The following is a 144,179-nucleotide window of genomic DNA, read 5'->3' on the forward strand; positions in this document are numbered from 1 at the left end:
TCAAGCCAAAATGGATTATCTAAAAAGGATCACCCCACTCCTCATTGGTGCCAATGACGTCACGTACCTGTGGAGGCAAACCTCTGACATCAAAACTAAAGTTATATTTTAGACTCCATGCGATCCTTGAAGAATCAAGATGTTTCCACCAAAGTAAAACACTGATCTGGAATGTAAGTATGGTATAATTTTTATGAAGGAATATAGGGGAATGTATGTGTGATGTACTATATATGCTCCTGCCCATCTTTAAGAAAAACAAAAACAAGCATCGTTCTTAATTGATTGAAATTTACTTAAAAATGCAATCAGAAAATATCCACATCAATAGCAGATTCTGCAAATAAATACTTTCACCCCTCACCAAATAAGAGAAGAGCAAAAATACCTTAATTTAAAAAAAAAAAAAATAATAATAATATTTTACAAAAATACTGATTGAAAATACCAGCAATTTATAGCATTGTCCCCAAGCAATCCAAAGGTTGTCAACGAATCAAAGCACCATTACTACGGAGTTATTCTACGGGAGCAGCGCAAGGCGCAGAGGAGATCTGGCAACCGTCGCACCCCCGCCATTCCTCCGGGGAGCCGCCTATTGCAGGAGCATGACGACGAGCCTCGCACCGAGAAGCCGCCCTGTGCTTCACGGGTCAGTCACTCCACTGTGCTTCAGGGCAGGTAAGAAGGGCTTTGAAATCGGAAACTCAGTATCCAGTTCGAGGACCGAACAAAGGATTTTACCCTCGCTCCCAGAACTGCTCGACAGCCCTACACCCTTAAAGCTTATTTCATCCAGTATCTCTATATACACAACCAATGCCGATAAATAGAGAAATCACAATTTACAGTGACCGTTCCTTCAATTCATAGTGTTCTGCATCTGCGACAGGGAATCTGTACCATTATTATACATTACAGGAGTCTTTAAAAGTCTTTTGCGGAAAGGGGGATCCTGCTTCTTAATAATACAGGGGATCGGACATAAGAGGAGCTGTGTTACAGCCATGCACTTGTTTGGTCCCCCCCCAAAAAAAAACAAACCTGAGGCTGCTTCCAATGAAAAAGGAAAAAAACCGTTCTCCTGTGAAGAGTTCATTGGGTCTTCATTGGAAGGAGTAATGAAGGGTAATCCCTGACAGCCGGGCTGGGTCCGTATACCGGGGGCCGGCATCTTCCAGCCCCTGACTTGCACTTTGGAATTTATCATTAAGGTCTTGTGTGTGAACACTTCCAGTCATACACATATAAGTGAGTTGGGAGATCAGCGTCTTTTTTTCTGCTTTGGTTAGACATCACCTTTTCTGCTCCCAAATTTCACTCATATTTAGGTCCAATTCTTTAAGACCCTTCAGAGCTTGGACGTTCCCAGTGTAAAAGGCGATATCTGCAGCCACCATTCTGAAAAGAAAAAAGCAATACACCAAAATAGCAGAAACATTTTATTATATGAACTTCTACTACCTACGTAGTCTAGAATTCCCGATACGTTAGAATCGGGCCACCATCTAGTTTCTTATAATCGCCCTTTATTCTGTGAGCAGAATACGGACACTGGTTATGGCAGCCTGTATTCTCCAACCACCAGCAAACCACGGCAGCCTGTCCTCCGCACTGAGCAAAGAAATCCTGCCAAAAGCTCATGCAAGTTGGGGTATTTTACAGTCAGAAAACTGCAATTGATAATTTTCTTGCATACTTCACTTTGAAAAATTGTAAAATTTTTGTGAATTGCAAAGTTGCGTGAACATTTTGAGACTTGGTGATTTGTACGCTAGTCAGCTCTGGCAAAATGTGCGCAGCGAGTCTGAAAAGGGAACCGGACCGCAGATACATGGTGCCGGGGATTGGGCAGCATGTATCAGGCACTGGCTGCACAAATTCAGCCATAGAAGTATAACTATGAAACGCTGCAGTGAGACGTAGGGGACCAAGCCACACGGAGACTTATTTAACAGCCAGGCCCTTCTCCGCACCCACTGCCTTGACGTGACAGGTCTGTGTGTATAGGGCGAGATCTGTCAATCCAGGGGAGCGGGTAGGAAGAAGTCACCGGCGACCTAGCTGTCCAACTTGTCTCCAGCGCCATCATTAAACTATGTTTTTCTCAGAAATGCAGCAGTGTTCCAGAGTTATACCTATATGGCTGAAATTGTGCAGCCAGTGTCTGTGGATCAGGGAGCAGATATCAGCCATAAGGTCCCCTTTAATGAATTGGGACCTATGAATGTAGCATTTATACATATATTACAGAGAGGATACTCACCCATGCTGTGGACCTCCGTCATTTGTGACATTTAGGTGACACAGCTGATTTTTTACGTGCCGCCTGCAGCTGGTATTTATTCGAAGGAACAGACTCTGCGTAAAAAAAAGAAGAAAATAATATCAGAACTCTGTTGAAACAGAAGAAACGGATGACAGCGCAAACGAAGGAACACAAAAGGCGATTTTTGATCTATCACTCTAATTTTTCTCATTAGAATCAGATAAGAATTGGAACAACCATTGTTGTATAAGGCTCTGTTCATAGGTCGCATTGTAACAAATTCCCTTCTACAGACAGCAGAAGCAGCATGATCGCATATGTAATGTGTATGTAACTCATTTGTCGTTATCCTTAAAAAAAAAATAATTTAAATGGCGCTGGCAGTATCTGCGCAGTAGCAGCTATCGGCGATCCGACAGCTGCTACAGTGCAGGCGGCGCCATCTTGCTAGAGAAAAAAATGTCCTCCTCGAGATGGCACCACCGGCGCCTGTGCAGTAGCAGCTATCAGATCACCGATAGATGCTACTGCGCACACGCTGCCAGCACCATTTTCAAACTGATGATTTTTTAGGTTACAAGGGTAACAATCAAAGAAATAAGTTACATACACATTATATATGCGATAATGCTGCAGCGCTGATGTCACTGACTGTATGTATGTATGTATGTGTGTGTGTGTGTGTGTGTGTGTGTGTGTGTGTGTGTGTGTGTGTGTGTGTGTGTGTATATATATATATATATATATATATATATATATATATATATATATATATATATATATATATATATATATATACATACATACATACAGCACAGACCAAAAGTTTGGACACACCTTCTCATTTAAAGATTTTTCTGTATTTTCATGACTATGAAAATTGTACATTCACACTGAAGGCATCAAAACTATGAATTAACACATGTGGAATTATATACTTAACAAAAAAGTGTGAAACAACTAAAATTATGTCTTATATTCTAGGTTCTTCAAAGTAGCCACCTTTTGCTTTGATGACTGCTTTGCACACTCTTGGCATTCTCTTGATGAGCTTCAAGAGGTAGTCACCGGGAATGGTTTTCACTTCACAGGTGTGACCTGTCAGGATTAATGTGTGGGATTTCTTGCCTTATAAATGGGGTTGGGACCATCAGTTGTGTTGTGCAGAAGTCTGGTGGATACACAGCTGATAGTCCTACTGAATAGACTGTTAGAATTTGTATTATGGCAAGAAAAAAGCAGCTAAGTAAAGAAAAACAAGTGGCCATCATTACTTTAAGAAATGAAGGTCAGTCAGTCCTACAAATTGGGAAAACTTTGAAAGTGTCCCCAAGTGCAGTGGCAAAAACCATCAAGCGCTACAAAGAAACTGGCTCTCATGAGGACCACCCCAGGAAAGGAAGACCAAGAGTCACCTCTGCTTCTGAGGATAAGTTTATCCGAGTCACCAGCCTCAGAAATCACAGGTTAACAGCAGCTCAGATTAGAGACCAGGTCAATGCCACACAGAGTTCTAGCAGCAGACACATCTCTACAACAACTGTTAAGAGGAGACTTTGTGCAGCAGGCCTTCATGGTAAAATAGCTGCTAGGAAACCACTGCTAAGGACAGGCAACAAGCAGAAGAGACTTGTTTGGGCTAAAGAACACAAGGAATGGACATTAGACCAGTGGAAATCTGTGCTTTGGTCTGATGAGTCCAAATTTGAGATCTTTGGTTCCAACCACCGTGTCTTTGTGCAACGCAGAAAAGGTGAATGGATGGACTCTACATGCCTGGTTCCCACCATGAAGCATGGAGGAGGAGGTGTGATGGTGTGGGGGTGCTTTGCTGGTGACACTGTTGGGGATTTATTCAAAATTGAAGGCATACTGAACCAGCATGGCTACCACAGCATCTTGCGGCGGCATGCTATTCCATCCGGTTTGCGTTTGTTGGACCATCATTTAATTTTTCAATAGGACAATGACCCCAAACACACCTCCAGGCTGTGTAAGGGCTATTTGACCAAGAAGGAGAGTGATGGGGTGCTACGGCAGATGACCTGGCCTCCACAGTCACCAGACCTGAACCCAATCGAGATGGTTTGGGGTGAGCTGGACCGCAGAGTGAAGGCAAAAGGGCCAACAAGTGCTAAGCATCTCTGGGAACTCCTTCAAGATTGTTGGAAGACCAGTCATGAAAATATCAGTCTTGAATATGTATGCATGTACGTCGCGCTTAGCACAGCCACGTAGTATACAGCCCAGCCACGTAGTATACAGCACAGCCACACAGTATACAGCACAGCCACACAGTATACAGCACAGCCACATGCATGTACGTCACGCTTAGAACAGCCACATAGCATACAGCACAACCACGTAGCATACAGCACAGCCACGTAGCATACAGCACAGCCACGTAGCATATAGCACAGCCACGTAGTATATAGCACAGCCACGTAGCATATAGCACAGCCACATAGTATATAGCAGCCACGTAGTATATAGCAGCCACGTAGTATATAGCAGCCACGTAGTATATAGCAGCCACGTAGTATATAGCACAGCCCACGTAATATATAGCACAGCCCACGTAATATATAGCACAGCCCACGTAATATAAAGCACAGCCCACGTAATATAAAGCACAGCCCACGTAATATAAAGCACAGCCCACGTAATATAAAGCACAGCCCACTTAATATATAGCACAGCCCATGCAGTATATAACATTGCCCACGTAGTATATAGCAGCCAGGCAGTATATAACACAGCCCACGCAGTACATAACATAGCCCACGCAGTATATAACACAGCCCACGTAGTATATAACACAGACCACGTAGTATATAGCACTGTCGGCACCATATCCCTGTTAAAAAAAATAAAAAATAGTTATATACTCACCCTCCGGTGTCCACCGAAGCTGTCCCGATGCGCGCGATGCTGCCGCTAGCTTCCGTTCCCAGTGATGCATTGCGAAATTACCCAGATGACTTAGCGGTCAGACCGCTAAGTCATCTAGGTAATTTCGCAATGCATCACTGGGAACGGAAACTGGCGGCAGCATCTCGCGCATCGGTGGATGGCGGAAGGTGAGAATAGCACAATTTTTTATTTTTTTAAATTATTTTTAACAATATATCTTTTTACTATTGATGCTGCATAGCCGACACGGGATTTCCGTGACAGACAAACAGACGGAAGTGACCGTTAGACGATTATATAGATAGATGAATATAATATTCATTATGTAAACTAGGGGGCAGGTCGGTGAGGGATCAGTGACCTGTCAGAAGCCATACTGATGAACACCTATTCAGAGCACCCAATGAAGACCCTCACAGGCCGCCCAGGAGCACGGGCATATCATTAACTGAAAACTACAAATAAAGATTAAGCAACAACCACAAATTTCATCAAACAAGGTATCATTGTAATCAGTATAATGGCAGGCTGGATGACAAGGGCTAATACAAGTCTATGGATCCATGAGATGCACAAGTAATTTCTTTTTCTTTTGCCATCCTGAAGAAAACACTAATAACACTCTGATCTAAAAACACTGATGACACCGATACTGTTTTTCCAGTACTGGTTTTATATGAATGGCTGAAGGGACAGAAGGAATGCAGAGTGCCTACAAAGCAGGACAGGTCACTATGTGAACGAAAAACACAGGCTCTACAGTTACCCAATGGTATAAAATATTTATGAAGATCATTTGGAGTTGACAAATGTTGCATTTAGGAATCGAAAGAACAATGAAAAATCCAATACCTAGCCTAAGAAAAAAAGCTATAGACTTGGAGAATATTACGGAGAGTATTACTAAAGGGGAGTATTTCCTAAACCAGATATGTGAGGAGCGGTATCGGGTCCATTTCCAGGACACAAAGTTAGAGTCCTGGTCTTTGTAACGAAAGCCATGATGCTATGACACATTGAAATGAACACTAAACTCCACAGACTTTTATAGGAGACCGATACTCATAAGAATTATGTACACCTATTACTGTCACCACAATATTGGAACGCTTGTCCGAAACCTCAACAGAAACCCCAAACATTAGTACCGTCAAAGCTTAATAGACATCAACATCATTATATATTACTCTAAGCCCCACAAAATGCATCTTTTTCCATGGTCACATCAAGTTTATTGATATATTTGGATAGCAAGACAGGTATTGAAACTTGTATAATGGAAAATCTATAGGTTTCTCTTTCAAAATTATTTTTATTAGGGGATTTTTACAATATAGGGGATAATGGGTTAGGAAGGTAATGAAGGGAAAGGAAGGAATCCAAACAAAGGAAAAGAGGAAAGGGGTTAGGGAGGAAGAGGAGAGAAGGAAAATGAAGGGAAATGAGGATCATATTAACAGAGTTGCACCACAACAATACATCAAGTGCAAAAACAACATAAAGTATAGATTAAAAAATATTCTGAAAAGTAATAAGACATCAAATAAAGAGGCTTTTCTTGCTTGGAGAAAAAATTACGTTCCAAGAGGACCATTTGGAATTATATTTAGGTAGAGAGTTACTCCTTAAAGCTAAGGACATTTCAAAGGAGTTATGAGAGATCATAATATCAATTATATCAGAGATAGAGGGAATATCCATCGATTTCCACTTTGATGCAATACAAGTTTTTATGACAGAAAAAATATGTAAAGAAACTTGTCTAATATCTATAGGTTTCTCTTCACGATTCTGAAAATCTTCATCTCTATTATCTTTCAGAGGTCGATACCAGCTTCAAAGAAGGGTTTATAGTTGGTAAGTGCTTGTAAAAACAAGAAACGTTCAAACTTCGTATTAATTACAACCCCCATCCTCTAATTATTCTATATTCACGTTACACATATTATATCCTTCTATATATTCTGCAGCTTATTGCAGAGCGGTCCGGCCACTCTGAGGATAGCCTGCACCAAGTAAGCTGGAGTCTGGGAAGCGGTGCTTATAAGTAATCAAATCTCTTTACAGCAGAGTTCTGCTTTGATTTATCGGGGCCTTTATTTCTGTTCACTGTCGGAAAGAAGCCAAGAAATTCTGTTGCGCTTTATCATAAAGCAAGTCTCATTTTAGGAATTAATTTTAAGCAATGTGATACTTTTTATTTTACTAATGGATGTTGGACACTTTGGGGGGAAAAAAACAAAACAAAAAAAAACCTACTTGCGTTTGTTCCTCAGGTAGAAGATCATAAATAGCTTCATGCATTTTTGCCATCTGCTTGCAGATATTTCTAAAACACATTGATGGAACAGGAGCTTTGACCTCATACTGCAAGAGAGAAACACGGAAAATTATTTTAGATGTAGCATCATGTTCGCCACTAGCAATCATCAGACGTGTGATCCTAGGGACCTGCAGCACTGTGGAGGAGCCGGTGACAACAATCATGCGAGTGACAGTAATAATTCTATGAACATAAGTAGTTGTGGCATACATCACATACTGATGGATTTATGACTACGCATATACTTCCTTTTTGGAAACTGCCAGGAAAACTAGAGGGATCATTTCCACAGGGCCCAAACGTCTGCCTTTAAAGGGGTTGTCCCAAAATTCAATATTAACAAATGGCATAAAGTAACTGGTTCCACTTTTGTTTTATGTTACGATTTACGCAATAAATGTATAGTTGTGGGTCTCATCAGTGGGACATACACCTATCCTGAGAACGAGACCATGGCAGTGGACAGATGGTTGGCATTCCCATTCATTTGTATGTGAAATCTGACCATCTCCCCACAGAATGCAGTGTATGATGGAAATCCTGTTTTCGAGCCAGAAGATGGTCCCATTGGTGGACTCACACCTTCCATACATTTATGGATATGTTATAAATGTACAAGATGGGAAAACTTCTTAAACAACTGTTTTCAGTTCCTATGTATTTCCCATAGTTAATATTCACAAGCAACACACTCTACAACTGCAGATGAATATAGGTTCATGGGACCGCCTAGCAAGCAGTGAAGGTGGCCAGTCAGCTTCTGCGGCCTCTTAAGCCGGCGCGGTCACCATTATTAGTACAGATAATATTGATACCACCAGCACTGCCCATTCCACACTCCTACATGGGGGATGTTAAAGGGTTCCCAGAGCTGTGGTAAGAAGACATCTCCCAGATGGGGATTTTTTTTTTTTTTCTATAATTTCCAGTACCTTGGATAGAAGTTTCTCAAATAAAGAATCCATTATGGACACCAGTTTGGCAGAAATCTCTGCTATGTGGTCACTGTAGTCCTGTTAAATAAGAAAGAGTAAAAAAAAATAATCTATATATGTTGCAAGTTAGTAAGATCCTACGCCAAGTTTTCAGCTCAAGTTGTACAAAAATCACAATACATAGTGATTTTTTTTTCCTTTGGGATGTGTGTCTTGTTCCCTTTTCTTTTGTGAACTGGCTCTTCCAGATGTGGTGCTTTGTTCAGCTCTCTGAAAACTCAGATGTGTCCCCACTTGTCTCCCTCTCCCCTCTCACAGCACACAGTCTCAGAAAAAGACCAAGACAAACTGCAGCTGCATCCCCCTCCTTCGTGTCTACTATTTACCATATTGCTCTAAAGAAAGGGTGGGCAATTAATTTTCCCAAGGCGCTACAAGAGACACCATGACTGTTGTGGAGTGCTGAAATTCAGTTTCCTCAATATTAATAATTATTTTACAATAATATTAATTGTATCACAGTATGAGCCGTCACATAGCCCAAGATACAGTATGAGACCTGACATAGCCCCCTATATACAGTGTGAGCCCTCACATAGCCCCATATACACAGTATGAGCCCTCATATAGCCCCCTATATACAGGCACACATTCCATACACATCCGTTTCCACTATCTCGGGTGCACTGACTCTGAACAGCAGATGCGATGTAGTGATGCCACTGAATCCGCTCAGTCGCACACGCTGATTGGTGGCAAAAAGTCGCCGTCGGCTCCATCCTCCACCAATGTATTCAATATTATCTGCATCCTGAGAATGCAGATAGTGATATCAGCAAGAGGGAAGTGGAGGGCATGATGCGGCCTGTGGGCTACTGTTTCCAGCCCTTCGGCTGTCTTGGTCCATGGGCCAGACTGGAACAGTCAGAAGCCCAGATGTAACCCGCGGGCCGCACTGTACTCAGACTTCACCCAGATTTGCTCTAGAGAGATTTTTTTTTTGATAAATCAGAAATTTCTAAAAAAAACCTTCTGGCAAATAGGGAAGAGGGACACAATTTTTGGGCCCTTTACCAAGCAATAATTACCTTAGTGATGTGGTCAAATTGGCGAAGCATGCTGTAGTGCTTTGGTTGCATTCGAGTCTCAAAATGTGCCCTTATAACCGGAATGTAATGTACAATGAGCTGCAGGCACCGGGAGGACAATGCTGGAAAACAACCATTATCAGCATTAAAACATCATTGCAGTTATCAATATCTATGCACAGTCTATACAAAAAATAAGGTGAAATATATGATCATTATATACCAATAGATTCTTAAAACTCCAAAGGCTGAAAAGACTTGGCCACAGTAAGGACATCCTTTAATGAAAATCTGTCACTTGCCATAAATCTGTCATTTTCAACATTTTATAAATGCCGCTGTTCTCCTAAATGTGGCCTTGTTTTTTTAGTTCCTACTCCTCTCCATTCCTGAGATACAGCCCCCTCTTCCTTGTATGTACAGCCAAGAAGGTGTGGTCCTCATGAAAACACCCAGAGAAGAGTTGAGGACCACACCCCTTTGGATAACATGACTAGAGTTACATACACAGATGAGGGGCCTGTATCTCAGAAATTGAGATGAGCAGGACCACAAGAAAACCACCTACAGATTCAGGAAGACAGTGGCATTTAGAGAAGTTAAAGGTATAGGGTGCATAATCAAGACCCACAAAGATCTCCAACGTGACATGAACAGATTCCAACTTGGTTCATTTCTCCTCTACGTAAATAAAAGCTACAATTTTAAGAGTTTTTCCATGACTTTACACAACTTATGTTTTAAAATAAAGAAGTTGCTATTACTTTCCTGTAAAGCCCCCGCTGCTCTAATAGTCCTCATGTGTTATACATTATTCATATGACCACTGCTGCCAATCACTGGTCTCAGCAGTACCATCTATGGCACATGACGCAAGTGATTGACGGTAGTGGTCATGTGAATGATGGTTGAGGGGTCAAAATTGCAACAATGACACGGACAACAAGAATTAAAGTGCTTCTTTATTTTAGAACATTTTTTAGTCTTGTAAAACACCACCAAATCGGTAAAATCCATGAAAATTTACTGGTTCTGGGTAACATGCCAAATTATTCTAATCAAGACACTACAGAAAGTGTCAGTTATAAATGTATACTTTAGCCCTAAAGATAATGCAGCAGGTTAATCAGCAGTACATACATAAGCAAGTTTGTTGTATTTATAGAAGGGACACAAATGAAAATTACCAAGATTTTTTGTGGTTATTGTCTTCAATCCAACAACTTGAAGAGCCCCGGCTCCCAGAACCAGCTGACAACTACGCGAGTTGAAGTACTAGGCAAAAAAATAAAGACCATCAGCTCAACTGTCATCATAGTAGATCTCCGCAAAGTCTTTATTCTCATCACAAATTATCAATTACATTTGAGGCCTTGAGGACTCTATAGATAAAATGACACACACATAAAAAACCTAAAAAAGTTGACGCAGGAGGGAACTAAGCTGGGACTGGTGGAGACTACGGAGATGGAAAAAAAGTCCAAAATAGAGATCCAGCCCATGTAAAAACACATCCATCTTTATTACAAAATGTGTAAGAAAAATAAATGGCAACAAAAAGATGTCAACCTTGCATAAAATGAAAAAAAAAAAGAAAAAGAAAAGAAAGAGTCCTTTTTAGTCCATGATCATTGACATGTTTTGAGGCAAACTGTAAATTATATTATACATAAACACAAATACACTCACTGGCCACTTTATTAGGTACACCTGTCCAACTTCTTGTTAACACTTAATTTCTAATCAGCCAATCACATGGCGGCAACTCAGTGCATTTAGGCATGTAGACATGGTCAAGACAATGTCCTGCAGTTCAAACCGAGCATCAGTATGGGGAAGAAAGGTGATTTGAGTGCCTTTGAACGTGGCATGGTTGTTGGTGCCAGAAGGGCTGGTCTGAGTATTTCAGAAACTGCTGATCTACTGGGATTTTCACGCACAACCATCTCTAGGGTTTACAGAGAATGGTCCGAAAAAGAAAAAAAATCCAGTGAGCGGCAGTTCTGTGGGCGGAAATGCCTTGTTGATGCCAGAGGTCAGAGGAGAATGGGCAGACTGGTTCGAGCTGATAGAAAGGCAACAGTGACTCAAATCGCCACCCGTTACAACCAAGGTAGGCCTAAGAGCATCTCTGAACGCACAGTGCGTCGAACTTTGAGGCAGATGGGCTACAGCAGCAGAAGACCACACCGGGTACCACTCCTTTCAGCTAAGAACAGGAAACTGAGGCTACAATTTGTACAAGCTCATCGAAATTGGACAGTAGAAGATTGGAAAAACGTTGCTTGGTCTGATGAGTCTCGATTTCTGCTGCGACATTCGGATGGTAGGGTCAGAATTTGGCGTAAACAACATGAAAGCATGGATCCATCCTGCCTTGTATGGAGCATCTTTGGGATGTGCAGCCGACAAATCTGCGGCAACTGTGTGATGCCATCATGTCAATATGGACCAAAATCTCTGAGGAATGCTTCCAGCACCTTGTTGAATCTATGCCACGAAGAATTGAGGCAGTTCTGAAGGCAAAAGGGGTCCAACCCGTTACTAGCATGGTGTACCTAATAAAGTGGCCGGTGAGTGTATATTCTGTATATAAATATATATATATACAGTGCCTACAAGTAGTATTCAACCCCCTGCAGATCTAGCGGGTTTACACATTTGGAATTAACTTGGCATTGTGACATTTGGGCTGTAGATCAGCCTTGAAGTGTGAAATGCACTGCAGCAAAAAAGAATGTTATTTCTTTGTTTATTTTTTTTTTAAATTGGGAAAAGTATTTTCAGAGGGTCATTTATTATTCAACCCCTCAACCCACCAGAATTCTGTTTGGTTCCCCTAAAGTATTAAGAAGTAGTTCAGGCACAAATAACAATGAGCTTCACATGTTTGGATTAATTATCTCTTTTTCCAGCCTTTTCTGACTATTTAAGACCCTCCCCAAACTTGTGAACAGCACTCAAACATGGTCAACATGGGAAAGACAAAGGAGCATTCCAAGGCCAACAGAGACAAGATCGTGGAGGGTCATAAGGCTGGCAAGGGGTACAAAACCCTTTCCAAGGAGTTGGGCCTACCTGTCTCCACTGTTGGGAGCATCATCCGGAAGTGGAAGGCTTATGGAACTACTGTTAGCCTTCCACGGCCTGGACAGCCTTTGAAAGTTTCCTCCCGTGCCGAGGCCAGGCTTGTCTGAAGAGTCAAGGCTAACCCAAGGACAACAAGGAAGGAGCTCCGGGAAGATCTCATGGCAGTGGGGACATTGGTTTCAGTAAATACCGTAAGTAACGTACTCCACCGCAATGGTCTCCGTTCCAGACGAGCCCGTAAGGTACCTTTACTTTCAAAGCGTCATGTCAAGGCTCATCTACAGTTTGCTCATGATTACTTGGAGGACTCTGAGACTGACTGGTTCAAGGTTCTCTGGTCTGATGAGACCAAGATCGAGATCTTTGGTGCCAACCACACACGTGACATTTGGAGACTGGATGGCACTGCATACGACCCCAAGAATACCATCCCTACAGTCAAGCATGGTGGTGGCAGCATCATGCTGTGGGGCTGTTTCTCAGCCAAGGGGCCTGGCCATCTGGTCCGCATCCATGGGAAGATGGATAGCACGGCCTACCTGGAGATTTTGGCCAAGAACCTCCGCTCCTCCATCAAGGATCTTAAGATGGGTCGTCACTTCATCTTCCAACAAGACAACGACCCAAAGCACACAGCCAAGAAAACAAAGGCCTGGTTCAAGAGGCAAAAAATCAAGGTGTTGCAGTGGCCTAGTCAGTCTCCTGACCTTAACACAATTGAAAACTTGTGGAAGGAGCTCAAGATTAAAGTCCACATAAGACACCCAAAGAACCTAGATAACTTGGAGAAGATCTGCATGGAGGTGTGGGCCAAGATAACTCCAGAGACCTGTGCCGGCCTGATCAGGTCTTTTAAAAGACGATTATTAGCTGTAATTGCAAACAAAGGTTATTCCACAAAATATTAAACCTAGGGGTTGAATAATAATTGACCCACACTTTTATGTTTAAAATTTATAAAAATTTAACTGAGCAACAAAACTTTTTGGTTTGTAAGATTTATGCATCTGTTGATAAATTCTGCTCTTGTTTGAAGTTTGAAGGCTCTAACTTATTTGCATCTTATTAAACCTGCTAAATCTGCAGGGGGTTGAATACTACTTGTAGGCACTGTATATATATATATATATATATATATATATATATATACACACACACACATACACAGGCATACAGTATATATTGTGTATACACACACATGACTGGGAGGCTGAAGCTTTAAAGGCTTACTAGAAGGGAAGTGATAAGTCTATAGATGTTAATTGGACCTTCATATATACAAATATACGGAGTTCACAACACTCCATGGCTCGCTCTCAAATCCTTAATAAGCAACAAGTAAATTTCAGAAAGTAAAACAGGTTGATTTAAAATTACAATAATAAAAGTGTATATCTTTGAAGTTTTACTAAAAGTTAAACACAGATGCTAAAAACACAGATGGACTGAAATGATCACCTTCAGTAGCTCAGACAGACGGGTGAGCATGTCTGTGGTGATAGAAGGGATGTCGTCCACACAGCTGCAATACTCCAGAATTATTCTGATTAAAATCAGAACAGTGCTGAAAAAAATACAGAAATATATGAATATTTGGGGAGAATATCACAAAGAGCCAAATCTGATACATGTGAATGGAAGAAGCCGCATACCCAACCACAGCGTACTTCTGTCCGTCAACGGTAAGAAAGTCAAAGGGCTTCCGTTCTTCTACAACTGAAAATGAAATGAAGAATAAAAATTAGTTCCTTTTTTCTACACTATAAAATAAAATTAACTCCATGGGAAAAAGGAGGCTTGGGGTCTATATGGACTCTGCTGAGTGGGCTTCCATGCTGACACGTTCTGATAGCACTCCATGCTCGGTATAACCGAGCGCAACCAGACTCTGTGACAAATAGACGTAGAACTAAGCACCTGAACTACCAATGAAACCATTACTTAAAAAGAAGGGTAGAACATAACTGGGGAGAGAATCTGGACTGAACTGACATTATTTCTGGGCGGTAAGGAAATTGGAGAGATTATTCTATTTATGAGTATGAAAACAATTTGTGCTTTTTACTATAATTTGTGCGCTGCGGTTACTGTCACTATACAGCACAGGAGCTTTCAGAAAGGAGTGGCAATGTCAGCCGCGCACAGCAGTAGAGTAGGAGGACAGGTGCCTGCGGCCGGGGGAGACCTGTAATTAGGAGGTCACGTGCTATCGGCAGCAGGTCCATCCAGTTTAGAGACTAAATAATGCAGCAAAAGGGGAGAAAAGACACTGAAATACATGCAATGAAGGATCACAGTAAGTTCATTTTTGCTTAGCCAGTCTTTGTGCAGACTGATTGTGGGATAAGCCCACCGGGACTGTCCCCAACTGCTACTTTATTAGTATAAGAGCTGATTTCTTTAGTCCAACAATGCATTTTATGCACCATAATGGACTATTAATCCTTCAGACTAGCATAGGCTAATGAGTCAGGACTAATCCTAGGAGGTGTCTCTTCCAATGGCCTAGTCCTGCCTCAGACCTCCTAGTCAGGCCTTCCTGGGCTTGGTTGACAGACTGCATAACTGTCCTACTGTTTGGAGCCTGTCACTCATGCCCATTGGAGGTGCGACTAGAAGAACCAAGGCAGGACTAGTCTATTCCCCCTCCAGATTAGTATTGCCTTATTAAACATGTGAGACTCCATAGGATAAAAGTTAATTCTTCCAGCTTTGCAAAGTTAGTAGTGCACATAAAACACCTTTTAGAATAAAGAAATTGGCATCCATACCTTTTAAGCAGCTGTTGGAGACAGTCAGAAAACCTGCCAAGTTCCCTTTAAACAGAGCTCTGCCAAAAATGATAATAATGCATTTAAATACTTACCCATCGCCCTATTTTCCGCTTTCCAGCGCTGCTGCAGTCTACTTCTGGCCCACACGACTGGTCACTGCGTAGGGAAGTGCTTATTTTCCAATGTAAGTTTATAAGAACCAAAACGAAGCTCCATAGACTTACATGAGAAAGCGACTTCTGCTCCACACAAACTCCAGTGTGAGCCGACTGGTCTGATTTCAGATCACGTGGGACTGAAGAGCAGCGGAGCTGCGCTGGAAACTGGAGAAGACGCGATCGGTAAATATTTTTTAATACAACTACACCATATAACATACATAGGTAAGAAGGATGAGAGATTGTTGTTTTGCTGACACATCTTCTTTAATCTGCGAAGAACTTTGGATTCATTCAGATTAAAGAAAAGTTGCACAACAGCACTACATCCAGCTTTTACAGTGACTTATTTACCATGATATTGTTCTGCATGACTGACATAAATATGAGAAACAAAACGTTAATTACTAGTCTCAGTGAAGTAATCTATGCCCCGCCGCAGGAGCTTACACAAATATTACCGGGGGCTCGGAGCTTGCTGCATGCAGATTGTATGGCACAAGCTAAATTATTAAATACCAACTCACATCCAGACTTCCTCTCAGGTAACATTATTTTGCCATCTGTTATGGAATCAACCAAGTCCTGAAATTCGGCAGGGACATCGGCCTGTTTCCAGCGCTCATTATCCAGCAGAAGGCTAAGGAGAAGAGAATACACTTTAGGAAATATTGAATATTATCTGGTTGATCATGGCTGGCATATGCGGCATACTCTCTATTAGCAAAGCAAGAAAAATGTCATTTTTTTGTGGATACATCAGGTTGAGATGAAACAACAAACCAGGTTGAGAATGACAGTAAATGGCTCAATTCATAGAATGCTCCACAACGTACCGTATATCTTGGAGGTATACATGCGGAGTATTTTCCAAGGTAACCCTCCAAAGTACGCCAATGAATAGCCATCCACTGACATATGTCGGCCATTAGCCTTAAAAAAAAAGTATGCTTACACCCCCTTAACCCCTTCATGACCCCCGGAGCTTTTTTCGTTTTTGCGTTTTTGTTTTTTGCTCCCCTCCTTCCCAGAGCCATAACTTTTTAATTTTTCCGTCAATATGGCCATATGAGGGCTTATTTTTTGCGGGACAAGTTCTACTTTTGAACGACATCATTGGTTTTCGTGTACTAGAAAACGGGAAAAAAATTCCAAGTGCAGTGAAATTGCAAAAAGTGTAATCCCACACTTGTTTTTTGTTTGTTTTTTCTGCTAGATTCACTAAATGCTAAAACTGACCTGCCATTGTGATTCTCCAGGTCATTACGAGTTCATGGACACCAAACATGTCTAGGTTCTTTTTTATCTAAGTGGTAAAAAAAAAATTCCAAACTTTGCTTAAAAAAATTGCGCAATTTTTCGTTACTCGTAGCATCTCCATTTTTCATGATCTCAGGTTGGGTGGGTGCTGAGCTGACGTTTTTCATTATACCATTTTGGTGCAGATATGTTCTTTTGATCGCCCGTTATTGCATTTTAATGCAATGTCGCAGCGACCAAAAACTAGGAGTTAGACATACCGGTAACGGTATTTCCAGGAGTCCATTATGACAGCACCACAAGGAGGTTGCTCTTCATATCCTTGATAGGGACAGGAACACAGAAGAGGTTAAATAGCCCCTCCCCACCTCCACCCTTCAGTGATTTTACAAAGTACCACACCAGGATGGATACAACGCAATTTTATTGAACTTCCTCTCTATACATGTTTATATCACACATCAGACAGGAGTTCAAGGGAGGGTAAATAATGGGTGCTGTCATAATGGACTCCTGGAAATACCGTTACCGGTATGTCTAACTCCTAGTTTCCAGGTCGTCCCTTATGACAGCACCACAAGGAGAAATACCAAATAACTCCTACTTAGGGCGGGATTACAGCTTGGAGGACCTTCCTCCCAAAGCCGGTCTGTTGTTTTGACAGAACGTCTAGTTTGTAATGTCTACAAAAGGTATTTGAACTAGACCAAGTTGCCGCCCGGCAAATTTGGTCCATGGATGCACCCGCACTCTCTGCCCATGAAGCAGATATTGCTCTCAGAGAGTGGGCTTTTAGATGTTCTGGAGGGGATTCACCGGCTGAAGTATACGCAGCGCAAATAGTAGATTTAATCCATCTAGCTAGAGTCGCTTTTGAGGCTTTTTTGCCTCTATTTTTCCCCGACATCTGTATAAAGAGATTTGGATCAATTCTCCAGCCGTCTGTAAGTTTCAAATACTGCAAAACTGTTCTCTTAACATCCAGGGAATGGAGAGAACGTTCTTTTTCGTTCTTAAAGTTCTGACAGAACGTAGGCAAAATTGGTCGAGTTGTCTGAGAAGACTCGGATATGGTGTCCCTGCACTTCGTGTTGGCACCCCTTTAGTGCTTTCCAGACCGCTCTGAGTTCCCTGTAATTGGAGGAACTGTTGCGTATCGATGGTGGCCATGTCCCCTGAAGGTATCGTCCTTCTATGTGGGCTCCCCAGCCCTTTGAGCTTGCATCGGTCGTTATGTTTACGCATGGAGATATATTCCATGGTTTTCCTCTTTTGAGGTTTTTTATATCGATCCACCATGAGAGGGACTGCTTTACTTCGCTGGATAACCGCATCCTGTTGTCTAAGGAGTCTTCCTTTCCATTCCATACCGAAAGAATTTCCTTTTGGAGCATTCTGGAGCGAAACTGACTCCACTGTACGCTGGGAATGCACGAGGTCATCAGTCCTAGGATCCTCATGGCTTTCCTGATGGAAATGTATTTCCGTTTTTTTATCGTTTGAAATTCTTTTTTGATTGACCGTTGTTTTTGGTCTGGTAGGAAGGAGTATTCCAGCTCGGAATTTAGAAGTACACCCAGGAATATTTTTTGTGTCTCTGGTTCGAGACTCGACTTTTTTAAATTTATTACCCACCCCAGATGTTTCAGGAGTGACATGGTAACTCTTAAGGATTCTTCCATCTGTTGGGATGAATTTGCTACCAGCAACAGATCGTCCAGGTAGGGTGTAATGAGAATTTCTTTTTCCCTCAAGTGGGCCATGATCTCTGTCATGAGCTTTGTAAATATTCTTGGGGCAGAGGAGAGACCGAAAGTAGACATTGAAACTGGAAATGCAGAATCCCCTTGCGACTTCTTATTGCAAATCTGAGGAATTTTTGATGTGATGGGTGGATGGGAACGTGATAGTACGCATGTTTGAGGTCTAGCGTGCACATTACCGAATTCTTTTTTATTAACGGTACGATTGACTTGAGAGATTCCATCTTGAAGCGTTTGTACGCCACCCATTTGTTTAACCCCTTCATGACCCAGCCTATTTTGGCCTTAATGACCTTGCCGTTTTTTGCAATTCTGACCAGTGTCCCTTTATGAGGTAATAACTCAGGAACGCTTCAACGGATCCTAGCGATTCTGAGATTGTTTTTTCGTGACATATTGGGCTTCATGTTAGTGGTAAATTTAGGTCGATAATTTCTGAGTTTATTTGTGAAAAAAACGGAAATTTGGCGAAAATTTTGAAAATTTCGCAATTTTCACATTTTGAATTTTTATTCTGTTAAACCAGAGAGTTATGTGACACAAGATAGTTAATAAATAACGTTTCCCACATGTCTACTTTACATCAGCACAATTTTGGAAACACATTTTTTTTTTGCTAGGAAGTTATAAGGGTTAAAATTTGACCAGTGATTTCTCATTTTTACAACAAAATTTACAAAACCATTTTTTTTAGGGACCACCTCACATTTGAAGTCATTTTGAGGTTTCTATATGGCTGAAAATACCCAAAAGTGACACCATTCTAAAAACTGCACCCCTCAAGGTGCTCAAAACCACATTCTAGAAGTTTATTAACCCTTCAGGTGTTTCACAGCAGCAGAAGCAACATGGAAGTAAAAAATGAACATTTAACTTTTTAGTCACAAAAATGATCTTTTAGCAACAATTTTTTTATTTTCCCAAGGGTAAAAGGAGAAACTGGACCACGGACGTTGTTGTCCAATTTGTCCTGAGTACGCTGATACCTCATATGTGGGGGTAAACCACTGTTTGGGCGCACGGCAGGGCTCGGAAGGGAAGGAGCGCCATATGACTTTTTCAATGAAAAATTGGCTCCAATCTTTAGCGGACACCATGTCGCGTTTGGAGAGCCCCCGTGTGCCTAAACATTGGAGCTCCCCCACAAGTGACCCCATTTTGGAAACTAGACCCCCCAAGGAACTTATCTAGAAGCATAGTGAGCACTTTAAACCCCCAGGTGCTTCACAAATTGATCCGTAAAAATGAAAAAGTACTTTTTTTTCACAAAAAAATTATTTTAGCCTCAATTTTTTCATTTTCACATGGGCAACAGGATAAAATGGATCCTAAATATTGTTGGGCAATTTCTCCTGAGTACACCAATACCTCACATGTGGGGGTAAACCACTGTTTGGGCACATGGTAAGGCTCGGAAGGGAAGGAGCGCCATTTGACTTTTTGAATGAAAAATTATCTCCATCGTTAGCGGACACCATGTCGTGTTTGGAAAGCCCCTGTGTGCCTAAACATTGGAGCTCCTCCACAAGTGACCCCATTTTGGAAACTAGACCCCCCAAGGAACTCATCTAGAGGCATAGTGAGCACTTTAAACCCCCAGGTGCTTCACAAATTGATCCGCAAAAATGAAAAAGTACTTTTTTTTCACACAAAATTTCTTTTAGCCTCAATTTTTTCATTTTCACATGGGCAACAGGATAAAATGGATCCTAAAATTTGTTGGGCAATTTCTCCTGAGTATGCCGATACCTCATATGTGGGGGTAAACCACTGTTTGGGTGCACGGCAAGGCTCGGAAGGGGAGGCGTGCCATTTGACTTTTTGAATGGAAAATTAGCTCCAATCGTTAGCGGACACCATGTCGCATTTGGAGAGCCCCTGTGTGCCTAAACATTGGAGCTCCCCTACAAGTGACCCCATTTTGGAAACTAGACCCCCCAAGAAACTTATCTAGATGCATAGTGAGCACTTATAACCCCCAGGTGCTTCACAGAAGTTTATAACAAAGAGCCGTGAAAATAAAAAAATAATTTTTCTTTCCTCAAAAATGATTTTTAGCCCAGAATTTTTTATTTTCCCAAGGGTAATAGGAGAAATTGGACCCCAAATGTTGTTGTCCAGTTTGTCCTGAGTACGATGATACCCCATATGTGGGGGTAAACCACTGTTTGGGCGCACGGCAGGGCTCGGAAGGGAAGGCACGCCATTTGGCTTTTTGAATGGAAAATTAGCTCCAATCATTAGCGGACACCATGTTGCGTTTGGAGAGACCCTGTGTGCCTAAACATTGGAGCTCCCGCACAAGTGACCCCATTTTGGAAACTAGACCTCCCAAGGAACTAATCTAGATGTGTGGTGAGCACTTTGAACCCCCAAGTGCTTCACAGAAGTTTATAACGCAGAGCCATGAAAATAAAAAATAATTTTTCTTTTCTCAAAAATGATTTTTTAGCCCACAATTTTTTATTTTCCCAAGGGTAACAGGAGAAATTGGACCCCAAAAGTTGTTGTCCAGTTTCTCCTGAGTACGCTGATACCCCATATGTGGGGGTAAACCACTGTTTTGGCACACGTCGGGGTTCGGAAGGGAAGTAGTGACGTTTTGAAATGCAGACTTTGATGGAATGCTCTGCGGGCGTCAGGTTGCGTTTGCAGAGCCCCTGATGTGCCTAAACAGTAGGAACTCCCCACAATTGACTCCATTTTGGAAACTAGACCCCCAAGTTCCCCAAGGGAACTTATCTAGGTGTAGTGAGCACTTTGAACCCCCAAGTGCTTCACAGAAGTTTATAACGCAGAGCCGTGAAAATAAAAAATGTGTTTCCTTTCCTCAAAAATATTTTTTTAGCCCAGAATTTTTTTATTTTTGCAAGAGTAACAGGAGAAATTGGACCCCAAAAGTTGTTGTCCAGTTTCTCCTGAGTACGCTGATACCCCATATGTGGGGGTAAACCACTGTTTTGGCACACGTCGGGGTTCGGAAGGGAAGTAGTGACGTTTTGAAATGCAGACTTTGATGGAATGCTCTGCGGGCATCAGGTTGCGTTTGCAGAGCCCCTGATGTGCCTAAACAGTAGGAACTCCCCACAAGTGACTCCATTTTGGAAACTAGACCCCCAAGGGAACTTATCTAGATGTGTGGTGAGCACTTTGAACCCCCAAGTGCTTCACAGAAGTTTATAACGCAGAGCCGTGAAAATAAAAAATGTGTTTCCTTTCCTCAAAAATATTTTTTTAGCCCAGAATTTTTTATTTTTGCAAGAGTAACAGGAGAAATTGGACCCCAAAAGTTGTTGTCCAGTTTCTCCTGAGTACGCTGATACCCCATATGTGGGGGTAAACCACTGTTTGGGCACATGCCGGGGCTCGGAAGGGAAGTAGTGACGTTTTGGAATGCAGACTTTGATGGAATGGTCTGCGGGCATCATGTTACGTTTGCAGAGCCCCTGATATGCCTAAACAGTAGAAACCCCCCACAAGTGACCCCATTTTGGAAACTAGACCCCCCAAGGAACTTATCTAGATGTGTGGTGAGCACGTTGAACCCCCAAGTGCTTCACAGAAGTTTACAACGCAGAGCCGTGAAAATAAAAAATCATTTTTCTTTCCTCAAAAAAGATGTTTTAGCAAGCAATTTTTTATTTTCACAAGGGTAACAGGAGAATTTGGACCCCAATATTTGTTGCCCAGTTTGTTGTTAGTACGCTGATACCCCATATGTGGGGGTAAACCACTGTTTGGGCACACGTCAGGGCTCGGAAGGGAAGTAGTGACATTTGAAATGTAGACTTTGATGGAATGGTCTGCGGGCGTCACATTGCATTTGCAGAGCCCCTGATGTGCCTAAACAGTAGAAACACCCCACAAGTGACCCCATTTTGGAAACTAGACCCCCGAAGGAACTTATCTAGATGTGTGGTGAGCACTTTCAACCCCCAAGTGCTTCACAGAAGTTTATAACGCAGAGCCGTGAAAATAAAAAATAATTGTTCTTTCCTCAAAAATTATGTTTTAGCAAGTAATTTTTTATTTTTGCAAGGGTAACAGGAGAAATTGGACCCCAACAGTTGTTGCCCAGTTTGTCCTGAGTACGCTGGTACCCCAAATGTGGGGGTAAACCACTGTTTGGGCGCACGTCGGGGCTTGGAAGGGCGGGAGCACCATTTGACTTTTTGAACGCAAGATTGGCTGGAATCAATGGTGGCGCCATGTTGCGTTTGGAGACCCCTGATGTGCCTAAACAGTGGAAACCCCTCAATTCTAACTTCAACACTAACCCCAACACACCCCTAATCCTAATCCCAACTGTAGCCATAACCCTAATCACAACCCTAACCCCAACAAACCCCTAACCACAACCCTAACCGCAACACACCCGTAACCCTAATTCCAACCCTAATCCTAACCCTAATCCCAACCGTAACCCTAATCCCAACCCTAACCACAACTGTAACCCCAACACACCCCTAACCCTATCCGTAACCCTAACCACAAGCCTAATCTTAACCCTATTTCAAACCCTAGCCCTAATTCCAACCCTAACTCTAATTCCAACCCTAACCCTAAGGCTATGTGCCCACGTTGCGGATTCTTGTGAGATTTTTCCGCACAATTTTTGAAAAATCTGCAGGTAAAAGGCACTGCGTTTTACCTGCGGATTTACAGCAGATTTCCAGTGTTTTTTTGTGCGGATTTCACCTGCGGATTCCTATTGAGGAACAGGTGTAAAACGCTGCGGAATCCGCACAAAGAATTGACATGCTGCGGAAAATACAACGCAGCGTTTCTGCACGGAATTTTCCGCACCATGGGCACAGCGGATTTGGTTTTCCTTAGGTGTACATGGTACTGTAAACCTGATGGAAAACTGCTTCGAATTCGCAGCGGCCAATCCGCTGCGGATCCGCGGCCAATCCGCTGCGGATCCGCGGCCAATCCGCTGCCAATCCGCTGCGGATCCGCGGCCAATCCGCTGCCGATCCGCTGCGGATCCGCTGCCGATCCGCGGCCGATCCGCTGCGGATCCGCGGCCGATCCGCTGCGGATCCGCGGCCGATCCGCTGCGGATCCGCGGCCGATCCGCTGCGGATCCGCTGCGGATCCGCGGCCGATCCGCTGCGGATCCACGGCCGATCCGCGGCCGATCAGCTGCCGATCTGCTGCGGATCCGCGGCCGATCCGCTCTGTGTGCACATGCCATAACCCTACCCCTAACCCTACCCGTAACCCTAACCCTACCCCTAACCCTACCCCTAGTTCTAACCCTAGTTCTAACCCGAACCCTAGTGGAAAAAGAAAAACAAATATTTTCTTTATTTTATTATTGTCCCTACCTATGGGGGTGATAAAGAGGGGGGGTTTTTTTATTATTTTTTTATTTTGATCGCTGTGATAGAACCTACCACAGCGATCAAAATGTACTTTGCCGGCCGGCAGATGCGGCGGGCGCACTGCGCATGCGCCCGCCATTTTGGAAGATGGCGGCGCCCAGCGAGGAGGCGTACGGACACCGGGAGGATCGGTAAGTATGAAGGGGTGGTGGGGGGGTGTATTGGAGCACAGGGGGGGTGATTGGAGCACAGGGGGGGTGATCGGAGCACAGGGGGGAGCGGACAGCAGGACGGGGGAGCCGGCAGGCGGACGGAGGGGACCGGAGGACTAACGGAGGACTGGGGGGGCGATCGGTGGGTGTGGGGGGGGTGACTTCAGGTTTTCCAGCCATGGCCGATGATATTGCAGCATCGGCCATGGCTGGATTGTAATATTTCACCAGTTTTTTAGGTGAAATATTACAAATCGCTCTGATTGGCAGTTTCACTTTCAACAGCCAATCAGAGCGATCGTAGCCACGGGGGGGTGAAGTCACCCCCCCTGGGCTGAAGCACCACTCCCCCTCTCCCTGCAGATCGGGTAAAATAGGAGTTAACCCTTTCACCCGATCTGCAGGGACGCGATCATTCCATGACGCCACATAGGCGTCATGGGTCGGATTGGCACGGGTTTTCATGACGCCTACGTGGCGTCATGGGTCGGGAAGGGGTTAATGGTTTTAGGTTTATTATTGTGCGGTATTCTCCGCTCGGTTTTCTTATGGAGAACAGACTGGAGTAATGCCCCTGGAAGTGCTGATGATGGGGTACCGGTATTATGACGTGTAACTCTAAGAGTTCCTGTATGTCCGTTAGCAGTCTTTGATGTACTGCTGATGACTCCGTCTGTGTCAAACAGAATCTCTTGGGGGGTAGATGAGTAAACTCTATCTTGTACCCCTGTGCCACTGTCTGCAGAATCCACTGATTCTGAGTAATGTTCTGCCATCCCTCCAGGAAGTATTGTAGTCTTCCTCCTATATTGTTGGCGTCATTGTTTGCTGGGTCCTGATGACTGGTCTCGAAAGGAACCTCTTCCTCTGCCCCCTTTAGGGTAGCTCCATCTGCCGGACTTCCCTTTTCCTCTGTAGTCCTGTCTTGGGTGAGAGCGAGTTCTACGAAAAAATTGTGTCTTCTTTGGCTTCTCTTCAGGGAAGCCTTTTTTCTTATCGGACGCCTTCTCGAGTAGCTCGTCAAGGACTGGGCCGAACACGTGAGATCCTGAAAATGGAATCGAACACAGCTTGTTTTTGGATTGGGTATCTCCCGACCATGATCTCAGCCACAAGGCTCTTCTTGCTGCGTTTGACAGTGCATTGTTCCTGGCAGCAAAACGTACCGATTCCGCGGAAGCATCCGCCATAAAATCAGTTGCCATTTTCAGCACTGAAAGAGATTTTAGGATCTCTTCTCTTGGGGTTCTGTCTGTAATATGACTCTCCAACTCGTCTACCCAAAGACTCATAGACCTTGCAACAGAGGTAGCCGCTATGTTCGTTTTCATAATGGCGGCCGACGACTCCCAGGCTTTTTTGAGAAGATCTTCTGACCTCTTATCCATCGGATCCTTTAATCCTGATGAGTCCTCGAAGGGGATAGCTGTTTTCTTTGTGACCTTAGCCACAGGAAAATCAATCTTTGGAACCGATTCCCAGATTTTAGTTTCTTCTGGATCGAAGGGAAGACGGTACTTGAAGTCTCTCGGGACTACTAGTTTTTTTCCCACGTCTTCCCACTCTTCCATTATCATTGCTGTAATGTGGTTATTGACCGGAAAAACTCTATTTCTGCGAGTTCTTAGGCCCCCAAACATCTCCACTTGAACCGATAGTGGTTCAGACGAGTCCTCTATCTTCATGGTGCTTCTAACTGCTTTGAGCAGTATGTCCGTATTTTCGGATGAAAATCGGTATCTCTTCCGTTCTTCTGGTGATACCGAGGATGGACCCTGTTCCTCTGAGCCTGGATCGGAATACCCCGAGACCTCTCCTTCCTCGGAACTTAGGTCCATATCCCATCTGGGCCTTTTGGGTCGTGGAGACTGGGGTGGCACCATTGTAGACACCGTAGCTTGGACTTCGTCTCGAATCATGGTTTTAATATTATCCAGTAACGAAGCCTGTTCATCCTTTAGAAGTTTAGCGATACATTTTTCGCATAACTTCTTTTTATAGCCATCGGGAAGCTTGACGGTGCATAACGGACATCTGGTGGACCTTTTCTTAACAGTCGGCCTTTCAGAAGTGTCCTTGTCCTGTAAACGTAAGGGAGACCCCTGTAGCTACGGATCTAAGGCACTGTAATGTTTCCCATACCACGTATTATTCACATGGTCCATGGGCAGCTCTAAGGAATGGACGTCTGGACGACTAGCACCTTCCATTTTATCTGAGTCAAGTGTGCTGTCAGTTGTCCGTCATTTAAGTAGTCAGTCTTCCCCAGCTTCATGACATCTGATTCGTCCTCCTTCCGAGCTCAGCTGCTGGCGTCCATGGTGATTACAGGTCCCCAGCTGTATTGCACATGCGTCATCTGGAACGCACGCCGACAGCCTGGGACCAAGATCCGGCGAAAAATCCGGTGTTGTCTGGCCTCTCTGTTTGCTCCCCCAGCCTCCCGGCGCCCCGGAAATGCTCCGCGCCGCCGACCCCGGGAATCCGGCCACGCCCCCCGGAAGTCACCGAAGCGCCGGACCGGAAGTCCGGGGAACGACGCCAGCAACGGCCGCACGTGGAGACGAGGGAGCCGGACACCTGCAGCAGCAGCCGCTGCCTCAGAGCCCCTTTGTGAGGGGATGAGGCCGCGTGTGGGAGCACCCAGCTCTACCTCTGTCGGTGGAGGGACCTCTGTCGGTATCCTGCGACTTGGGGAGTCCCAGACTCCCGCGGCCAGAGCCCCCTTCAGGAGGATGGGACCGCACTCAGGAGCTCCTGCTCAACCGAGCCTGCCTGCGACCGAAGCGCCGCTTCCAATCAGGTAACCCTGATCTTCCATAGATCTCTCCTGCGTCTGTCCCTGATAGGGACAGGAAAAACACTGAAGGGTGGAGGTGGAGAGGGGCTATTTAACCTCTTCTGTGTTCCTGTCCCTATCAAGGATATGAAGAGCAACCTCCTTGTGGTGCTGTCATAAGGGACGACCTGGAAAAACGTAATTCTGGCGTTTCGATTTTTTTTGTCGCTTTGATTTTTTTTTATTGTTTTATTTTGAATGGGGTGAAAGGTGGGGTGAGAAACTTTTATATATATATATATATATATATATATATATATATATATATATATATATATATATATATATATATATATATATTTATTTTTTTTATTCATATTTTTTAAAACATTCATTATTACTTTTGCCATGCTTCAACAGCCTAGAATAGGCTAAAAGCTGGCACAACTCGATCGGCTCTGCTACATAGCAGCGAAGCATAGATTGCTCCTATGTAGCTGAATTACTGCATTCCTACGAGCACAGGGTGGCGCTCACAGCAATCCGGCAACAACAACCATATAGGTCTTCAATAGACCTCTGGTTGTCATGCCGATGCATCGCTGACCCCCGATCACGTGACTGGAGTCAGTGATGCGCTCATTTCCGGCCCGATGCCCGAAAGCGCTAGTTAAATGCCGCTGTCAGCGTTTGACAGCGGCATTTAACTAGTTAATAGCGGCGGGTGGATCGCGATTTCACCCACTGCTATTGCAGGCACATGTCAGCTATACAAAACAGCTAACATGTCCCGGCTTTGATGCGGGCTCACCGCCGGAGCCCACATCAAAGCGGGGGTTCTGACCTCGGACGTACTATCCTGTCCGAGGTCAGAAAGGGGTTAAGAGGCCAAAAGGACACATTTTTAGCCTCCATTAGGAAAATGGGGCCCTATTGCTACCAGTGCTGTGGAATCAGAGTCGGAGCCCTGACTGCTACGAACATGGGGTCTTAGGGTGAGGTGAGCATAGCCTAACCGGAAATGATCACCGGGCCCGCGATGCGCTCAGGAGCCCCCCCTGGATGAAAAACTCACCGCCGGATGTCTGAGGGTTCCGGGTCTACTCCTTAAGGAAGTGATGGGCAGAGCTGCTACTCTGCACGCAGGTCAGGGCTGCAATAGGGGCGGTGCAGGAACCCTCAATCCACCATCCCTTTGAGAGGGAGGAGGAGAGGGACCGTCCAGCTCCCTGCAGCACCGCTGTTCCATCAGTGGTGGTGCAGTGGGAGCAGCACGGACGCCATGGGAGGGGAGAGCCTCTGTGTATCCTAAGTGTGTGCTCCCCTAGGATTTCACAGGACAGGTTGTCCGGCTGTGGCCTGACTCAGAAGGGGGTACATGGAGGTGACACTACTCCGTGTTCCCGTCTGTTGATGCTGCGGGAAGATTGGCGCCCTGAAGGGAACCGTCGCTCCTAAAATAGCTCAGGCCTGGGATCCCACATCGCAGGAGAGGATGCGGGGAGGCGACACTGGCCGTGCTCACCTGCTGTTTGGGGGAGATCGGCCCCTTGAAAGGGTCCGTCGCCCCAGTCTTCCTCTTGCCCATAAAGGTTTATAAAAAATATAAAAATAAAAAAGGTATGGTCTGAATAGCAGACCCCAGTGTGCCTCCTACGGACACTAAGCATGAACTGGTTCTATCCGCAGCCAGTGGGCGGTGTATACTGCAGAGGAGGAGCGAACCCTTTTTGTATCCACTTAGTGGCAGCCTCCTAGTGGCAGCAGCATACACCCACGGTCATGTGTCCCCCAATGTGGCGAAGGAGAAAACTAGATTAGGATTATTCTATTTTCCAATAACATAAAGAAGTTGTCCACCATTTGGGATTTCTTTTTGTTACTTAAATGAATGTATTTTTTGCACTTTTGGGCTTCAATAAGAATGTTTGCCTTCTAAAACCTCTGCATTGCACCATCTATGGCTGGCAGGAGAACGAGTTAACTGAAAATCCATCAGTCAGGCCATTACCGTGGTGTGATAGGGAGTTTGTAACACTTCTCTGTCTTCTTCTGAGCTCCTCGCAGATGATTAATAACCACAGACCACATGAAAGTTGAATGGAAACAAAGAGCTTGTAAAAGGCAAACAATGCAAAATTTTCAATGAAAACAAATGGTAAAAATGTTTTTTTAGTTAAAAAACACGTGCATAAAAAAAAAAGAAAAAAAAAGGCGAACTCCAACTATTCTGATATTGACGATCTGTATGAAGGGCAAGTCATCAATATCTTTGTCGTGGACAACTCCTCCTAATTCGTTCACACAGGATGGTTGTTATGTTGATTTCTTGGGAAGAGTTGCACATAAAGCAGCTGGATTGGTAAAATCTGAGAAAATTTTTCACGAGGATAATGATCAGTATGTGGGTTATTAAATCTGCAGCAAATTAATTTATGTCACAGATTTATTGCAATCTTTTTTCTATAGGGGAGTAAAAATCAGCAACAAATCTAAAATGAAATATTTTCTGGCAGATTTTTCACACGACGTGGGTATTTTACAGTCATGCCAGTAACACCAGACATGCCAAACTATACCTGAGTTTGGTTTTCCTTTCATCATGGAAGCGGTTTACAAACTTGTTGGCCTGGCTCTGCAGCGCCCCTCGGAGGGACATGCTTCTCCTACCGCAGATTTTCTCTGTATCCTGGACAAACTCTTCAACTGATCGGGACAAGGACACAAACTCTGAGGAGTTCAGCTTCTCAAGAAACCCGTCCTAGAAAAAAGAAGCAGAAACACTATATAACGGACTGATCAGACTTAGGGTACTGTCACACAGTGCAATTTTGATCGCTACGACGGTACGATTCGTGACGTTCTAGCGATATCGTTACGATATCGCAGTGTCTGACACGCAGCAGCGATCAGGGACCCTGCTGAGAATCGTACGTCGTAGCAGATCGTTTGGAACTTTCTTTCGTCGCTTGATCACCCGCTGACATCGCTGGATCGTTGTGTGTGACAGCGATCCAGCGATGTGTTCGCTTGTAACCAGGGTAAACATCGGGTAACTAAGCGCAGGGCCGCGCTTAGTAACCCGATGTTTACCCTGGTTACCAGCGTAAACGTAAAAAAAAACAAACAGTACATACTTACATTCCGGTGTCTGTCCTCCAGCGTCTCAGCTTCTCTGCACTGTGTGAGCGCCTGCCGGCCGGAAAGCGAGCACAGCGGTGACGTCACCGCTCTGCTTTCCGGCTATGGTGCTTACACAGTGCAGAGAAGCAGAACGTCGGGGACAGACACCGGAATGTAAGTATGTACTGTTTGTTTTTTTTACGTTTACGCTGGTAACCAGGGTAAACATCGGGTTACTAAGCGCGGCCCTGCGCTTAGTAACCCGATGTTTACCCTGGTTACCCGGGGACTTCGGCATCGCTCCAGCGCCGTGATTGCAAAGTGTGACCGCAGTCTACGACGCTGGAGCGATAATCATACGACGCTGCGACGTCACGGATCGTGCCGTCGTAGCGATCAAAATTGCACTGTGTGACAGTACCCTTAGCCGGGCTCGCTGACACAAAGCAGCAAACCTTCTGATGCAATTCACACGGTAATAGAGTCAGATAATACAATTCTCATTGCCTGCAGCGATCACAAAGGGAGACACAGGTGGGATTAATAACGGAGTCCAATGGGAAATGTATAAATTATTAGGTCGTTAGCTCCCCCTGTAATAGCTGCAGACAGCAGACAGCACCTCTATGGCCCTGCTCAGAAAAGTAGGATTTGGAAAGCTGTATAAGAAGAAAATACATAACATTTTGGACCGATTTGGATAATAAAAGGAAATTGTGCCCCTAGGAAACAGCAATTTCTCAAAGTACAGTGTTTACTTCCTACACACGACCTGCATGGAAAGATGCGGGAAGCTCACCCCGCCGTGTGCTAAGAATGACAAGTCCCAATTGTTGGTTGTTCCTGAATAGTGCCCACAAGTCCCACAGGCGCTCAACGTGACTTACTTGGGTCAAATGCGTTACTCATTAGCCTATATTCTTTCATCTGAATTTTTGTCTTGAAGATTAATCACCAGCGAGAGGAACATTACAGTTTTTAATTTGTAGGTTTCGCATTCCTCCAATAAACAATGTAATGTGTGCTACTTCATCTTAAATGGGTTATCTCAGAAGAAACATTTATGCCATATTCAGCGGCACGGATAGAACAAATGTCTGAGAAATGAGGGTCATACATCTAAGAACCGCACTTGGGTCCAAATACGAGGTCCCGGGAGGAGAGATGGCAGCTCACGCGTCAGCTCTCTCCTCTCATGGCTATGGGAGTTCTGTCATTCATCAACCAATGCAAACGCTCTCCAGACACATCACTTTTAAATGGATATTTCACTAATTAATGCAAGTCATATACTGTACAGGTGCTTCGTACTAAATTATAATAGCATCAAAAAGTTAATTATTTCAGTTCTTCAATAGAAAAACTGAAATTGATATATTATATACAGTGGGTACGGAAAGTATTCAGACCCCTTTAAATTTTTCACTCTGTTTCATTGCAGCCATTTGGTAAACTCAAAAAAGTTCCTTTTTTCTCATTAACCCCTTAATCCCATATGACGTACTATCCCGTCGAGGTGACCTGGGACTTAATTCCCATTGACAGGATAGTACGTCATATGTGATCGGCCGTGCTCACGGGGGGAGCGCGGCCGATCGCAGCCGGGTGTCAGCTGATTATCGCAGCTGACATCCGGCACTATGTGCCAGGAGCGGTCACGGACCGCTCCTGGCACATTAACCCCCGGCACACTGCGATCAAACATGATCGCAGTGTTCCAGCGGCATAGGGAAGCATCGCGCCGGGAGGGGGCTCCCTGCGTGCTTCCCTGAGACCCTCGGAGCAACGCGATGGATCGCATTGCTCCGAAGGGTCTCCTACCTCCACCCTGCAGGCCCCGGATCCAATATGGCCACAAGGCTGCTTCCAGGTCCTGCAGGGAGGTGGCTTGCAAGCGCCTGCTCAGAGCAAGCGCTTGCAAGCATCTCTGAACTGCCTGTCAGATCGCTGATCTGACACAGTGCATTGCAAAGTGTCAGATCAGCGATCTGACCCTATAACATGATGACCCCCCCCGGGGCAATGTTGTTAAGTAAAAAAAAAAAAAATAGTCAAAGATGTATATATATATATATATATATATATATATATTGTTCCCATAAATACATTTCTTTATCAAAAAACTAAACAAACAATAGAGGTACACATATTTAGTATCGCCACGTCCATAACGACCCGACCGATAAAACTGTCCCACTAGTTAACCCCTTCAGTGATCACCGTTAAAAAAGAAAAACGAGGCAAAAAACAACGCTTTATTATCATACCGCCGAACAAAAAGTGGAATAACACGTGATCAAAAAATATGGATATAAATAACCATGGTACCGCTGAAAAAATCATCTTGTCCCACAAAAAACGACCCACCATACAGCATTATCAGCGAAAAAATAAAAAAGTTATAGTCCTCAGAATAAAGCTATGCAAAAATAATTATTTTTTCTATAAAATAGTTTTTATCGCATAAACGCGCCAAAACATTAAAAACATTATATAAAAAAAAATGATATAAATGAGGTATCGCTGTAATCGTACTGACCCGAAGAATAAAACTGCTTTATCCATTTTACCAAACGTGGAACGGTATAAACGCGCCCCCAAAAGAAATTAATGAATAGCTGGTTTTTGGTCATTCTGCCTCACAAAAATCGGAATAAAAAGCGATCAAAAAATGTCACGTGCCTGAAAATGTTACCAATAAAAACGTCAACTCGTCCCACAAAAAACAAGACCTCACATGACTCTGTGGACCAAAATATGGAAAAATTATAGCTCTCAAAATGTGGTAACGCAAAAAATATTTTTTGCAATAAAAAGCGTCTTTTAGGGTGTGACAGCTGCCAATCATAAAAATCCGCTAAAAAAACCGCTATAAATAGTAAATCAAACCCCCCTTCATCACCCCCTTAGTTAGAAAAAATAAAAAACATTTATTTATTTCCATTTTCCCATTAGGGTTAGGGTTGGGGCTAGGGTTGGGGTTGGGGCTAAAGTTAGGGTTAGGGTTGGGGCTAAAGTTAGGGTTTGGATTACATTTACAGTTGGAAATAGGGTTGGGAATAGGGTTATGGGTGTGTCAGGGTTAGGGGTGTGGTTAGGGTTACCGATGAGATTAGGGTTAGGAGTGTGTTTGGATTAGGGTTTCAGTTATAATTGGGGGGGGTCTACTGTTTAGGCACATCAGGGGTTCTCCAAACGCGACATGGCGTCCGATGTCAATTCCAGCCAATTCTGCGTTGAAAAAGAAAACAGTGCTCCTTCCCTTCCGAGCTCTCCCGTGTGCCCAAACAGGGGTTTACCCCAACATATGGGGTATCAGCGTACTCAGGACACATTGGACAACAACTTTTGGTGTTCAATTTTAACTGTAACCCTTGGAAAAACACAAAACTTGGGGCTAAAACACAATTTTTGTGGAAAAAAAAGGTTTTTTTATTTTCACGGCTCTGCGTTATTAATAGTAGTGAAACACTTGGGGGTTCAAAGTTCTCACAACACATCTAGATAAGTTCCTTGGGGGGTCTAGTTTCCAATATGGGGTCACTTGTGGGGGGGTTGTACTGTTTAGGTACATTAGGGGCTCTGCAAACGCAATGTGACGCCTGCAGACCATTCCATCTAAGTCTGCATTCCAAATGGCGCTCCTTCCCTTCCGAGCTCTCCCATGCGCCCAAACGGTGGTTCCCCCCACATATGGGGTATCAGCGTACTCAGGACAAATTGGACAACAACTTTTGGGGTCCAATTTCTCCTGTTACCCTTGGGAAAATACAAAACTGGGGACTAAAAAATAATTTTTGTGGGAATTTTTTTTTTTTTCACGGCTCTGCGTTATAAACTGTAGTGAAACACTTGGGGGTTCAAAGTTCTCACAAAACATCTAGATAAGTTCCTTGGGGGGTCTAGTTTCCAACATGGGTGTTGTTATATAGACAGGTGTGTGCCTTTCCAAATCAAGTCCTATCAGTTTAATTAAACACAGGTGGCCTCCAATGAAGGAGTAGAACCATCTCAAGGAGGATCACAAGGAAATGGACAGCATGTGACTTAAATATGAGTGTCTGAGCAAAGGGTCTTAATACTTATGACCATGTGATATTTCAGTTTTTCTTTTTTAATAAATTTGCAAAAATGTCTACATTTCTGTTTTTTCAGTCAAGATGGGGTGCAGAATGTACATTAATGTGAACTTTTTTGAATTTACCAAATGGCTGCAATGAAACAAAGAGTGAAAAATTTAAAGGGGTCTGAATACTTTCCATACCCACTGTCAAATGTTTATTTCTGTTATTGTTGATGATTATGGCTTACAGCCAATGAAAACCCAAAAGTCATTATCTCAGTAAATTAGAATACTTTATAACACCAGCTTGAAAAATGATTTTAAAATCAGAAATGTTGGCGTACTGAAATGTATGTTCAGTAAATGCACTCAATACTAGGTCAGGGCTCCTTTTCCATCAATTACTGCATCAATGCGGCGTGGCATAGAGGTGATCAGCCTGTGGCACTGCTGAGGTGTTATGGAAGCCCAGGTTGCTTTGATAGCAGCCTTCAGCTCGTCTGCATTGTTGGATCTGGTGTCTCTCATCTTGCTCTTGACAATGCTCCATAGATTCTCTGTGGGGTTAAGGTCAGGCGAGTTTGCTGGCCAATCAAGCACAGTGATACTGTTGTTTTTAAACAGGTATTGGTACTTTTGGCAGTGTGGACAGGTGCCAAGTCCTGCTGGAGAATGAAATTTCCATCTCCAAATAGCTTGTCGGCAGAGGGAAACATGAAGTGTTCTAACATTTCCTGGTAGACGGCTTTGGTCTTGATAAAACACAGTGGACCTACACCAGCAGATGACATGGCTCCTCAAACCATCACTGATTGTGGAAACTTCACACTAGACCTCCAGCAGCTTGGATTGTGGCCTCTCCACTCTTCCTCCAGACTTTGGGACCTTGATTTCCAAATGAAATGCAAAATTTACTTTCATCTGAAAACAACACCTTGGTCCACTGAGCAGCAGTCCAGTTCTTTTTCTCCTTGGCCCAGGTAAGACGCTTCTGGCATTGTCTATTGGCCATGAGTGGCTTGACACAAGGAATGCGACACTTGTAGCCCATGTCCTGGATACGTCTGTGTGTGGTGGCTCTTGAAGCAATGACTCCAGCAGCAGTCAACTCCTTGTGAATCTTCCCCCAATTTTTGAATGGCCTTTTCTTAACAATCCTTTCAAGGCTGCGGTTATCCCGGTTGCTTGTGCACCTTTTTCTACCACACTTTTTCCTTCCACTCAACTTTCCAAGACCTTTTGTGGCTGACCCTCCTTGTGGAGTGTGTCAATGACTGCCTTCTGGACATCTGTCAAGTCAGCAGTCTTCCCCATGATTGTGGAGCCTGCAGAAACAGACTAAGGCTGGTTTCACATTTGCGGTTGTGTCCGCAGCATTTCTGACGCATGCGTCTTGATTTCCTACCTTTAACATTGTAGAGGCAGGTGCATGCGTTAGCTCGCGTTTGCTTACGCATGCGTATTTTCGTGGTGTGCGGCTGGCACACCATGTTAGAATTTTTTTGGCATCAAATTTCCTCCGCCATTCGCATGCGGACGCTTGAGGAAGGAGTGCGTCAAAACAACGCATTACAGTCTATTGGAACGCAAGGACATGCGTTCGCTTGCGTTTGCACAAGGGTCTATATACAGAAATCCCATGTGTTAATGAAATTCTCCTTGAAAAAAATTTTCATAACAAACGCATGGGCATAAACAACATGAACGCATGCAAAAACACATGCAAACGTTGCGGTTTTTTATCCGTCATGCGTAAGTTGATGCGGATAAAAAAGCAACATTATCATGCAGTTTCCATGCATTTTTGCCATGCGGTTGAGTACGAAACGCTGCAGACCGCAAATGTGAACCTAGCCTAAGGGGCCTTTTTAAACGCTTAGGAAGCCTTTGCAGGTGTTTTTTGTTAATGATTTTAATTTACTGAGATAATGACTTTTGGGTTTTCATTGGCTGTAAGCCATAATCATCAACGTTAACAGAAATAAACACATGAAATAGATCACTCTGTAATGACTCTATATGAGTTTCACTTTTTGTATTGAAGAACCGAAATAAATTAACTTTTTGATGATATGCTAATTTAGTGAGAAGCACTCGTGTAAGGCTTGCATTAATTATTGAAATATCCATTAAAAAGTGATGTGTCTCTGGAGAGCGTTTGCATTGGCTGATGAATGACAGAACTCCTGGAGTAGAGAGTGAGCAACCAACAGACATCTTCCCACAGCTCCCGGGCAGGGGGAAGAAAAAACTAGCCAGACATGTGGTATGGTCAGACTATGTCCCTGCACGGTCAGACACAGCCATTACACAGTACACAGCAGGGGCACATTTATAAGATTATCTCAGCACAGGATCATTTTATTTAAACACATCCAATTGTGGAAATTATTATTATTATTATTATTCCAAGATCTATTGATTAATATCAATTTTTGTTCAAGAGAAAACCCCTGTAAGTGTCCCTCCCCCGCCTCATACATGAAAGATTGCCATCAGGACACACTACAAGTGATCTTATGTGCATGGCACAATTTTCACAAATGCATTCTTTGGCCCATCGGCAACTTTTTCACAAAAAAAGAAAGAAAAAAAAAACCGAGTCCATTATTTCCTTGCTGGAAAACAATGTAAGAAATGTATCACGTACCTTGCTTCTCACCAGTAGGAACTTGACGCAGCGGTCGTGACAAATGTCAGAGGCGTTGTACAGAAGCTCCTGTATATTGTTTGCAATTTTCCCAAGTTCCAGGTCTGTTAATTTTAGGTCCTCAGTCATCCTTTAAAAAAGGCAGAATATATGTACAAGGATTAATTCAGTTCGGTCTTTACAGCCAGAAAAGGGTAAAAAGTCACCCTATTACATAAGGCAGCAATGACGTTAATGCAAATAACCATCTTTAATAATGAATGAGAACGATACTGTGCTGAAAATAGCAGAGAGACAGCTGCGGAGACATCCAGGGATGTAATAAATCACCCCATTAATGATTTAGGAATCCTGAAATGATCCATTGTCACCAAGATAAGGTTCATTTTGGAAAGCCGCTGCCTGCTGTGAAAACGGTGAAATACTTTATATAAAATCGTGGGGCTATAGATTACAATGAATGCTATTACACATGATAATACAATAGAGTACAACTGCGAGGGCTGATCCACAGAGTGGTAATAGCAGAGTCTTTTTTATGCTATTGCGGAGTGGGGCAAAATTAAATATATTTGCATAAGGTTGCGCAGGAGACTTAACATGCGGTCGCATAAGAGAAGCCAATGCATAAAGTTTTTGCCTTAATTTTGATCATGATGGTCACTAAAGGGCTTTATTCCTGCTAATAAACAGTTTGCTTGCTGACTCTATGCTTTGGAGTCTGCTCATGTCACGCTGAAGCTGCCTTTGCTTGTACCCTAGAACAGAGGTGTCAAACTGCATTTCTCGAGGGCTGCCAACAGGTCATGTTTTCAGGATTTCCTTAGCATTTCACAAGGTGCTGGAATCATTCTGTCCAGGTGATTAAATTAGCACCTGTGCAATACAAGGAAATCCTGAAAACATGACCTGATGGCAGCCCTCGAGGAATGCAGTTTGACACCTCTGCCCTAGAACATCTCACAATTCGGGCCAGCACAACCTTAGCCACTGGACTGAACTGTCAATAATTGTCAGCCCACCGCCCCAGACAGGCAGAAAGCCAGAAGGCAGAGGAGTGGTGTGCTCCTGGAGAAAAGAAGAGGAGACAACCCCTTTAAAGGCTACAGTCAATAGGGGCCGCAGCATCTACAGTGGTTTCAGAAGAAGGATCATCACCCCCAAAACCACATGTGATCATGGCGTGATACTGGGGTGTGACAGTAGCAAAAAACAAATAATACATTCAAAACCTCTTACAAAATACCTATTTTAAGAAGTCAATATTAAAAAATGCACAATTAGCATCCCCGTATAATATATATTTACATACTAAAAAATGCCATAATTGAATTGCTGTTTTTTGTGTCCTAGGTCTCCAAAAAAACCAAATAAAAAAAAACCAAATAAAAAACGTAATCAAAAAGTTAAGCATCGAAAATTGGTAACCAATAAATACTAGAAATTATCCAGCAAAAAAAAACAGGCCCAAGTATGTCTATGTTGACATAAAAAATAAAAAAGTTATAGGCAATGAGGAAAAAACAACAAGAAAAAAAATAGCTTGGAGACCAAAATGTGTACAAGGAGAGGGGGTTGAAGCAAAAATATTTGGAGGTCTAACATATATGGAAGTGATTACCAAAAGTAGCTAAAATAAGAGACGTGCCAGTAGAGCAGATGACCCGGCATGCTCTGCTGTGCTGCTCACGCAGGAGACTGGTTTTCCCAATTTCATAAAAATTATGTAGTTCTGCCTCCAAGCCTCAAGTTGGCGCAAAACAACATGAATGCATTGAGCGGTTTGAAAATCTCATCACAGCGTGCCGATCTAGTCACTCTTATGAGATATTTTTTCTTAAATCACCTGCTAAATCTTCTGATGTCTTGAAGAAGGAGCCCGTTTGAAATGCATAGCTATTAGACTTTAATAAAGCCCTTAGAAACTTTAAAGAGAATCTGTTACCAGATTTTTGCTATCTCATCTGAGGGCAGCATGATGTAGTGGCAGAGACCCGAATTCCAGCCATTTGTCATTTACTGGGCTGTTTGCTGCAGTTTTGATAAAATCACTTATCTCTGCTGCAGATCTAGCAGTTCTCTGAATGCTGAGCTCTGTATATCCCCACCCACAACAGCGATTGGCAGCTTTCTGTATATACTGTGTATAGGCAGAAAGCTGCCAATCAGTGGTGGGGGCGTGGTTCTGCAGAACTCATGAATATGGAGGACTACATGGCAGAAGGATTACTAGTCCTCTAGTGATAGAACCTGTGTTTTCTCAGCAGGAGATTATCAAAACTACAGCAAGCAGGCCAGTAACTTCCACATCGCTGGAATCAGGGTCTCAGTCTCTACATTATGCTGTTCTCAGAATAGGTGGTAAAATCCTGGTGACAGATTCCCCGAGCCTCACTTCACTCTTCATTTTGTAAGCAGCACTGGTGAAGGGCCAGGTTTTCTCTCTCTTTCAGGTAATTTTTGTTGCACCCTGGTAAAACCACTGGCCTGGGACAGACTTGTGGCGGCAGCTTCTCCTGACACGTGCTCCCAGTCCATCACCATAAGGGTGGCATAACCTCGACCCTCAAGTAAGCAACTGTTTTATTTTGGCAACTGCGAGTGTGATTATTGTCATGTGTACATTAGATCCACAAAGATGTCACACGTGTATTAGGTCTGCGTAACTGAATAGACTCTAAAAATGTAGAAAACCTCCATCCAGCCTGCAGGTATTAGAGGGGTTAATACTTAATGTGACACAAACATGGATAAAAGGGGGTGTGAAGTCACTTTTGTAGCCACCAAAGTTTTTACAAAAGTGTCTTGGTTTCGAAATACTCTGAAAAAAAAAAAGGAAAAAAAAAGAACTTACCGTATATACGGTATGTAAGCCGAGAATTTCAGCCCATTTTTGGGGGCTGAAATTGCCCCTCTCGGCTTATACTCATTCCCAGGAGTCAGCAGGGGAGGTGGAGTGGAGCTGTGTAATAATACTCACCTGCTCGTGGCGCAGTGTCCCTCGTTCTCCGGGCGCTGACAGCTTCTTCCTGTAGTGAGCGGTCCCATGGTACTGCTCATTACAGTAATGAATATGGACCCGACTCCACTCCCATAGGGGTGGAGCCGCATATTCATTACTGGCAGGTGAGTATAACGCAGTGCACGATATTCACCTGCTCCGCGTTCCACCGACAGGCGCCGCTGCGTCTTCCCTGTCCTCTGCAGTGACGCTCAGGTCAGAGGGCGCGATGACGCGATTAGTGCGCGCCGCCCTCTGCCTGAACAGTCAGTGCAGAGGACGGGGAAGACGCAGCGGCTCCCGTCGGTGGAACGCAGAGCAGGTGAATATAGCAAGTGCCAGGAGCCTGAGAGGTGAGTATGTCATTTTTTTTTTTCTTCAATCGCAGTAACAGCATATGGGGCAAACGTCTGTATGGAGCATCTTATGGGGCCATGTGCAGCATTATATGGGGCAAATATCTGTATGGGGCCATGTGCAGCATTATATGGGGCCATGTGCAGCATTATATGGGGCAAATATCTGTATGGAGCATCTTATGGGGCCATAATCAGCATTTGTGGAGCATTATATGGGGCAAATGTCTGTATGGAGCATCTTATGGGGCCATAATCAACATTTGTGCAGCATTATATGGGTCATATTTTAATATGGAGCATCTTATGGGGCCCATCATAAACTGTATGGAGCATTATATGGGCTCCTGATTCAATATGGATATTCAAACGCACTTAACCTACTGATGTCTCAATCAATTTTACTTTTATTGGTATCTATTTTTATTTTTGAAATTTACCAGTAGCTGCTGCATTTCCCACCCTAGGCTTATACTCGAGTCATTACGTTTTCCCAGTTTTTTGTGGCAAAATTAGGGCCATGATGGACCCGTAGAAGCACTGGTTGTAGCGTGAAACGGCCGTTGTCCCTCTCTGCTCACTGTATCCTCCGTCTCACTCCCCCGTGCCGTGAAGATGCTGTACTATATGCTTCAATAAAGACAAGCCCTTTTTACAGGATCGGTGAGTGTTGCCGCGTTTTTGTTCATTATTTCACATAGTTTTCTTGTTTTTTTCTATGCGAGCACCTCCCGACTATCATCGGGTTGCGGTCCTAAGGACTGATTACAGATCTGGTCTCTAATACAGGCTGTGCTCAAAAAGGACACGTGGACAAGCAGCCATAAGGCCATACCACTACTTCCATAAGTAAAAACTTTCTGACCACTCCCCTTTAACCTTAAAAATTAAAAGTGCAATCTATTTAATCATAAATACGACCAGTCCCTACAGTAATTCATATTATATGTGCAAAATACAGGGGGTGATATATGAGGAGCATCAGCCCGAGATGACTTCAGGCATAAGACGCTCCTTCCTAAACAATGCTTTGGTCACATTTCACAAGGCAGAAACTTCTACAAAAGTGTAATGTTACTCACATTATTTCTACTCCCCCTGGGGATCCTGACGGCAGTGTGAGATCTTTGCTGGATGATGAGTCCGTAGTGCATTCAGGGTCAGACACAGACTCGCTGACGGAGGGCTCGCTATTGCTGGGGGACGCATCCCTCTGAAAGTTAGTGCTGGTTGGAGTGGGGGGACTCTCGCCTTCCCTGAACGCATCGCTTATAAACAAGCCTTCGTGAGTCAAGTAGGCCAGATCGTTGTCCGCATTGCTTTCGCCGCTCAGACTTTTCTGAGCTGCCATTACCTCCATTTCTCTGATCCGCTGATTCTTATCCAAGACCATGAGCACAACGCTGCGGATAACGTTTATTGTGGCCTGTGAGGAAAGAGAATTAAATAATAAAGAATAAATGGTGAATAGTAGATATAATTCAAGACTTATAATGTCATCTTTGCTAATGAACGTCGACCTGATCCCCTCCGTGGCAGCCAGTCTTCACTTCTGCGGCTGGCATCCTGGCCGCCTCTGGCACTTATTAGTCCCTGCGACATCAAGACAAGCTGGGTGCCAGAAATGGAGACCTCCTGCCATGGAGGAGCAGCGAAAATCGAAACTCGACTGTGAATATAACTATAGGTCACCAAAAATAACCAAAATGGCTTTAATTTCCAACTTTATTATGTGTTAACTTAAATTTTAGGAAATTCTACACTCCACCTAATATCTAAATAAGGAACACAAGTCTCTAGGGTGTTACTCAATACACACAAATCAATAATATGAGGCGGGTGCATACAGTACAGGAAACATGAGCTGGAGGACAACTGTACATCCAGGAAACTGATGCCAGCGGTCAGGTGGAGGCACAAGGCTTCGGTCAGGGTTGGCATCTCAAGGACATAGGTCCCATTATTGGTAGCGGAGCAGATGACTTCACTAGACTTTTCCTTTAAAGTAGTTTTTTAAAGCATCAACATGGAAAACGGCATCAGCATAGATCCAGCATCTGTCACCCCTGCCGATCACTAGAATGAATGGGCAGCACCTTGCCGCTTCACCTTCACTATGGTTTTATCATCAAAGGCCATATCGGAAGGAGGCAAATTACAAAGCTGTTTCTTTGCGTTCCCACTTTATGTGATTTTGCTCCTTTATTACCGTTGCTGTTTAATAATGCCAGCAGCAACAAATTTCCCCTGGTGACAAAAGAGATCTTGATGCCTTTTAATTATTTTTCTTTTCATGTTTTTCTAATCAACTGAAGCTGTAAAATGGGAAAAATCCCAATATAGAAAAAGAAATGGTAAGAGTATTTTTGCAGATACAAAGGCAGGTTTCGTATTGAAAAGGAGGAATTTGAAACCAACCATCCTCTGATACGAGTTCCTTTGACAGAAAGATATATATCTTTATTTTCCTTGCCTGGCTGTGTTGTTCCTCAGATGGTAAAGCATTTTTATTAAAAATAAATAAATAAAAAGGCCAAGGATGATGTTCAGCTTTCTTACCTTGACTCTCTGAAGAAAAATTGTAAATTTAGCAAAAATGTTTTGCAGCAAATCGAACCACTGAGAAAAATTCATCATTCGCATCTGATCGGCGAGCCTGCAGCAACGAAACTACGGTGAATATACATACAAGATACAGGGGACAAAGCTAGCTGTGTGAAGACATTGATCACGCCGAAGAATAAAGTGAAACGATTCCGCTTACTGCTCCACAAAAAAACAATACATATAAGCACTTACAGGTAAATGTACAGTTCATCCGTCAGGTAAAACCGCGGACTCAAAAATTCTCCATGTCTAAACTTTGTAATGAACAGTCAAAACTTTTTTTTTTTTTTAATAACCCACTTAAATTTTTCCCAACAGATGCTATGCTAACCTCCCAAACAAGCTGTGCCAAATACGTATAGCAGTGTGATCTGCCCCAGCTTCCTATGGTAGACTAACCCGGGGATATCCGCAATATTCATAGTCAGAAATGAAGCCCTCACACTGACGACACCTTCAATAATCGCTAATGTGATTGCATAATGTAAATCTAAGCGATCTACAGCAATAAGAAAACGGAGAATTGTTGTCCGATGCTTGTCCACACTTTTCTTTTAATTCTAAGCCATCACCAGAAAATCACTAACTTAAGGCAGTATTCCCATCTCCAAGATCCTATCCAAATATGTAGCAGGTTTAATATTATTATTAATATTATTATTATTATTATTATTATTATTATTATTAATAATAATAATAATAATAAAAGCAAATACCTCTGTTTAGAAATCCAGTATAGTTTTTCTGATGCGCTATGTCACTTACCCCATGTGCAGGGCATTGTAGTAGCTTAGGTATCCATGGTTACGACCACTAACAACTAACTGATTGTCACTATATGCATGGTCATAACAATGGATACCCAAGTTACTGCAATGCCCTGCACATGGGGAAAGAAATATATCTCATCCGAAGAACTATACTAGATTTCTTATTGGAGGGCTTTGCTAATATTATTATTATTATACCGACTACATATTGGGATAGGATTTTGAGAGACGGGAATTCCCCTTTAACTGTAGCAATAAATCTATAACTGCAGGACAGCTAACTGCCCGGGACCTCAGGTCACCATACCGCAAATGGTGACCACTAAAGTAACGCAGCAGCTATTGTTCCTGTATTAAGCTATACCTGCAGTGCTGGGTAAGACTGGTAACATATACTTACTTAGTGACCAGCTCAGAATCTATCTCATCAATTTGTGAGACTGTGCAAACCACACACTGAGGAGAGAAAGGAAAAAAAAAAAAAAGGAATTATCAGAGATATAAAAGAAAACAAGCAGATTCGTCCCAGAAAATCCACACGCATATACAGCACCATGAACGGGGTTTTCAAACAGATGTGTCAAGGACAGATCCCCATATTTAATCATTTAGGACATAGTACAACTCAAGTTACCCATGCTCTTTATTCTAGAAAATCAAGACATATTTGTTTACCTATCTGCACTGTCTTTACTAAAACACTCTACTTCCTGAACAACCCCTTTATAAATAAGTACTCTGTCATGTAAAATATAGACACCATATATTCACCTTCCCACCGGCGCTGGGTCTACCGAGCAGGGCCCTCATTCCTCTTGGCATCTGTTTTGATCTGTGTTTATTGTTATGCTGTAATGTCTATTGTCTGTACAAATCCCCTCTATAATGTAAAGTGCTGTGGAATATGTTGGCGCTATATACATAAAATTATTATTATTATTATTACTGAAGCATGTGTGACCTTGTTTTGCCACGTGAGCCCCCAGCCAATGGGTGGCCGCCTTTGAGCTGCTGCTCACTGATGTTCCTCGGACAAGAGAAATTAGTGAACACGCAGCAGAACAACAGTGGCCGAAGATTGTCACGAGACCTGGAGTCGACATCCTTATAACTACAGTGCAGGAGGAAAGCATCTGTGTTATTTATTTATTTTTTTCCAAGGGGAACAGCTTCCTTTAAAAAAAAGGGGTGCTCCAGGTAGTGGACTGCCTTAAGGGATTGCCCTTTAATAAGTGGTATGTACTCCATTATTCTGGTGCCTTCAAGTCCCATAATCCTTCTGCCTGCTCTGTGCCTCCTGCCCATTCTGCCTGAGCCGATCAAGTGACGACAATGGGGCTGCCAATAATGCTCCGATCATTCCGCTGCACTGTGAATGCGGAGGACACGATCTGGGGTCAAGTGATCATTAGAGGGACATACACTACGGAGCTTCCGGTGTCATGTGACACTGGACCTCGGCGGCACAAAGAGGCGGCTTCAGACTGCAAGAAACTTAAGTAAGTTGCTACACTTGCACACGTTGTAGATTTGACTGTGGAATTTTCTGCGCAGATTCTGCATTTCTTGGCAGAAAATGCAGGTCAGAATCTGCGTGTTTTTTTGAGAATTTGCTGCGAATTTCTTCCTTTTTTTTACCCTGCGGATTTCTAATGGGTGCAGAAACGCAGCAGATCCGCAAAAAGAATTGACATGCTCCTTCTTTGAATCTGCTGCGTTTTCCGCGCGGATTTTTCCGCACCATTAGCACAGCATTTTTTTTTTTGCCATTGATTTACATTGTACTGTAAATCCCTTGCAGATCTGCAGCGTTTCTGAACGGAAAAAAACGCTGCGGATCCGCAGGAAATCTGCAACGTGTGCACATATCCTGATAAGTCTCCAAAACTTATTCTAAAATACAAAATAAATAAGAGAAAATACAAATATTTTTTTTAGACAACTGAATACAATAATTAAGCTTTAAGCCTTTAAACTAGAACTCTGTCTCATGATAAGAGCACAGAGCTCCAGTCACAGTGGCCAGTACCTGCTTAATGATGTTTTTTGCGGTTGCCATTATTTCATCAGCATAGATCTCGAAAAAATCTAGTTTCCTCTGCTTTAGCAGCCCAAACACCAATGACACCAGTCTCTCCTGCGGACAAACAGCAGTATTGGAGTTATCAGGTAACTACAACAGTCAGATCCTAAATATAGATAAAGTAAAATAGTAAACTAATCTATTCTGGAGTGTAGCAGAGGGTTTTCATTAGCTGCACTTGCCTAGCTTTTTTTTTTTACTAGAAACAGTGCCTGTGGTAACTCGGTGTGTCAGTCTGGAATGGAGCAGAATCGAGTGTGCTGATGGTGAGCGACTAGTCAAAATGGGAGCTGTAGCTGGAAGAGAAACATGCCATGGTCTCGCTCTAAATGGAGACTGCACGGGTCAGCTAGGAAAGTTGAGCAGTCTGTGTGTTAAAGCTGCAAAGAACAGTATGGAAGCTGCAGCCTGTTCAGTGTGAACTGTGCATGGAATTGAACACTTCTGTTTGGCGCTGGAAACCGCATACATAAAGGAAAACTGTACCGGTCTCACTACAATAAAATGGCTGAAATGTACTCGGTATTCTTCCCACACCTCCTCTATCACTTGGCAGTCCTCTTCCAATGATCTGTTCAGGTCCGTGCGAGCATAAGAGGTGAATTCTGCAATGATCATTTTATCAATCAGCTTTTCCAGTTCACAAAGTTGGGATCCAAGATGTCTGTGGAGAGAAAAAAAAAATCCTTAATTGCTTCATTATTTTTTTGTGTGTTTGATTGCAGGACATTTTTTCAGAACTCCCAACCTCCTGTATACAGTACTCATACACTCATACTCCCGTTCTGATATCTGTGCATTGGGTTTGGATCTCTGTATCTGAAAAATGAAGCTGAACTGAAAAATCAGGAATCCATTAGTGCAGAATTTGGGATCTAAAACATAATGATAAAATGTGGGAATTTATATGAACGACACTGACATTTCTAGGTGGTCCAGTATTTGACTCAAACATCGCTAATACCTTCATCCATACTGTGCCTACTTGCCAATCATTGGAAGAGGGAACCTCATAGGGGGTTGCGCTAGGTGGGAATGATACAGAGGATTGGGGCAGGCGTTGGGCATTGTCCCGCCTTCATTGCACTTTTAGCCTCATTTACATAAAACTCAAAGTTGGGACTCTCAGTAAAGGAATACACTTGTGCCCAGGAAGATATGTTTGAGGTTGTCTTTCACTACACTACCCAGCAATGTCCTAAAGTCTCTTACTGGCTCACTTTAACTTTTGCGGACCGTCCATAAAATACGTGACTCTTGGTCAATGCCCATTTAAAATGGTTTTCTGTGAAAACCAAGATGCAGGTGACAGTCTGATAAATACTTTATTTTCAGGAATAATTTTTGGTGCTAATAGTGAATGCAGACTTTTCAGAATTTGCCAACGAAAAAAATGCAGCTAAATGTTGTGTGTGAATCCAGGCTCAAGGGGCTTTCCATCACAGAAAGTGGTGGCCTATCGCTAGGACTTAATTGGGCACCAGTGCAGTTCTTCTCATAAGCAGAGGCCGGGAGCGCTGCTGTAAAGAAAACAAAGCAAAAAAGGTAATATCCAGGACGTGATCAATACCCCCTTGGTGATCAGGTGATGGCCCCATGTCTTGCTGCAGCCAATCTGGCATTCCCCAGCAGGATTGTAGTGTTACTGATTTCAGATTACTGTATTGTAGACTGGTCATTACAGTGGTCACTTGCCCCATTTTCCCAAAAACTAAACTCATATTGGTTCTTTATATAATATATAATATGCCAACATCCCAGTGAGTAGATCTCGGGGGGGGGGGGTTGTGTTATACATGGGAGAACTATTTTCATGGGATGGGGAAGAAGTATCGCAGTCTCTGATGGGGATGCTGGCATATGGGGACCAGCTTTCATGACAGTATGGAGAGAACGAGAGACCGAACCCGAGTGAAAGGGAACGCACGAGAGAGGATGCACGAGGAAACACACGAGAGGGAACCCAAGAGAGAAAAGAGGGAACACAAGAGCGAGAATGCAAGAAAATAAGAAAGAGCGAGAAAGAACAAATGAGGAGAGAATGAGAGAAGATGAAAGACAAAAATAAGAGAATGAGAATGACTGAGAAAGACAGGGAGAGACAGATCCGCACAGACTGACCCTTTGTGGTGACAATGATGTGCTACAAGTCCTATTATTCTCAGGTTATAGACTTGTGTGTCTGTCACAAGTGAAGATATGGCATCTTGGCAGCTAGAGCATATAGTAATATTTCACGTTACCTACCGAAAACTGTGAATGCCCTGAAGTTCTTGCTGCAGAACCTCTTGAGTTGTAGCTATCAAGTCCAGGGCCCCCACGTATTCGGAGGTTGACAGCAGCAGCTGAACTGTAGGCTGAGTCTGGTGCACGGTAGCCATTAATTTCAGTTTATTGTACACTTTAATGCAGTTGTCCCTTGTCAGGGCCTGGTGCAGGATTCGCAGAGATCCCTCACACATGACTCGGTCTATCTGAGAAATCTTGCCCCGTAGCATCTTCACAGCCTGAGACGTTTTCCTGAGGTAGTCCTGCAGCTCGTGCTGGGAGGTCATAGCGTGGAAAAAGGCTTCAGAGCGTAAGGAAATCTGATGGGCGATGTTCACCTCTACAATGTCCAGATAGTGGCTCAGCTGGAACAAATGAGAACATGGTGACTACAACACATCTACAACAGAACCCCTGTATATCACTACACGTAAGATCTCTACAAGATGGGTTTTTGCCTTTGAAGTCCTTCACAAAAATAGTAAAAAAAAAACTATTGTTTTGTTTGGTGGAACTTAAAGGATGTCAGTATTTATCCTCAGGTGTGAAGTGCTACCTGCCCCCCCTGCTTGATGGACAGGTCAGACTGGTGGGATCATTGCAACTTTGGCCCAAATTGTATCCTCTCCAACAATGCAAGAAGCTCCTGCAGCATCGGAGGTACGCAGGACACACAGCACTTACAAGCTCTATTGAAAAGAGCTTGTAAGCGCTGCGCTCCGTGCCTATGAGACCAGACACTGGTAATACACTGTACAGGTGACTGGCAAACTAGGCAACAAACAGCAAACTATAAAATCCCTCTGTTATTGAGAATACAGGAGGTTATTAATAATAAGTAAGTGGCAAAGTTGTATGTTTTACAAGCACTTTGCAATATTACAAATTTAATATGATAATATCCCTTTTAAAGAAAATCTGATACCAGGCTTTTGCTGCAAAGGTAACATCAAGTTTGTGCAAAAATCCTGATTCTAACAGTGGATCACTTACTGGGCTTCTTGCTATTTTATCTGCATCAGCTCAGCCATGCAGTCTTACATATTTATAAGCCCTGCCTAGTCCTGCCCACATTATTGATTGGCAACTTTCTGCCTACACTGTGCATAGGCAGAAAGTTAAGAAGCCTAGTGTTACAAAGAGCAATGTTGTCAAAACTGCAGCAGGGAGCTCAGTAAGTGTCCAGGCACTGGAATCAGGGTCTCTATCCATATTGTATGTTGCCCTCATATTGAGAATCATTTACCTTGCGACAATTTAAAACGGATGTAATTGAAAATTAGATACAAAATAAAATGCTGAATGGTGAAATAGAAAGCACAACCATTATACCTTTTCCTGCAGCAGTTTAGCCGATGCTGCATCTCTGCTTCCATTGCTACTCGCACTACAGAAATGGGACCATGGTAAAACGGCATTGAATGTTAAGGAGTCATCCAACGCAAAGTCTGGTTTCATGAAGATCTGGAAAATAATAAAAAGAAGAAATACACTTTATGTGACTCTGAATTGTTTGTCATTTCCAGCACCACTCCCACTTTAACGAACATATTATTGCTAACAGTAGCATGGCTTCTCCACTGTTCCCTGCGCTGTCAGGCAGCTTCTGCGAATGTGTCATCTACGCCATCTACTGCACCGATGATGGAAAGAATGCAAAGGTCTACAATGGGCGGCAGAAATCACGAGACACGCCAGGATAATACACTGAATTTACTTTTTTTGGGGCTGCAACTCTGACGCTTTATGGTCAGGTTACGTTATGGTCAGGTTCCTTTATGGTCAGGTTCCTTTATGGTCAGGTTCCTTTGATCACTGCATAACCTCAATATTGTTTACCAATGGAGAGGGTGGTTGTTTGGGAAACATGCAGCAATCAGAAAACACTTGCAAATTCTTGTGAATATTGAGACATTTCCCCATAGGGAAACATTATGACTGCAGTGTATGTATATGTTTGTATATGTTTAATGGAATGTATATGTATATGTTTAATGGAACTATCCCCTAGTAGGCCAGAAACAGTGCAAAGCAACATACTGCAGACCCAATACTCCTTCTTTTCCTAAATTACACCAGTTTTTCCATAGTTTGGATTAGTATCTAATGCAAAAGAAAATAGAATTTACCTATAAATATACACAAAGGAAGCCGTCAGTTACAATTACAAACAATTGTAAATGTAACTTTAGGCACCATTAATGAAATTTGGTATGTTTGACACTGGTCAAAAAGGTTTTCCATAGGATAGGAAAGAATTTGCTGATCGCTGGAAGTCTGACTACTTGAATCACCAGTGATTCCAAGAAAATAGTTCTGTAGGGTTCATGCTCAGCCCCTGCTCCACTCATTATTCTTTTTCCAGAAGTCTTATAGACCATGAATGGCTGGAGGTGGAGAGCGCACCTCTGCTCTAGTGAAAACGGGCTGTATATAGATCCATTTCTGGGATTATGGAGCCCAGATCACAGATTACTGGAAGTCCCAGTGGTCAGAACACCAGAGATCAGCACGTTATCCCCTATCCTACGTAGAAGGTGATATCTTTAGATTTTGGAAATATCCGTTTAAATTGCAAAAAGGGCAAAAATAAAAAATACTGTATATACTCGAGAATAAGCCGAGATTCTCAACTCATTTTTTAGGCTGAAAGTGCCCCTCTCGGCTTATACTCGAGTCATTGTCCTAGGTGGTCAGTGGGGGAGGGGGAAAGGCAGCTGTCCATTATACTCACCTGCTCCTGGCGCGGTCTCTGCATCTCAGGCGCCACCGCTGAACACCGGAACAAGCTGCCGGCCCAGGACGACAGAGGAGCAGGGACCGCGTCGGGAGGGTGAGCATTGCGATATTCACCTGTCCCCGTTCCACCGTTGCGCTGTGTCTTCTGCGTCCTCTGGCTGTGATGTTCAGGTCAGAGGGCACGATGACGTAGTTAGTGCGTGCCGCCCTCTGCCTGATCAGTCAGAGAGCCGGAAGACGGGGCGGCGCCCAGCGGTGGAACGGGGACAGGTGAATATCGCGGGGTCCTGAGCGACGAGAGGTGAGTATGTCATTTTTTTTTCCATCGCAGCAGCAACAGCATATGGGGCAAAATCTATGGAGCATCTTATGGGGCCATCAACCTTTATGCAGCATTGTATGGGGCAAATGTTTCTATGGAGTATCTTATGGGGCCATAATCAACCTTTATGCAGGATTGTATGGGGCACAATCTATGGAGCATCTTATAGGGCCATCAACCTTTTTGCAGCATTATATGTGGCATAATATTCTATAGAGAATCTTAAGGGGCCATCATTAACCTTTTGTGCAGCTTTATTTGGGTGATATTTTAATATGGAGCATCTTATGGGGCCCATCATGAACTTTATGGAGTATTATATGGGGCGTAATTTGTATGGAGCATCTTTTGGGACCCATGATGAACTGAATGAAGCATTATTTGGGGCTCCTGATTCAAGGTAGCCAAAACCGAACATCTTTCCCCCATCTCGCGTATCCCACCTACCAGAACTATCTGTTATGGTAAACAGCATCACGCTCTCTCCCGCACCTGAAATCTGCTGCCTCGGGGTAACTCTCGACTCTGCCCAGTCCTTCAAACCGCACGTCCAAACTCTTGCCACCTCCTGTCGCCTCCAACTCAGAAATATTGCCAGAATCCGCCCCTTCCTCACCCCACAATCTACTAAAACTCTTGTGCATGCCCTCATCACCTCCCGCCTCGATTACTGCAACACCCTCCTCTGTGGCCTCCCCGCTAACTCCCTTGCACCACTCCATTCTGTCCTCAACTCTGCTGCCCGGCTAATCCACCTTTCTCCTTGCTACTTCCCTGCTTCTCCCCTCGGTAAATCCCTCCACTGGCTCCCAATTCCCCAACGAATCCAGTTCAAACTACTAACACTGATCTACAAAGCCATCCACAACCTGTACCCTCCCTATATCTCTGAACTAATCTCCCAATATCTTCCCTCACGTAATCTCCGATCCTCCCAAGACCTCCTTCTCTCCTCCACACTTATTCGTTCCTCACACAACCGCCTCCAAGATTTCTCCCAAATATCCCCCATCCTCTGGAATTCCACGCCTCAACATGTCCGATTATCCACCACCCTTGGATCCTTCAGACGGAACCTGAAAACCCATCTCTTCAGGAAAGCCTACAGCCTGCAATAACCATTCTGCCGCCTCACCACCACCTGAGCTGCTGCCTCACCACCACTAGAGCTGCCGCACCCCCGACCTTCCATCTCTTCCCCAGTATCCGGTAGAATGTAAGTCTGCAACGATAGGGTCCTCTCCCCTCTGCACCAGTCTGTCATCGTAAATTTGTGTACTGTAAATTATATCTATAACCCTGTATGTAACCCCTTTCTCATGTACAGCACCATGGAATTAATGGTGCTATATAAATAATAATAATACCGTATATACTCGAGTATAAGCCGACCCGAGTATAAGCCGACCCCCCTAATTTTGCCACAAAAAACTGGGAAAACTTATTGACTCGAGAATAAGCCTAGGGTGGAAAATGCAGCAGCTACCGGTGAATTTCAAAAATAAAAATAGATGCTCCATACCATTCATTATTGCCCCATAGATGCTCCATATAAAGCTGTGCCATATATAATGCTCCATACCATTGATTATTGCCCCATATATTATCCATATATAGCTGTGCCATATAGAATGCTCTGCACCGTTCATTATAGCCCCATAGATGCTCCACATAAAGCTGTGCCCCATATACAATGCTCTGCACCGTTCATTATGGCCCTATAGATGCTCCATATTAAGCAGTGCCATATATGCTCTGCACCGTTCAGTTTGGCCCCATAGATGCTCATTATAAAGCTGTGCCATATATAATGCTCTGCACCGTTCATTATGGCCCCATAGATGCTCATTATAAAGCTGCCCCATATGGAATGCTCTGCACCGTTCAGTTTGGCCCCATAGATGCTCATTATAAAGCTGTGCCATATATAATGCTCTGCACCGTTCATTATGGCCCCATAGATGCTCCTTATATAGCTGTGCCATATATGCTCTGCACCGTTCAGTTTGGCCCCATAGATGCTCATTATATAGCTGTGCCCTATATGCTCTGCACCGTTCAATTTGGCCCCATAGATGCTCATTATAAAGCTGTGCCCTATATGCTCTGCACCGTTCAGTTTGGCCCCATAGATGCTCCTTATAAATCTGTGCCATATATGCTCTGCACCGTTCAGTTTGCCCCATAGATGCTCCTTATAAAGCTGTGCCCTATATGCTCTGCAGCGGTCAGTTTGGCCCCATAGATGCTCCACATAAATCTGTGCCATATATAACGCTGCTGCTGCTGCAATAAAAAAAACAAAACACATACTCACCTCTCTTGCTTGCAGCTCCCCAGCGTCCGGTCCCGGCGTCTCTCCGCACTGACTGATCAGGCAGAGGGCGCCGCGCACACTATATGCGTCATCGCGCCCTCTGACCTGAACAGTCAGAGCGGAGAGACGCCGGGAAGACAGAGCGGCGCCTGGCGTGTGGATCGTGGACAGGTAAATATGCGATACTTACCTGCTCCCGGCGTCCCGCTCCTTCCCCCGGACAGCTGGTCTCCGGGTGCCGCAGCCTCTTCCTCTATCAGCGGTCACCGGCACCGCTGATTAGAGAAATGAATATTCATTTCTCTAATGAGCGGTCCCACGTGACCGCTGTACAGGGGAAGAGCTGCGGCACCCGAAGACAGTGTGACAGGCAGGGGGAGCGTCAGGATCGCCGGGACTAGGTAAGTATGCCTCAGCGCTCTCTCCCCCTCACCCGCCGACCCTGCCACAGACCGTGACTCGAGTATAAGCCGAGAGGGGCACTTTCAGCCCAAAAATTTGGGCTGAAAATCTCGGCTTATACTCGAGTATATACGGTAATAATAATAATAATAATAATAATAATAATAATATTATTATTATTATTATTATTATTAATATGGATATTCAAAAACACTTAACCTACTGATGTCTGAATCAATTTTACTTTTATTGGTATCTATTTTTATTTTTGAAATTTACCAGTAGCTGCTGCATTTCCCTCCCTAGGCTTATACTCGAGTCAACAAGTTTTCCCAGTTTTTTGCGGCAAAAAGGAGATTTTTGTGTACTCACCGTAAAATCTCTTACTCTTAGCCTCTAATTGGGGGACACAGGACCATGGGTGTTATGCTGCTGTCCACTAGGAGGTGACACTATGCATAATCTGAAAAAGATTAACTGCGGCTCCTCCTGTGCAGTATACACCCCTGGACGGCATCAGCTTTCTCCAGTTTTGTGCAAAAGCAGTAGGAGGAACGTAACATGAATAACATAATTATGCCTGTAAGAAGGCAACTATGTACGAGCTCAAGAAAACAATATGAGAACTCAACAGTTACAAAGGCCCGGAAAGGGCAACAGGGTGGGAGCTGTGTCCCCCAATTATTGGCTAAGAGAAAGATTTTACGGTGAGTACACAAAAATCTCCTTTACTCTGTCACCTCATTGGGGGACACAGGACCATGGGACGTCCTAAAGCAGTCCCTGGGTGGGAAGCAATGGACGAATATTGTGCAGACAGGCCCCTATACTTAGGGCACCGCCGCCTGCAGGACACATCTACCCAGGCTCGCGTCCGCTGAGGACTGGGTATGAACCCTGTAGTGTTTGGTAAACGTGTGTAAGCTAGTCCAAGTGGCCGCCTTACACACTTGTTGTGCCGAAGCCTGGTGCCGAATGGCCCAGGAGGTCCCTACCGCCCGTGTAGAGTGTGCCATAATACCGGCTGGAAGAGGAGAATTCTTAAGGCGGTAGGCCTCTTGTATGGTGGATTTGATCCACCTCGCAAGGGTAGCTTTGGAAGCTGGCAGACCCTTGTGGCCACCTTCCGGAAGGAGGAAAAGAGAATCAGACCTCCAGAAGGACGCGCAGTCCTAGACACGTATATACGCAATGTCCTGACAAGGTCAAGCGTATGCAGAGCCTTCTCCACTCTATGAACCGGAACCGGACAAAGGGATGGTAGTGAAATTTCCTCATTGAGGTGGAAGTCGGACACAACCTTCGGAAGGAAGGATGGGACCGTACGAAGAACTACCTTGTCCTGGTGAAAAGGGCTGTCTGCAGGAGAGTGCTGTCAGTTCAGACACCCTGCGTAGCGAGGTGATTGCCACCAGGAAAACCACCTTCTGGGAAAGAAGGCGGAGCGGGACCTCCTTAAGGGGTTCGAAGGGTGGTTCCTGCAATGCTGTCAGGACCAGGTTGAGGTCCCACGTTTCTAGTGGTCGTCTGTAGGGGGGAACCAATCGGGAAACCCCCTGAAGGAAAGTCCTTACTTGCGGCTTGGTAGCAATGCGCCTTTGAAAAAGCACTGAAAGGGCTGACACCTGGCTCTTAAGCGAGCCCAATGACAGCCTGGCCTCCAGACCCGATTGGAGAAAACCAAGTACTTTGGGTAGGGAATAAGGGAGTGGGATCTGGCCACAAGATTCGCACCAGGTAAAGAAAGCTTTCCAGGTACGGTAATAAATCTTGGCAGATGCTGGTTTCCGTGCTCTGATCATGGTTCCAATGACGTCCGTCGAGAGCCCTGCCTGGGTTAGAACCCAGGTCTCAAGGGCCACGCCGTCAAATTGAGAGCCCCTGAGTTCTGGTGGTAGAACGGGCCTTGTGATAGAAGATCGTGGCGGTCGGGGAGAGGCCAGGGGGGTCTGCTGTGAGTTATACGATGTCGGCGTCCCATGTGCGTCTGGGCCAGTCCGGTGCAATTAGGATGGTTGGAACTCCCTCTTGTTTGATCTTCCTCACCACTCTGGATATCAGGGGGAGAGGTGGAAAAATATACAGAAGCTGGAACTGGGTCCAGTCCTGAACCAGAGTGTCTGCTCCGAGCGACCACGGATCGTGTGTTCTGGCCATGAAGTTGGAGACCTTGGCATTGAAGTGGGATGCCATTAGGTCTACATCCGGGGTCCCCCAGCGGAGACAGATCTGTTGAAAAATTTCGGGATGGAGAGACCACTCTCCCGAGTCTATTCCTTGTCGGCTGAGGAAGTCTGCTTCCCAGTTGTCCACACTCGGAATGTGGACCGCCGAAAGAACCGACCCTGTGTCCTCCGCCCAGCAGAGGATGTGTGACACTTCTCGCATCGCCTGGGTACTGAGGGTCCCCCTTTGTGATTCACATATGCCACAGCCGTGGCATTGTCCGACTGTATTCTGATGTGAGAGGCTGCCAGTAAGTGATGGAAGACCCTCAATGCCAGAAGGATGGCACGAATTTCCAGGATGTTGATGGGCATGGTCGCTTCCACTGGGGACCACTTGCCCTGTGCCCTGTGGTGTAGGTGCACCGCACCCCAACCCGTCAGGCTCGCGTCGGTGGTCAGAACCTTCCATTGACCTGTGAGAAAGGATTTCCCCTTTGCTAGCGAGGTTGGCTTGAGCCACCAGTGCAGGGACTTCCTGGTTGACGACGTTAGCTGGAACTCCCTGTCGAGAGAAAAGGGATTCCTGTCCCAGGACTTGAGAATGGCTAGTTGGAGAAGTCTGAGGTGAAACTGGGCAAATGGGACAGCTTCTATTGCTGCTGCCATCTTGCCGAGGACTCTCATGGCAAACCGGAGAGATCGAGGGGGTTTGCGGAGGAGGGTGCGAACTGGTAGTCGGAGAGCCAGTGCCTTGTCCTTGGGAAGGAGCACTAGACCCCTGGAGGTGTTGAATAACATTCCCAGGAAGGTCAGGGACTGACACGGGGTTGGTGATGACTTTTGTAGGTTGATTAACCAGCCCATGCGACTGAGAGTATCGGTTGTGATTGAGACACTGAGCTCGCAGTCCTTGAAGGTAGGAGCCTTGATGAGTAGATCGTCCAGGTATGGAACGACTACTATGCCTCTGGAGTGCAGGACGTCCATGGTGGCTGCCATGACCTTGGTGAACACCCTGGGAGCCGCGGCGAGTCCGAAAGGGAGAGCCACAAATTGGTAGTGGTCCTGGCCTATTGCGAACCTGAGAAACCTCTGATGGGCAGGTGCAATGGGTATATGCAGGTATGCGTCTTGTATGTCTATGGAGGCGAGATATTCTCCCTTCTCCATGGACGCAATGATGGACCGAAGGGACTCCATGCGGAAATGACGGACCCGTACATATTTGTTGAGCTGTTTTAGGACTAGTATGGACCGTACGCTGCCTCCTTTCTTGGGAACTACGAACAGATTGGAGTAGAACCCTCGGAAGAGGTCGGTCGTGGGTACCGGTACTATGACTCCTGCTTGAAAAAGCGAGGAGACCGCTTGGTGGTAGGCACGAGCCTTGGCTGGCGGTTTTGGGGGGACAGAGAGGAAGAATCGGTCCGGTGGGTTGGAGGTGAAGTCTATTTTGTATCCGGAAGACACTAGTTCCATGACCCACCTGTCTTCTGTAATAGGCAGCCAGACTTGATGAAAGAGCAAAAGTCGGCCGCCTACTGGTGTGGTGTCTTCGGGAGTCCGTGAGTCATGATGAGGAGAAAGTCTGAGATTTTCCTCCTCTGGGCTTAGGCTGGCCTGCTTTTGACTGCCAGGTCTTGTCCGACCTTTGCGTCGATCGTGAGTTGTCCCTGCGTGGGGAACGGTTACGATTTTGTGCTGGACTCGAGACGGACCAGCCGGAGGAATTCCGAAAGGTTCGGAATCGAGTTTGGTTACGCTTCTTGTAAGTGCGTTTAGGTTTCAGTTGGGGAAGAGAAGTACTCTTACCCCCGGTGGCGTTGGATATCATAGTGTCCAACTGTTCACCGAAAAGTCTCCCACTGAGGTAGGGGAGGTGCGTGAGGGACTTCTTTGAGGCTGCGTCCGCTTTCCATTCCCGCAGCCAGAGGATACGCCGAATCGTGATGGCGTTTGATGCTATCCCCGCTACTCCCCTTGCTGAATCCAGAGCTGCATGGAGCATGTAGTCTGCTACAACTGCTATTTGAACCGCTTGGTCCGACAGCTCAGGAGTGGATGCTTGGAGAGCTTGTAAATTCTTTGCCCAGGCCAGAATGGCCTTGGCAGCCCAAACTGAGGCGAACGCGGGAGCCAGGGATGCCCCTGCTGCCTCAAAAATTGAACGAGCCATGCGTTCTACCTGCCGGTCTGCTGCGTCCCTGAGGGTTGAGCTATCTGGCAGTGAAAGGAGGGTCTGTGCTGCTAGCCTAGAGACTGGGGGGTCCACTTCAGGTGGATCTGTCCATTCATTGGTGTCCTTCTGTGGGAAGGGGTACCTCGCCTCCAGATATTTGCGATTAGCAAATTTTTTCTCAGGCTGTGAGAGCTGCTTTTTAAGGATCGCCTTAAACTCTGGGTGGTTAGAGAAAACCTTAGGCGGCTTCAGAGGTCCTTCAAAGGAAATCTTATGTTCTGGGGCCTCTGGTGGCGGATCAGAAATATCCAGCACCCGATGGATGGATGAAATTATGTCCTCAACTAGCGCTGTATTGCTAGGAGGGATTGGGATCAGGGACCCCTCCGTGTCTCTGTCTGAGTCAGAGTCACAGATGCCTTCCGAATCCTGTGTATCACTGAGGCGTCCCCTGCTGAGTGGGCTGGGGAGGAGGCCTTCTCTGGTCGGGGATTGCGGAGATCTGCATTGTCTGTCCTTGGAATGGGACGGTCTAGATGACCTGGAGCTACGGTGTCTCTCCCTAGAGGGGGATGACCGTGTGCTATGGGATGACGCAGATGGACTTGATCTATGGGTCCGCTTGCGTCCTGACCTAGACGTGGATGTGCCAGGGTCATCTTGTTCCTGAGTCAAGCTCTCCCTTTGCTGGGTAACGGTCATAGCCAGGGCATGACCCTGCAGAGCCTGAAGCAATGTGGAGGTTAGGTTATCTATAGACTGCGTCATAGATTGCGATATCTGGGTAGCCCATTCCGGCGTGGCATTAGACACCGAGGCATTGGCAGGGGCTTCTTGGGGCTCTGACACATTAGTTTGTATACAGTTCTGACAATGTGGGTATGTGCTACTACTGGGGAAAGCGGTCCCGCAGGCTGTGCAGAATGCATAATAGCAGTTCTGCCTGGTTCTCTAGGACCTTGAGCCCGGCATAGTGCAAAGAGTGCAGAAGGGCTGCCGGCAGAGGACCTTACAGGGGTAGAGAAACCTATAGGGGAGCCTTATAGGTAATATGGATTCACAGCCTGAGTAAAACAACCCAGCTGTGATCTTACCCCACCAATGTGCCCCTAGGTCCAGCGCCGAAGATCCACAGTCCTGTGCCCCCCCGGAGACTGGCTGCCTGGTCCTGCAGACCGGGAGATGCAGGGTTAATCTGCAGCCGAAAATGGCTGCTGAGACAGAGAGGAAAGGAGGAGAAGGGGGCGGAGAGCTGGAAAAAAGGCAGCAAGGCTGTGTAAAAACGCGCCCTTTCTGTCTCGATCCACCCCCTTTATGACACTGTAGAGTGTCATATTTGTCATCCGTGGGGCGGGCCGGGGGGCGGAGAGGAGGTGGCAGCTTCAGCTAGGCCGAAGCCGGGGCCTAAATTAGATGCCTGAGGCCCAGAAGGGCTCCAGGCCGGCGCGAAAGTCCGGGAGGGGGTCGGATGTGAACCGGACCCCTCCGGATTTAAAGGCAGGATGGCGGTGGGGCTATAAGCGGAAGGGGGAGCCCGGTAGGGGTCTCCCTGAGGCAGTATAGAGCTGGTGCTGCCACAGAGACAGTGTCTGTATGTGCCATGCCTGCCAGCACTCCCCCCGGCCCCAACAGGAGCCCGCAGCTGGGCTGGGGTCCCTGGATGCAGGCGCAGTGTGCTGGCCCATTGCTGGGAGCTGTAGGATGCTGCCTGTACAGGCCCTACCTGAGGTGTCTCAACCTAATACCCCCAGAGGGGGATTAGGGAGGGTGCTGTTGTCACCTTCAGGGGCCTTTATCCTCGCCTCGACCTCAACCCAGAAACCAAAAGGAATTGGGGAAGGAGGGGGGGGGTCTCGACTTCGAACCAGCACCCGAGGGACTGGGGAAGGAGCAACATGGGGAATAGCCATCTCTACTTCAACTGGGCACCCCATAATAGGGGGCCGAGGAAGGAGCCATGCCGGGAGTCTCACAGGAGACCCTCTTTTCTTCATCTGTAATCCCGTCAGAAAAAACGGAGTAAAAATCTTTTAGGTGTGCCTCCTATGCGACACTAAGCAAAAACTGGAGAAGGCTGATGCCGTCCAGGGGTGTATACTGCACAGGAGGAGCCACAGTTAATCTTTTTCAGATTATGCATAGTGTCGCCTCCTAGTGGACAGCAGCATAACACCCATGGTCCTGTGTCCCCCAATGAGGCGACAGAGTAATTAGAAAAAATTAGGGGTCTCGGCTTATACTCGGGTATATACGGTAAGCAATTTCTAATCGAATAAGCTGTGACAAGAAGAGATGCCCATATGTGCCTGATTTACCTTAGGTACTTGATCCAGATCTGCCCTTGATTTATTACCTGGAACACATAAAGAAAGGTAGGAACGTCACAAGCAGCAATTCAATATATAAATCAACAACGCACACAAAGAGACTGAGATCCGAGCAGATCATCATTTTGGAGTTTATTCACATGCACAGTTTGGTCATCAATTTCCTAAAAGAGCAGCTTGGGTGGAATTTGGAAAATTGGGCAAAAAAACCTATGACACTACACAATGTGTGAACAAACCTTTATACCTATGAACAGCAGAACTGGATGGGAATGCAATTGGTCTTCCATATCTCATGTATTTTATTTTTATGATAATAGGAATGTAGAAATTAACCACTGGAAAGATGGTAACTAGATGCAGAACAAAACTTATAGCCCGTGTCCAAAATCATCATATTAACTAATTAGCCTCAGCCGTATCAACATGCATTTATGTGATTTGACATGACAAGAATGCTGAAGACTCAAACACTCATTGTCTAGATGTCATTCTCTGCTCCTCCTCTTCTGGCATTGTCGGCGGGCGACGGCTGTAGGCAATTAGGGGGGCAATGATTGTCTGCAGCAGTCACGTTTGGACATCACCAGAAGAGGAGGAGGAGACGGAAGGGGACCTGACCAGCAGGACAGAGGAGGAGCAGAGGAACGCTAGGGTCAGTAGATCCAGCCACACCTAAAATAAAATCAAAAGTGGAAAAATGCTTTAATATGCATTCTGTCGGACTTTGTACCAATCCTAATTTGCTTTACTTTCTATTAATATTTTTTTTAGCCAGATTCAAATTTTTCACTTAATAAATTTGTCAAAAACAGAGACATATGCTTGCCTGAGCAGAAAGTAAGCTTAATTTGGGCATATTCCGATATTAAAAGCAGTGCAAAGTTTGGGCACAAAAATTTGGCGGCAATATATTATTAGACCCTGGCGGAAACGTCCATCACAGCCATATTCATCATGGACCACAAACTGTGTCTGGGGGAGTAATTAACACCAGATTGGGAACGCCTGATAAGTAAGTTGTACCGAGTATGAGAAAAGAAGCACAAGAGCCTAATAACAGAAAGCTGGCGTACATATATTAATATGTTGGTCATTTTGTCCTTGTGGTCACATAAAATGCGATGACAATCTAGTTCAAGAACTCTGGTAAGCCTCTTGTTTAATTGTGGTGCCTGTAGCTTCCATCTTATATAGCTTTCCTATAGGAAAAAAAATGTTCAAGGAGATTTAAAAAATGACACAAAAAAGTGTAAGACTTGTGCACTGTGTGATCTCCAGGTGCCAAGGTGTTCACGCTGCTCCTCAGCTGTTCTGCTTCCTGCATTGCGCAGAACTAAACCGCTACATGACTGTTCTAGAAACTGAAATCTATTAACTAAAATCCCCTCAGAACCTAAAGGGCTATTCCCATCTCCAAGATCCTAACCCAATATATAGTAGGTATAATAATAATAGCAAACACCATCAATTAGAAATGTAGTGTAGTTCTCCTGATTAGTTATGTCGCTCACCCCATGTGCAAGGAATTGCAGTTGCCCTACATATCCATGGTTACGACTGCTTATATAGTGAGTTAGGTTAGTTGCTAGTGGTTGTAACTATGGATACCTACCGTATATACTCGAGTATAAGCAGAGTTTTTCAGCACTTTTATTGTGCTGAAAACGCCCCCCTCGGCTTATACATGAGTGAGGTGTCCAGAATATGGAGGGAGAGCAGCAGCGGCGCAGCAGCGGCGGAGCAGCGGGTCACAGGAGGCAGGAGCTGCCAGCTGTGGCTAAAGCCTGCGCCCGCTGCTAAAAAGAAATGAATATTCATTTCTCTGTAATAGGGCGCAGAGTGTCAGCCGCAGCAGCCGGATGATCATGTGTGCCTGCTACTTAAGAGAAATGAATATTCACCTCCCTCCAATCTCATGGGCGTGGACAGAGGTGAATATTCATTTCTCTTAAGTAGCGGCACACGTGACAGCCTGGTGGCTGATACTGTGAGCGCTACTTGATAGCAATGAATACTCACTGTCCTCCATGCACATAGTCCCGGTGTGGGGAGCGGTGAGTATTCCGGCAGCTGTGCTCTGCTTGTAAGCAGCGCATGACATCTCTGCCATGCATGGCTAATTACAAGTATAAAGCAGCTGCTGGCACAGGAACAAGACAAGGTAAGTATAAGGCAACCTTCACACATCAGTTTTTTTGCCGTCAGGCAGGATCCGCTTAATTTTTTTTAAAAAACAGATCCGGGCAAAATGTGAAAAACTGATGCGACGGATCCGGGTTTTTTTGCTGGATCCGCTTTTGTGGGGTTTTTTTTTTCTCAAACAGGGGATAGAGAGAGAGAGAGACAGAGAGGGAGACAGAGAGAGATTCCAGAATGGAAAATGCATGATTTGTGTAAGAAAAACTGGATATGGTCGCCGGATTCGGTCATTTCACCGCACGTTTCATACGTTTTTTACCGGATCAGTTGCTGTGCGGTTTTCCGCCGGACAGAAAAAAACATTCCTCTGGACATTTTCTCCGGCTGCCGGAAAACTAAATTTTGACGGTTCCAGCAAAAAACGGATGAAACGTGAGGCCATCAGGTGCAATGCGGTGATAATACAACTATGAGAAAAAACGGATCCGGCAGAAGAAAAAACGGATCTGTTTTTTTAAAAATTCAACGGATTGTGCCTGACGGCAAAAACCAGATGTGTGAAAGTAGCCTAATTTTTTATTTTTTTTAATGTTTTTTGATGGGGGCCAACCATGCCAGGATAAGGATAGAGTCATGCATACACGGAAAGGAATGGAGCCATGCATACAACTATAGGGATGGGCCATGCATACAACCATAGGGATGGGGGCCAATCGTACCAGGATAGGGATGAGGAGCCATGCATACCAGGATAGGGATGAGGAGCAATGCATACTAGGATAGGGATGAGGAGCCATGTATACCAGGATAGGGATGAGGAGCCATGCATACTAGGATAGGGATGAGGAGGCCATGCATATCAGGATAGGGATGAGGAGCCATGCATACCAGGATAGGGATGAGGAGCCATGCATGCCAGGATAGGGATGAGGAGCCATGCATACTAGGATAGGGATGAGGGGCCATGCATACCAGGATAGGGATGAGGGGCCATGCATACCAGGATAGGGATGAGGGGCCATGCATACCAGGATAGAGATGAGGAGCCATGCATACCAGGATAGAGATGAGGAGCCATGCATACCAGGATAGGGATGAGGAGCCATGCATACCAGGATAGGGATGAGGAGCCATGCATACCAGGATAGGGATGAGGGGCCATGCATACCAGGATAGGGATGAGGAGCCACGCATACCAGGATAGGGATGAGGAGCCATGCACACCAGGATAGGGATGAGGAGCCATGCATACCAGGATAGGGATGAGGGGCCATGCATACCAGGATAGGGATGAGGAGCCACGCATACCAGGATAGGGATGAGGAGCCATGCATACCAGGATAGGGATGAGGGGCCATGCATACCAGGATAGGGATGAGGAGCCACGCATACCAGGATAGGGATGAGGAGCCATGCATGCCAGGATAGGGATGAGGAGCCATGCATACTAGGATAGGGATGAGGGGCCATGCATACCAGGAGAGGGATGAGGGGCCATGCATACCAGGATAGGGATGAGGGGCCATGCATACCAGGATAGGGATGAGGGGCCATGCATACCAGGATAGAGATGAGGAGCCATGCATACCAGGATAGAGATGAGGAGCCATGCATACCAGGATAGAGATGAGGAGCCATGCATACCAGGATAGGGATGAGGAGCCATGCATACCAGGATAGGGATGAGGAGCCATGCATACCAGGATAGAGATGAGGAGCCATGCATACCAGGATAGAGATGAGGAGCCATGCATACCAGGATAGGGATGAGGAGCCATGCATACCAGGATAGGGATGAGGAGCCATGCATACCAGGATAGGGATGAGGAGCCATGCATACCAGGATAGGGATGAGGGGCCATGCATACCAGGATAGGGATAAGGAGCCATGCATACCAGGATAGAGATGAGGAGCCATGCATACCAGGATAGAGATGAGGAGCCATGCATACCAGGATAGGGATGAGGAGCCATGCACACCAGGATAGGGATGAGGAGCCATGCATACCAGGATAGGGATGAGGGGCCATGCATACCAGGATAGGGATAAGGAGCCATGCATACCAGGATAGAGATGAGGAGCCATGCATACCAGGATAGAGATGAGGAGCCATGCATACCAGGATAGGGATGAGGAGCCATGCACACCAGGATAGGGATGACGGGACAATGCATACCCGATTTATAGTCGAGTCAATAAGTTTTCCCAGTTTTTTGTGGTAAAATTAGGTGCCTAGGCTTATACTTGCGTCGGCTTATACTCAAGTATATACGGTAAGTTACTGCAATGGCCTGCATATGAGGTAAGAGACATGGGTTATCAGAAATACTATACTACATTTCTAATTGGAGGTATTTGCTAATTTTGTTGTTATTACAGCTACTACATATTGGGATAGGATCTTGCAGATGAGAATACCCTTTCAAAAAAAGGTTAAAACCAAAAAGTTAAATAAGAATCGCAACAAAAGTAAAGATGTACACCCACCATCAAACCAATACATTTTTAGTGTACGAGTATAAGCATGTTAATCATTAGATTAATTGTGCTGCAAGAAATAAATATGGAGCTAATGTAACTAAATAAAATACAGAAGAGACATTCAGCAGTAACCACATTTCTTCATGGAGGCATACCATGTGAAAATGCCGTCCTATTATAGTCATCTTTTGGAGGACATATCGACTTCCACCTTTCATGATTTCTTTCTCTCTGAAATGAACAGAAAACAGTCATTTTTTTACCCTCATAATCCGCTTCTTGTTTCATTAGCCATGACAGTACATACAATAGTGGGGAATTCGGAAGGTGACATCGTTTGTCCAATGCTTGATATTGACGGCGTATCCTTAGGATAAATAATCAGTATCAGATTGGTGGAGGTGTGACACCCGGCACCCCGACCGATCAGTTGTCCTCAGTGCTGGCCGGATGTGATCAGCTGTGGGGTGGAATAACAGCTGCAAAACTGTATAGAGGCCACACAGCAGTACTGAAGGCCATTAATATAAGGTACTGGACAACCCCTTTAAGGATCTTTCATTGACTTTAGATACCGGTTCAAGCCCAAGATCATTTGACCACCAAGCTGCTGACCTTGGGAAATCTGTATCCTCTGGAAAGTTTAGGAAACCCTTAGAAGAAACTGTTAATCTTACTAGGCTTGTTTGCTGGATATAAGATGAAAAGTGTTCCTTGTTGATGGGTGGGAGGTAGGATGAGGGTAAGACGTCTACTTCCACAAAGTCCTGGCCCCATGTCTTTGTAAAGAAGTCAGACTCCCGTTTTGCCAGTCGGGGGTCATTTAATGCCGCTGGGAGGTTCACTTTGGAATGATAAATTGTCCATTTGTGCTGATCGGCAACCACTGACGGCTCATCACACAAACTCTTAGAATCACCTATGTGACACAGAGGAAGCACAAACTGAGTTACATGCTACGTACAACTGCATATTACACCAACATCACTCCTCGGGTAATCAATTCCATAAAGAAATTTCACTGCACTGTTATAGAGGATTTGGTAATTGATCCTACAATGTTTCTATATAATATTATTTCTGTATAAACTAAACAAAAGATATGGGAATTCATGAAACTTTATAATATATCTCACTAGAGCAGTGTTTCTCAACTCCAGTCCTTAAGACCCACCAGCAGGTCATGTTCTCAGGATTTCCTTAGTATTGCATAGGTGATGGAATTAATGCTTGAGCAGGTGATGAAATTATCACCTGGGCAATACTAAGGAAATCCTGAAAACATGACCTGTTGTGGGGTCTTGAGGACTGGAGTTGAGAAACACTGCACTAGAGGATGGTAGCATCATCCGCACATACCAGCAGCCTGTAGATCCACTTTATCTGCCCACAAGTTTGGTGACCTCCTCCTAAAAAATGGGTGATTGCACACGTTGAATGTTGCTGCTCTGAATCCGTCCAATGCGATTCCCAAAGTGCCTATAATTGTCAAACCAAATCGTGTGGCTACTGGGCATCACGGTGTGACTCAGTTATGGACGCATGCAGCAAGATACAGTGTGTGTGACCACCCTGTCTAGTGAACTAGGAAATCCAAGGCAGGGAGGAGGGGGATGCAGCTGCAGTTTTTTCAACAAGTAAACAGCATTAAGGAGATTGGGGTGAAGAACTTTGGTGAAAAAAAAATTTGATTAAGGTTCCATTTACACATCCGTGTGACAGGTCCTAGCTCTGTCTGCTTTTTTTTTTCTCAGACAGCACTCAGACCCATATATTTAATTGATTCATACATACATTGGTTTTAATAATGTGTCCGAGTCTCCGGTCTGTGAGCCTCAGGGCATATCCTTTTCTCATCCATTTAGCATATCAGACTCGGTCATCAAAGTCTATAGTGATCCATAAGACACGGATGAAACTAGGAAGAATGACTTTGTACTTCAGAGCTCCATCCGAGTTTCATCCATTTGTAGTTACATTGTTAAGAGTCAATGGTAAAAAAAATAAATAAAAAAAAAATAAATCAGACAGTCCACCACCTCAGTGGAAAAAAGGGATGAGAAAAAATCCATACAACTAGGATAATTGATAACTGAGAAAAAAAATTGGGTCTGTTTCTCTCAGATGGATGTATGAGCCCAAGTCAGATCACAAAGTGCAACTTTAAAGAGGAGTGGTCTCCTTTAAGATATCTCCATGTTATCTAATTAACAGCTTATTTTGAGATGCAAATCCAAAATAGAAATTTTCAAAAATGTAAAAGCCACTTAGTGTGCAAAACTTAAGTTTCTTGCTATTTCTATTGTGAGGGTTATAGTTGTCCATCATCCGCACACTTCCAATCTGGGCGGCCATTGTCCCATCATATGCAGAGGAAGGCACCGCTGGCCTTCATGATATGTGACCACACTGCATCATCAACAGAGCGTCCAGAGGGAAGGGACCAGATAGACAGGACATGTTATGGCTACCTTTTAGCTGAGGTGGAGGATTGGTGAGACCTTTGTGCCGGTCAGTAATAGCCTTTACCATGCTGAAAACGAGTAGTGCACAATAACATGTGTCAGACACGCGGGGACTCGGGACTCTTACCTGTAGGCTCTTTGGGACAAACATCCGGAAGAGAGCGCACCAGTCCTAACTGCTGGGAAGGATCCAGGCCTTTTCTGTACAGAGCTTTGCTGCTGGTTGAGCGAGGCACTATTGAGGAGCTGTGGTTCGACGCCATTACATACATCTAGAGACGCTGTGCAAAAAAATAAGGAAAATATGTACTGGTTGCAATTTATGGTCTCATACTATTAATCTCACAATCTAAATTGTTATAAAAAGATTTCTACGCATTTGTGATCGTATCATGAAAAATTTGTTTGAATTTACAGTGTCAAGGTTAAGAATATTATCTAAGCCCTCAAACCATAAAATGCATCACAGCCAATGATTTCTGTAATGGATGTTACACAAGCATGGATTGTGGTAAGAATACACCTCTCCTTCCTGCAGCCTAATGCAACGAATGGCAAAGTCATCAAAAGGCGGCATGTAACAGTACACCGGGGGCTGAATTATTCATGTGCCGCGTCCTCAGTACACAGGCGGATTAGATTCCACTCAGTAACTGGTGAGGGACAGACTGAGATATATACCGTATTTTATATATCGATAAACTTTACCTTCACAACAGCATCAATTCTTCTATCTACACTTGCACAATGATTTTGCAGGAGTCCTGGAGGTGACAATATGGCTCCCCACAGAGCTCAGATCTCATCATCAGAGTCTGTCTACGATTATATGAAGGGACAGAAGAGATTTGCACAAGCGAAATCCCCAGATCTGTCGTTAGTTCTCCAAGATGTTTGGAAAAACCTCCCTACAGTGCAGAGTTCCTTCAATAACTGTGTGCCTAGAACACCTGATGCTGTTTGTAATGCAAAGTGCGGTCACACCAAGTATTGATTTCTCTTTTGTTTATTCACTTTGTATTTTGTTGATTGTTAACAATCAATTATTAACACTCAGGCTATGTGCACAAGCTGCGGATTTTGCTGCGGATCCACAGCGTTTCCGCAGCTGCGGGTCCGCAGCGGTTTCCCATGCATTTACAGTGCTATGTAAACCTATGGGAAATGCAATCCGCAGTGCACATGCTGTGGAAAAAAACGCGCGGAAACTCAGCAGTTTACATTCCGCAGCATGTCAATTCTTGTGCGGAATCCGCAGCAGTTTACACCTGCTCCATAATAGAAAACGCAGGTGTAAAACCACAGTGGAATCCGCACAAAAACCGCGGTAAATCCGCAATAAATCCGCAGGAAAAACGTGCAGTTTTTGCCCTGCGGATTTATCAAATCCGCTGCGGAAAAATCCGCAGAGGATCAATCTACGTGTGCACATACCCATATATGAAAACGTTCTTACTTTGCAGCATTGTTCAACACCTGCCTAAAACTTCTGCCCACCACTGATATTATATATAATGTGTATACATAAATAAATATATATTTACATAAATATATATATATATGCACATACACACAGTAGATCACATAAAAAGTGAAACTACACAGTCACACATATTTCATAAATGCATAGAAGCCTAGGTCACACCCAGACATGGGCACAAATACACATTGATGTGCAGCAATTATAAAAAGGAGTTATTATCTACTTCCCAAAGAACTACTTGTAAATATGATTGTAGAGAACTTACTAATATAACTTTTATTATCAGCTCCAGTTCTGTGTTGGATATGTCCATCTTTGGGATCTCAGCTGCATGCCATAGACAGCATCAGCACGTTATCGGAGCTGTGTGTGAATATGGCTGACTGACTCCTCTCTACAATTGCTAAGCAATTTGACTTCTTTGTTACAAACAATGCATAAAGAAAACAGGGGGCTGATGTAGAAACAGTCAGACAGACCCCCACACAGTTCTGATGACATGCCCAACACATCAGATCTATTATTACTGACAGGTCATCTTTACCAACATGGCTGCCTTTTTCTATAATCCATGCCTCACTGTTTGCAGCTCCATTCATTCATTACAAAATCAAGATGTAATGATTGTCAATGGGAATTAGGTTTTTGGCCACAGGATGCAGATTGCATGTACAGTAACTTTGTGCCCACATGTATGTCATGTGTGACATTTCTGCAATTTGGTTGCTTTTTACTGCAAAATTGCCCTAAAACAGTTGCACAGTCACAAATGCTTTTGGTCATGTCGCTAGCCTTACACTATGTTCCAAATAATTATGCAAATTATATTTTTCTCAGATTTTCCTAAATGTTCGTTGCAAATGACAGTCAGTCTAATAAAAGTCATCATCCATTAGAGTATACATCAAATTTTATTGAAGAAACCTCCCAATGATAACAGTATAATCTCCAAAATGAATAAAAACTCAACATGCACTGTTCCAAATTATTAGGGACAGTAGAATTTCTAAACATTTGATATGTTTTAAAGAACTGAAAATGCTCATTTGTGGAATTTGCAGCATTAGGAGGTCACATTCACTGAACAAAAAAGCTATTTAACTCCAAAACATCCTAACAGGCCAAGTTACATGGTAACATAGGACCCCTTCTTTGATATCACCTTCACAATTCTTGCATCCATTGAACTTGTGAGTTTTTGGAGAGTTTCTTCTTGTATTTCTTGGCATGAAGTCAGAATAGCCTCCCAGAGCTGCTGTTTTGATGTGAACTGCCTCCAACCCTCATAGATCTTTTGCTAGATGATTCTCCAAAGGTTCTCTATAGGGTTCAGGTCAGGGGAAGATGGGGGCCACAAAATGAGTTTATCTCCTTTTATGCCTATAGCAGCCAATGACTCAGAGGTATTCTTTGCAGCATGAGATGGGGCATTGTCAGCATGAAGATGATTAGGATCCTGGTGGCACATTTCTGCTTTTTAGACCATAGAAGAAAGTTGTCAGTCAGAAACTCTATATACTTTGCAGAGATCATTTTCACACCTTCAGGAACCTTAAAGGGCCTTACCAGCTGTTTCCCATGATTCTGGCCCAAAACATGTCTCCTCCACCTCCTTGCTGACGTTGCAGCCTTGTTGGGACATGGTGGCCATCCACCAACCATCCACTACTCCATTCATCTGGACCATCCAGGGTTGCTCAACACTTATCAGTAAACAAGACTGTTTGGAAATTAGTCTTCATGTATGTGTGGTCCCAATACAACCATTTCTGCTTGTGAACACTGTTTAAGGGTGGCCGAATAGTAGGTTTATGCACCACAGCAAGCCTTTGAAGGAGCCTACACCTTGAGGTTCGAGGGACTCCAGAGGCACCAGCAGATTCAAATATCTGTTTGCTGCTTTGTAATGGCTTTTTAGCATCTGCTCTCTTTATCCGATGAACTTGCCTGGCAGAAATCGTCCTCATTATGCCTTTATCAGCACAAACACATTTGTGCTCAGATACAGCCACAAATCTCTTAACAGTATGATGATCACGCTTAAGTTTTTGGAAAATTTCTAATGTTTTCATCCCTTCACCAAGGCATTGCACTATTTGATGCTTTTCAGCAGCAGAGAGATCCTTTTTCTTTCCCATGTTACTTGAAAACTGTGACCTGCTTAATAATGTGGAACATCATTTTTAAGTAGTTTTCCTTTAAATAGAATGACCTGGAAAACCAATTATCACATGTGTTTAAGATTGATTTCAGTGATCCATTGAGCCCTGAGACACAATACCATCCACGAGTTTATTTGAAAAACAAAACAATTAAATCTTTATGACACTTTAATCCAATTTGCATAATAATTTGGAACACAGTGTAGGGTTGAGGACAGGGGAAGATTGTGGCCACACCATGAGTTTATCTCCTTTTATGCCCATAGCAGCCAATGACTCAGAGGTATTCTTTGCAGCATGAGATGGGGCATTGTCAGCATGAAGATGATTTTGCTCCTGAAGGCACATTTCTGCTTTTTTACACCATGGAAGAAAGTTATCAGTCAGAAACTCTATATACTTTGCAGAGGTCATTTTCACACCTTCAGGAACCTTAAAGGGCCCTACCAGCTGTTTCCCCATGATTCCGGCCCAAAACATGACTCCTCCACCTCCTCGCTGACGTCGCAGCCTTGTTGGGACATGGTGGCCATCCGCCAACCATTCACTACTCCATTCATCTGGACCATCCAGGGTTGCTCGACACTCATCATTAAGCAAGATTGTTTGAAAATTAGTTTTCATGTATGTCTGGGCCCACTGCAACCGTTTCTGCTTGTGAACACTGTTTAGGGGTGGCCGAATAGTAGGTTTATGCACCACAGCAAGCCTTTGAAGGATCCTACACCTTGAGGTTCGAGGGACTCCAGAGGCACCAGCAGCTTCAAATAAATGTTTGCTTCTTTGTAATGGTATTTTGGCAGCTGCTCTCTTAATCTAATGAATTTGTCTGGCAGAAATCTTCCTCATTATGCCTTTATCTGCATGAACTCTGTCTGTTCTCTGTTTCAGTCACAAATCTCTTCACAGTATGATGATAACTCTTAAGTTTTCGTGAAATATCTAATGTTTTCATCCCTCGACCAAGGCCTTGCACTATTTAACGCTTTTCAGCAGCAGAGAGATCCTTTTTATTTCCCATATTGCTTGAAATCTGTGGCCTGCTTAATAATGTGGAACATCATTTTTAAGTAGTTTTCCTTTAATTAGAATCACCTGGAAAACTAATTATCACATGTGTTTAAGATTGATTTCAGTGATCCATTGAGCCCTGAGACACAATACCATCCACGAGTTTATTTGAAAAACAAAATAATTAAATCTTTATGACACTTAAAACCAATTTGCATAATAATTTGGAACACAGTGTATTCACCAAAGAGCGGAGTGCAGGAGCTACATGTCTCATCCCAGACCTGCGTCTGACGTCTTGTGTGACTGGTGTGTGGATTTCACATTATAAGATGTGAACGGAGAATGACATTAAATTACGGGTTGCAGCTATCGTGGAGTGGTAACTCAAGGCATTGCTATCTCAGACTTCATTTTAATTTAATTAAATATTACTGAGATACCAGATCTGCCTCCCGAGTCTCCGGTACATTCGATCTATGAGCTGTAGTCTAGGGATCGGGAATTCATTTAGTTAGCTGGTGGATTAAGAAAAATTGAGCATGCTGGGATTCAACATGCCCGATCTATAGTTCCACAGGGGTCTGGTAGTGGCTTACATTTTTCTTGCCCAGATCAGATAAAAATGCATCTTCAGCTAAGCTTTCATTCATGGTAGAGTTAGGAGAAATGACTGTTGGCTGGAGAAGCCTTGGGTCAATGGTTATTTTACTGAATTAATATAAACCGACGTAAACAGAAATGTTAGTGGCAAGGTCTGCACAGGAAAGCAAAGAAAACAGCGTTCAGCTAGAAAGTCTTGTATGCACATCAGAGCCGAACACAGAAGAAAAGGTCAGAAAGTGACGGCTATATTTCACTGAACACAAGTGTCCTTTGTGAGAACAGAGAACGACTCGTACAAAAACCGCCCAGCGATGCCCACAGGACACAACATGGTCCGACATACACGGTGTCACCTGTATGGGGGCAGCAGTAGCTACTGGAAGGCCACTGCCACTGGCAGATCACTAATGTGATTAGTGCAGATCCCAGAGCAGGAGAACATGGGCACAGCATCGTCTGGGGGATCAAAGGCAGGAGAATACATTTGTAAACATACAGAGTTGGTGGGCCTAGTGTTGGGACCCACACCCAGTACACACTTGTGGTATAAATATGTCAGAAATCTCTCCAATGGCTATTTCTTCAAGGAGATTTTCAGGATTAACAAAAAGAAAGGATCTGCTATCCCCCTGAAACAGTGCGGTTCATGGGTCCAACAAATTCATCTTCCAATGCCTAAAAAGGCTAGTCTCAAAATCTTTCTTCCGCAGCTCCCTGCTACCTGCCTCCTGCTTGCTGGAGGACAGTGAACTCCTGAATGACTGACAGTTCAGGCCAGCAAGTATGACTGAGTGCTGACCTATGCCCCCAGCAGAAGCAGCTTTGTCTGTGCAGTATCAGAGGAGCCCAGGGGTCAATGAAGCTGACTGGGTCCAGCCATCTTGCAAGCGTGGTGCCTGGGAGACTAGCCACCACTGAGTGCAGAGGTGGCCGGTATCCTATACAATGAAAAGTAAACTACAAAATAAGAAATCCTTCCATTCTTGAAATCGTAGAGCACAAAACGTATTTTTTAATAAGTGGGAAATTGCAAGATTAATGGTTTTTTTTGCTCCAGTTGTATCCATCGAGACAACCCCTTTAGGCTATGTGCACACGCTGCGGATTCGCAGCTGTTTTCAATGTGTTTACAGTACCATGTAAAACTATGGAAATCAAAATCCGCAGTGCACATGCGGAAACGCAGCGTTGTTAATTCCGCAGCATTTCACCTTTTTGCGGATTCTGCAGCGGTTTACACCTGCTCCATAATAAGAATCCGCAGGTGTAAAACCGCATGTGAAATCCGCACAAAATCCGTAAAAAAAACGTGGTAAATCCACAGTAATTCCGCAAGCAATCCACAGTGCGCAAGACTTTCCGCAACGTGTGCACATAGTCTTAGCATTTTCAAGGCCAATAGGTCACTTCTTATGAGAATGTGTGTATCAGGTCATGTTATTGGGTGATCAACCTGTTCAGTGAATAACTCATCCCCGCACCATTCAGTCACTTATGATATATCCTACAGAAGTGCCCTAAACATTGATGATGCAAGTGTACTTTACCTTCCAGTCCGGGTGACCACCATGTCAGTACATGTAACGATAGGAAGTTCTGTCCTCTACTACACTGTCAGCATGCCACAAAGCCAAAAGCCAGGATTTCATAAGAAAGTGATCAGCTTCAGAAAGAAATCCTGCATGACCAGAGGAAAATGTGCAAGAAGATATTTAACATAAGTTCACACGCAGCGTGCTTGTTGCAATTCTTCAGCAGCGTATCTGCAGTAAAATCCACTCCCGTTCCATGCGGATTTTGCTGCAGATTTTGCTGCAGATTGCCCTTTCCATTGCAAATGGTGAAATCTTTTCTGAATTCAGCACACAAAGTTGACACCATACAGAACTTAAAATCTGCACTTTATGCCAAAATCTGCTAAGAAATTTTCTTTTTATCTACTTAACCGGTACTGTATTGCGATGCGGATTTTATGCACACAAATCCGTGCTGGAAATCCGCATCAAATACACAACCTTAAAGTGAATGTCAGAAAAACGCCATGTTTGTACCTGGGACTAACCAGGAACCTCCTCCACATAGTTATGATCATCCATCACGCAATATTATCACTGTAATGGCGGCATTTATACAATGTGCACCACTAATTAAACTGATGAGTACATCGGAAATGTAGGACAGGCAGAACTTGCGTGACACCAGCAGGATGACTTGGCAGAGGAGTCATTTAATTACACATTTAATAGAGGTGAAGTCACCAGCTGAATAGTAATCCACTGGTTGGGTTCAAACTTCTAAGGGCAACATAATGTAGTGACGGACATGCTGATTTTTAGAAGTTTGTTCAGTAGGAGTTAAAGGGGTTGTCCATTACAATGGTATTGATGACGTATAGGACAGGTCATCAACATCAGACCAGTCCAACATCCCCATCGATCAGCTGTTCTCAAGATAAGGGCGCAGTCAGACGGCCGTATAAATGGGAACGAGATAGGAGCGCAGGGCACGGACTGGCCGGCGGACATGGGTAAACAGAGGGCAGACCGATGCACTGAGCCTTTTGGCCACACCAAGGGAGAACGGAGGCAGCGATTAGCAGGCTAAAGGTGCAAGATCCCCTACAAGGCCATGTTCTCATACCGACAGCTTGGGGTTAAAGGGAACCTGACCGTGACCCCATAAACCGCCAACATGGTTGTATAGCAACCTTTACTCCAACAAGCCCCTTAATGTAGCTAACGATTGCTGAATTATTATAAAATTAAATTACACTTTACAAATTAGTGGTTGACTAGTTGAAAGGAAAGCGGCGAGGGGGAATCATTGATCACCCAGGACTAATCCTCCTCGTAATCATGTAAGCTCGCCCCTATGAGCGCCAGCGACATGATTTACGAGAGAGAAGTCCCCGCCAGCTCTTTGCAAATACAGTGAGCTGGTGGATCTGCCAGCATGCAGCCATGAAAGTGATCTCTTACTGGGAATCAGAGGCATGGGGTAGCAAAAACTTTGTGACAGATTAACTTACCGTAACCCTTTTCTGACTTTAGGGGACACACGCCCATAGAATTCATTGCGTGCCTAAAACAGATGCCATGCTGACGTTGTACGGCATAGGTTATAACACGCTGATTGCCAAAATTACACGGGAAACCATATAAAGATTTTCATTTTTGGAGGTAAAAAAACAAAAGTCATAGCGATGTCAAAGGTGAACATAGGAACGACACAGAGATGTAAAGGAACGATCAACATACAAATTAAAAATCATTTTTTTCATGCAGTTTTTTTTCCTGCACAACAAACGGATGATTCTTCATACACTGGTCGGCTGCAAGTATTAGGGCTCATTCAGACTTCAGTGACTATATCACGCAAGAGAATCGGTCCGAGTCTCATCAGAGTTTTCTCTTCATCAGTTTCATCAGAGTTTAGTCAAAGTTTCAACAGTTTTTCCCAGAGGAGAAAAAAAAAAAAAAAAAAAAAAATACTTTCCCCACCTTATCCTATCCAGCAGACCATGAAAAAAACAGAAAGCACATGACTGGCATCTGAGCCTGTCTTTTTTTTTTTTTTTACAGACCCCCAGACTTGCGTTGTCGATTTTGTGCCGACACTCGGATTAATATCGGTCATGTCTCTGGATACATGGATATGTGAACGGCCTCATCACTATAGATTATACTGTATATGTTTTTCACGGATAGCACTGGGATGAAAAAATCTGACGTGTGAATGAGGCCTTAGGCCTCACATGTTCGCTCTATTGTATGTGAGCGGTCAGGTTTTTCCTCTGGCACATTACATTCTATAGGAATTTTCACACGTCAGGTTTTTTATTTTGCTGACCAGTGATCCACATAAAGGTATGTGCACGCGAGCAAAACGCTGTCGTGTTTTGTGTCCCCTTGTCTTTGATATTGCAATGCATGTTTATTTCTTTCTTTTTTTTTTTTTTTTTTTTTGTAAGAGCGTTATCAGACAAGTTTTGGAGCGGACCGTCCTGAAAAACAAAAAAGACATAGGGCGGACATGCCCTAAGAATATGGAGAAAGGGGACAGAACTCTATTCAAATGAACGAGACTACAAAAAAGAAAAAAGAAAAGACAGCTACAGATGGTTCTCACTGAATAGCTGATTGGACAAAGCTTTGATTGTGTTTTTCTTGCATACTAGAAAAGCAGATAAAACACAGATGGTAAAAGCACAAGAACCTGAAAATGGATTTAGTGGCTCCATCAACGCATCAAATCTGAAGTCCAGGATCATGGACCGCAAGTGTACAATGTGCATTCTTAAGGCAACATGACGACTAGACGTGCAGAGCCTCACTCTATTCACTTGTATTGAGCGAGGCGGTATCAGGTCTAGTTGGAATGTGGCTGGAAGTATGCATAGCACTACTCATCACCGGAACCAGAGAATTCGGACTGAGTGCGATGCATGCGCTGGGAGGATTCAGTAGTCTGCATAAACAGTGATTGTAGACTATCATCATAAACCTGGACAACCCCTTTAACTGTTGTCTCTAATATATAAGAACTAACACAAGCCTGTGCAGCATGGAGAGCTGTGCATGTAGTTATATGTGATAAAATTGTGGTCAGATCATGAGTCTAAGTGTTTCTGAAGTTTCACATAATTCAGCAAAACCACCAAGTAATGTTTAAACGTCCTAATATACACTGTGTAATACTCCCAAGCACGATCTCAAGGGCAACATAACCGAAGCTGGAAGGTGCGTCCTGTAGGAAGGAATTCTACTCATTCAAAAAGAATGGCCAAAATAGTCCCTTACTTTAGGGATTGTTGGGCTTTTCAATAGCCACAGCTTTTCTAAATGACGTTTGTCTAAAGGAGAGGTTTTAGAACAGTCTGAATTTTTATTGTTAACTGTGTTCACATGTTTTGGCCACAATGTTCTTTTTTACCACAAAAATAAAAATAAAAAAAAAAATTGCTGCAAAAATGATGCAATTGCAGCACAAAAAAAACCCCACACCACAACTGCAACGAGTGAACGCAGCCTTAAGCAGCATGGCGGATCAGGGGCCGGCAAATCAGTCGCGTGATGGGACAGGGCCCAGCAAATCAGTCGCGTGATGGAAGAGGGGCCGGCAAATCAGTCGCGTGATGGGACAGGGCCCGGCAAATCAGCTGCGTGATGGGAACAAGGCCCGGTAAATCAGTCGCGTGATGGGAGAGGGGCCGGCAAATCAGTTGCGTGCTTGGGACAGGGCCCGGCAATTCAGTCGCGTGATGAGAGAGGGGCCGGCAAATCAGTCGCGTGATGGGAGAGGGGCTGGCAAATCAGTCGCGTGATGGGAGAGGGGCCGGCAAATCAGTCGCGTGATGGGAGAGGGGCTGGCAAATCAGTCGCGTGATGGGAGAGGGGCCGGCAAATCAGTCGCGTGATGGGAGAGGGGCTGGCAAATCAGTCGCGTGATGGGAGAGGGGCTGGCAAATCAGTCGCGTGATGGGAGAGGGGCCGGCAAATCAGTCGCGTGATGGGAGAGGGCCCGGCAAATCAGTCGCGTGATGGGAGAGGGGCCGGCAATTCAGTTGCGTGCTTGGGACAGGGCCCGGCAATTCAGTCGCGTGATGAGAGAGGGGCCGGCAAATCAGTCGCGTGATGGGAGAGGGGCTGGCAAATCAGTTGCGTGATGGGACAGGGCCCGGCAAATCAGTCACATGATGGGAGAGGGGCCGGCAAATCAGTCACATGATGGGAGAGGGGCCGGCAAATCAGTCACATGATGGGAGAGGGGCCGGCAAATCAGTCACATGATGGGAGAGAGGCCGGCAAATCAGTCACATGATGGGAGAGGGGCTGGCAAATCAGTCGCGTGATGGGAACAAGGCCATGCAAATCAGTCGCGTGATGGGACAGGGGCCGGCAAATCAGTCGCGTGATGGGAACAAGGCCCGCCAAATCAGTCGCATGATAGGAACAAGGCCCAGCAAATCAGTCACATGATAGGAACAAGGCCCAGCAAATCAGTCACATGATAGGAACAAGGCCCAGCAAATCAGATGCATGATAGGAACAAGGCCCGGCAAATCAGTCGCGTGATGGGAACAAGGCCCGGCAAATCAGTTGCATGATAGGAACAAGGCCCGGCAAATCAGTCGCGTGATGGGAACAAGGCCCGGCAAATCAGTTGCATGATAGGAACAAGGCCCGGCAAATCAGTTGCGTGATGGGAACAAGGCCCGCCAAATCAGTCGCATGATAGGAACAAGGCCCGGCAAATCAGTCGCGTGGTGGGAACAAGGCCCGCCAAATCAGTCGCATGATAGGAACAAGGCCCAGCAAATCAGTCACATGATAGGAACAAGGCCGGCAAATCAGTCGCGTGATGGGAACAAGGCCCGGCAAATCAGTTGCATGATAGGAACAAGGCCCGGCAAATCAGTCGCGTGATGGGAACAAGGCTTGGCAAATCAGTCACATGATAGGAACAAGGCCTGGCAAATCAGTCGCGTGATAGGAACAAGGCCCGCCAAATCAGTCGCGTGATGGGATAGAGCCACCAACTTATTTTTTATTTTATATTCGTGGAAAACTTATCAAAATATCACTAATAAATCATAAGTGGTCTATGTCTACAGCCCGTGATTCCGATAGGAAGACATTAGCTAAATTCACTGTAAATGGATGATAATTAGAGGTATAATAATCTTTACAAGTTTCTCGAGCTTTGAAAATAAAAAAAAATAAAAATCACATGTATCATTTTTTTTTTCTTTTAGAGATAGGAGGGAAAAAAAAGTGGCTATTTTTACAGGCTGCCTAGGACTGTTCTGTTGGCAATCCTGATTAGGGATACCACTGTACAACAGGAGAAAACAGTGCTGCGTGCAATGCTACTCCATCTCTCACATCTGCCAATAGAAGCTCCAATTCACACAACATTTTGGATTATTTAAATAAATCAAAAAATCCACAGCAGGAGCATAAAAAATAATAATGATAAAACAAATCAGCAGGTTGCTTCTCAAGACCATCCACAATTAAGAAACAAAGTGAAAAGAAAATGAAAGCAGAAAGACGTGTAACCTGCTGAGCAAACAAGTGAGGTGTGTAATCAAGAAGCTGACGTGTCACTGGGCACAGAACATGCAGGTTGGTGTCCCGGTACTAATGGAGGCAAATGACTTATGTCCTACACCTGCCTGATATAGGAGAGAAAAACCTTTTCTGTTTCTTTCTACTCTGTACTGTCATTTCATCATAATATAAGGTTTAAGAATTAATTACCGTATGTGGCAGCTGCAGTCCACCCATGCATTGCTTTAGACTGCAGCTGCACCTATATAGTTACATGCAATCAGTCGTGCTACAAAGAGTCGCAGTGTCGCCCAGGACTTACTGGGGAAACATATATTAAAAGGCCGGCCGGCGGCTACTCCCCACCTCACTCTCCGTGAGTGACAGGTCTCTCCATTTGTGTTTAAGGAAACAGCTGACAATCAAGGGGAGCAAGATGAGGAGATGCCAACAAAAATGTTTGTTAGTAACATTTCTGAGGAAAACATACCAGGCTGAAATGACAGAGCTGCGTCAGATTTGTGCTTTTCATGATTCGGGCAGCATTAGTTATCTGTCAGATTGTCTTTTGGGGGGAACTTGACTTTGACTTCAAGAAACTTTTCAGAATAAGCTATCCTGTGTGTATACATGAGGGAGAACACCTTTGCAGGCTACGATATGACTTGTATCCTGCATTTTCACCCGTTTTCACCTCTGCAAGCTCTCTTTCTTAATCTGCAATTGACGCTGAGCTGGTGAGAGGAGAATAGCAGTTATGATCTCAGCCTTTCAAAACACAGAGACGTGAAGGATTTCTGCTCTTTGTTTCTTAGTCATCGCACAGAAAAACAGAAGCAGCATGGATGAAATTATACAGCAGTATTGTATGTGAATCCAGCTCTGCAGTGAGGTAAAAGACTTGTTAGAAAGCTTAGCACGATCTTTGTGTCCTCCTTTCCATGTTTTCTCACTCTGCTCTACACTCTTAATCTCTCCATACAGTATAATAGGACGGGTAACCTGGCAGTTAATCTCGTTGTGCTGGCAGTCGGTCCGGATTCACACATCCATGTTTCGCAACCCAAGTACAGACATGATGCACAGCCCGGCTGCAGATCTCCTGATCAGAATCCAACTCCATGGTAGCCATGTAAGAAGCTGTCAAGCTGGTGTCAGGAAATCCGTCAGCACTCAGTATATCGGGGCAAAGTACTTGGGCTTTGAAAAATGGATTGGAAGCCAGCCTTTCTACAGTTCATCAATACTAAAATAGTGCACAGTCCCACAAAGCAAAGTCTGAAGATAGCTGAACACAACACTGATTGTGATGTTGCCCCGTCGTAAAGTCCCATGGTGGTTGGGCTATGTGAAATCTTTTTTAAAAAGATGCACATAATAAAATACAATGTGCCTGTGATGGGTAAAATTGGATTCCTTAGGCCTGGGTTTCACAGTAGAAAAGCTGCGCTGCACACATACATAAATGGTTTGTCGTTTTCTATGCTAAGTAACTTATAAAATGAGCAGATTATGGAGAGATATTTCCCCAATCCTGACAGGCCAGGGATAGTATCACAGAAGAGGGCTGTTCTGGTAAAGAACATTATTACACCTTGTAGAGAAAGGAGCCATCAATGCAAGACGTGAGTACTGGTTATACGATGTATATGTCATCTAGTGATCCACCTCCAGAATATGTGGTCTACAGAGACCTGTGGTAAACCACGCCATGTTCCTCTTTCCTTTCTCATACATACCATATCTCTGGTGCGTATACACGTATACTATAGCAGTTACAGAGGAAGCACGGCTCTGGTGACCCAACGACAGAAGGTGCAGAAGCTACTTTAGACACTTGGCGTCGGGCAGACCCGGCCAGCGGACTGTATAATGCCAGCTTAACGTTACACAGGCTGCACCTAGAGCGGTGTTCACACATCTGTGTGCTGTGCGGTTGGTTTCCCCTCAGGCAGCGCACGGAGCCACAGAGCTTCATTAATCCATGACACATATCTGTTTAAAAAACGTATCTGTGAGGCCGGTCTGTGATACTCAGAGTACGTCCGTTCTGCGGTTCAGACTTGACCATTAAAGTCTATGGGTTTCTGTATAAAACTGATGACACATTAAAGACAGACTTTGTTCATCAGAGTTCCATTTCTGTTTAATTCATTTTTAAATGGGTTTTCGTAGACTATTTTTTTTTTTTACTATGGGCCTAAGAACTAACAGGCAGGTAGTTGCTGACTGTTCTACATGGCGCCGACTCATAGGGGTCATGGACCAATACTGCTGGCGATTCTGCTGCTCCACATCAACAGGGCAGCTCTTCCTCTTCCGATGGGGTGAGACTGCCGGCATCACGCTGACTGACAGCCGGCTTCTAACAGATATGCAGCAGGGAGCTGGAGGTCAATAAGCATGATGTCGGCAGTCACACCCCATCAACAATTTGAGCGGAAGAGAAACTGGTGCTCTGACTACGTGATGTCAGCAGAATTGCCGGCAGTAGCAGTCCGTGACCACTCTGTGCTGGCAAAGATCGGCAGCGGGCAGAAGACAGTTGGTTGGCATCTACCTACCTGTTAGTTATTCGGCTCATAGCAGAACATTAAAATAGTCTCAGATAACCTCTTTAGCTGATCCATTGCTGAGAGTCAATGGATAAAAAAGGTCAAAACAGTCCACTGAAAAAACAGAGGAGAAAAAAAAATGTCAGATGAAACTAGAATGACACCTGGGCAAAACAATTGGTTAGTTTCTCTACGATGGTAACACGGATGTGTGAATGCAGCCCAATAGAGATTTCCCAGCACTAAAAGGGACAATAAACTGATGGCCACTACTGAGCACTGCGAGAATGCTGTCAATCACCAGCTCATAAATACGCCAGACTCACAGTTCTCAGCATTTACCAACACTGCCTTTAAAAGACACTTGGCCACAATAGATGCCCCCATAATATACACATGTGAAATTGGCCTATGAAGCTACCGAAAACATGCAAAGAAAGGATGCAATGTGGGACCCTTTCTAAGTTTGGATAATAATATAATAATAATAATCTTTATTTTTATATAGCGCCAACATATTCCGCAGCGCTTTACAGTTTGCACACATTATCATCGCTGCCACCGATGGGGCTCATAATCTAAATTCCCTATCAGTATGTCTTTGGAATGTGGGAGGAAACCAGAGAACCCAGAGTAAACCCACGCAAACATGGGGAGGACATACAAACTCCTTGCAGATATTGTCCTTGGACTCCAGCGCTGCAAGGCTGCAGTGCTAACCACTGAGCTACCATGCTGACCAAATTAACTATTTGAGGATTTCAATGCATATAGGCTTTTTGTATATTTTCTTGCTCCTGTCTCCTGGCAGAGGAGCCGTTTGCTTCGGAACATTAGATTGAAAAAAAAAACATAGCTCCAACCCCTAAGGAATTATCTTGGTGTTTATTTAAAGGGGATGTCAGGGCATGTAACATTGATGACCTATCCTTAAAGCGAACCTGTCACCCCCAAAATCGATGGTGAGGTAAGCTCACCGTCATCAGGGGCTTATCTACAGCATTCTGTAATGCTGTAGATAAGCCCCCAATGTTACCTGAAAGAGAAGAAAAATAGGTTATATGATACTAACCCAGGGGCGGTCCCCGCTGCGGTCTGGTCAAATGGGTGTCTCAGGTCCGCTCCGGCGCCTCCCATCTTCATTCCATGACGTCCTCTTCTGGTCTTCATGCCGCTGCTAAGGTCAGAGAGTGCGCAGGCGCCGGTAAGGTCAGAGAGGCCCGGCGCCTGCGCACTGCAGTACTTTACTCTGCCCTCAACAGGGCAGACAAAGTACGCCTGCGCCAGAGCGGAGACCAGAAGAGGACGTCATGGAATGAAGATAGGAGGCGCCGGAGCGGAACTGAGACACCCATTTGACCGGACCGCAGCGGGACCGCCCCTGGGTTAGTATAATATAACCTCTTTTTCTCCTCTTTCAGGTAACATCGGGGGCTTATCTACAGCATTACAGAATGCTGTGAATAAGCCCCTGATGACGGTGAGCTTACCTCACCATCGATTTTGGGGATGACAGGTTCCCTTTAAAGCAAAGTCAGATGGCAGTATAAATAGGAGCGAGATTGTAACACAATGTAAGGACTGGCCGGCTGCTTTTCTGACCCGAGGGTGACGGCTTTATGTATTTCTATGCACCTGTCACACTCAGGTCAGGAGAGCAGCTGGCCAGTCCGAGCATTGTGGTCCGATCTCATTCTGATTTATATGGCCGCCTGACTGTGCCTTTAGCATAGGTAATCAGTACCAGATTGGCGGACATCTGACAGCCGCTACTCGCACCGATCTGCTGTTATTCCCTCCAGCAGTAGACATAGAATGACCCTATAAACACTGAAAGGAGGCGCACAGCTCAGTGCAATGGCCGCTGCCGAGAGCTGCAGAACAGCTCCTATGCAAAAGAGGAGCTAATGTGCCATCAATAGTAGATGCCAGGACAACGCATTTAATAAATATTTTTGAACCATGAAGGCAGAAACTGAACAAAACAGCAGTAAATCTAAAATACCCAGCTGACCGCACACACCTCCGACATCTAGAACTAGCACCGTTACCAGAAATATGGGCTTCTGACCACAGAAAAGAACTGACCCGAAAGAATCTCAACAGAAGCTCAGGTAATTGCTTGCTACAATTTATCAATGTACATACAATGTTTCTGATTGAAAAAAGAATAAATAAAGAAGCTCATCACGCCAATATTGTTTGGGACACACCGAAAGTGGATGGATGGGCGCCAATGCCTGCTGGTGAAGCTCACCTACAGTAGAACCGAAGAACAAAAAAAGGATTTTCCAACACTTCCATACATAAAATTAATCGTTTAATTAGAATTTCGTTTAAAACCAGGAGGATCCATCATGAAGATAAAACCTTACGTGTTTCTGGAGTGCGCTATGCCCTTAATCATAGGAATTAGGTGTAAGGTTTTATCCACATGATGGATCCTCCTGTTTTTAAATGAATTTCTAAAAAATAAAAATAAAAAAAAGATGAATTTTATAGATGGAGGTGCTGGAAAATCAGTTTTTCTTCTTTGATTCTATAATGTTTCTGATTGGCAACACTCAATACAATTGTATTTTTCAGCATGACTGGGTCTGTACAATCAGCTGGGCGGGGGATAGCTGTCAGCCGGGCGAAAGATTGTCAGCATGCTAAGGTGTATGGACAGGTCACGGCTGCAGTTTGTTGCTTTTTAAAAACCAAACTGTGGATTACCCCCCTCCCCGGGTCCAGCGTTTGTACTCCGCTGCTGCTCCCATGTTGAGATCGCTGCAAATAAGTGAATTTTGAGGCTCCGAAGCTTTCAACGTGACATCAGTACTGCAGACAAAAACTCCAGGAGCAGCAACAGAGGTTCAGGGCTGGACCAGGGGAGGGGAAGTGAAGCAAAACATAGTTTATAAAGGAGCAGCCTTTAATTTGACACAAACATCGGTGTAATTTACAGACTACAAGTCACAGCAGGGCGAGATGACCCGGGCACCGTCCGCACTGATGACACCTGATCACACAACTACAGGGAACGTCTGCGGAGTCACACATTTCCTAGCACAACTTATTGAATTTCCTCCTAAAAATCCCCAAGTCTCGGAGCTGTGAGAGTGTCATGGCTCAGTTATATAAGAAAGCTGTGACGGGGAGCAGATGGGCTGTCACTCAGCTTTTCTGGAGTCCAGAATGACAACATTATTGATAGCCCTGGAGACATGCTATTCTGGGTGCTGGGAAAGCTGAGCTGTGTGGACACACTGCCTGTCACCCAGCTTTCCCAGGGCCAGATGTCAGTCATAGCAGCCACCTCCAGGCTGTATGATACATCCTCCATGGTGTATACAGCAGGTGCCTTGGACCAGCACCACGTACAGTCACTGCCAGCCCTGGCTGCCATTGCTCCAGTCACTTCTGGTGTAGGCCTTACCCGGAGCCGGGAGCTCTCCCAGAAGAGTGGCCGCCCTGCCCAACTCTCCGCCCGGCTTGCATCCCCCCCAGTGTCCGGCCTCTCGTACCGGTACAGGCACCAGCCTCAGCCTCTCCCCATCCCCGGGGTCTCCCGGTACCTGCAGCAGCTGTTTGGGACTCGACCAGCAGCATCTCCCGGGCGGCCAGAGCCCCGAGCACCGGCAGCACAGCCCGGCATGCACCGCGTCAGCACCGGGGGAGGAGAGAGCCGCTGACTGGCTGCCAGCCGGCCGGCCGGAGAGGAAGACACCCGGGGTCACCGAACACAGGAGGTGTGCACCGAGACCCCCACCATAATAATATATAATATAATATATAAATGTATAACACCAATATAAATATATGTATATCACCGGTATAAATATGTATATCACCAGTATATATGTGTATATCACCAGTATATATGTGTATATCACTAGTATATATGTGTATATCACCAGTATATATGTGTATATCACCGGTATATATATGTATATCACCGGTATATATATGTATATCACCAGTATATATGTGTATATCACCAGTATATATGTGTATATCACCAGTATATATATATGTATATCACCGGTATATATATGTATATCACCGGTATATATGTGTATATCACCAGTATATATGTGTATATCACCAGTATATATATATATATGTATATCACCGGTATATATATGTATATCACCAGTATATATGTGTATATCACCAGTATATATGTGTATATCACCAGTATATATATATATATGTATATCACCGGTATATATATGTATATCACCGGTATATATGTGTATATCACCAGTATATATGTGTATATCACCAGTATATATATATATATGTATATCACCGGTATATATATGTATATCACCAGTATATACACTCACCGGCCACTTTATTAGGTACACCTGTCCAACTTCTTGTTAACACTTAATTTCTAATCAGCCAATCACATGGCGGCAACTCAGTGCATTTAGGCATGTAGACATGGTCAAGACAATCTCCTGCAGTTCAAACCGAGCATCAGTATGGGGAAGAAAGGTGATTTGAGTGCCTTTGAACGTGGCATGGTTGTTGGTGCCAGAAGGGCTGGTCTGAGTATTTCAGAAACTGCTGATCTACTGGGATTTTCACGCACAACCATCTCTAGGGTTTACAGAGAATGGTCCGAAAAAGAAAAAAAATCCAGTGAGCGGCAGTTCTGTGGGCGGAAATGCCTTGTTGATGCCAGAGGTCAGAGGAGAATGGGCAGACTGGTTCGAGCTGATAGAAAGGCAACAGTGACTCAAATCGCCACCCGTTACAACCAAGGTAGGCCTAAGAGCATCTCTGAACGCACAGTGCGTCGAACTTTGAGGCAGATGGGCTACAGCAGCAGAAGACCACACCGGGTACCACTCCTTTCAGCTAAGAACAGGAAACTGAGGCTACAATTTGTACAAGCTCATCGAAATTGGACAGTAGAAGATTGGAAAAACGTTGCTTGGTCTGATGAGTCTCAATTTCTGCTGCGACATTCGGATGGTAGGGTCAGAATTTGGCGTAAACAACATGAAAGCATGGATCCATCCTGCCTTGTATGGAGCATCTTTGGGATGTGCAGCCGACAAATCTGCGGCAACTGTGTGATGCCATCATGTCAATATGGACCAAAATCTCTGAGGAATGCTTCCAGCACCTTGTTGAATCTATGCCACGAAGAATTGAGGCAGTTCTGAAGGCAAAAGGGGGTCCAACCCGTTACTAGCATGGTGTACCTAATAAAGTGGCCGGTGAGTGTATATCACCAGTATATATGTATATCATCAATATATATATACAGTATATATATATATGTATATCACCTATATATATGTATATCAACAGTAAATATAAGTATGTCACCTATATATATGTTATATGTATATCACCAGTGTATATATATATATATGTATATTGCCAGTATATATATGTATATCGCCAGTATATATATGTATATCGCCAGTATATACAGGTCCTTCTCAAAAAATTAGCATATAGTGTTAAATTTCATTATTTACCATAATGTAATGATTACAATTAAACTTTCATATATTATAGATTCATTATCCACCAACTGAAATTTGTCAGGTCTTTTATTGTTTTAATACTGATGATTTTGGCCTACAACTCCTGATAACCCAAAAAACCTGTCTCAATAAATTAGCATATTTCAACCGTCCAATCAAATAAAAGTGTTTTTAAATAACAAACAAAAAAACCATCAAATAATAATGTTCAGTTATGCACTCAATACTTGGTCGGGAATCCTTTGGCAGAAATGACTGCTTCAATGCGGCGTGGCATGGAGGCAATCAGCCTGTGACACTGCTGAGATGTTATGGAGGCCCAGGATGCTTCAATAGCGGCCTTAAGCTCATCCAGAGTGTTGGGTCTTGCGTCTCTCAACTTTCTCTTCACAATATCCCACAGATTCTCTATGAGGTTCAGGTCAGGAGAGTTGGCAGGCCAATTGAGCACAGTAATACCATGGTCAGTAAACCATTTACCAGTGGTTTTGGCACTGTGAGCAGGTGCCAGGAAGCATGAAGTGCTCCAAAATCTCCTGATAGCTAGCTGCATTGACCCTGCCCTTGATGAAACACAGTGGACCAACACCAGCAGCTGACATGGCACCCCACACCATCACTGACTGGGTACTTGACACTGGACTTCAGGCATTTTGGCATTTCCTTCTCCCCAGTCTTCCTCCAGACTCTGGCACCTTGATTTCCGAATGACATGCAAAATTTGCTTTCATCAGAAAAAAGTACTTGGGACCACTTAGCAACAGTCCAGTGCTGCTTCTCTGTAGCCCAGGTCAGGCGCTTCTGCCGCTGTTTATGGTTCAAAAGTGGCTTTACCTGGGGAATGCGGCACCTGTAGCCCATTTCCTGCACACGCCTGTGCACGGTGGCTCTGGATGTTTCCACACCAGACTCAGTCCACTGCTTCCTCAGGTTCCCCAAGGTCTGGAATCGGTCCTTCTCCACAATCTTCCTCAGGGTCCGGTCACCTCTTCTCGTTGTACAGCGTTTTCTGCCACATTGTTTCCTTCCAACAGACTTACCATTGAGGTGCCTTGATACAGCACTCTGGGAACAGCCTATTTGTTGAGAAATTTATTTCTGGGTCTTACCCTCTTGCTTGAGGGTGTCAATGATGGCCTTCTTGACATCTGTCAGGTCGCTAGTCTTACCCATGATGGGGGTTTTGAGTAATGAACCAGGCAGGGAGTTTTTAAAAGCCTCAGGTATCTTTTGCATGTGTTTAGAGTTAATTAGTTGATTCAGAAGATTAGGGTAATAGGTCGTTTAGAGAACCTTTTCTTGATATGCTAATTTATTGAGACAGGTTTTTTGGGTTATCAGGAGTTGTAGGCCAAAATCATCAGTATTAAAACAATAAAAGACCTGACAAATTTCAGTTGGTGGATAATGAATCTATAATATATGAAAGTTTAATTGTAATCATTACATTATGGTAAATAATGAAATTTAACACTATATGCTAATTTTTTGAGAAGGACCTGTATATGTATATCGCCAGTATATATATGTATATCGCCAGTATATATAAGTATATCACCAGTATATATGTATGTATATCACCAGTGTGTGTAGTATACGCAAAGTATGGAAAAAAAAAATAATAATTTTATAAATTGTGACTAAACGGGGGATTTCATTTACTTTTTTTTTTTATTACTGTGATAGGGCCTATCACAGTGATAAAAAGGAACCAATAGGACAAATTCCATATTGTTGCCAGGTACCGACGGCTGCACTGCACATATGCCGCCATTTTTTCTAGGGAGATTACGCGGAGGGCAGGGGGACACAGAAGGAGGCACAGGGGGGATGGCGCAGGTATCGTGGGGGGCTCGGGGACCCCATTTCTCTCTTCTTGATGTTTGATCATATCAGAGGAGAGAGAAACTCATTTTAAATCAGACTTTTTTTTTATTGCCGTTATTTGGTGAATAATCACGTGACAGGGGACCGTAAAAACCGGCCTGATTATGTTCTCCAGGGTCTCAGCAACCCATGGTAGTTGAGACCCTGGGGATTTTCCGACGCTGGGGGGGGGCTCTGTACCCTTAGTTCTTAGCGCTGTTAAAAAGCGTCGCTGAGGAATAAGGCCCCTTAACTGCCTCAGTTAAAAGGCGTGACGGTGGTCGTTAAGGAGTTAAAAATCATTTCACCCAACGAGTGAACGTTTTGCTTGTGCATCGGGTAACTGACCGGCCTGATTAGATGAATCAATACTAACCAGTTTCCCATTATCAGCTGCAGTGCTTCGTTAACGGTGTTGTCTCAAGTTGAAAATTGATCTCCTATCCTCAGACCCCCAGTGTTTCTGAGAACCGTAGCGAACGTCGATCATCCACATCACCACTCCACTCATTCTTAATGGGAGTGCCGGAGATTGCCGAGCGTAGTGTCCTGTTGATCTCCGGCGTTCCTGTTAGAATGAATGGAGCAGTAATGTGGATGATCGACCTTCAATCCATTCATCCCTTCATTCTCGTCTGGACTATTGCAACTTTCTACTAATCAGTCTCTCTCTTACTAAACTCTCCCCTCTCCAATCCATCCTGCATGCAGCAGCCAGAATCGTATTCCTTGCCATCCTCTACACCGATGCCTTTACTCTGTGCCAGATATTGCACTGGTTGCCCACCCGCCACAGAGTTCAATAGAAACTCATTACTCTCACCCACAAATCGTTCCACACTTCACCACCCTACATCTCCTCCTTCATCTAAGTCTACCTCTTTACCCGTGCCCTCCGTTCTGCTTAGACCTAAGATTAACATTCTCAATAATCCGAACCTCCCACTTTCATTTCCAAGACTTCTCACAAGCTGCGCCAATTCTTTGGAATGCATTACCCAGGACACTTCAATTAATACTCAATATCCATAGTTTTACGCGTTCCCTAAAAACGCATTTCTTCAGACTGGCCTATCGCCTCAACATACTTATCTAACTATCCCTGTTTTGCCCATACAACATTTTCTTCAAAATCAGGACCTTCGTGTCATCTGTTCACACACCATTCATGCAGTTAATAGCCCTCTGTGTCCGTACGCATACTGGTTGGTTACCGGTTCATGCAACACTAGGCCGGTTTCACACGTCCTGATATTTCCAGTACCGGAAAAACCGGTACCGGAGATGTCCGTGTGTCTATGTGTGTGTACTACGTGTGCCACCCATGTGCCGCATCAGTACCACACGGACAGCCGCCGGGGAAGAAGCGCTACAGTAAGCGCTGTTCCCCGGCGGCTGTTGCTGAAGCCCGCCCTCATCATTCTCCCCTGCTCTGCCAGCGATCGGCGCGATTAGAGGAGAATGATGAGAGTTATCTTAAAGTCTGAATGATGACAGCAGGTGGGGGCTTTTGGGACTCTTACCCCCATCATCCGACACCTGCTGCCGCTAATAACAGTGACAGCAGGAGCGGATAATCGAGGGATCCCTCAGCTGCCGCCTGTGATCTAACAAAATAAATGAATGAATGAAAAACCAGATGTGGGTTCCCCCTATTTTTTTGATCCAACCAGACAAAAGTCACAGCTGGGGTCCGCAACCCTCAGCTGTCAGCCTCTGCAAGCTTGGTTATCAAGAATAGAGGGGTCCCCACGCTTTTTTTTTTTAAATTATATAAATAAATAATTGAAAAAACAGCGTGGGGACCCCCCATTTTTGACAACCAGCCTTGCTAAAGCTCACAGCTCGGGGCTACTATTCTCAGACTGGTAAGGGGCCATTGATATAGGCCCCCAACCTAAAAACAGAAGCCCACAGCTGCCCAGAAACGGTGCATCTATTAGATGCGCCTTTTCTGCCACTTTGCCCGGCTCTTCCCACTTGCCATGTAGCGGTGGCAAGTGGGGTAATATTTGTGGGGTTGATGTCACCTTTCGGTGACATCAATCCCACATCTTAGCAATAGAGAGGCGTTTATAAGACCCCCATCCATTACTAATTCTATAGTTGTATTGTTTGTAAATAAAGACACAGCCAGAATAAAATCCTTTATTTGAAAAAATTACTCAGACTCCTTTAATGTTCTAAATTAAACCATACTTACTGCAATGCCTAATTCCCTGACGCCCTCCATCTCCTGTAATAAAAGTTAAATTATAAACCAATAATATACCAAACCTGTCCGTCGTTGTGTCCCATGCTGTAATCCATGTCTGGGGGCTAAATAGTTTTCAACCTGGACGGTGCCAAGATGTGACCGTCCCGGATGAAAACCACTGGTGATTGAGATGCTGAGAGTGCAGCATCATTCACCAGCGGTGACATCATCGAGGCTGGGCTGAACTGCGGTGACCTCAGGACTGTAGGAAAAAGCCGGTGATGATGTCACCGCTGGTTAATGATGCTGCGCTCTCAGCATCTCATTCACCAGTGCTTTTCAGCCGGGACGGTCACATCTTGGCAAAGTCCTGGTTGAAAACTATTTAGTCCCCAGACATGGATTACAGCTTGGGACAGAATGACAAACAGGTATGGTATATTGTTGGTTTATTATTTTACTTTTATTACAGGAGATCAAGGGCATCGGATAATTAGGTGTTACAGTAAGTATGGTTTAATTGAGAACATTAAAGGAGTCTGTGCAATTTTTTCAAATAAAGGATTTTATACTTGCTTTGTCTTTAATATATAACAATAGGATTAGTAATGGATAGGTGTCTTATAGACGCCTTTCCATTACTAAGCTGTAAGCTTGATGTCACCTTTCAGGTGACATCAACCCCACAAATATTACCCCACTTGCCACCGCTACAGGGCAAGTGGGAAGAGCCGGGCAAATTGGCAGAATAGGCGCATCTAATAGATGCCCCTTTTCTGGGCAGCTGCGGGCTGCTGTTTTTAGGCTGGGGGGCCTATATCAATGGCCCCTTACTAGCCTGAGAATAGCAGCTGTGAGCTTTAGCAACGCTGGTTGTCAAAAATGGAGGGGGGCCCACAAGGTTTTTTTAAATTATTTATTTAAATAAAGAAACAGTGTGGGGACCCCTCTGTTCTTGATAACCAACCTTGCAGAAAGCTGGGGGCTGCAATGTAAGTATGTACTGTTTGTTTTTTTTTACGTTTACGCTGGTAACCAGGGTAAACATCGGGTTACTAAGCGCGGCCCTGCGCTTAGCAACCCGATGTTTACCCTGGTTACCCGGGGACTTTGGCATCGCTCCAGCGCCGTGATTGCAAAGTGTGACCGCAGTCTACGACGCTGGAGCGATAATCATACGACGCTGCAACGTCACGGATCGTGCCGTCGTAGCGTCCAAAGTGTCACTGTGTGACAGTACCCTTAGGGTTTTTGCCTTAATACTACAGGTCCTAAGTTTAAATGCAAATGAAGATGATCTCTAAGAAAAAGTAGGAATTAGCAGCCAGATGCCAAAGGACCACTTGCCTAGTGTCCAATTTACTTGGTGGAGAATCTGCCCATACGGATGAAAAAACACAGCATTGTGCTGAAATTACAGAAGATATGTATTGTTATTGCCATGGGCCAGTATGTAGACAAACTAACAAGTAGTGATAAGATGGGCTCCTGGTTGAACCCTCCTTTCCCATGGGCACCTGTGTAGCTGCACATGCGCTATGTCCTCCTCTGGTTTTCTCATCTTTGAGGCAAACTGCTACTGGTCCTTACCTTATTGGACAAACAGCATAAAACCAATCGGTGAAAGAATAATGAAGAACTCAAGTCCATGCTTTTTTTATAGATAAATTGACACTATCCGTGTGGCATCATAATGCTGTCCACTTTTCACTGTCAAATAGGTAGAAGTTGGAAAATGTTGATCTTTTTCAATCCTTTCAAACAAAAACTGCACTTCTGGTAAAAATGTACATCGTGACCAAAAAAATGACAAAAATCGTTTAAAAATCTTTGCCCAAAATGTATCCATATAAGGGGATAGATATGATTTCTCATTGCAGTTCTTGAAGAGAAACACATCTTATGAGCCCAGTTTCCTACATGAACCAGACACCTAAATAAACTCTAGAAGAAAAGCTATAATATCTGACGGCATCACAAAATGTGTCAACTGAAGAAAACTAAATTTTAAGACGCACTCCTCCTAATATATTGCAATCATCATATTATACGGCACTGTGTACTTATAATTGCTCATTTTTCCCTTCTCCCCTTCATTTTTCCCTTCTTCCCAGTAAATTATTTTCTTTTCTATTAGGTCAATGACATCACGTGAGTAAAAACAGACTAGCTGAATCCTTCTAAGCTCTATGTAGAAACAGGAAGCCTCTCTTCCCTGCATGAGTCATCATTAGAACTACAATTCTACATCACGTGATATAGAGCAAATGGAAAAGAGAAGAATTAGCTGGGTAGAAAAGCAAAATGAGCAATTGTAAGTACACAGTGATATACAATATGACGATTGCAATATACTGTACTAAGAGGAAAAAACTTTCAAAAAAGTTTCCTGAATAAATGACATTCCATGCTGCCAACATGGCATTTTTCGGTGCCATCAGGACACTATGTAGGTCTGCTACTGTTTTACAAATTGCATTTCTTGCATCAATGAAGTAACTCCGGATGGGTGCTTTATGTACCTGATTTAAATTAGTAATTCAATTCCCCTGTGTTACACCCTTCCCAATTTGCTGTCCAGGAAGGAGGCGCTGATGCCTCTTGCCCACAACCTGCAGTTGCACAGACAAAACAGTCTGCAACCACGTCCAGTCCAGCGTTCAGTTGTCCCTTGTCAGCATATATGTCTGTTCACAAGTTGTTAGGGCATATACACTGCTCAAAAAAAATAAAGAGAACACTAAAATACCACATCCTAGATATCTCTGAATGAAATATTCCAGTTGCAAATTTTTATTCATTGCATAGTGGAATGTGTTCAGAACAATAAAACATAGCAATTATCAATGTAAATCAAAATGAATATCCCATGGAGGTCTGGATTTGGAATGATACTCAAAATCAAAGTGGAAAATCAAATTACAGGCTGATCCAACTTCAGTGGAAATGCCTCATGACAAGGAAAAGATGCTCAGTATTGTGTGTGGCCTCCACGAGCCTGTATGACCGCCCTACTGTACAATGCCTGGGCATGCTCCTGATGAGGCGGCGGATGGTCTCCTGAGGGATCTCCTCTCAGACCTGGACTAAAGCATCCGCCAACTCCTAGACAGTCTGGTGCAATGTGACGTTGGTGGATGGTGCGAGACATGATGCCCCAGATGTGCTCAATCAGATTCAGGTCTGGGGAATGGGCGGGCCAGTCCATAGCTTCAATGCCTTCATCTTGCAGGAACTGCTGATTCACTCCAGCCACATGAGGTCTGTCATTGTCCTGCATTAGGAGGAACCCAGAGCCAACCGCACCAGCATATGGTCTCAAAAGGGGTCTGAGGATCTCATCTTGGCACCTAATGGCAGTCAGGCTAGCTCTGGTGAGCACATGGGGGGCTGTGCCAAAGAAATGAAATGCCACCCCACAACATTACTGACCCACTGCCAAACCGGTCATGCTGAAGGATGTTGCAGGCAGCAGATCGCTCTCCACGGCATCTCCAGACTCTGTCACGTCTGTCATGTGCTCAGTATGAACTTGCTTTGATATGTGTAGAGCACAGGGCACCAGTGGTGAATTTGCCAATCCTGGTGTTCTGTGGCAAATGCCAAGCATCCTACACGGTGTTGGGCTGTGAGCACAACCCCCATCTATGGACGTCAGGCACTCAGACCCTCCTCATGGAGTTGGTTTCTAACCGTTTGTGCAGACACATGCACATTTGTGGCCTGCTGGAGGTCATTTTGCAGGGCTCTGGCAGTGCTCCTCCTGTTCCTCCTTGCACAAAGGCAGAGGTAGCGGTCCTGCTGCTGGGTTGTTGCGCTCCTACGGCCCCTCCACGTCTCCTGGTGTACTGGCCTGTCTTCTGGTAGCGCCTCCAGCCTCTAGACACTACGCTGACAGACACAGCAATCCTTGCCACAGCTCGCATTGATGTGCCATCCTGGATGAGCTGCACTACCTGAGCCACTTGTGTGAGTTGTAGAGTCTGTCTCATGCTACCACGAGTGTGAAAGCACAACCAACATTCAAAAGTGATCAAAACATCAGCCAGAAAGCATTGGTACTGAGATGTGGTCTGTGGTCCCCACCTGCAGAACCACTCCTTTATTGAGGGTGTCTTGATAATTACCAATAATTTCCATCTGTTGTCTATTCCATTTGCACAACAACATGTGAAATTGATTGTCAAACAGTGTTGCTTCCTAAGTGGACAGTTTGATTTCACAGAAGTTTGATTTACTTGGAGTTATATTCTGTTGTTTAAGTGTTCCCGTTATTTTTTTGAGCAGTGTATATTTGTTAGCACTTTACCGGTGCTGGACAAAGACCACTGCTGGCTTTTAGAGGCTCCTAAAGGAGACTTGTGTCTCTTTATTAAACTGTCGCTTCCCTTAAATTTTCTAAATTTTGGTTGAAAAAAATAGTGATGGGGTGTTGGCCAGTTTCTGTACATTTTAAGCAGCTCTAAGAGTCTGGGTTAGCCACTAGAGAGGGGCATTATAGCACACTGAGATTAGAGATAGGAACTCAGGAACAGTAACAGTTAACTTAGGAGGGGCCAACTGTGAGTAAGACAGGAGGATTTCCTGGTTTTGGGTCAGTCAGGCTAGGGAGCCCAGGCAGGTCAGCTGGGCCTGGGGGGCCCTCAGCTAAGTAATGGGCCATGTAACATTAATTGTGAAGCCCAGTCATCCAGGACAGCAGAAGTGAGAGCAGCAGGACAGCAGAAGTGAGAGCAGAGGTGATAACAGAAGTCACCGCAGAACAGAAACGCAGGTCGCTCCAAAATGTTGCAGCTTTCTACTTGGTCAGATGCCCTTATCTCTGCGCAAAATGGACAAGGGAATCCTGCACGTAGCGAAGCTGAACAGGGAGGACGCTGCACTACCGGTCGAAACGGGACAAACCGGGTAGAACCTAAAGGACATAGGGAAGAGCACAGGGAAAGCGAAGGATGTGAACTGTGCAGAACTCTGTGTTGATGCTGTAACTGATGTGAACGTGCTGCGATTGGAAACAAGCAAAGTTCTATGTTTTAGGTTGGAATTGGACTCTGTCTCTTTATGTGAAGAAGTGTCCCTGCATCTAAGGGAGGCCTCTGAGAACCAGGCGAGTGAGACAGTGGGACTGTATATATGTGATGCGGGTGGTCAGGGCACGCTAAAGCAGGCACCTATGTGGGCCATGACTGCGGCCCTGGCTGCCGCTCACAATACAGCACTTATTCATATCCGTGGATTGTAAGTTACTGCAGGGTATAACAGCCGTCCGGAGGCAAGAGCAAGACATGTTCTCTGTAACCACACTGACCACGAGGATCACGGACAAAGGACACCCCTATATTTTTTAGTATTCTTCAAGATACCATATCAAAATGTTTTGTTTTGGGGGCTTTTGTGCACTTTTTTCCTAGCTCGAGTATCTAATAATTTAGACCCCAAATTCTCTCCCATTGGCAGCAGACTTGTCTCTCATCTCCCGTCTCACAATCAGTGAAATTACCCTCTAGGGCTATGTTTCTACCATGAGTATTTGGTGAGATTTTGACGCTGTAGATTTCCTGTAGAATTTCATTCTTCAACATGCCAGATTAGGTTATTTATGTTTCTTCGTTGCCGTTTTGAGTTGGGTTTTTTTTTTACATGTTTTTATTGCATTTTTTTTTTCAGTTTCGCTCTTGCTTCTTTTCGAATATAATTTTTTAATTAAAATTACCTTGTTTTGTAAACTTCCTGCTTGCTGTGAGCTTTGATAATGAATGCTTTATTGATAATGTTATGTCTGCATGTGGATTACATCCATTTTGTTTGCTGCTGAAATGTAATAAAAACCCATATGAATTTTTTATATGCAAATATTCGGCATCTCATTAAAGTGTATGGGGACATCCCGCAAATAAAACACATATAATTCGCAAGATTTCAAAAATTCAACACACCTCAATTTTTGTAGTATTAAAAAAGTAAACAAGTCCAAGAATGGTAAAGGATCCAGCTTCCAGAATATAATTTTTTAATTTAATCCATTAAAAAAAGTGAAAAAATATAGAAACTTTGTAAAAGGTTGAAGTGAACACTTTCTATAAGAACCAATGCGTTTCAAGCGTTACAACGTTCCTGGTTCGAAATGCGTTGGTTTTTATGAAGGGTATTCAGAAAGTAAAATCTCTGTTCCCCTGTACTCTACACCCTCTCCCCTGCTCCAGGGCTGAATCTCTGGTGCCACCCATGGTATCTGTTATTGTCTGCAGCGCTGACTTCACAGCGACAGCGCTGCAGACAATTAGTGAGCTCAGCAGCTTATGATGTCGGCTCAAGCAGAGTCACTGAGCTAAGTTACTGACTGCAGCGCTGTCATCGATGTAATGATGAAGTCAGGAAGGATTTACAGCACTTTTACATGACGATATTTTGCATCAGTATTTGTTCACAGACTCCAGGAGAGGATCCAAAACACAGAAGAGGTGAAAGTCATTCACTTATTTTTCTCAGTGTTTGCTCCTGTCTGTTCTTTTAGCTGACAAATACTGATGTAAAAAACTGGCCAAAATACTCACTGTGTGAATGAGGCGAGGAAGCTGCTTGTAATCGTGCAGTAATATAAGTCCTTATTCCAATGATGAGGGCACACTTGCTTGTCTTCTCTGCTCCATGATATTCTGCAGAGCAGGAGCAACACCTGGGGCAAAACTGTGGCCGGCAGATGTCCGGCCCTATGACACAGTGACATGTGATGGACCCCGACTCCCAAACAAAATGAATCACACAGACGCACACAAAATAAATACACGAAGCACTGTAATTAGGTGTCAAACGTTCTCAATTTTATTTAACATTAACATGACACCAAAAATGGCACAACCCCCGACTCACGAAGAGTCACCCTCCAGCACTCAGGAGAGGAAAAACCCCATGGTGGAAACCTCTAGGGAACGATGGCTGGAGGATCGCCCTTCCCTTGGGCTTAGAGAGTTAGTGCCGATATATAACAGATGTAACAAGTTTTAACATTTGTACATTTTACCAGATTTACCGAGAACGACATAACAAATATAGACTATAAATGTGATAAACCGGATGTGGGAGAGATCTGGCTGCGATATCGGTCACCACATTGGTTGTTAGACCCAATTTAGTTATCTGATTCCCAGATGGATGAACCATTTCTTCCTTACAGATCCAGGTCCACCTCTCATAAATTTAGACTTTAGGTTACAGGGATTGTTCATAATGGATAATCCCTAATAGGAGAAATACCCCCTCCCCCTTCTCCCATCCCAATTTATCACCCATTAAAGTCATAGGTGCTTCCATGAACTCCCAAAGGAGAGCAGCTCTTTGTACAGGGTAACAGAAGGGGATCCTCTGCTGGGCACCCCCCTCGGTTACCATCCCATGCCCTGCGGGTGTCTAAAGCAGACAAACCCTTTCCCTGCTAGAACCTCCAAATTTCACCAAGGTCGGCACATTACGTGGGGTGGTCAAGCTCAACGTCCTCAGGCGCATCAGTAATGGCGCTGATCGTGGCAGCGCAGCCTTCTATTATGGAATCTTCTTGTTTATGACCTCATAACAGTTGTCATGGTTACTGCAGGGGCTATTACTGATGCAGGACCCAAGTATTAACCCATTCCTCATTGGTAATTCACTTCATTATAGAGGCAAATAACTGCACTTGTCACCAAGCAGGCGCCTATCATTATGGCTTCCCTTAGGCACCATAAGAAATACAGATTAAACGTGCAAGTGTTTCAGGAGGGTTTTACACTTTTTAAATCCAGAGATTGGATTTATAGCTAGCACTTTACACAGAAAAAAATAAGGGGAAATTGTTTTTTCATCCACGTGTTACAGACAGGCTCAGACTGGCCCACAGGGTAATAGGGGAATCCGCCAGTGGGCCCCTGTATAGATTTGGGCCCCCAACCCCACTGTATGGGCAGTACTTGGCATAATTCACTTGATTCACTCTGTACAGAAAAAAGCAGCATCTCATTCATTAACCACGCTACCCAGTTTATTATTATATAGAGATATAGGTAAATTTGTGAACGAAGGTAGTATAATATTTGCATGCAGGTGAAAAGTGGGCCCCCCAAAGTCAATGTTACTGGTGGGCCCTTGTCACCCCAGTCCGACACTGCTCAGAAGGGATGCAAGTCAAGAAGATAAACCCAAATGAAATTTAAAGGAAAGCCACAGTCAAAGTAAGTAAGAGGTTGCATGACTCACAGTTCCTCTAGTCTTCTCAGCTCTTTAATAATAGTGCTAGATATAATCATTTCCTCTTTCGCTGTTTTTGTGCAGTCAGCCATAATATATGCCAGCAGGACTTTGTCATTCATTAGTGAGCCTCATCATGTTGTAGATCGAGGGTTTAGGCACAACAAAAATGCTTATGGTGTGATGGTCATCGGCTAAAGGCATGAAAGTCGTCCAAACTGGCCATCTATGTGATATGTATACAGGTTTTCCACTGTCCTCTGATGGCAGATGCTGGGGAAAAGAAGGATTGGGCATGTCGTTTTTACACGTGACATGACCCATCCTTTGTGCACTTTTGAGTAGATGCCTGGCATCAAGTTAGCCCACTTTCCTGGCATCTCATTAATGTCAGCATAGACCTGGGCGCTGACACAGTTCGTAGAGGTGTTTTTAATTGTGGACGAAGAAGATATCTCTCTTGAGAATTTTCTTCAAGACCTATCCTAAGACTCTCTAGGTCAGTCAGAGGTGTCAAACTGCATTCCTCGAGGGCCGCCAACAGGTCATGTTTTCAGGATTTCCTTGTATTGCACAGGTGATAATTTAATCACCTGCACAGAATGATTCCAGCACCTTGTGGAATGCTAAGGAAATCCTGAAAACATGACCTGTTGGCGGCCCTCGAGGAATGCAGTTTGACACCTCTGCTCTGGGTGATTGGACTGGAGGGGTGCAGTATGTCCTCTTCTAAGCAATGTAAGCAAATCTGTAAGGAGTTGAAATTTGTAACATGGAAAGAACTCATCAGTAAGTATTCTGTGACCTTACTATTACACTCCAGTTATTATTGAGTGGTCTTTAAAGACACAGTATGATTATCACTAGGAATGATTTTGGCACAGTTTGACCTGAGACCTTTCTTTTTTTTTTTTTGGCGCACAGAAATATATGTGACATGCACATTGCCACTTGCAGCATATGGATTAAAAATAACACAGTGGCTACAGCATGCTTGGACAGATTGCAGAGGGTAATGTGGCGCCCTGAAGGTCCAGTCGCCACAGAGGTACTGCACCTCAACCAGAGGTGTGGTACTCCGCTCTCGGGTAAGGAAGGGGCACTACCCGGGACTCACACAATAGCATCCAACACGACTCCAGGCCAGAGGATCTGGGCGGACCCTATTGAGGGAGGGCCCCATCTCAGGCTGGAGGGGGTATTAAGTAGAGGGTGTGGCTGGAGTGTGACAGTTGGAGGGAAAGTAGTGAGGAGTTGTCATGGAAACAAGAGGGAGGAGTTAGTTGAGTTGGTGAGAAGTGGATGAGATCAGACTTGGAGAGAGACGCTCCTGAGAGAGGGAGTAGGGGTCCTAGGGGCAAGGGAAGCGAGGAATCCACCCTGGGTGCCCGAATCCACACCGACCATAGTTGGGTGGAAGGACCAGGTCGCAGTGGAGGAACCGACCCCAAGTCTAGTAGAGGAACTACAAGACTCAGCTAGCAAGCCAGAGGCTGTGGTAACTGTAGGTGACACAGCAACAGCCACACACATTCACCGAAAAGGGAGCCACATAGGATCAAGGGGACCAGGAGGATGTCGCCCGACAAGATCTGAGGCTGCTGACTTAGGACACTGTGTGTGAGGCGCAGGACAGGAGGGTGAAGCCAGCGCAGATAGACGACCAGGGAAGGAACATAAGAAAGGGAGTCTCGAGAGAGTGAACCCCAAGTTACCTGAGAGCTACCGGAGGACACAGCACCCGGCTGAGGACTGCATCTAAGGACTGTGAGTAAAGTGTGGAAACTGCACCCTGCTGTGTCCTCAGAATTATTTACGGTGTCGCCTGCCCTGCACTACAACATTCACCATCATTGACTTTAAAACTATAACTGCCCTGGGGGCTAGCTCTACCCATGGAGAGCTGTAACGCCTCTGCTGCATCACCAACTGCCCCAGTAGATCTGCACCGCAGCGTCTGCCATTTTCCTTTTTGTCGAACACCACGGGTGGCATCAGAAACTAATCCCCCATAAACTTTATTTTCCCCTTTAATTCACTTTTATTGGACGCCCAGGGCCACAGACCGAGTCACTGCTGCCGTGACCACCCCTTTAGGCTATGTGCACACGTCAGGATTTCTTGCAGAAATTTCCTGAACAAAACCGGACATTTTCTGCAAGAAATCCACATGCAGATTTTTCGAGTTTTTTTTCGTGCTTTTTGCATGGGTTTTTTTGCGGATTTTTTGCATTTTTTCCTGGAGGTTCTGGAATGCAATAATATAGTGGTAAATCCGCTAAAAAATCAGCAAAATTAATGAACATGCTGCGTTTTTTTTCGCTGAAAAAAACGCAACATATGCACAAAAATTTCAGAATGCATTCTAAATGATGGGATGCATATGTATGCGTTTTATAGCGAAAAAAACGTGAAAAATCCACAACGTGTGCACACAACCTTATGAACCGTCGGACCCGGCCCGAGTACCCCACGGCCCTAGTGGGTGCTCCAGTAACGTCTCAGAGAACCACAGCATCACAATAGGACAGGCTGCAGAGGGTAACCCGTCAGACAACCACAAACTGTACAACAAACTTCTAGGAGAGTTCAGCCCTGAACACTAGGTGTCCTCTACGAACCTGAACTTTACAATTCAGGTTCGCTCCCCTCTACTTACACCACTTTGGTGGGAACTCCTGTAGGGGTTGAGATCCATAACGAGGCATAAGGCGTATCTTTACAATTAGAAGAGTTTGACATTTCTACTGTGAACCTAAAGGCAGATTAGTTAGTCTAATTTCTCAAAGTCCAAAGCTATTAGATGGGTTTATATGTCCATTATAGGGAATGTGGCATGAGATAATTACCCATTGTTTACATTGTTTTTTTAAGTTAAATGTATTTTTTTTCTTTTGCATTTTACAAAAAAAATCTGAAACTTTGCCATCTTCACACTGGCCATTAGGTCTAATATTAGACTCACACTCCGTATTCTTTTCAGCAGCCACATGGATATAGAAGACCATATGTTGACTTACACCCTATTGAGATGTTTTGAAATATGTTCTGCTCATGCTCTGATTATATAGGAGGTGATTCTGTGACCAGCAGCTATTTTGAATGGTCGATCCTATGCTATTTACTCTACATAGGATATTACCTGAGACGGTGCAAATCGATAAGCAGGACCCGATCCAGTGGATACGTCAGCAATTTGTGGCCTCCGGATGAGAGCCATGAGAACCACCTCATACCTGACAGCATCCCTTGCCCCTTTTGTGATTAGCCGGCCTGGTGTGATATCATGGTTGTGGCGTGGTGAACATGCGACTTGGCACCAGGCCAGCCAATCAAAATAAGAGTCGTGGATGCTGGCAAGTAACAGGTGGTTCTCAGGGTTCCAGTCCAGCGGCCACAAAATACTGACATGGCCGCAAGACCAGCTCTTACAAATTGATTTGCACCATCTCGTTACCTGTCATTGTAATCCTCACTGTGATGATAATGAGACGGCTGAAAAGTATATAGTACTGTAACACCGGTATCTCTGAACCCCCTTCCCTGGCAGAAATGCCGATGCGCCCTCTCCTCCTGCTGTCCCTGCCATGGCTCTGGCGTCTCTGCACTCCATCTCCCTCTACCAGCAGAGACTTGATATACTCATCTCTACAGTCCCACGCCCCATCTTCAGTCTCCTGCAGCTACCTGGGGTCTACACAATGATTGCACTGCGTTTTGGGTGAGAGCGGTCCCGGTGTCTTAAAAGAACGTTTTAAAGTGTCCCCAGCCAATGGCAGGGGAACACTTATTATTTAAGGAACATCCACCAGGTGGGAGGTGCCTGAGCAACCTTGTAAGTTTGTTCTTAACACTCTTGTTAGTTCTCAGGTCCCAGTGCTTGTATTTCTGTCAGTCTGCCTATCTATCAGCCATGCCCACCAGCCTGCTTATCAGCCATGCTCACCAGTCTGTCTATCAGTCATGCTTGCCTGCCTATCATCGTGCCTGCTTGCCTGTCTATCAGCCATGTTTGCCAGCCTGCCTATCAGCCGTACCCACCTGCCTATCAGCTGTACCCACCTGCCTGTCTATGAGCCGTGGCCACATGCCGGCCTATCAGCTGTGCCTTCCTGCCTGTCTATCAGCCATGCCTGCTTGCCTATCATCGTGTCCGCCTGCCTGTCTACCAGCTGTGCCCGCCTGTGCTTGCCAAGTCTACCATCCCTGGCCATTCCTGCCTCTGCTCCCTTGGGGGTCAGCTGCCATCTACCTGAGGTCATTGCTGGAGTTGCACCTGGTCCTGCCTCCCTTTTTTCTCCTCGGATCACGGTATTGTCAGCTGCCATGCATCCGAGATTGAACTTAGTGAGGCACCTAGTCGCGCCCCTCCAGGCTCTCCTTGGATCGCGGCACAGTGCTTCCACCACCCAGTCCATTACAAGTAAAAACTGGAAATATGAATCTAATATTAGACGTAGTGGCCAGTGTAAAAAAAATGCAAGATTTCTTATGTTTTTTTTTATATATAGCGATATGGTAAATGTAAAAAAAAATTTTTGTAAAAAAATATATCTTGAACATAAAGCATGATTTTCTAATGACACTTTCCCTTTAAATGGTGTGACGATCTAGAGGATGATCACAAAGTAGTGACTACTATCAGGATCTTGCCTGCACATGCAGTCTCCCCAGTAGTAGAACTGAGAAGGACTGGAATCAATATGAGGCTTCTGGGGCACGTCAGACTGGCTGGCACGCTGGAGTGGCACTCGTGGAATGGCGAGAAATGGCGAGGCGCGTATCTACAGCTGGAGCAGTGGGTCCTGAGGGGCTAGAGGCTCATAAAAGCTGGAGCAAAAGTCAGAGAAATTTCAGAAAAAAGTGCAAAGTCAGGGTCCAATAACAGGAAATAAACGAAAAAAAAAAAAATTATAAACACTAGGAACGTGAAAATATTGAAAATGCTTTTAAAAACTTAAGGTTGATAAGTTACTTTGAGATGCAGACTCCTAAGTAGTGAAGGTACCTATGTCATTGCCCTTTTTTCCCACCTACAATCCTGCCCCAATTGTTTGTCAAAATCATAATACCCCCTGCAAAGTGTTTTATAGCCAGACCTCAAGCTGAGGAGGCTGTAGAGCACTTATGTGCAGGGCCGGCTCGAGGTTTTTGAGGGCCCCGGATGAAAGAGTCTCAGTGGGCCCCCCCCCCCTTTAACACATACCACGATTCATGATTGCATATAACACAGCCATGTTTTATATAACACAGCCCACATAGTATATAGCACAGCCACGTAGCATATAACACAGCCATGTAGTATATAACAGCCCACGTAGCATATACAGTAACACAGCCACGTAGTATATAGCACAGCCCACGTAGCATATAACAGCCCATATAGTATATAGCACAGCCACATAGTATATAACACAGCCCACGTAGTATATAGAACAGCCATGTAGTATATAGCACAGCCCACGTAGCATATAACAGCCCACGTAGCATATAACAGCCCACGTAGTATATAACACGGCCCACGTAGTATATAGAACAGCCATGTAGTATATAGCACAGCCCACGTAGCATATAACAGCCCATATAGTATATAGCACAGCCACATAGTATATAACACGGCCCACGTAGTATATAGAACAGCCATGTAGTATATAGCACAGCCCACGTAGCATATAACAGCCCATATAGTATATAACATGGCCCATGTAGTATATAGAACAGCCATGTAGTATATAGCACAGACATGTAGTGCACAGCACAGCCCCCTGTTATGATCCGGTGGTAGGATCACCAAACTGACCTGATAGGTAAACCTGAATAGTAGGACAAGCTCCGGGGATGTGGGAACTATACCGACCGCAATCCTGATCCTATCCACACACACTAAAGGCAGCCATGGAGCGTTACCTAAAAACCTAGACGCCTCTTCACGGCCTGAGAAACTAGCTACCCCTAGAAAGAAAGCAAAGCCTCACTTGCCTCAGAGAAATAACCCCAAAGTTTAGGCAGCCCCCCACAAATAATAACGGTGAGTTAAGGGGAAAATACAAACGTAGGAATGAAAAACAGGTTTAAGCAAATGAGGCCCGCTAACACTAAATAGACAGAAGATAGCAGGGATCTGTGCGGTCGGTACAAAAACTATCAAAAACTATCCATGCAGGAAGTACAAGAACCCCCACACCGACTCACGATGTGAGGGGCGCACTCTGCTCCCCAGAGCTACCAGCAAGCGAAAAATCACATATAAGCAAGCTGGACTGAACACATCATATACTGAGAAACATATTCAAGGAAACAATGAGCAAAAAGAACTAGCAAGACTTAGCTTCTCAGAAATAGACAGGTCACCAGGAAAATCCAGGAGAGGTCAGAACCAGTACTGAATACAATGACAGCAGGCAACAAGTAAAGGTCCAGGTGGAGATAAATAGGAACCAGCATAGCAGGAAATGAGGCAGCTGAGCCCAGCTCCAGACCCGCAGTATCGCTAAAGGCCACCAGAGGGAGCCCAGACGGAATTCACAACAGCCCCCCTCCCCTCAAGAATGGCCCCATAGTCCAGTACTCACTGTTACAGTTAAAAAAAAAAAACAAACCACTCCTCACCTCTCAACGTTCCCGCGCCGTGCTGCTCCCTCCCTGCTCTGGTCTCAGCGGCTGCCGCTGCACTGCCTGACACACAGCGAGTGTGCGATGACGTCATCGCGCACCCGCAGTGTCAGAGGCAGAGGCAGAGTGGGGAATGATGGGAGAGGGAGCATCAGGTGACGCTCTCTCCTCCATCATTTGCTTTGAACTTTACCGGCAGATGCCGGTAAAGTTCAAAGCGGTGGCGGGGGAGTTGGCGCTTGCGACAGGCGGGCCCCCCTGCCTCACAGGGGCCCCATTGCAGCTGCGTGATGTGCCGCTAGCTGAGGGCTCCTGGGGGAGCAGGGGCCATAGGCACTGGCAGCTGCCTGCCCCTAACGCCGGCCCTGAATGGGCCCCCCTGTCTCGCCAGGGCCCCGGCACTTGCCCGGGTACGCCAGGTGCTGACGCCAGCCCTGCTTATGTGTATGTACAAATTACATAGAAGAGGATCATGTGTAGCAGGGGTACCCAACCTGTGACCTGTGGTCCCACGATGTGTGGTTCACGAATATCTGATAGCACCAAGTCTAACAAGCAGCTATAAAGAGCAGACCACCAGATAATGACTTTTGTGAGTAACCCCGCACAGAAGAGCGGATCTAAATGCACACATAATGGCTTAAAGGGAAACCATCAGTAGGATCAATAGTAAGCCGTCCATTTTGGGGATGCAGGTCAAAGAAAGGCCCCACATAGCCCTCCATATAATATAATGACCACCACATAGCCCTCTGTCATGTTCCCAATGGCAGGGAATTTAACAAATAACATGGGCAAAAACAGGACAAGCTCTAGGGTGATGGAACCTGAGCTGACCGCGATCCTGAACCTCAACACTCAACTAACAGTAGCCGGGGAGCGTTCCTGGGGGGACTCTAGACGCCTCGCGCTAGCCGGAGATCTAGCTTCCCCTATCAGAAGAATCACAGACCTATCTTGCCTCCAGAGAAATATTCCCACAGAAATAGCAGCCCTCCACATATAATGACGGTGAAATGAGAGGAAGGCACAAACGTAGTTATGAAAATAGATTCAGCAAAATGAGGCCCGCTTTAAGCTAGATAGCAGAGGATACAAAAGGTGCACTGCGCGGTCAGCTTAAAAACCCTTCAAAATACCATCCTGAAATTACTTGAACTCATGTGCCAACTCATGGTACATGAGTGGTAATTTCAGCCCACCAGAGCAACCAGTAGCAGAGAATTACATATCTGCAAGCTGGACTAAAAACATGAAAGCAAACATGAAACAGGGAAATCAGAACTTAGCTTGTCTTGAAGGCTTTAGGAGCAGGTAACAGAGACACACTGATACATTGATAGCCGGCAAGGGAATGACAGGAAAGCCAGGTTAAATAGGAAACACCCAGCCTCTGATGGACAGGTGGAAACCAGAGACCGCCACCCACCAAAGTCACCCAGTACCAGTTGTAACCACCAGAGGGAGCCCAAAAACAGAATCCACAACAGCCCTCCATATAATATAATGACCACCACATAGCCCTCCATATAATATAATGACCCCACATAGCCCTCCATATAATATAATTGCCTTGCATATAATATACCGTAGTGGCCACACATTGCCTCCCATGTAATGTAATGGCTCCACATTGTCGGTGCAGTTCAGACACTGCTGGAACGGCGCCGGCACGGGAGGTGAGTTTGTGTTGTTATTTTAATGGGGGCAAACATTCAGATTGAGAAGGGGTTGTGCTTGTGGTTGACAACCTTTTCAATGGTGAGCTGGGTATAGGATGATACCGTGTGTTAAAGGATTGCTTGAAGCTGGATGCAGGTGTGGTGGGAGTGCCTGATGCCAGGGGTAAGGTGGGAGCCCCTGGATGTACCTACACTTAGAAGAATGAACATATGCATTTCTATGTAAAAAAAATACCTCACTGTTCACATGTTCAGATTTTTTAATGTGTTTTAATGGACAGTTAAAAATGACCTGACTATTCTTTCTTTTCCATTCAGAACATGCTCTGTACTTTACAAATCAATGAAATAACGAACCACACAGAAAATGCCAGTAAAAAGTTGCCCCAAAAACACAGAAAAAACCCACCTGTGGTCAAATATGTTGAAAAAGCTTTCAGAAAAAGACCCCAAAAAAGTAATAAAAAAAAAATATTTCAGGTTTACAAAATGCCAGAGACAAGAAATTTCTTACAGCAACTTCTGCTTGAAAAACTGATGTTTTTGGTCACCAGGAAAAAAAACCCCAAGGTGTGCACAGACCCCTAGTCTATGTGCACAAGATGCCTTTTAAACTCAGGTGAATCTGCCGAGCTTTTCAAGCAGAATATGCTTTAGAAAACTCTGGAGTTTATCTTTCTGAAGCTTTTTGTGTGTGTGTGTGGGTGGGGGGAGGGGAGGTAGGTTTCGGCCGCTTCCTGAGCAATTTTCCGACAGTTTTGGCCGCTGATTGTTTTGGAAGCTTTTTCTATGTTTTGTGTGACAACTTTTTTACTATAGTTTTCCGGTTGCTTTTTTTTCAATCCATTTAATAATGAATACACCGGTAATGTTATTTTTTTTTTAAATAAAGAAGATGCCAAAATGCAAGGCTTTCAAGACATATTTTCCGGTTTCTAATTAACTTGTATAGTGCGTCCTTAGAGCGGAAAATGCATGAAGAATGGTTGGGTCACTTCTTTTAACCACTTAGCTTGGCGTATTTAGAAATTTCAAATGGTTAAAAGATGTTCAAAAGCCTGAACATGTGCTCAAAAAATAGTTTTTACTTAGAAATGCAGAAGTTAATTTTTTTACATGGCCCTTGTTATGTTGTAGTTCTGCTGTAAAAACATTGGTTTGCGTGACCTCTGCTGTCCTAATCTGGTACTGCATGGAAGCCTAGATTTTGAGTAAGATTATAAATTCTGAAAAATGATATAATTTAGGTAAATTTCTCAGTAACTATCGCCTGGTCCTAGTGGGATTTCAACTTCATACATCCTAATTTGCTTTATGTGTAAATCAATGGGGTAGTCACTTTACCATCTCTAAGGCCGCTTTCACATTTGCGGTTGTGTCCGCAGCGTTTCTTCCGCAAATATCTGCATGCGTTGTGTATTCCTATCTTTAACATTAGGGACGCATGCGTTTTGTGATGTTCGCGTTTTGCCGCGTTTGACGACGCATGCGTCGTCTAGCCGTCTGCGTCTTGGCGCGGAAATGCAACATGTAGTAATTTTTAGAGGCGTCATTTTGCCGCCTGGAAACGTATGCGGTTGATTGCGCAAGGTTTGCGCCAAAAAAACGCATTGTAGTCTATGTAAACGCATGCGTTTTTCAGTACATGCGTTTGCTTGCGTTTGCCTACGCATGCGTCTCAATTGAGAAAAACATGTCTAGACACTGATAAGCCACCCCCCACATACAAGGTGATAAAGGTAGGTAGTGGACAGTTGCAGGTCACTACTCATCAGACTGCCTTGCAGACGAGACGCCCCACAGCCCCTTGGATCAGCAAACAAGCCTCAGAACTATGTGAGTATATCCTATCCAATGCATTTCTTTTCTATAATCTGTGTCTATGTGCCCTAATTTCTGTCATTCCTTTCTTTCTGCACACATCAGAATGTCTTCTTCTTCTGATGAGGAAACGCCTGGGCCTGCACAAGGGGAACATGTCAGCGAAGTGAGTATTCACCTCCTCAGATTGGTAAGTATTCACTGTCACATCTACACATATGACAATGTATATTTTCCCTTTTTCAGACCACTTCTTCTACAGCGGAAGACACTGGGCAGGAGACGGGGCAGGAGCAGCGTAGTCACGGCCGGGCAACACGGCGGCATCGTGTAAGTATAGCTGGCTGAATGTGTATTGTATCCTCACTTTATAATTCTGGAATCTTCATTTCTTTCTACTTCTCTCTTTCTTTCCCTTTGGCTTCAGCACCAGTGTTTTTTTTTACTTCAATATTCATGCCATTCCTCGGATTCTATTTTCTGTCTTCCGTATGTGAACGCCTCCTATATTATGTACTTTTTGTTGTTAGGTTCCAGAGGAGGATGAGGACCTAATTGAGAATGAACACCTCATCTCCCTGGTTCACGAGCGAGTCGCATTGTGGGACACCAGGGATCCACTGCACGCCAACAATGTGACGATCCGGAGGCTTTGGAATGAGGTGGCCGCAGCGTTGTGGGATGGCTGGGCCAATGCCCCGGCTCGGGTCCGTTCTGCATTTGGTAAGTATCGCAATGCAGTGTGATGTAGTCAATACCTTGGCCATGCTCACACAACTGTGTATGATGTGAGAAAGTCATTACTTTTTCACAGCACATACAGTTGTGTGACCATGGTCAAAAGACCATTGTCCTAACTATTATGTTTTGTTTTGCCAACAGTGTCAAAAGTGAAAACACGTTGGAGATCGATGAAGGACCGCTTCAACAAGGACCTGCGCCAAGAGAGCCAGCTTCCAAGTGGTTCTGCAGCAAGGATACGCAAATACAAGTACCACCGCATCCTTGCGTTTTTGAGACCGGTCCTTGCACGAAGAACGTAAGTATATTGGTTAAAAAAGAAAAAAAAAAGTGGTGTATAATGCAATTTTTTGGGGGTCATTATTTCAAATCAGTATGTTTAATCCAAAACCTTGAGTGATTGATAGATGCAGAAGTGGGGTACATGTTCTTTGAATACTTTCCCTCACATAGTTCCTCTCCAGGTTTTGGCATACCAATACTGATTTGAAATACTGAGCCTGCACAACAGATCTATACTCAGCAAGTTAGGTGTCAGAAAGAATGATTTCAGGATGCCAATGGCTCCTCAATTCATTTTTCCTGCACTTGTCCTGGTGAGTATACAGGTGGCTTGTATGTCCTCTGTCGTCAATTCGTATTTCCCATCGGTATTTGTAATCCAAAACCATGAGTGGTTGATAGATGCAGAAGTGGGGTACGTGTTCTTTGAATACTTTCCCTCACATACACTCACCGGCCACTTTATTAGGTACACCATGCTAGTAACGGGTTGGACCCCCTTTTGCCTTCAGAACTGCCTCAATTCTTTGTGGCATAGATTCAACAAGGTGCTGGAAGCATTCCTCAGAGATATTGGTCCATATTGACATGATGGCATCACACAGTTGCCGCAGATTTGTCGGCTGCACATCCCAAAGATGCTCCATACAAGGCAGGATGGATCCATGCTTTCATGTTGTTTACGCCAAATTCTGACCCTACCATCCGAATGTCGCAGCAGAAATCGAGACTCATCAGACCAAGCAACGTTTTTCCAATCTTCTACTGTCCAATTTCGATGAGCTTGCACAAATTGTAGCCTCAGTTTCCTGTTCTTAGCTGAAAGGAGTGGTACCCGGTGTGGTCTTCTGCTGCTGTAGCCCATCTGCCTCAAAGTTTGACGCACTGTGCGTTCAGAGATGCTCTTAGGCCTACCTTGGTTGTAACGGGTGGCGATTTGAGTCACTGTTGCCTTTCTATCAGCTCGAACCAGTCTGCCCATTCTCCTCTGACCTCTGGCATCAACAAGGCATTTCCGCCCACAGAACTGCCGCTCACTGGATTTTTTTTCTTTTTCGGACCATTCTCTGTAAACCCTAGAGATGGTTGTGCGTGAAAATCCCAGTAGATCAGCAGTTTCTGAAATACTCAGACCAGCCCTTCTGGCACCAACAACCATGCCACGTTCAAAGGCACTCAAATCACCTTTCTTCCCCATACTGATGCTCGGTTTGAACTGCAGGAGATTGTCTTGACCATGTCTACATGCCTAAATGCACTGAGTTGCCGCCATGTGATTGGCTGATTAGAAATTAAGTGTTAACAAGAAGTTGGACAGGTGTACCTAATAAAGTGGCCAGTGAGTGTAGTTCCTCTCCAGGTTTTGGCTTACCAGTACTGATTTGAAATACTGAGCAAATACTGAGAGTGTGATGGCAGCCTGCACAACAGATCTATACTCAGCAAGTTAGGTGTCAGAAATAATGAATTCAGGATGCCAATGGCTCCTCAATTCATTTTTCCTGACACTTGTCCTGGTGAGTATACAGGTGGCTTGTATGTCCTCTGTCGTAAATTCGTATTTCCCATCAGTATTTGTAATCCAAAACCATGAGTGGTTGATAGATGCAGAAGTGGGGTACGTGTTCTTTGAATGAATACTTTCCCTCACATAGTTCCTCTCCAGGTTTTGGCTTACCAATACCTTGTATAGAAATATGGCTTGTATTGCCTCCATCGTCTCTTCATATTTTACATCAGTTTTTTTAATCCCCAAGGACTGGTCGATGCATGCAGAAGTATAGCATGTTTTATGAAACTTTTATTCCTACTGTTGAACTCCTGGCTTGCAAATTCTGATGTAAAATTCACTACAAATAGTGTTAGTGTGACCTTTCCCTATCTGAATGTTTATCTAACTGTTGAGTTATCTTTTTGTAAATGTTTTGTAATAATTTTATTTTTTTTTCCGCAGCACTTGGAGCTCAACTGTTGGCCCAGGTTCTGGAGCGGTCCTTCATCAGTCAGCCACGGACCCGTCCCAGCCATCCTCCAGCGCTGCAGCAAGTGGGCCTGCCACACAACCTGGAGACCAGGAAGCTGGTCCATCAGGTGTTCCCCTTCCCCAGTCCTCTGCCTCTAGCCAATTTTTTATGGGCTCCTCCCGGCAGCGGCAGAGGGCCGCGGACAGGTCACTCATGCCCGAGTTTTTACACTTGAGCTCGGTCTTCCATGAGGGACTCAAGGCGATGGGTGACCGACTGGATACTGCCATTAGTCATATGAGCACACGTATCCAGGAGGTAACCACAGCCCTTGCCCAAGTGAAAGCCGACCTCCAGAGGCCAGCACATCATTTTTTTAATCAGATAGAACAGGGCATGTCGGAACACCTTAGTCCTGAGCTCCAGATTACTGTTATGCAGGCCTGCAATGCTGCTTACGTGCAGGCTATGCAGCAGAGTCGGTATTTTCAGCAGACAGTGGGGGCATTTCCAACAGTGCCCACACTGTCACGCTTTACATCAATGCCGACATCTGCTGCATACCACTGCACAGCCACCTCCATTCCAAATACTGCCGGACCGTATTATAGCACCACCACCATTCCCAGTGCAGTGGGTCAGCCCACCGCCACCACCATGACAACTGCTGCTCCTGCTTGGGCCTCCTCCACTGCCACCACCATGCTGCCGCCGCAGGACCCTGGCCTGGCGTTCCCCGCCACCACTACAAGACTGCCAGTGCCGGACCCTGGCCTGGCGTTCCCCGCCACCACTACAAGACTGCCATTGCCGGACCCTGCCCTGGCGTTCCCCGCCACCACTACAAGACTGCCATTGCCGGACCCTGGCCTGGCGTTCCCCGCCACCACTACAAGACTGCCATTGCCGGACTCTGCCCTGGCGTTCCCTGCCACCACGACAACGAGCCCGCGCAAAACAAGGAAGGGGAAAGGCAAAAAAAAACAAAAAACCATAGCTATCCCTCCCCCCTCACCTCCCAATGTGTCTGTAATGTCTGGTTTGTCTCACCCTTCCAGTGTGTCTCAGCCCTCTCATGTGTCTAGCCCTATCCCTGAATATCCTGACCCCAGCAGCTTCATTGCGCCTTCTCCTGCCACCCCTATGTCGGCTACAATAAGCCAGACCTCACAACTCAACACCCCACAATATCGGCACTCAACCCCAAGCAGGCGCAGTTAATTTTTTTGTTTTTGTGTTTAATAAACCTGTGTTTTGCCCCAATGAGGTTTGGTTAATTGTGTATTTCGCCGCCGTCACCACACACCGTGCGCCAATAACAAATAATGCGTCAAACACTTTTTTGGGGGCCACCTCCAACCTACAGTACTTAATTAACAGAACACTGAAGCTTGGTGTGTGTTTGCTTAAGAGATATGAGGTTGCCCCCCCAAAAAACACTTGTATTTTCTCCAAAAACAGTTCTTTCTGTTTACTCCGTGACTTTTGGTAGCACATAGAAGACAAAATGGTGGTAATACACAGCACAAGTGTACTCAACAGGTCGTGTCTTATCAGAAACATTATTTATGACCCCTGACCTGCTGATTTTAGAAATGCATTATATTACCTCCATTTTATCTTATGGGTACATATACATATATTTCACACAAAGTGAAGGGTCAATGTACGTCATACATGACATATCTTTACTCACCCGGACAAGTGTCCTGAAAAATGAATTCAAGAGCAATTAGCATCATAAATTCATTATTTCAGACACCTGACTTGATTACTATAGATTTGTGGTATAGGCTGCCGTCACACTCTCAGTATTCGCTCTGTATTTTACAGCACTATTTGTAAGCCTAAACCTGGAGTGGAGCTATGTGAGGAAAAGTTCAATAAACACATATGCACCACTAAAAGCATTTAACTACCACTCCTGGTTTTGGCTTACAAATAATGCTGTTAAGTACTGGACAACTACTGCGACAATACAGACATCGTCTATACAGTCTGCGGCAAATAGCTAATGGTGAAACAAGACCGCACTCAGTGACATCAAGAACCTAAGCCCAAAAACCCAAAGTGGTTTGTTAAGGAAATAGATAGGAGACATGGTGAAGAAAGTAAATCACAATTATTTTATTAGAAAAAACATTAACATTCCAAACAAAAATTTGCAGACCCGAAACCAGCAGTACATTTTACACCATATTGTCCTGCCATGGCACACGTCCAATGTCAGAATCAAAAAAGGCTGCAAATTGGTCCCGCATGTGGCCTACTTCAACTGTTGACCGCAGCGGGTGATGACGGTAATCAGGCAAAGGGTTTGCAACAGGTTCATCAAGTTCTATGGTGGGTCGCTCCTTAGCCAGAATGAAATTGTGGAGAACCACACAGGCTTTAACCACCTCATCCACTGTCTCCATTTTTAGATTTATTGCAGTTGATAGAATGCGCCATTTGGACACCATAATCCCAAAGGCACACTCTACTGTTCTGCGTGCCCTGGTTAGTCTGTAGTTATAGATCCGTTTTGTGCGGTTCAAGTCCCGACTTGAATAGGGCTTCAGGAGATTTTCACTCATCTGAAAGGCCTCATCCCCAACCATTACAAATGGCAGCGGTGGGCCTTGAGTGTAGGGGAGTGGTCGTGGCTGTGGGAAATTAAAATTTTTGCCATAAACACGTCGGCCCATATCAGAGGTTTTAAAAGTCTGTGAATCATTGCCACGGCCAAAAGCACCAATGTCCACAGCAATGAAGCGACAGTCCGCATCGGCTATTGCCATAAGAACTACTGAAAAATATTTTTTGTAGTTGAACTGTGATCCCGTTCTGGCTGGTTTGGTAATCCGGATGTGCTTCCCATCCACCGCACCCAAACAGTTGGGAAAATCACAAACAGTCCAAAATTTGTCAGCAATTTCTTTCCACATGTCCTCCGTGGGTATGGGTATAAATTCCTCACGGAGAATGGTCCATAAAGCCCGGCAGGTTTCAAAAACAATTCCGGACAGCGTGGAAATCCCAAGGTGGTACTGGAAATGAAGGGATGACAAGCTCTCTCCAGTTGCAAGAAATCTGTAGTAAGAATAAATAATTTACAAGATAGGCAAAAAAACATCAGACCTGCAAAAATTTTTGGGTAGCTTTTGTTTAGAATTATTACGTACCTTAAGGTAACCAGGAGACGTTCCTCTGGTGGAATGGCTCTACGGAGCTGTGTGTTCTGTCTCCGGATGGCTCCTTGGACACGATCAAGCAAATCCCGGAAAGAGTCTTGTGACATCCTGGTATATTCCGGGAATTTTTCTGGGTTCTCATTGAGCTCACCATACAGGGTGTGATATGCACCACGGCTCTCACGCAGTTCTACAATGGGGTGTTGCCAAAACCGCCTACGCCGTGTCCTTCTGTCTTTCCCGGTTTCGGTGTTGCTCCCAAGCAAACGCACATGCCAGAAAAATCTTGATGCTCAGATCCAGTTTGAAGTAATAGCTATCCATGTGAAGATCCATCTTGTCACAGGACACAGGAGCAAAATCTGAAGATTTCAGCTGTCCTAGGGTCTATATATAGATTTCACATAATACACGCCCTCTGTAGTCCCATTGGCTGGTTCTTGCATCTAGATTTTTTCTCTGGTAAATTTTTGCGACATGCGCACAAAAACGCAAACGCATGGAAAACGCAAGCAAAAGCATGTAAACGCAGCGTTTTAATGACGCATGCGGTAACCGTAAGCGTTTTAAAAACGCTGTGTTTACACGCGTTTTCATGCGTTTTTCGTGTCCTTGCGTTTGCGGATTAAACGCTGCAGATTAAAACGCTAATGTGAAAGTAGCCTAACAAATCTGCCTTTTAAGTGTCGGCCAACAAAAACCATATACCACCTATCTATAGTAAAGTGCTAAATTTATAATTGCTGGGAGTCCGACCACTAGGACCCCACTGATCACTACGACGACCCTATTCCGCAGACATTTTTAATGGAGAAGTGGTCACTTTTGCTCTATTCAATGTGTACAGAAATGACAGCGATTGGTGAGTGGTCACACATCAGCCCCCCTATATAATTACAATAACATATTTTATTTTTTTGCTAAATAAAAATATATTAAATATATACAAATGTATAATATATTCTTAAATGATCAGTACATTTTCTTCCTGCTTCGACAAATACAGGTAAAAGAACAAGATGTAAAAAGAAAAGCTCAAGTACCTGGCTGCAAAAAATAGGTGACATTTAATCCTAGGTCTCGGATACACAGGTGTGACGCACACGAGAAATGGAAAATACAAAGATCAAGTTTCAAATATTTTTAGGATTTTCTCACTTGTACAATCATTTGTTAATAAGACATTACTAAACGCCCAGGCTAAAGCTGTAGTCATTGTTTTAAGTCTAAAAAAAAAGGATGGAGGCAATGAGGTGCGATAGGACTCACAAACCTTGGACACGACGGCCCAATCCACGGGCACCATGAATAACAGCCGTCTGGAGACCATAGGTAGAGACGAGGCAAGTCAGCCGCATGTGATTGACAGATCTCTCGCTATGTAAGAAACCTAAGAAATGAGCAAGAGCATAAATTGGCGTAGGAGCATGTTCACACTGTGGCCATTTCACAGACAAAACCCAAGAAGAAAATAAAATGAGTATATACCCTATGATAACTATACACAGTGGCCATAGTGTGAACGCGCTCTTACACTTTGTAAGTATACCAACTTATGCTCAGCCTTTTAGTTATTTTGACACCCTCTCTGAGCTGGGTATTTCATCTATATAAGTTCCTATAGACGGGTGTCTGAACTAGTCAGATTCCTGTCCTACTATGCCCTTAATTCACATTGAGGTTGGTTGACACATTTTAAGGTTTTAATACTGGAGACCTCGTCACTGTATAACATGGGACAGTAGCCATGAGCGAGGTACTCATCTGTGGTGCCCTGGCACGTTACATGAAAGGGGTGGGGTCCTGGCTGGCTGTGTGAACTTATGCTGTGAGGGCATTGAGATGCATGTAACCGGTGTTGTAAGTGTGCCAGGACCAGATGTTTCACATTTCAATGAGGGAGACCACTATTCAAAAATAAACTCTTGACTGAACAGCAACTAGAGACAGCAGGAACACAGTCTTATGAACTTCCTTCTGTCATAGTCAGTAATGCTCTCTACAGCCACTATTTTGCACTATTTCACCACAACCCAGCTTTAACACCACAGTCTTCATGAACAAATGTCATTTACTTACTCTGAAGTTCCGCGTCCTGTTTCTGATAACGTGCTGCATTCATCTTTCCTTCAACTTTGACCAAGTTTCCTGTGCTTTTGTAGCTCACACATTCCCAAAACATAAGCGATCCACCTCCATACTTTACAGTAGGAATGGTGTTCCTTTCATCATAGGCCTTGTTGACCTCTCTCCAAATGTAACGCTTATGGTTGTGACCAAAAAGTTCAATTTTGGTCTCATCACTCCAAATTACCTTGTTCCAGAAGTTTTGAGGCTTGTCTCTGTGCTGTCTTGCATATTGTGGGAGAGATACTTTGTGGCATTTGCACAGTAATGGCTTTCTTCTGGCGACTCGACCATGCAACCCATTTTTTTTCAAGTGCCTCCTTATTGTGCATCTTGAAACAGCCACACGGCTAGTTTTCAGAGAGACCTGCATTTTAGCTGATGTTATTTGTGGGTTTTTCTTTGCATCCCGAGCAATTTTCCTGGCAGTTGTGGATGACATTTTTGTTGGTCTACCTGACCATGGTTTTGTTTTTACAGAGACCCTGATTTTCCATTTGTTAATCACAGCTTGAATGCTGCTGACTGGCATTACCAATTCCTTGGATATCTTTTTGTATCCCTTTCCTCTTTTATACAGTTCAATTACCTTAGATCCATTGACAATTCTTTTGCATTTCCCATGACTCACAATCCAGAAATGTCAGTGGCTGGATGAAAGATGCAAGAGTCTGTCTGGATCCCAGAAACTCACTCAGCTTTTATGCACACACACTGATTACAAGCAAACGGGTCACAGGTGAGGATGTTACCTTTAGTAGCCATTCAAACCCATTTGTGTCAACTTCTGTGCATGTTATCAGGCCAAAATCATAAGGGTATGTGAACTTTTGATCAGGGTCATTTGGATGTTTTGGGTTGTGATTATGATTTAAAAACAGGAAACACAATAGTTTGACAATAAATGGCTTCACCCAACCACTAACCATGAGTGGAGGAAAAGTTTTGGTGTTATCATTCATATTCTCTGAAAAAAGGCCAAGAAGGCAAAAATTCTGCCAGGGTATGTAAACTTTTGAGCACAGCTGTAAAGGAGCAGGATGGAGACACATAGGGGCCATATATGAGACACCTGGGGGCCAGGATGGGGGTCGTTATTACAGGAAGGTGCCAGGATGTAGGACATTATTACTGTAGGGGCTAATTAAGGGATATTATTAATGCTGTGATTTATTTTATTTTTGAGGATACTGTTTTCAGTGGGGTGTTGGAGGTCCTGTTATTGTGCAGGGTGACACTGTCGCTCTTTTTATTCGTCTGGCGTAGTGTAGAAGTTGGGGGAAAATTTACCACTATTAGCTGTTGAGGCTGTTTTTTTCAGGGAAACTGAGTCAACCGTACTCTAAATTTGATCTATAAAATCTGGGATAGGGTCAATGACATTCTCCTTATCAAAGGATTCACAAGCTATTCCCCTCTGTGTCACAATTCTAAACTAAGCGAAATAGCTAAACTAAAGGGCTTCGGTGAGTGGGAACGCAGAGGGATATTGCTATTGACCCATATAATACGTGACGGATCAATTAAAAATTTTGATCAGATTCGCTCTGGATTTGGCATTCTACATAGAGCCTTCTATCAGTATTTGCAGGTTCGTCATGCCTTCCAGACACAAATTAAGACTACTAAAGTAGATATCACTAATCACCTTATCTTAGATTTAATCGCTACAGCATCTAATATGAAGGGCCTTATTTCCTCCATTTATAGGATATTATTACCCTTGTATCTAGATAAGCATCCCATGTTGGTCAGATCAAAGTGGGAAGAGGATGTTGGCTCCATATCTGAAGAACAATGGAATGAAATACTAGAAACAACACCTACACTATCTCTATCTGAGTCCCAAAGAATGTCCCAAATTTTCCTTATCCACAGGGTATATAAAGGCCCCGTCTCACATAGCGAGATCGCTGCTGAGTCACAAGTTTTGTGACGCAACAGCGACCTCAGTAGCGATCTCGCTATGTGTGACACGTACCAGCGACCAGGCCCCTGCTGTGAGATCGCTGGTCGTGTCGTAATGGCCTGGACCTTTTTTTGGTCGTTGAGGTCCCGCTGACATCGCTGAATCGGTGTGTGTGACACCGATCCAGCGATGTCTTCACTGGTAACCAGGGTAAACATCGGGTTACTAAGCGCAGGGCCGCGCTTAGTAACCCGATGTTTACCCTGGTTACCAGCGTAAATGTAAAAAAAAAAACCAGTACATACTCACATTCCGGTGTCCGTCAGGTCCCTTGCCGTCTGCTTCCTGCTCTGACTGAGTGCCGCCGTACAGTGAGAGCACAGCAGAGCGGTGACGTCACTGCTGTGCTGTGCTCTCACTGTACGGCGGCACTCAGTCAGAGCAGGAAGCAGACGGCAAGGGACCTGGACACCGAAAGGCGAGTATGTACTTTTTGTTTTTTTTGGTAACCAGGGTAAACATCGGGTTACTAAGCGCGGCCCTGCGCTTAGTAACCCGATGTTTACCCTGGTTACCCGGGTGCTGCAGGGGGACTTCGGCATCGTTGAAGACAGTTTCAACGATGCCGAAGTCGTTCCCCTGATCGTTGGTCGCTGGAGACAGCTGTCTGTGTGACAGCTCCCCAGCGACCACACAACGACTTACCAACGATCACGGCCAGGTCGTATCGCTGGTCGTGATTGTTGGTAAATCGCTATGTGAGACGGGGCCTTAAGACACCTAATATATTGTTTAAAATTGGGGCTCGACTGAACTCATGTCCGAGATGCGGTATGAATGGGGCCCATCTGATACATATGCTATGGGAATGTGTTGATATAGGCCACTAATGGGTGGGGGTGACCTCCCTGATTAAACGAGTATTTGGCATACACATACAACTTGATCCTAGGGTGTGCATACTGGAGGAATTGAAAGCCATATACCAGGAGAGAGGTACTTACATTAAAAGGAACTCCATAAAACAGTTTATTAATATATGGGAACGGTGGCTGGTCACCCCTGGGGTGACATCTGTGGACCTACTCAGAATAACTGTATTAGACCGGTTGGCTATTTCGGCTTTTTAAATATTGCATATTGAGGACATACTGTATAGATACCAATTATTTTCTGTTCATAAACATGTTGTTAGTGAACATACAACCAATACTAGTTTTGGTATAACCCCTGTATTTAATAACGTGTAACCAGTCTTTGGGAAAATCTCCACTTTGACAAAATTGATAACTTTGTTTGACATGACCATGTGATCTGGTCATAGTATGGTGGTATTTTGTTTCTTGTATGGGGTATGATTCAGTCACTATGTGGTGGTAATATGTGATCTCGTCATGGTGTGGTGGTATGTGTTCCTTGTATGTAGTAGTATTCAGTCACTATGTGGTAGTAACATGTGGTCTGGTCATGGTGTTGCAGTATATGTTCCTTGTATGTGGTATTATTGGTCATTTTAACAAATGTATGTGACACATTCCCTTAAAGAAAAATAAACAAAAATATATCTAAAAAGTGTAGTGGATATTTTAAGAAATGTTTAAAATGTTAGAGTAGAGTAGGCCCTGCCAAAAGAGTCTACCTGGTGGCGGATTAATAAATCTTTTGACCAAAAGAAAAGCTGATGTGGTTCTATGGGGACTGTTAATGTGTGACTGGTGAGGACGTGGTGCAGAAGTGGATTTTTTCCAAGAGTGGGCAGTGGGACTGCGGAAGATTTGAGGGGGGAAGGCGGAGCTGGGTGGAGGCAGAGCTAGGGTGAAGCCTGGGTGGAGTCTCAAGGGAGCCCGAAAATTTTGCCAGCATGGGGCCCTGAAATTCCTAGTGACAGCCCTGAGGGCATTACTGCAGCGTGGCTGGGAATACAATGCGGGATTACAAGCGCACTCTGGTAGATTCACTACTGACGGCATTCCAACCTGACAGCGGGGTTCAGTGGAAGAACAAGGCAGAGGAGTAGACGGAGGAAGTCGCCAACACAGCTGTGGCATCGGCACCACCTTGAAATGGAGGATTAGCATGGCCAAAATATGGAAAACCTTCATCGGCACGCGACAACATCCGGCACCACCATCTGATATGGTCTGTATTAGCAGGAGGCAGCATTTCAACAACATTATGGATGAGTACATGACCACATGTCTCCACGTACTGAGTGATGGGTCTGCCCCATTTAACGTCTGGGTCTCCAAACTTGGAAAAATTACCTGAGCTTGCCCTTTACCTCTTGGAGGTGCTGACCTGTTCTTCGGCAAGTGTTGTGTCAGAATGTGTGTTTAGCATGGCAGGGGGTGTGATCGCAGACAGGCGTATCCGCCTGTCCACAGCCATCTTGGGCAAGCTCACATTCACTAAAATGAACCAGGCATGGATCCCACAGGACTTGTCCGTACCTTTAGCTGACTAGAGAAGTAGACCAGCCTTTGTTCATTCTATTTGCTATTCCCAATGTTTTGGGGCCTCCCCAAATTTAAAAAAAAACAAAACAAACAAACCTCCTCCTTGGCCTTTCCACCTTTTTTATGTTTTATTTATTAGGGAAATCACATACAATATACATAAAATAAATCCAGTATAATAAACTTACTTTGTAAATAAAAAATATTGTGAGTACAGAAGGAATAACGGTTATCCAGGAGATCCTCTGCGTTCGTATCCTGGAGGTCTTATTGATTATGTAGGGCATTTCAGAGCATGCTGAAAAGCTTTTCCTTTTTTAGTTAAATGTAATCAACAGATAAAAACAGAATAACATTAGTGGGTGTTAAAAGGTGGGTAGGGGTAACTAAGGGTACAGGAGGGTAGAGGAGTGGGTGCGTGGGGAGGGGTCGTTTAGGTGTCACCTATCTTGTGCTTTGACAGGTGTGAGATTCCTTCCAAACCACTCTGGAGCAAGATGTTGCAATGGGGCTGGCCAGATAATGAGATAAAGCCTTTTCCACCCTTAACGACATGTCCATCTCCAACGCCTCTTCAACCTCCACCTCGACCTCCGCATCCTTGTTCAAGATTGTTATTTTTTTTTACTCTGTTATTTTTAGTCAAAATCAGTGTTGGCCTCCTCTGCCTCTTCCACCTACAACACCATGTCCACCTCCACTCTACATAAAGTTATAAAATATGCTCCTCTATAGTATACTCCGCAGTACATGATTTTTTGCAGTAGTGCATTGTATTGGAGTCTGCTGCACTTTGCTGTGTAGTACAAAAAGCGATGCCAATGATTTCTTTCTTTTGGCCTCCGTTAGGTGAATGATGCCTGTGGTTATGCTTGTGTCTGCTTATAACTTCTCCCTCCTGTTTCCATATATCACCAGTCTGCTGCAGAGAGTTGCTGGTGATATTCACATTTTTCCCTTATGAAGGCTTGCAGCTGTAGCATTCGCTAACTTCCTCTCTGGAGCTGTTTGAGTAAGTTTGGTGTTACCTCTCTGTATCTGCTCAAGCTAAGTTCATTCCCCTTGTCTGTCTACCTTGTATCTTTAGTTTATAGTGGGGATTGACCAGTGCTCATCCCCTCCCTCTCCCTATCCAGGGCCTAGCTCATGGGAGAGACAGGGCTTAGGTTCCTGCTCGGCGATTGGCGAGGAACCAATTTAGGGACGGTAGGGCAAGTAGGGTGATATCAGATCTGCCTAGGGGTCTCCACTCACCCTTTCCCTAGTGTCTGGGCTTCCTTCCCCTCATCCCTACATGTTGCACTTAGTTTTCCCACACTGAGCATGACATCTGCTCTATATTAAATTACAATTTAAAATCCATCCTGATAGAAGAAGATACTTATCCCTTGAATCTGTTCCCCATTTTATTGCTGCAGCTCCGCGAGTCTCTGACTTGGGCCTTGGATTTTCTTGAACAAGTGCTATCCATGGTTTTCAGATAACACTCATACCTACGATATTTTATGGGGCCGTGCACATGTCCGCTTTTTTACTTGGACCGAGTGTTCTGTGGAAAAAATTGGAGACATGTTGGAAGATATTGGCAATACAAGTCTACGGGTCCGTGAAAAAAAATCAGACAGCTCTTGGATGTCATCCGAGTATGGTCAGATTTCATGGACTGACAGAATGGACCAGGTGGAGAAAGTTTTCATTTTTTTCTCCATGTCCGAGAAAAACTGATGCCACTCTGATTAAACTCTGATCAGAATAATCGGACCATTGTTCTTGGATGTGGAGAAATCAGTTGTGCTAACCTACACTAACAATAAGTAATGTTGTTACGACCACCAGTGACCTGACCGTAGGTTCAACTGACTGGTGGTTGGGACGTCATTACTTCTTGTATAGTAGAAAGTGTTGGAGCAGCAGTACTGGAGCGTAGAGCGGAGATCACAGAACCTATAGTATGTGCTCACCTAATGAGCAGATCATTATTTGTACGCTGTACGGTAGAATACCGCAGAAAGTGGCATCCTGCTTCCAGTCACAGTGACTATTAGCTTCCCACTGTTTTCTCCTTCCGGAGTGATAATAAGGTCAGGATGTGATGTCCTCTCCTGTATCTCACACCTCTTGAACATAGGCACTCACCATGGATGATTCATTGCTCATTTCCCGTCTCTTCCTCTTATTGCCTATAGCTTTGGAACTTTAATCCTATCATTATATCCAGAATAATTGTTGTTTCAGCTACAGTAATTATCAGGGAAGGCGAAACTACAATTTGTTATTGTGTAATCTTTTTTTTGCCAAATTAATCTATTTGCAGAATAAAGTATCTACTCAGCCGGTGGAGATCAGACACAGTCATTGTTCTCATAGATACAGCATAATATTATGTGGCGGAATTACTGATCTGTAGCGTCTGAAGCTTTAGTGTTTGCAGTTTGTGTACTGTCGTCATCTGAATAGACATTTTTATATTGTATGTTATATGTAGTTTATGTCAGATTTACTTTTTCTGGCTTGGTAATGCAATATTACATTTGACTTGCATACATTGAAGTAGCATGGGGCGAAGGAGCAGGGTTGATTGCCATTAGTTCCAAGTTCTATATGGGTGCAATGAGGGTCCATTGGGTGGCCGGTGAGCTAGATAAGTGAATAAAGCAGGGGCTGCTGCTTTGACATCTCGGTCAGTGCCGCTCCACTGCAGGTTACTATGTAGAATGCAGCAGTCAAGATGAGTTTGTTTTGGCTACTGTGCTCTGCATAGGCAGCAAGTGAAATGCCAACGGTCCCAGTACAATGAAGTAAGCTTTGTCATCTTGATCGCTGCCTGCGCAGGAGCTTATGATGAACTCACCTAGACTACTATATAATCTGCATAGGCAAAGAATGAGATGACACAGGCGGCACTATGCTACAGCTCCCAGCCTCTCCTCTCACTTGCAATTTTGTGAAAGGATAGACAAATCCCTGCTGGGGTAATTGTCACAAATATAAAAATGTGTCCTCTTTAAATAAAAAAACAAAAACAAAGCAAAAACCAATGAAGATTTTGACATTTTTTTCTAACCCAAACTACAGTTTACAGGTTAGGATTAGCCCATGGCTAGAGTTAGGACTAGGATTAGGAACAGGGTTAGGTTTAGTAATAAAATAGTTCTATAAAAAAGTAAAAAATAAAAAGTCAATTTTTTTAATTGTATTTCATCAAAAAACAGAAAATAATTAACAGGATTAAAGTCCAAACTACAATTATATCAGTATTTTCTTAAGATACAATACATGTTTGGCAGATGAGTGAACTCAGAAAGGACTAACTATCCAAGGGGTAGGGGGAGCAATATAATTGCCTTTCCCCAAGTGCTGCCACGGCCTACATATAGAGGGCCAGCACCTGAACTCCTGCCATCTAGTAAGGCCATTTCTAAGCTCCTTCATCCCAAGGTTCAGCAGCTGCATAGTCTGCCTCGATGGTGTAAGCTTTATAAGGTACCAGGTCCGATAAGGTCGTATATCAGCAAATAAACGACCCAAAAGACTCAACTGTAAGAATTCTGGTGAAAGGCAAGGACGTTCAGAAGATGATATTATTTTTATGGAAGATCTCCTCCTGTACAGTCCCATCGCTTCATCTTCAAAGCAGTGGTAGAATTGGCGAGGATGAGCGCAGCTCAGAGCGAGAAGATAGAAAAGTCAATATTTATCTTGGATAGAAGCGAAGAAACATAAACCACATGTGCAGAAACAGTGTGGGAAAGTCTGCTCACTACATGACGTGTCATATATACTAATTATGTGTCCTATGATGTATACTACATGATTTGCAATGTGAAGAAAATGTGAAGTAAAAAACAGCAACTTTAAAGCAAACATCCCTAAACAGTTTTTTGTTTGTGGTTTCAGATTGTTGGCCATTAGTTTGTTATATCATTATTTATTGTGGGACAACAAATACTAGGCTATGTTCCCATGATGAGCTTTTGATGTTGCAGATTTTCTGCACCTATGAAAAAAAATCTGTCAGATGATTTTTTTTTAGTATGATACTAATAGTATCCTGAAATAGGGCTTGGGCAGCCCTTTCAGAAGATAATAATAATAATAATAATAATAATTTTATTTATATAGCGCCAACATACACTCACTGGCCACTTTATTAGGTACACCTGTCCAACTTCTTGTTAACACTTAATTTCTAATCAGCCAATCACATGGCGGCAACTCAGTGCATTTAGGCATGTAGACATGGTCAAGACAATCTCCTGCAGTTCAAACCGAGCATCAGTATGGGGAAGAAAGGTGATTTGAGTGCCTTTGAACGTGGCATGGTTGTTGGTGCCAGAAGGGCTGGTCTGAGTATTTCAGAAACTGCTGATCTACTGGGATTTACACGCACAACCATCTCTAGGGTTTACAGAGAATGGTCCGAAAAAGAAAAAAAATCCAGTGAGCGGCAGTTCTGTGGGCGGAAATGCCTTGTTGATGCCAGAGGTCAGAGGAGAATGGGCAGACTGGTTCGAGCTGATAGAAAGGCAACAGTGACTCAAATCGCCACCCGTTACAACCAAGGTAGGCCTAAGAGCATCTCTGAACGCACAGTGCGTCGAACTTTGAGGCAGATGGGCTACAGCAGCAGAAGACCACACCGGGTACCACTCCTTTCAGCTAAGAACAGGAAACTGAGGCTACAATTTGCACAAGCTCATCGAAATTGGACAGTAGAAGATTGGAAAAACGTTGCTTGGTCTGATGAGTCTCGATTTCTGCTGCGACATTCGGATGGTAGGGTCAGAATTTGGCGTAAACAACATGAAATCTTTGGGATGTGGTGGAACGGGAGATTCGCATCAGGGATGTGCAGCCGACAAATCTGCGGCAACTGTGTGATGCCATCATGTCAATATGGACCAAAATCTCTGAGGAATGCTTCCAGCACCTTGTTGAATCTATGCCACGAAGAATTGAGGCAGTTCTGAAGGCAAAAGGGGTCCAACCCGTTACTAGCATGGTGTACCTAATAAAGTGGCCAGTGAGTGTATTCCGCAGTGCTTTACAACTTATAGAGGGGACTTGTACAGACAATAGACATTACAGCATAACAGAAATCACAGTTCAAAATAGATACCAGGAGGAATGAGGGCCCTGCTCGCAAGCTTACAACCTATGAGGAAAAGGGGAGACATGAGAGGTGGATGGTAACAATTGCTTTAGTTATTTGGACCAGCCATAGTGTAAGGCTCGGGTGTTCATGTAAAGCTGCATGAACCAGTTATCAGCCTAAGTATGTAACAGTACAGACACAGAGTGCTATTAACTGCATAAAGTGTATGAGAACATGATGCAAGGAACCTGATTATGTGTTTTGTTTTTTTTTTCTATTTTTAATAGGCCACACAGGGATAGTTAGGTTAATGCGTTGAGGCGGTAGGCCAGTCTGAACAAATGCGTTTTTAGGGCACGCTTAAAACTGTGGGGATTGGGGATTAATCGTATTAACCTAGGTAGTGCATTCCAAAGAATCGGCGCAGCACGTGTAAAGTCTTGGAGACAGGAGTGGGAGGTTCTGATTATTGAGAATGCTAACCTGAGGTCATTAGCGGAGCGGAGGGCAGGGGTAGGGTGGTAGACTGAGACCAGAGAGATGTAGGGTGGTGCTGAGCCATGGAGTGCTTTGTGGATGAGGGTAGTAGTTTTGTACTGGATTCTGGAGTGGATGGGTAGCCAGTGTAATGACTGGCACAAGGTAGAGGCATCGGTGTAACGGTTGGTGAGGAATATGATCCTGGCAGCAGCATTCAAGACAGATTGGAGCGGGGAGAGTTTAGTAAGAGGGAGGCCGATTAGTAGAGAGTTACAATAGTCCAGACGGGAATGAATAAGAGAAACAGTAAGAGTTTTTGCAGAGTCGAAAGTAAGAAAAGGGCGAATTCTAGAAATGTTTTTGAGATGCAGATAAGAAGAGCGAGCCAGTGATCGGATGTGGGGGGTGAATGAAAGCTCGGAATCAAGGATGACCCCAAGGCAGCGGGCATGTTGCTTTGGAGTAATGATTGAACCGCACACGGAGATGGCAATGTCAGGCAAAGGTAGGATAGTAGAGGGAGAGAACACGAGGAGTTCAGTTTTTGACATGTTCAGTTTCAGATAGAGGGAGGACATGATGTTAGAGACAGCGGTAAGACAATCACTGGTGTTTTCTAAGAAGGTCGGAGTGAAAGCAGGAGAAGAGGTGCATAATTGGGTGTCATCAGCATAGAGATGGTACTGAAGATGCAACTTTTATTGCTGCAGCCTCTCCAGCTTTATTGCTGTAAGCACCGGAGAACTTATAGCCGCACGCCTGCTAGACAAGCGCATGTAAATCTGAAAATGAATATGCTCCCCTACCTATAATTCCGCCCACCTCTGAGCACCTATGTCAGTGATAGTAAAAATCCGCTGTTTGCTACTCTCCTGTACACCTGCAGCCACAGTTTCTCTGACCTGGCATCTATGGTACAGCAGCGATCCCCTGCACAGTTCTCCATCCTGTGCATACAGTGGTACCATCCACGTGTCCCCTCCATACACTGTGTGGTACCTGCAGCCATATAGACTACTGAAGTTTCCGACTCTGGAACAGAACTATGGATCAGCTGATCATAGGAAGCTCCGCCCCACCAGTGTCATAGGCTGAGAGGGAGACGCTCCTGATTGGCTGACGTTGTCATTGGCAGCTGTACCTGTATAATAGCAGTGTGTGGTCTATATTATAGCTGACAGCAGGTGGTTGTTGCCTCACTTGTCTCTGGCGGTTGTTGACTCACTTGTCTCTGGAGGCTGTTGACTCACTTGTCTCTGGAGGCTGTTGACTCACTTGTCTCTGGCGGTTGTTGACTCACTTGTTTCTGGAGGCTGTTGACTCACTTGTCTCTAGGTTTTCACCCCATTTGACTCTTGTGTGGCTACATAACCCACATAAGCGCCTCAAATACCCTCTGAATAAGCTTCTTATTCGTTTCATTGAGAAAACAAGCCTAAAATGCACTTGGTGATATTTTTTTTTTCCATATGGGTTTTTCTCCCTGTATGGTCAGTTTTTTTCACGTACAAGAAACTGAGTTTCCTCAGTGACTTCGGTCAGAGTTTCTTCAGAGTTGTTGTGAATGTTTAGTCAGAGTTTTATCAGTTCTCGTACATGAAAAAAAAAAATTCTGTTCCTTCTCCTATCTAACAGTCTGTGAAAAGAAGACCGCACTTGGATGTCATCGGACTGATGTCCAATTTTTTTAGCAAACCCATATACTTGCACTGCAGATTTTGATCTGACACTTGGATCAATATCGGACATGTCTCCACGATTCTGCATGCACTGCTCAGTCTGAGAATCGGACATATGAACAGCCTAGTAAACTATACTAGGTACTAGTGCTAGCCATGAAAACCACGGATAGCACACGTATGAGAAAAAACTGACGTCAAAACATGACAATTATAAAAAAAAAAGGTATGTTAGGGTCTAATAATATCAAGAATAACAGCCGGGGGGGCACACAGATCCGACCACTGCCACCAGATGTGAAGGATAACAGCCGGGGGAGTTACGCAGATCCCACCACTGTTACCACTTTGTCACAGATGACACCGTTGAGATCACACAGATCCCACCACTGTCACCAGTTTGACAGGGAATACAACTACACTGTCTCCAATTGTCAGGACAACTACACAATTGGCTGACGAGTGATGGACGAGGCCGCGGCTGCTTTCACTACTAGGCCTATATTGGACTCACAGTGAGCGTATAGTATATACACCTCCGATTCCAATGCATATATACAGTATATACCCTGTACAATCACTGCCAGCTCTACACTAACAAAAAAAGAACCATTACTAGCTGCCACTACCAATGATTTATACTGGCCGTTTTGACACCCGTTACAGGTAGCGTATGACTTCAGGGGTGCGGCTAAGGCTACTTTCACACTTCCGTCGGTATGGGGCCGTGGCAAACCATCGGCCCAACGTACCGACGGACGTTATGCTAAAATCAGCACAACGTGGGCAGCAGATGCAGTTTTACAACGCATCCGCTGCCCATTGTGAAGAGCGGGGAGGAGGGGGCGGAGTTCCGGCTGCGCATGCGCGGTCGGAAATGGCGGATCCAACGGACAAAAAAACGTTCCATTGAACTTTTTTTGTCACGACGGAACGCAAAAACACGACGCATCCGTCGCAAGACGGATGCGACGTGTGGCAGTCCGTCGCAATCCGTCGTCCATTAAAGTCAATGGCAAAAAAATGGATCCTGCAGGCACTTTTGCAGGATCCGTTTTTTTGCCATAACGACAGATGCCTGAAAACGGAAGCGTGAAAGAGGCCTTACAGAGCAAAAGGAACAGAGCTATTACATTTTATATATTTAATCTGGAAAAGTGAGCAGTGTTTATGAAAAGTATGCAAGGATAATACAAAATGAGAACAAAACAATACGGTATATACAATTACATAAAAAGGAATAACGAAGGACAATTACTAAATCTAATGCCATGGAAGTGGCTCTTATCTTTATGGAGGGAAGCACTCCGATTAAAAAATGGAACACTCTCACAGCAAACTGCAGACAGAGAGCTAAACTTTCATTTTTATTAGCTCAATGCTAATAAACATACCCCCTTCCCCATTGGTGAGCTCACATGTGGGTTGGTTGTGCTAGGTCGTTCAGAATTCCATGATATCCCCAACTTCCAGGATATCTTCGCCCCTTGAGGTCCCAGGCGATAGATATTGTTGTCATGCTTCTTATCGTGATTTTATCTTTCTATAGAGATGAAACATGGCCTGAATAGCACCATCAATTGGACCATTAAGTTGGAGGGGTTAGAATGGCATTATGGTGATGTGAGTGAATCCATTATGTTCGCCCCTTCTCTAAAACACCTAAAATATATCTCCCAGAAATATCGGATCAATGCAAAACCCCAATATTCATCACTGACCACTGGCTCCAAAACAAGATTCTTTGATCAGAGGAAGCCCTATCCCTGGGAAAAGTACTTTTCCGCCTCTGCATAAACAGATCTCAGATTTGTTGTCTTCTTCCCAGCAATTATCTCTGCTGTAATTATCTGGTCACTGCAGGAGGCCCCTACTTCAGTGAAGGGTGAAGGGTTAGCTCTCTTTTTATTCCCTAGTTATAATTATTTTTCTCTCTTCCCAGCTATAATTAATCCCATATGTCCAATGTGGAGTTCTTTCTCGCTTCCCATATGTTCAATATGAGGGGGTTATGTCCACTTCCTTGAGAGGTCTGTGTGTGTTTTCATTTTTCTCTATGACAGGTAACATGCAGCATTTTTGCTGTAAATTTTTCTGCACCAAAAATCAAAGTAAAGGAAGGAAAAGCACTGCATATAATATGAGCAATTTTAAAGCGTTTTTTACTTGCTTTTTGACCCCATTTATTTTAAAGGTGAAAATGCTGCAAAAAAAACGAAAACTGACATGCTGTCGTTTTCTAAAAATACTGAGTAGCTTAAAAAAAACCTCAAGAAACAAAAAACCTGCAATCATAGAGCGTGATTTTTGAAATCTTAATTACTTTTGTGAAGTGTGAACATACCTTTACAAATGTTTTACTGATTAAAAGATAAAAAAGGGTCTGGGTTTCCCTTCATTACTAAAGCCAGCCCATAAATAAGAGCTGCTGTGTTTCTGGATAATAAGGGAAAAAAAGAAAAGCAGATCCTTTTTTTAAAAAAATCCTGGATATCCTGTTAAAAATCTGTGGCCGACCGTAGGCATTTTCAGACTTTTAGCATGGATTTCATTTATTGCATTCAATAGATTTTTTTTTTATAAATTGCAATTTCCCAGCATGAGCCTTGGGCAAGGAATAATCCGTAGCTCCTGCTCCGCTCTCTGTTGTGCAGACCCATCATTAGTACAGTAAATGCAACATTTTTGATGCTCCTATTAATCCACATAGAGTATTACCTTGGTGTTTTGGGACATAAAACTATTTAGTGCTGCCTCTCGTAGACACACACACGGGGCTACGGATGCAGAATGTGTAATGAGATGTCTTTGTGTGAAAGGAGATGTAATTGAGGCGTCTTGTGCATCTTACAAGTAACCATTCAGCACAGTTGTGTTCAGTGAATACACAGCTCTAGCTGAGAATGGAATAGAGGAATGTGATTAGGAAGGGGCGAGCAGCTGGGTCAGCACCATGAATACGCCATTAATTCAGAGGCAGCTGGAGCAAATGTTAACTATCTATGAGCACTATTTCACAGCACTCACTGGCGGCGTATGAGACCATGGAAGGGTTGATGAAAAGTCTACTTGGTGGGTGAATACATACGCTGCAAATTTTCGGGCAGAATTTTCTGGGACTGAAAATCCGTTCCGGTCTGAATTGCAGTTGCAAATCTTTTGGTAACAGAATGTCACAAAGGAGGATTACATGGAGTCCTATGAGTTATGTAAAAGGAAAAAATGTTATTTAGCATCAGTCGTGATGGCAATGTTCAGACAAATACCATTTTTAAAATATGTGTCAGTCCAACAAAATGCCAGCACATTGTGCCAAAAAATCACTTTGACCTTTATTAATAGAACAGGAATACTAGGCATTAAAAATATATTACAAAAATAGGAGGAAAAATGACTGACGCGTTTCAGACTCCACGGTCCTTACTCATAGGCCATTATATACAAAGTGCATACACAACCCTTGTGCTACACCTAAACACACACACACACACACACACACTCCTCTGCTTCCTGCATGTGAAGTGCATAAAATATTATAATTCAGGATCATTCATCATGTTAAAAACAAAATTTGTATAGTTTAAAAACATTCTGAAGTTTGGAAGTTATTATTTCTCCATAGTATAGGGAGTAACTTTCCGAACGCTGGGGGTCCAACAACGAGCCCCCGCCGATCTTGAAGCTTTGAAGAACCCTGTGTGAATGGACCGGTGGTCGATTATGCGCACTGCTGCTCTATTCATTCTTACGGAGGTGGCAAAGACCAGCTGAGCACTGCACTCAACAATCTCCGGCGGACCGCTTTCGAATGAATGCAATGGATGTGTGCATGATCGACTACCACCCCATTCAAGCGGAGATCTTCAGAGTCCCAGTTCTCGTGATCGGTGGCAGCTCTCATGGTCGGAACCCCAGTGATCCAATGGATAGGCAGGATAGGCAATAGCTTCCAAACTTGAGACTAGCCCTTTAATAATGTAATATTAAATCTTGAAAATGGTTTAGACATTAGGGTGCAGTAAGAAGCCCGCATTTCTCCATGTCCAGGGAGATTCTTGACGGTTATATGCTTTCCAAACTTCTTAATAAAATTGTGCACTGTTGAAACTGGGACATCAAGGTCTTTGGAGATGGCCTTATACCTTTTGGAAGTCTTGTGTTTGCTAATAATAGCAGTTTTAATGTCCTCAGACAGCTCCTTTGTGGCCTACTATGTGGCTTTTTAAAACACTGAAGTCATCATTCATTGGCTAATTCATGTCACATGGGCACCAACAATTAATCACAGGTGATTCTCATTAGTGATTTACCACAGGCGAGTCAAAATGTGTTTCCATACTAATTTAATGTAAAGGGGACGATAGCGGTGTCACGTCAAGATTTAGGTTTTTCTATTTTTCCCTCCCATTGTTTTTTGCTTAAATTATTGTTTATCATTTGCTCTTTTGTATTTAACCCGAGTGCTCTATAGAAAAAAACTTTCACTTGATTAATTTTTTTCATGAGATATTTCACATTATGTACTTACACTTCATGGGTGCCAATAACAATGAGCATCCAAACATAAGAAACTTTGCAATAGATCTTATTGCATATTTCCCTCCCTCCGAAACAAATCATTCACTATGAAAAACTGCTAAAACCCTTTTTGGTCAAAGCAACATGGACTAGATGCTCACTTAGGGATCACAATACAGCTGCCTATTGAAGTCTATGCAGGGAGGAGAAGTGAAGTGAAAGAAACATAGATGGCGCTGCTGCTCTCTAGAGTTTATGTCAGCCACGTGCTGTATTCACATCCACACTGCTTAGTGCTACTGAATAATACCCTCCATGCTGCTTGTGTGTTCACTACAAAGTGATAGGGGAACAGTATCTCCTCTTTTCTTAGAACTGTGTATAGGAAAGGGGGATGTGGAGGACATCAAAGCAACTCAATGTTTTCCAATTGCCTGAAGACAATTAAAATATAGAGATAGAGTATGCAGAAAGGAAAAATGGTGAAAAATGCAGGATTATGGCAGGAAATAGTGTTATGTCTCTTGTGCACACACACCAACTTATTCTGCAAAGTCACCTGAAATGGCTGGTACACTTTAATAGATTTTGTACCGTGGTGCACTACAGAATCATATATTCCTCAGTCTTAGATCCCTTAAAGGACAGTCAGTCGTATCTAGGGTTTCTAGCACCCGGGGCAAGAATTCATTTTGGCACCCCTCCCCCTCCCCCAGGACATATGCGATTTGCACACTTAGTCATGTACCGATGAGCCTCTCTCCTTAATGCTCTCAATATTCAGTGAAAAACTGAGAGAAGCAGAAGAGAAGCTCGTTGTGACAGGACCATAAGTATGAAAATCACATATGAGTGAAGTGTCCATGTGACGACTACTGGAACCTGCAGAGCTGAATCCTGACATCGCAGCTTCTGAATTCTCACAACGCATACACTGCACATTTTTAGGATTCTCCCTTGCCGGTGGACAGTCATGTCAACACAAGTATGTGATTTGTATACTTCTGACCACATTCCGACTAGACGTGCCTGTCCTCGCTCAGTTCATTTTCAATGAGTGAGGTCACACATGTCTAGTCAGCACGTGACCGCATGTAAATCGCCAGCACAAGAGAATCCTGACAGCGTGCAGTGCGCACTGTGAGAATTCTGAAGTCTGCAGTCACAAAGAATGACTGCAGACTCATTACAGACCTGGACATCCCCTTTAATGCCCCTAACATAAATAAAAACATGAGTTAGTTAGTATCACAAATAACATGTACATCCAGGTACCTTATAGATGACGTCGTCTCTGGAGTCGTTCTCATTCTTTTCTTCATCTTGTCCAGACCCCATGATGAGTTTTCTCATCCACAGCTCGTCGCTGCAGACTTCCATCTTTTCTGCTCTTTTGCAGAAAATCTCCACATGATGCCCTTAAAGATATAAGTGTCATTATAATGCTCCTGAATAAAAAATTGCCTCTCACTATATTATCTGCACAAAATATGACCCCCACACTATCCCTCTTATGGTACATGCTCTTCACACTGACCTCTCCTTTCCATACCGGCTCCCTCTTCACACTGTCCTCTCACACTGTGTCCACCTATAGGGCTCAGTATTTATACTGTACTCTCATCACACTCCCCCTCCTTGGTATACTGTCCCCTCCTGGCTGTGCCCTTACACTGTCCCCCCATGCTACGCCCCCACTACTCAGTTTCTATTCTGTGCCCACTCACTTTTCTCCCCCCATGCTGTCTCCTCACACTATTCCCCCTCCCTCCTCATACTGTCTCCTCTCACATCCCCCTGTTCACCATACTGTCTCCTCATATATTTACCCCCTCACTTTCTATACTGCCTGCTTACCTGACTCCTCATACTATGTCTGCACACATCCCATCACCCTCACTCCCCGTACTCTGTCCTCATACATTTTTCACATTGCTACTCATACTGTGTCCACATACATTCCCCCATACTGTTTCCTCAGATATGCCCCCCATTCCCTAGTACTGTTTCCTCATACATGCCCCCTATTCCCCAGTACTGTTTCCTCATACATGCCCCCCATTCTCCTGTACTGTTTCCTCATACAGTATATGCCCATTATTTTCTTCTACCCCACGCCATCATTGCTCTCTTCACCACCTCCATCTTTGCCTTCTCCACCACCACTATCATTGCTTTCTCCCCAACCACCCCATAATTTCCGATTCCACATCCTCCATCATTTCCTCCTTCCCCAGCACTCCCATTATTGCCCATTCCACCACCTCCATCATTTCCTCCTTTGCCTTTTCCACCATATCCATCATTTTCTCTTCCCCCACCATCCCCATCATTGCCCTTTCCACGACCTCCATCATTTCCTCCTTTGCCTTTTCCACCATATCCATCATTTTCTCTTCCCCCATCATTGCCCTTTCCACCACCATCATTGTCCTTTCCGCCGCCATCACCATTCTTGCCCATTCCACCACTTCCATCATTTTCTTCCCCTCCAATATCAGTGTGCTTTCCACCACCACCATCCGTGTCCATTCTACCACCTCCACCATTTCTTCCCCCCCTCATTATTGCCCTTTCTACCACCTCCATGATTTCCTCCTCCCCCACCATCATTGCATTCTCCCCACCACCATCATTGTCCATTCCATTTTCCACCTCCATCATTGCCTCCCCCCACCCCCTTCATTGCCCATTCCACCTCCATCATTGCCACCTCCATCATTGCCCATTCCACCACATCCATCATTTCCTCCTCCCCCTCCATCCCAATTATTGCCCTCTCCCCGTCATTCCCATCATTGCCCTCGCCTCTCCTCCCTGTACACACACACACAAAACCATTTACGTCTCTGCACATTCACCCGCAGTGCTACGCATGCACGCACACACAACACACACACAGCACCTCTCACCTATATACACACACGCACAACACACACTCAGCACCTCTCACCTATATACACACACGCACAACACACACAGAACCTCTCACATCTATATATACACACACACAATTTACTACCGTTGCCCCTGGCCCCTGCTCCCTCCCTATCCTGCAGGCTCCATATAGCCGACCCCAACCAGCCCCCTTAAATTTCAAACATTATCTGATTCTTCGGTCGGTGTCTTCAGCTCCACTACCCCGCGGTCTGGAGCTGGAGCACTTACCACCAACCGCAACGCAGCCTGTGCCCCGCTGTGTGTCTGTGAAGAGTGATGTCAGCCGCTGCTGGCGCTTCACTGTTGCGGAAGTGCCAGCGGTGGTCAGCGCCTCAGCGGTCAGGGCTTACAAATGGATCACAAGGCAAGCCAAGGGTACTAGCGACAGTGTCGGCGGCCTCGCTGTACACTTGGGATTCGACGCGCAGCACTTTCTCTGAGCCGGCTGTCAATTTGACAGCCGTCTCAGAGAACGGGATTATCTCAGTGGGGGGGCGGCAGAATGCTGCCGATGAGGAGCCTCCTTGGACCGCCACATCATCAGGCTGCCCGCTGGCGCCCCCCTGTCGGCTGCGCCTGGAGCACATGCCCCGGCTGCCCCCCCTGGATACGCCACTGAGGACAGTAAACACCCACACCTCGTCGCATTGATTACATGACGATTACAGTATTACAATCCTATACTTATGGCTTGAAGCAAATATTCCTGAGATATGATACCTGGAAAAAAAAAATCAAACAAACGTTTGTACAACTGGTTCTATTAATCTTTATTGACTCTGAGGTCAAGAGGTATGAAAAGTGCCACAGAGTACAGACAGATTAATGACGTCTGTATTTAAGCTGGTTTTTCTGGTTCTCAGCATTGAAAACAGGCTCATAAATGTCCAAAGGAAATTCAGAACATTTGGGCAAAAGGTAGGATTGCAAGACCAAAGGATTTATTGTGGGAACAAAACCAAATCTTGTGCATTCGCTAAAGCATGGGTGGGCAATTAATTGTCCTGAGGGGTCACATGAGAGACCGTGACTGCTGTGGAGGGCTGAACTAATAGCTTGAAATTGATTCTGCTCTACATTAATATTAACAAATTGAATAATTATTTTTCATTAATTACATGACATAATATTGAGCAGAAGTAAGTATACTGGCACCAACTAGATACAGTATGATCCCACACACAGTCCTCCCTATATACAGTATGAGCAGTCCCCATATACAAGGTGAGCCCCCACACAGTCCTCTATATACATCATTAGCTTCCACATAGCCACTTTCTTCACAGTGTGATCCTCCACACACAGCCCCCTATATACAGTATGAGTCCACATAGCCTCCCTTTATACAGAATGAGCCCTCACACAGCACCCCTATATTTAGCATGAGCCCCCACACAGTCCACCATATATACAGTATGAGCATTGATATCAGGACTCCAGGTGGGGGAGGGTGGCCACATGGTGCAGCCTGTGGGCCAGTGTTGTCAGCTCTTCGGCCAATGTTTTCAGAGGGCTTGATGTGGTTCACAGACCAGACTTTTGCCATGTGTCCCCTAGAGCAAGAATCTCCAACTACAACATCACCCAGTTGTAGACCACTTCTCTAGTATGTTGTGTGGTCTACACTGGTTCTAAATAGAGAAGAACAAATCAATTTACAGGACCCTAATGCAACGGCCACATCAGTAATCGGTTGCCACTGGAAGAGAGCCCTGCGAATTGCCTCCTATCTGCCAGAATCCCTGGTGCCTCTTCTAATTAGTAGACTTGGAGCAAAGTCTTCCAAAGGTCAGGCCGCAAAGATGAAGATGTCACGCTTAGGATTCTGGTATAAAGTAGTTCCCAGGGCTCCAGTCTGGTGGCCATGGACTATTGATGTGACTACTGGAACTGGTGCCTGTGAACTGAGTGCTCATATCTCGTTCTAACAATTCCTAGTTCCTTCAGGTCATGTACATACCTAATCCTTCAACATCATGGCTGCACCATTGGATCAGATTCCTTGGTTTCCATCTAGCATGATGTCACATGGGCAAAGCAACATGAAATGCAAGGGAGCAAATTGGAGGGATCCAACCCAACTATAGATCCAACCAGGTACGGACTGGGGCTGAAATTCAGCCCTGGCATTTGAAATCACACAGGACCATGTTGTCCCCATCCCCAAGCAGCAGATGGGACTATATTACTAATATTACCCTGGATAGAGGAAAGCAAGATTTACTACATGACCAATATTTCTAATGATACCGTTGGCCTTGTGGGGTAACTGACTGAGTCAGCGACTTTGTGCTTCATCACAACTCTTAACAGTATGGGTGTCTTGAGAACACCGCGTCTGTTAACAACGTAGCAGACAAGGCAGCTCATGACCAGACAGGCCCTTCTGGGATTTGCCAGAATTGCCAGATGGCCAGTCCAGCCCTGGATCCAACCCAGTGTCGTAAAACTGACTGCAATCTTTTTTGGTTTTGGAAACAACTGCCTCTAGTTTGAAATAAACCAAATTTGAGAAATTGTCTTATTTTCACAAATTATTCACCAATTTTTATTTTAAAGAGGAATTTTCTATTTTTATCTCCTACCATAATGCTCTAATCGAAAAAAAAAATGTCTTATATGTTGGACTGAGGTGAAGGATCAGAATTTCATGTCTATTATCAAACTACATTCTGTAATTTATATGGCACAGCAGTCTGCTAGTGGGACACAGATGAATACACATTTTTTTTCTTTTTCAAGGCACAGTAGCAAAAATTAACCCCATCCCCCCCACCGAAAAAAAACCCAACTTTAATTAATACAGCATTAGATTGTCAAGGTAGAGAGCTTTCAATGAGAACCCAAATCATTTTGGTGCAAAATATTCTGTTAGTTTGTTTAAGGCAGTGTTCCCCAACTCCGGTCCTCAAGAGCCACCAACAGGTCATGTTTTCAAGATTTCCTTAGTATTGCCCAGGTGATAATTGCATCACCTTCACAGACAATAATTCCATCACCTGTGAAATACTAAGGAAATCCTTAAAACATGACATGTTGGTGGCTCTTGAAGACCGGAGTTGGGAAACACTGGTTTAAGGGCTCGTTCAGACCACATACGTGTTCTGTTCGTGTTAAAATCAGACAGCACATGGACAGCACGCCGACCTATTATCTTCCATTTTTTGGATCACACTCGCTTATTCAAATTTTTGCGTGTGCAAAAAAAATAAAAAATCGAATTCCCTACAGATAATTGGTATTGCATCCGATTTATGTGAACAGACTGCAATTATTAACATAGGAGACTGTAAATTTTATTACCTGCTTATGTATAAAATAGGATGTCACACAGATTGAATACGGATGAGAATAGTCTATATTTTCTGGGTAAAAATCAGACTATTTATGGCATGCTTGTCCGAACCTGGCCTTAATCAGATAAATGTTTCCCTTGCATTACCTCTATTACCTTATTACTTTCAGTCTTGTAAATAATTATTAAATAATGCTGTTCTGTGAGTTACCAGCTTCACTGAAATATTGAATTACAGAATAAAGTCACTTCTCTGTGTGGGAAACCACTGAAATTGTTTTCTATCAAAATCCAATACTTATTTAAATCTTCACGAAACCTAAGCTGGGAGCTAAATTTTTTTTGAAAAATCAGGACAAATTTTGTGTACATTTTTCTGGCGTAAAAAGTTAATGAGAAAATTTAGACAATTAAGGCAAAATTCAATCATCTGTGAAACACTGAGTTCAGATCGTGATGGCCACGAGTCTTCTGACCTCTACAATCTCATAAATAAGACAGATGGTCTTATGTCATGAAACACGTGGCCAGTTATGATAAACCTTCCCGGACCATATTTTATGGACATCTGAATTCGGCCTTATAGTTGATGGCCGCATTATAAGGTCTTAATAAAGGCACCTTATAGCGTCTATATTACAGTCACAAATTCTAAAGATATACTCTATGATGCAATTATGTTAGGTAATTAAACATGCAAATTGTCTCTTCAGAGAGGAAGAGGACTTTAACATCTAGTACCTATTGGAAGCAGCAATCCTAAAAGTCAATATTGACCCTTTAAAGCAGGGGTGGGGAACCTCAGGTCCCAGGGCCATTTACGACCCTCGATGACCTTTTATCTGGCCCCCGGGCAGATTCTCAGGGACCGCATTCTTGGGCAGGGAGGTGTATTTTGATTACAACCAGCTCATTAATTTCTTCTTGCTCTGTTACCACACACACACAATGTTCATGACTGAACACTGAAGGGCATGCAATGAAAGATTACGTCCTGACACCAGTGCCAGAGTCTGGATGTACTTTGTGAGCGGAGTCTGTACGGCCCCCGAAGGATGGTATAAATATCCAAATGGCCCTTGGCAGAAAAAATATTCCCCACCCTTGGTTTAAAGGGAACCTGTCAGCAGGATTGTAACATAGTAACATAGTTAGCAAGGCCGAAAAAAGACATTTGTCCATCCAGTTCAGCCTATATTACGTCAGAATAAATCCCCAGATCTACGTCCTTCTAAAGAACCTAATAACTGTAAGATACTACTAGTATTGTTATGCTCCAGGAAGACATCCAGGCCTCTCTTGAACCCCTCGACTGAGTTCGCCATCACCACCTCCTCAGTCAATGAATTCCAGATTCTCACTGCCCTAACAGTAAAGAATCCTCTTCTATGTTGGTGGAAAAACCTTCTCTCCTCCAGACGCAGAGAATGCCCCCTTGTGATCATCACCTTCCTTGGTATAAACAGATCCTCGGAGAGATATTTGCATTGTCCCCTTATATACTTATAGATGGTTATTAAATCGCCCCTCAGTCGTTTTTTTTCTAGACTAAATAATCCTAATTTTGCTAATCTCTCTGGGTATTGTAGTTCCCCCATCCCCTTTATTAATTTTGCTGCCCTCCTTTGTACTCGCTCTATTTCCATTATATCCTTCCTGAGCACCGGTGCCCAAAACTGTACACAGTACTCCATGTGTGGTCTAACCAGGGATTTGTACAGAGGCAGTATAATGCTCTCATCATGTGTATCCAGACCTCTTTTAATGCACCCCATGATCATGTTTGCCTTGGCAGCCGCTGCCTAGCACTAGGCTGCTCCAGGTAAGTTTATCATTAGCTAGGATCCCCAAGTCCTTCTCTATGTCAGATTTACCCAATGGTTTCCCGTTCAGTGTGTAATGGTGATATTGATTCCTTCTTGCCATGTGTATAACCTTACAATTATCATTGTTAAACTGCATCTGTCACCTTTCGGCCCAAGTTTCCAACTTATCCAGATCCATCTGTAGCAGAATACTATCTTCTCTTGTATTAACTGCTTTACATAGTTTTGTATAATCTGCAAATATCGATATTTTACTGTGTAAACCTTCTACCAGATCATTAATGAATATGTTGAAGAGAATAGGTCCCAACACCGACCCCTGCGGTACCCCACTGGTCACAGCGACCCAGTTAGAGACTATACCATTTATAACCACCCTCTGCTTTCTATCACTAAGCCAGTTACTAACCCATTTACACACATTTTCCCCCAGACCAAGCATTCTCATTTTGTGCACCAACCTCTTGTGTGGCTCGGTATCACACGCTTTGGAAAAAATCAAGGTATACCAAGTCTAATGAGTCACCTTGGTCCAGTCTATAGCTTACCTCTTCATAAAACTGATTAGATTGGTTTGACAGGAGTGATTCCTCATAAACCCATGCTGTGATATGTGCACAGTAACCTACTGACACTGACAGGTCGGCGCCGTTATACTGATTAGGCCTCATATGCAAGAAAAAAAACGGTCCGATTTCTGGACCGAAAATACGGAGTTAAAACATGTGATTTATCATTCCAACATCCGTATGACATCCATATTACAGAAGTGCTCTGATATTTGCACATCTCTTTACAACGAAATATCTTCCAAACACACACACACACACATATATATATATATATGTACATATATATATATATATATATATATATGTATATATATATATATATATATATATATAGCGCCCCCATGCGTAAGGGCAATGGGGTACTCGGTACCGGGTCTATCTCTCTCTCAGTTCTGGGGTTGTCACGGTGGCCCGACCAGGTCCGTGGCCCTTCTGAGGGGCGTCCAATTAGAGTAGTTTGTACGGTGTTCGTGACCCCACCTGTGGTATTCGGTCAGGGTGACCGACGCTGCTTAGGGGTCCACTGGGGTGATGGAATGGCAGCTAGATGGTATACCTTCCCACAGGTGAAGTATGTCCCCAGGGCTTCCCAATGTGTAGGTGGTGATGGTGGATGATGTAAGGCGCGATGAATAACGAGGACACAAAGGTTGCAGTCTCTTTACCTTTTACTGAAGACTTCAAGGTCCACAGTCCAGAGTACCGTTTACAGGGCAGGCAGAGTCCGGCCGGTCCGAAGGCACATCCAGAGTTCCATTATCCAGGTGGAAATCAGTATTTCCTACTAGCGCCTGTGTGTTGTAGTACCTCCCTGCTGAGCACCACGGGATAGTCCTCACAACTTTCGTGGATGTTTCTGATATTCTCTCTCTGTCCCCCAGACGGTATGGATAGGACAACCCGTATGACGGGGTAGGCCTGGAGCTTATTTATAGAGACCCTAGAGACGCCCCTCTCCCACAATTTGCCTCCTTGTCTTCTTAGGTATTTAGGTCGGGCAGC

The 144,179-nt window shown here is 44.4% G+C and overlaps 1 protein-coding gene across 2 annotated transcripts; it reads right to left on the reverse strand.

Annotated features, from left to right (window-relative positions):
* Window positions 1-274: 274 nt before the first annotated feature.
* VPS54 (VPS54 subunit of GARP complex) lies at window positions 275-85,927 on the reverse strand. Of its 2 annotated transcripts, none has more exons than XM_077282506.1 (23): window positions 85,788-85,927; window positions 67,486-67,639; window positions 65,571-65,812; window positions 65,049-65,124; window positions 60,258-60,295; window positions 49,148-49,279; window positions 47,795-48,180; window positions 46,085-46,211; window positions 45,494-45,601; window positions 43,865-43,920; window positions 42,647-42,743; window positions 41,170-41,513; window positions 36,731-36,860; window positions 29,474-29,655; window positions 16,078-16,190; window positions 14,271-14,334; window positions 14,077-14,182; window positions 10,716-10,803; window positions 9,529-9,650; window positions 8,438-8,518; window positions 7,442-7,549; window positions 2,267-2,361; window positions 275-1,401 (listed from the first exon to the last, which is right to left on the reverse strand). In XM_077282506.1, the coding sequence occupies exons 2-23, from the start codon at window positions 67,628-67,630 to the stop codon at window positions 1,296-1,298; spliced, it is 2,946 nt and encodes a 981-aa protein (XP_077138621.1). In that variant the 5' UTR covers window positions 67,631-67,639; window positions 85,788-85,927; the 3' UTR covers window positions 275-1,295. The 2 variants fall into 2 exon arrangements, with proteins under 2 accessions (XP_077138621.1, XP_077138622.1); XM_077282507.1 differs by lacking the exon at window positions 85,788-85,927 and adding an exon at window positions 85,649-85,766.
* Window positions 85,928-144,179: the final 58,252 nt, after the last annotated feature.

This window comes from Ranitomeya variabilis, chromosome 2, assembly GCF_051348905.1.
Source record: "Ranitomeya variabilis isolate aRanVar5 chromosome 2, aRanVar5.hap1, whole genome shotgun sequence".
NCBI lineage: Eukaryota > Metazoa > Chordata > Amphibia > Anura > Dendrobatidae > Ranitomeya > Ranitomeya variabilis.

Bases quoted from the DNA above. Each gene is read 5' to 3' on its own strand.
- VPS54 (XM_077282506.1), bottom strand. From the start codon at position 67,630: ATGTATGTAATGGCGTCGAACCACAGCTCCTCAATAGTGCCTCGCTCA. The intron at 29,656-36,730 runs GTACGTGATACA...TCTTTTTTCTAG, and splicing joins TCCTACTGGTGAGAAGCAAG to GACGGGTTTCTTGAGAAGCT. The intron at 14,335-16,077 runs GTGAGTTGGTAT...TTTCATTTTCAG, and splicing joins ACCTGAGAGGAAGTCTGGAT to TTGTAGAAGAACGGAAGCCC.